At 41.5% G+C, this 144,179-nt stretch overlaps 1 protein-coding gene across 2 annotated transcripts; it reads left to right on the top strand.

Moving 5' to 3' along the window:
• Positions 1-28,341: 28,341 nt before the first annotated feature.
• Positions 28,342-133,217, top strand: PTBP3 (polypyrimidine tract binding protein 3). 2 transcript variants are annotated; one of them, XM_050943126.1, is made up of 15 exons: positions 28,443-28,506; positions 36,941-36,974; positions 79,036-79,111; positions 88,659-88,828; positions 90,447-90,593; positions 101,972-102,136; positions 104,861-104,971; positions 113,173-113,347; positions 120,798-120,875; positions 123,664-123,803; positions 127,176-127,209; positions 127,968-128,060; positions 128,991-129,207; positions 130,453-130,530; positions 131,367-133,217. In XM_050943126.1, the coding sequence occupies exons 1-15, from the start codon at positions 28,499-28,501 to the stop codon at positions 131,497-131,499; spliced, it is 1,659 nt and encodes a 552-aa protein (XP_050799083.1). In that variant the 5' UTR covers positions 28,443-28,498; the 3' UTR covers positions 131,500-133,217. The 2 variants fall into 2 exon arrangements, with proteins under 2 accessions (XP_050799084.1, XP_050799083.1); XM_050943127.1 differs by lacking the exon at positions 36,941-36,974 and having other exon boundaries at positions 28,342-28,506.
• The last annotated feature ends 10,962 nt before the right edge of the window (positions 133,218-144,179 follow it).

Here is a 144,179-nt window from a genome sequence, read left to right as displayed (position 1 = left end):
CACAGATCTCCCCGATTTCTTCCTCCCACCAATTCCCTGGTGAGTACAGACTCAATTTCCCTGAAATTTCCCAGTAAAGAAAACTTCAACAGGTCTTAAAAGAAAGCTTTATATAAAAAAGAAAGGAAAAATACATACAAATGGTCTCTCTGTATTAAGGTGATAAAATACAGGGTCGATTGCTTAAAAGAATATTGAATAAACAGCCTTATTCAAAAAGAATACAAATCAAAGCACTCCAGCACTTATATTCATGCAAATACCAAAGAAAAGAAACCATATAACTTACTATCTGATCTCTTTGTCCTTACACTTAGAAACAGAAGACTAGAAAGTAGAAACTACTTCTCCAAAGCTCAGAGAAAGCAGGCAGACAGACAAAAGACTCAGACACAAACTTCCCTCCACCCAGAGTTGAAAAAATCCGGTCCTCCGATTGGTCCTCTGGTCAGGTGCTTCAGGTGAAAGAGTCATTAACCCTTAGCTATCTGTTTATGACACGCCCCCCAAATTGCAGACAGTGGGGAAGCTCACTGGCGGCGATTTCCTTCTAGAACTTTAAAATAAACAGATTACTACAACACATGCACCTTTACATATACTACTAAGTATATAACTAACAGACTTCTACATTTTAAGAACACTTTTTAACTACTGAATTCTGGGAAACTCTCACGGGAGAGTGCATCAGCAACTTTATTAGAAGCTCCTGTGATGTGTTGAATTTCAAAATCAAAATCTTGGAGAGCTAAACTCCAACGAAGAAGTTTCATGTTGTTCCCCTTGGCAGTATGAAGCCACTTTAGTGCAGCATGGTCAGTTTGTAGTTGGAACCGCCGTCCCCAAACATATGGGCGTAGCTTTTCCAGGGCGTACACAATGGCATAGCATTCCTTTTCACTGACTGACCAGTGACTTTCCCTCTCAGACAGTTTCTTGCTGAGAAACACGACAGGATGGAAGTTGTGATCTGTTGCTTCCTGCATGAGCACTGCTCCTATACCACGCTCAGATGCATCTGTGGTTACTAGGAATGGCTTGTCAAAGTCCGGGGCCCTGAGCACAGGGTCAGACATGAGCATCGCCTTAAGCTGGGTAAAGGCCTTTTGACACTCAGTCCACTTAACGGCATTTGGCTGGGTCTTTTTGGTCAGGTCGGTCAATGGGGCAGCGATTTGGCTATAGTGTGGTACAAATCGCCTGTAGTATCCGGCCAAGCCTAAGAAGGATTGGACCTGTTTTTTTGACCTTGGGACAGGCCACTTTTGGATAGCATCCACCTTGGCCTGTAGGGGGTTTATGGTTCCTCGACCCACCTGGTGCCCCAGGTAAGTCACTCTGTTTTGGCCTATTTGACACTTTTTGGCCTTAACAGTTAGGCCGGCCTGCCTGATGCGCTCAAAAACCTTTTCCAGGTGTAGTAGGTGTTCGGGCCAGGAGTCTGAAAAAATGGCCACATCATCGAGGTAGGCAACTGCAAATTCTCCCAGTCCAGCTAGTAGACCATCTACCAGCCTCTGGAAGGTGGCGGGTGCATTTCGAAGGCCGAAAGGAAGGACATTGAATTCATACACCCCCGCATGGGTGACGAATGCTGACCTCTCCTTGGCAGGTTCATCTAGCGGTACTTGCCAGTACCCCTTGGTTAAGTCTATTGTAGAGATGAACTGGGCACGTCCCAACTTTTCCAATAGCTCATCGGTGCGTGGCATTGGATAGTTGTCCGGACGAGTTACCGCATTTAGCTTACGGTAGTCCACGCAAAAGCGTATTTCCCCATCTGGTTTGGGTACCAGAACCACTGGAGATGCCCATGCACTGGTAGATGAGCGGATTATACCCATCTGTAGCATGTTCTGGATCTCCCGTTCTATAGCAGCTTGGGCATGAGGAGACACCCGGTAGGGTGGGGTTCTGATTGGGTGAGCATCACCTGTATCAATGGAGTGGTATGCCCGTTCAGTCCGTCCTGGGGTGGCTGAGAACAATGGGGCGAAGCTAGTGCATAGCTCCTTGATTTGTCGCCGCTGCAGACATTCCAGGGTGGTTGAGAGGTTCACCTCTTCCACGCCACCGTCTTTTTTCCCGTCGTAGTAGACATCGTCAGGCCACTCAGCATCATCTCCCTGGACTGTAAACTGACAAACCTGTAAGTCTCTGGAATAGAAAGGCTTGAGAGAATTAACATGGTACACTTTAGGCTTTAGTGAGGAATTGGGAAATGCTATGAGGTAGTTTACAGCTCCCAGGCGCTCTTGGACCGTGAATGGCCCTTCCCATGATGCTTCCATCTTATGGGCCTGTTGCGCCTTCAAGACCATAACCTGGTCTCCTACCTTGAAGGAACGTTCTCTGGCATGTCTGTCATACCAGGCCTTTTGCTCTTCTTGAGCATCCTTTAGGTTCTCTCTAGCAAGGGCTAAAGAGTGTCGGAGGGTGCTTTGTAGGTTGCTTACAAAGTCCAGAATGTTAGTTCCTGGAGAAGGCGTAAACCCCTCCCATTGCTGCTTCACCAACTGTAATGGCCCCTTAACCTCGTGACCATACACAAGTTCAAATGGTGAAAACCCTAAACTGGGATGTGGTACAGCCCTGTAGGCAAACAGCAACTGCTGCAACACTAGGTCCCAATTATTGGAGAATTCGTTGATGAATTTTCGTATCATGGCCCCCAAAGTTCCATTGAACCTTTCCACCAGGCCATTGGTTTGATGGTGGTATGGGGTGGCAACCAAGTGATTCACCCCATGAGTTTCCCACAGTTTTTCCATGGTCCCTGCCAGGAAATTAGACCCTGCATCTGTAAGGATGTCGGAGGGCCAACCTACCGTGACAAAGATGTCTGTTAAGGCCAGGCACACAGTGTTAGCCCTGGTGTTGCCTAGAGCTACTGCTTCCGGCCATCGGGTAGCAAAGTCCACTAAAGTCAGTACGTACTGCTTTCCTCTGGGCGTCTTTTTTGGGAAAGGGCCCAGAATATCCACAGCTACTCGCGGAAATGGGACCTCAATTATGGGGAGTGGCTGGAGAGGGGCCTTGACCTGGTCTTGAGGCTTTCCCACTCTTTGGCATACCTCACAAGACCGGACATACTTGGCAACATCCTTGCCCATCCCCTCCCAGTGGAAGGACTTCCCCAACCGGTCTTTGGTTCTGTTCACCCCAGCATGGCCACTGGGATGATCATGGGCTAAGCTTAAGAGCTTCTCCCGGTACTTAGTTGGAACCACCAACTGTTTTTGCGGCTGCCATTCTTCCCGGTGTCCACCAGAAAGAATTTCCTTGTATAAAAGTCCTTGGTCTATAACAAACCGGGATCGATTAGAAGAGCTGAGAGGCGGTGGGGTGCTCCGTGCCGCCGCCCACGCTTTCTGAAGGCTGTCATCTGCTTCCTGCTCAGTCTGGAACTGTTCCCTTGAGGCTGGGGTCACCAGTTCTTCCTCAGACTATGGACTTGGGCTTGGTCCCTCTGGAAGCGATGTAGGTGATGGGGTTGTTTCCGTTGCTGGTGAACCGCTCTCCGCTGGTGCACCTGAGGGTATTTCAGGCTCTGGCTGAGCCTTTTGGGTATGGCTGTCTGTTGCTTCTGCCAGTTCTGGCTCGCTGGTGCCCTCTGGCGTTGAGTTTGAAGATGTGGCTGCACTTGCTGGTGCTGATTGCTGTTCCAGTTCCGGGCCTGGGACTGGAGATGCTGTGGCTGTTTCAGTGGTAGGCAGGGAATCCGGGTCCATTACCTCTGTCTGGGCCTCTGTGGACGGCTCAGGAACAGGAATGGGTCTGGAAGCTTGCCTGGTTTGGCTACGTGTAACCATTCCCACTCTCTTGGCCCGCCTCACCTGGTTGGCCAAGTCTTCCCCCAGTAGCATGGGGATAGGATAATTGTCATAGACTGCAAAAGTCCACATTCCTGACCAGCCTTTGTACTGGACAGGCAGTTGAGCTGTAGGCAAGTCTACAGCTTGTGACATGAAGGGGTAAATTGTAACTTTGGCCTTTGGGTTGATGAATTTGGGGTCAACGAAGGATTGGTGGATAGCTGACACTTGTGCCCCCGTGTCTCTCCACGCAGTAACCTTCTTTCCTGCCCACTCTCAAATTTTCCCTTCGCTCCAAGGGTATTTGAGAGGCATCCGGGCCTGGGGATCTTTGGTGTGATGGTGGTGTAATGAATTGCACTCGCATGGTGTTCTTTGGACAGTTGGCCTTGATATGTCCCAGTTCATTACACTTAAAGCATCTTCCATCTGAAGGGTCACTTGGCCGAGGTGAGTTACTGGAGACTGGTGAGGTGGAAGAGTAGGGTGTCTGTGGCTTTACTTGGGTGGTATGTGGGGTCTTTGGCTGTTCTCGGTTGTAGGGTTTATGGTCTGTGTGCCCCCTGGGGTAATCGTTCCCCTTGACAGTAGCTTTCTTGCTTTCTGCCAGTTCCATCCATTTGGCTCCAATCTCCCCCGCCTCAGCGAGATCTTTGGGTTTTCCATCTTGTATGTACCGTGTGATGTCTTCAGGAACACCATCCAAGAACTGCTCCATTTGTATGAGGAGGTGCAGTTCTTCCAAGGTTTGAACGTTGTTTCCTGTTATCCAGGCCTCATAGTTTTTTGCAATGTAGTAGGCGTGTTTGGGAAATGACACTTCTGGTTTCCACTTTTGGGTTCTGAAGCGCTGACGGGCATGATCTGGGGTTATCCCCATTCTGTATCTGGCCTTGGTTTGAAAAAGTTTATAGTCATTCATTTGCTGCTTAGGCATTTCAGCTGCCACCTCTGCTAAAGGTCCACTGAGCTGTGACCTCAATTCTACCATGTACTGGTCTTCGGGGATGTTGTACCCAAGACAGACTCTTTCAAAATTTTCCAAGAAGGCCTCGGTGTCATCACCTGCCTTGTAGGTGGGAAATTTCCTGTGCTGTGGAGCAATAATTGGCGCCGGGTTGTTAGGGTTGGCTGGCACATGCAGCCCAGCTTTTGCCAACTCCAGTTCATGTTTTCTCTGTTTTTCCTTCTCTTCATTCTCTTTTTGTTGTTTTTTCCATTTCTTTTTGGTGTTTTTCCATTTCTTTTTGGTGTTTTTCCATGTCTCGGCGGTGGGCCGCCTCTTCTTCTGCTTGTTTCCTTCGGTAGGCCACCTCTTCTTCTTCTAGTTTTCTTTTGTGTGCTGCCTCTTTGGCTTGTTCTTCTCTTTCTTTCATCTCCATTTGTCGCCTGTGTTCAGCTTCTTTGAATTGCTCTTCGCCCTCAATTTTTGCCTTAGAAGTCATGATTCCTGTTTTCTTGTGTTGGGGTGCCCTCCGGTGTTTATCTTCTGAACTGCAGGCTCTGTTGCCTCCTGGAGTCTGCCTAGCAACAGTGCCTTTAGCTAATCTTCAATGTTAAGTAAACCTGAAAAACCACTTTATTTGCATATATATAGTGCTGGTAATGACTCTCAATGGGAGTGCTATTGTGTGACAAAAGACTCTTAATAGCACCTTAATGATTTCTTGCTTAACATGCAAGCCACAAACTGCCAGAGAGAGCAGAAAAAAAAAATTCTCTTTGGTTCCCTTTTAAAACCAAACTGTTTCTCTCTGCTAAAAAGCCCTTAGCAGAGAAAAGAAAAAAAATAATATTCCTACTGGCTTCTGGATTTTGTCTATCCCACCACTGCACACCATATCATAACCTTAGTCCCAGATTTGGACCTTACCGTCCAAAATATGGGGGTTAGCATGAAAACCTCCAAGCTTAGTTACCAGCTTGGACCTGGTACCTGCTGCCACCACCCAAAAAATTAGAGTGTTTTGGGGCACTCTGGTCCCCCTGAAAAACCTTCCCTGGGAACCCCATTACCCAAATCCCTTGAGTCTCACAACCAAGGGAAATAATCCTTTTTCCCTTCCCCCCTCCAGGTGCTCCTGGAGAGATACACAGACACAAGCTCTGTGAATCCAAACAGAGTGACTCCCCCTCTCCGTTCCCAGTCCTGGAAACCAAAAGCACTTTCCTATTCCCCCAGAGGGAATGCAAAATCAGGCTAGCAAATCCAACACAGAGATCTCCCCGATTTCTTCCTCCCACCAATTCCCTGGTGAGTACAGACTCAATTTCCCTGAAATTTCCCAGTAAAGAAAACTTCAACAGGTCTTAAAAGAAAGCTTTATATAAAAAAGAAAGGAAAAATACATACAAATGGTCTCTCTGTATTAAGGTGATAAAATACAGGGTCGATTGCTTAAAAGAATATTGAATAAACAGCCTTATTCAAAAAGAATACAAATCAAAGCACTCCAGCACTTATATTCATGCAAATACCAAAGAAAAGAAACCATATAACTTACTATCTGATCTCTTTGTCCTTACACTTAGAAACAGAAGACTAGAAAGTAGAAACTACTTCTCCAAAGCTCAGAGAAAGCAGGCAGACAGACAAAAGACTCAGACACAAACTTCCCTCCACCCAGAGTTGAAAAAATCCGGTCCTCCGATTGGTCCTCTGGTCAGGTGCTTCAGGTGAAAGAGTCATTAACCCTTAGCTATCTGTTTATGACAGTTGCTCATGGAAATAACTGAACTCTGTGGGTTCTATCCTTGTTTCTCTGTGTTAGCATAACTCCCATTAACTTTATTATAGTTAGGCGTGGCAGAATTCATTTTTTTTTATAATTTAGATGGATAATGTTGACATTTTAAAGCATTTTTTATTTTTTTCCTCTTTAAATAATGGGGAAAGTCACATTATTTAATGACAGTAGATGCTGCGATTGAAAAAGTTACATCTTTATAATGGTTAAAACACAAATTGCCAGCATCACATGTCAAATATACAAAGTAAATATCCTTAAATCAAAGTTCTCAAGCATATCAAAGTTTCTTACTTTGCCTATCTGTCCATTTAGATTATTACTGATGGAAATATTTTTTCATTGGTTTAGTAAAATCAGAATTTAGAGATCAGATGATTATCAGAATTGTAATAGGTGTCTGCGTAAAGGGACAACCAAAGGCCAAACCCTACTCACCTAACTTCTACGAGTGGTCCCAGTGTGAGTAGAAAAAAGCATGGTTCGGTCCCAAGAAGATACTGTGAACAACACAACAAACTCTGAAATATATATTCTGTAAGGGAAAGATGTGCATTTGAGACCTGAGGGATAGCAGGAAATATGTGACTCAGGGTATAGCTACCCTAGAGAGCTTACAGAGGCGAACCTGCACCAATACCGCTGCGCTGCTGTAAGTTCTCTAATGTAGCTGCTCTAAGCTAACGGGAGAGAGCAGAGATTCTGTTAAAAACATTTATAGTTAATATTCTACTTCAAAACCGGTATTTCCATTTAAGACAGGCTGTTATAGTTCCACCCAACTAGTTCTGACAGGAAACCTTCAAAAGCCTTTTCTTCACATTATCCTTTTGAAAACTGGCATTTTTATGTCAGTTTCAAATGATTAAAACAAATACAAATTAGCCTTTGTCATAGCAGACGGATCTAATCAAATACTATAATCCTGTGTAGCACTATCAGAGTGAGAATGGTATAAAATTTGTTTTCCATGCAATCTAAAAGGCATATTAGCGGGACCTATTCTGCTGAAACTGGTACAGTCAGTAAGGCAGAGAAAACACTTTTTTTGGCAAGGTCTAGGGCTTTCGTTCCTCATTATTCAGATTTTACAGCATTAGCTATGTATCAAATAAATCACAGAAGTACTCTTCACATTGACAGTAAAAGATCAGATACCTAGGAAACCAGCTGAAAGAATATGAAATGTCTACCATAAGTTCCCTCTACTGCACACTAAAATTAAGGTAGCCCGTCTGTCATATCCATCTCCCCTACATGAATACAATCACAGGGCTCTTTTGTTTATAGATGTTTTCAAAACATGCCAAACATTTCCTGGGCACATTTACAATAATCAAATACAGGGCAATTCCCTTACAGTGAAGTTGGTTATAATGAAAATCCACTTAAGCCCTGTCTACACTAAAGACAAAAAAAGTTGCAAAAAAAATGTTCACTGTTGCAATGTTGGAAGTCCTAATGTAGGATGGTCATGCACAGTGTCATTTAGACCTGCTCTGAGAAGGGCTCCTAGATGACATAGTCCCCAATCCTGCAATGTAGGTAGATTCCAGCACTGAAGGACTGAAATCGGTGGGGCTCCACAAAGAGCTCACGTGGCTGGGGCTCTGGTGCATAAAACTCCAGTGGCTGGAACACTAGGGCTCACATACTGTTGCTAACATTTATGGAATTGAGCTGGTCTCTTAGCAACTGCGGGAAACCTCTGCAAATTTTCCGTTGTGCCCAGAAGGTTTAAGTAGATCCCACTATGCTAATCCCTTTGGAATGCAGCAATTATCACTTTTCAGAGGGGTTAAGTGCTGCATTCCGAGGCAATTATCTCCCCCTCTTATTCTCTGGCTTTGCAAAGGAGGTGGGAGTAAAGAAAATAGAAGATGCGATTGCCACAAAATTAAGGAAAAATCCTTGGCTCCATATGTCTGGCAATAATAGCTCGGGGCTTGGAGGGAATATATGGCTCTCCAGACTCATTACCCTTCCCATTCCCACTGTCCCAAGAACAAACAAAAAAGACACTAGCTGCAGTTAGCAGGGGCTATTTTCCAGGTAGGCCATCTCTTGCTATAATGATCTTTTCCTCTGTGAAATAAAACATTCTTGAGGCAAAACCAGGCCTCAGAACTGCCTCAAAACTGCAGCAGTGTCCCTAGCAAAAGAACCTGGTGCAGTTCCACCATGCAGGGGCAATGTGATGGGGCTGGATTGGGGGGGCTGCTTTACAAACACTGGCTCTGCAGAGCTTCTCTGTGCATGAGTATATAAAAGATGGCTTTTTGCTGATCTACTGCCAGCATAGATGAGTGCCGGCCTAGTCACAACACTAGTACAACTGGCCCGCTTAGTGCAATCTCAGAATGCATCTCTGCACCCTTCTTCAGTGACGGCTCTGACAATTCTGAGCATTCCTCAGCTCTCCCCAGCCCCCAGGAAAGGAAGGGCACAAGTAGAAGACATCAAATACAGCTTGGTTCATATTTATAAAACAGGGAGCTATTTTCTTTATTTATTCCCAGGAGGTTTCTCATTCAAAAAAGCAAAAAACAAAACAAGACTTTTTAGTCAGTGGCTGGGCGTGTACAGAGCGTATGTACCATACTGTGCTGGGGTTGCCACAACAGCATCTCCTACGCTCCTGAGGCCTGAAAACGAGAATCTGGCGAAATGGACATTAGTTCAAAGTTACACGTACCTCCATCACCAGCACTTGATCAGTGCCCCCGAGGAGCTCCACTGCAGCAGGCAGGGGATGGAGGACAGATGAGATGGGGATGAGGGAGCCCAGAGGAATGGCCACTCTTTGGTCAGCTGTTCCTGCCAGTCTGTGCTGATGGTGCTGTGGCCTGGCATCTACAATGGGCAGGTGAAGGAGCAGAATGACAAAGCTCGTTATTACTAGCCTCAAGAGTTCAGAAATCCTAAGTGAGGCCTCAGAAAATAAGATTTTTTTAAAAAATGGATAAATTTTAGATGCTTTAGATTTGCTTTCTGGTTTCTGAACCTTAGGATGCACTCGTGTCATCTTTTCAAAACAGGCTGCATATTGTGGACACGCTGCACTGTTCAGTTTTGTGCGAGTAGAAAATTGGCAACACTACTTCAGCCTAAGCTGTGTTAACTGGCTATAAAAGCAGAACTCTGGGAAGAGAGATGAATTTGGGCACTAAACCAGTGTTTGTGGGTTCTATGCTAGAGCAATGGGAGGACTTAGTCTGTTCACAGTCACATCATCTCTGCATGCTAGATAAGGGAACTAAGAGAGCCTTAGCCAGAAGAAACTGTCCAGGTAGCAGTGGCAAAATTCATAGCAGGGATTTGTTTTTGTTTTTTGGTTCAGATCTGACAAATATTGTCAACAGGGCTGACGTGAGGGGGGGAGGGGGCAATGGGACAACAGTACTGGAGCCCCAAGTTCAGAGCTCCCTCAAATGTCTGTAATGTCTGTGTAAATAAAATGAAATGAGAGGGATGGGTCCCCAGTGAACAAGATGTACTGGGGCCCCAGATTTCTCTCAGTGGGCCTGACTGCCAACAAGAGTACACTATTACGCACTTCTGTAGTATGGGAAGATAAGTCTAAGACCACCACATGCAGCAACATCTGCTATTACCATAAAGTTGTGCTCCTAAAAATGTTAATGGTATCCAGCACACCCTATTTAATAATGCACGGTAAGTGAAATAAGCTAATGTCGCTAGCACTCTGGATACTAACTATAGACAAAATCCTGCTCACCTTACAAAACTCTCATGTCCATGAAGTCAATGGAAGTTGTGTATGGAGTTTCGCTCTATAAGTTGATTTTAAAAAATAAATGGGAATTCCTATGTATTATAGCTAAAGTGCTAGCAAGAGCTTAGTTAAGACTGAATAAACATTTCCATTATAACCCCTTGTTTACAGTCTCACATAGTTTTCTGAATTTTTTTACCTATTCGGCTTATATTTTCCAGTCCTGGTGTCTGCCCAACAGTTTATGTATTTAGAAAGCAAAAAATGATTCAGACATTTTAGAAAATGAGGAAAGTGGGGGTGGGGAAGACTTTCATTATTATGTATTACTGGTTTTGAGCATCACTAGGACTAAAATGACTGTGTTTAGAAAGTTGTATGCAGTGTTGTAGCTGGGTTGGTCCCGGTCTATTAGAGAGACAAGGTGGGTGAGGTAATATCTTTTATTGGACCAACTTCTTTTGGTGAGAGAGACAAGCTTTTTAGCCACACAGAAGGCTTATCTCCCTCGCGAACAAAAGTTGGTTCAATAAAAAATATTATTTCACTCACCTTGTCTGTACTTAGAAAGTTGAAATTTGACAGAAAAATAGCCTTCACTAAGGGGGAGGGCTTTTAAGCATTTCAGTGGAAATTTAATTCCATTTTTGTGGAATTATTAGGATTTAGAAAAGTCACAGCTTTGCATATGCACAGCACTCTGGGTATCATTGATTGATTTAGGCACTGATCCAGCAAAGTACTATAATGTGCACAATTTTAAGCATGTGACTAGTCCCACGGACACCAATGCTCATCTCCCTGAAGACAACGGGACTATACACTATACTTAAAGTTAAGCATGTGCTTAAGGGCTTTGCTGGATTGAGGCCTTAGTTACTTTACCAAGATTCTAAATGAAGGAAGGCTCCATTGTATATGTACGTGTTTTTAATTTAGATGCACAGTGAATACATGTATCTTCTAAGGTGCACATGGAATGAGGCAATGTCCTGCAGGATCCTGATTTAGAATCATAGAAGATTAGGTTGGAAGAGACCTCAGGAGGTCATCTAGTCCAACCCCCTGCTCAAAGCAGGACCAACCCCAACTAAATCATTTGGTTAAAGCAATGTGATTTAAAACTATCTGGATGGCCAATCACATAAAAGCTGACACATCCTCTTCATTTCTCTAGAAATATGTAGTTAATAGTAGAGAGCAATGTTTTTAGTATGGGGTATAATGGTAGTCCTAACAACAAACTTACTGAGCATGCTGCTGGTTGAACAAGATGAACATAAAGTATAGTGAAAAATGAAAAAAATGGTCTAGACTTGGTCTTTCTACATCTTGGGCTAAGTTAATCAATGAGAACTCTGCAATAGTTACCAAACTGTCCACAGATTGCTTCCAGATATCCGTAGAGTGTGCTATTAAGTGTTGGCAAAGATGACACACAGATCTTTCAGATAAGAAAAAGCAAATGTACTCTTGGTGATACTTATTCCAGGCATCCAGAAATGACATACGACAAACGCGTCTGCCACTAAGACTACTTAGACATTGAGGAGGATGTTGCTATATATTAATTACTTAAAAATACCACTTCAGATAATGTTTCTGAATGTTTTGAGGAATATCAGATCCCTCCCCCTTCAGGAGACATTTTATAAGTAAACCATACCAGATCTGGTGCTATTAATTATGAAGTAGTTGAATGTTCACCAGACTGAGGACTGAAGACACTGCAGTACAACTGCATTAGGTTACAGGAAAATAATTTTTGAGGAATTAGGAATACAGTATTAGTGTGTATGGAGCAGCAATGAGAGAAAATATTATAATTCATGAGTATGGGCAAAAAGATGGAGTATCCTGAAAGACACCATAATTTAGAGACAGACAAATTAAATTGAAAAAGGAAAATACAAGGACAAAAAGTCAGTATGACATCACACAGGGTTAATCAAATATCTTTGGGTATAAAAGAACTTTATAGGGGGAATGATGGCATGGAAGGTAAGTCGAGTGCGTGTGTGTGTGTGTGTATGTGTGTGTGTGTGTAATACATTATATACATATACACGGTTAAAAGAAAAAGGCAACATAAAAAGCAAAATTAGTTAATCTTATCTAAAGTGTTTAGATAAGAAAGATTAGTTTAAATGTAATCAGAAGATAAGAAAATACTAGAGGGAAAGTTGGACCACTACTAAATGATGGTCTGGGTACAATATTATTCAACACTGGAGGTATGCTATGCAGAAATATTAGAGGATAGAAATAAAACACAACATGAGCTTGATAGATGAGAAAAATGGTCTGAAATTAAAATAAATGTAAAGTAGTTCAAGAAGGATTAACTTTAATAATTGGAAACATACCTATATTCTAGAACTGGAGAAGGACCTTGAAGTCCAGCATCCTGCCTTCACTATAGCAGGACCAAGTACTGATTTTTGGCTCAGACCCCTAAATGGCCCCTCTCAAGGATTGAACTCACAACCCTAAGTTTAGCAGACCAATGCTCAAACCACTGAGCTATCCCTTCTAACTGTAGACTTGTAAAATAAGAGAACTCTAGCTAAGCAGTAGTCCCACAGCGCTACAATGGTGTAGACTGGCAAAGTATGAAATGGACAAGAATCAGGAAGTAGGATCAGCAGTATATTTCATTATAACAAACTGTTGCCTAACTAAGTGGCCATCTTGACAATTCTACTCCCTCTCTCATGCTCCCATCCATATAAAAATCCAGAGATGACCACTAGATGGTACTATACTTTCAAACTGTAATAGAAACTGATAACAATGTGGCACTGTTGCAAAAGGAAAAAAAAAGTCATGGGAAACAAATGAGATAATTATATTCCATGTTACTCAGCACTAGCTAGGTCTCTGCTAGGGAAGTCCTTATTTTCTAAGTGCTCCATTGCCAGTGCACAGAATACCTAAAAGACTGTCTAAAGCTCCAGGGTGAAGACCACAGTCAACACCTATGCTCCTCTGGCACAATGGAACTGTCAGCAATGAGAGCACATTTGTACAGGAGGCTGAATTTTTTATGGGGGTGGTTGAAAACAGTGGTGCAGACTCCTCCACGAACAAAGAACCATCACAAACCTCACCACCTTCCTCTCCAAGTGCAAGGCACATTCTTTGACCTGTCCTTCTCTAATATAAACACACAGCAACAGGTATAACTATTTAATAAACACAAATAACAATACTAAAAAACAGCTTACCAAAACAAGACACTCCACTGCACACATAGCCTCTGGGGAGAGAATCTGAAAACAACCCACAGATGACAGATGTGTAGTCACATTACTTAGTGTCAAATACTACAGTGATGTGTGGTATAAAAGCCTATATTGAATAGGCTAGACTAGAAAGTTCAGTTCTTTGCACCATATTTACAAAGAAAAGAAAAAATTGGTAAATGAATTACATGAAGAAGAGACAGTTTTATGGTTCGTATTACTTGTGTACAGGCCCTAACGGAGATCCAGAACCCATGGTGCTACATATAGTAAGAGTCAGTCCCCGCCCTTTAGAACTTACAGTATAAATAGATAAGAAAGACAAAGGAAATATTTCTCATTAGTCAATCAGGATAAAAAATGAAGTTATAGATTTAAGTTATATCAGGAAAAATTTAGATTAAGTATTGCTGTCCCTTTTAGGCCCAAAGGTTAGCCAATACTGAGGGCTTTCTGGGTTGTTTGTTAGGAGAAATTAAGGACACCAGTCAGGTATTTCTTTGATACAATCCCATTTATTTACAAGGAATATACACAAAGTCCTTGTTCCATAAACCTAGTATAAACAAACACCAGCAGGGAGTTTCTTTCTTCAGAAATCCAGGTTTGCCTTTCCAGTAAGTACCCTTTGCCAAAAAGGAGCTCTGATTCTCAGCTCTCTGCCAGGGCCATGCTTACAACTGCTTCTTTCGTTTTTCCTGCTTCCGTTCTCTTTCTGCCTCTGACACATGCAGTCACACACAGCTACAATCAATCAAGCCTGCACCTCTGCATCTGCAATCAGTCCCAGGAAAACCTATCAGCCCACCCAGCTCAGCTTCTGATCAGCCTTGTATGGAACTTACTGCCTTGGGTGGTGACTTCCATTGCTGCCAGCTGTCTTACTCCATAAAGCAGTTTAATTGCTTCTTCTATTTATGCTAAATGATTGGTGATTAGCAGGTCCATCAATTTTATCTAGGTCTATGATTGATCTATAGATCAGTCATTTGATAGTGAACATTAATACTTTCCAGCATAACAGGATTATGGAAAACTTGATATGAGAAAGATTTATTACAAATCAGAATGAGACCACCCAGTAATTTCAAAGATGCCATCAGATAATAATGACGTTCATTATGACCTGCCAGATTCAAGCCACATGATTCAGAGGAGGTAGACACCATGGGTGAAATCTTGCTTGCCTGCTCGTGATTAATCCCAATAAAGTCACATTTTATGTTAACAGAGTGCCTTCCATTCAATGATTTCAAACTGCTGTACTGTACATATATTGCTGAATAGACCTTCCCAACACTCATGTGAGATAGGGGAGTATCTGACTCTATTTTACAGATGAGGAAAGTGACTGCTCACACAATGAATTTGGTGGACTGAAAATAGAACCCAGATCTCCTGACTCTCAGCCTTGTGATTCACTAAGACTACTTGTATGAGTAAAGTTGGATTTTGATCTACAGTGCATGAGTATGTGCTGATCCATCCAGTGGGCCCAATGGTCCTTTTTTTTATAAAAAGAAATAATATTGACTTCAGTGGGAGCTGGGGTTGCTCTGCACCGCTTATTATCAGGCCACATCTATTTAAGTGCATAAATACAGACTTAGAAACCTAAGGTATCCAATATCCAGATTTATCAATTTTGACCTTGGAGATTATAATTAAATGTTGCTAACAGTAGGCACAAATCAAACTCATCCCTGCCTCTATCAGCCTCTCCCACTGCTGGGATAAATACAGTCTGGCTGTGGTTCCAAATTAAGAATGAGAGAGTAAACAAATATCTTGCACTATATCCTAAAAATTATTACATTTGGACTCTGCTGGAACACTGAAGATAGAAATTTACCATCTTTGCCTGGCCAGGACAATGCAACTTTCCTCTCTGACACAAATCTCTGCACAGGTATAAATATCTTTGTCACCCCTGGATAAAGATATTGTAATGCTTTCTATTTAGGGCTACAGCTAACTGTCTAGTTATATTATTCCATCACCATAGTAGCTGAGTGCCTCACAAATGTTAATGAATTTACTCTTACAACAACCCTGTGAAGTAAAGCAGTATTATACCATGGCAGCAGAACCTCAGAGTTATGACCAGAGTTCCAAACTGACTGGTGAACCACATACCTTATTTGGAATCAGAAATACACAATCAGGCAGCAGAAGAGACCACAAAAAAAAAGGGGGAAAAAAAATCAAATACAATGCAGTACTGTGTTAAATGTAAACTACTACAAACAATAAAGGGAAAGTTTTTTAAAAAAAGGTTTGATAAGGTAAGGAAACTTTTCCTGTGCTTGTTTCATTTAAATTAAGATGGTTAAAAGCAGCATTTTTCTTTTGCATAGTAAAGTTTCAAAGCTGTATTAAGTCAAGGTTCAGCTGTAAATTTTTGAAAGAACAACCAACATGTTTTGTTCAGAGTTACACACAATGTCCATTCCTAAGGTGTTCACAACTTGGAGGTTCTCCTGTATCCTCATTGTATGAATGGGGCACAGCCTTCACAAGACAACTGTGACAGTCAGGATTTGAACCCAGTTAACTAGAATGCCAGTCCAGTGTTTTAACTACAAGGGCATTTCTACCACAGGGTGACCACTCTCATACTACAGTTAGTGCAGATTTCTGTCACCTAACTCTTCAGGGCGCATGTATAGGTAGCTCTTGTACTCTCTAATATATGTTTATTATATTCTCCACATACAAACAGCTGAACCAAAGTTTGTTAAATGTATATACAAAAATTGCTTTTGGACTGTGGTCAAGCACAGTAGCTGCAGCCTGATCTAATCTCAGCAATATAGTAAACTCGGCTTTTAACAGTCCAACAAACACATGGAGGTTATATATAAACTTCTTCCTCTTTTCTTCATTTAGGCTGAAATTTCCCCGTTCCCATGCAAGGCCCATTGAAACCCCATATGGAGCTGTGTTGAGGAACTGCTGGGGAAATGTCATGCAGGGATAATAATAATAATAATACTACGTATGTAGTGTTTTTCATCCCTAGAGCTCAAAACACTTACAACACAAGTATAATTATACCTATTTTACAAATGGAGAAACTGGGGCACAGAGAAGGAAGTGACTTGTCCAGGATCACACAGCGGGCCGGTGGCAGAGCTGGGAACAGAACATAGGTTTCTCAAGTCACACCCAGTGCTTTATCTACTGGGATACCAGTGCACTTCCTACAAACTGCAGAAAGAGCGTCTATCCTAGCCCTATACAAGCTGTCATGGAAGACTACAATGGGGACAGGCCAGAGGAGGTCACTGGCTTCCAACATTGCCAAGGTCAATTCAGCTGAACTAATATTTACAATGGTAGGGAACTTTTCAAACATTTCCCTACTGTAAACAAGGCAAGAGAAGTAAAGTATAAAAGAAGTGCTGAGTACTAGAGCCCTGCACTGATACAAAATTTGTATCCACATCCAATCCATAGTCTGCGGATATAAAGCAGATATCTGCAGATTTGCAGGGCTCTACTGAGTACCCAAAACCGAAGGCAATGAGAATTCTAGGTGTACAACATATTTGAAAGTCAGATGCTAAGTGAATGTCCCAAGGTCACACTGCAATTCATGTCTTAGGCTCTAATCATTAGCCACATTGCCACTCATTGGTAGTAACATTTTAAATTGAACAGAGGAAAAAATTATATCCAGAACTTATATACTCAAAGGTTATATGAATATTCCTGAAGAAAATGGTATGAATAATTGTCTTAATTTTTTAACTATTTATTTAGGAAGTTTTAAGAATTTTACAAATCCTTGCCATATAAATATAATAAACAAAACAATCATTACTACAGTTGGCTTTTGTTTAAGGAGATATTATTCAGGAAGATAGTGATCTGATTTTTCTATTTAACAGAGTGTTACCATATTACAGAGTCAGAATCACTACAACACCTATGTAATTTCTAGTGATTTTATTAAATTGAGTGGAATCTCTATATGCACATATTTAAAAGGCCAGATATGTCTATCAAATGTTAATATTAAAAAAAATTGGACAGGTGTACTGTTTTTTGTTTGTTTTCACAGGTGAATGTATTTTGACTACTGAATAAAAGGTAACCAAATATCTAACTATCCAGCTGTCCTCTTTCTATTTTCCTGGGTATATAATTGGTGTATTCACTTCTCTGTAACCACAATCTCCCATATTTTTTGTACCATTCCTCAATAGTTGGGCTTTTTTTTCCCTTTTTTTCCAATGTGAGGTTACCAATAGCCAAACAGCTACCAGCAGACGAGATTAATTCATTTCTTTTTGAGTGACCATTTCCACTAAGAAGCCCCAGGAGGATTACCAAACCATCATTTGGTAATAAATATCCAACAATATCTGATATTTGGTCATGGATTAGTTGCGTTAATATTAACAGTAATGTTCTTAAGAGGACTGAAAAATTCAATAGGAGAGTTTAGCCTTCTGGGACAGATTTAGATTAAATGTGGTGTTACATGTTCAGCCATACAAAAGAGAACAGTATATCACATTTTCTAGAATTAAGTAAAATGACATACAGTGAACAGAAGTTATTCCCATTAAATGGAAAGCAACTTTGATGGATCTTTGGCGCCAACAATTACTAGACAGTAACAATTTTTACTTTGCACCAACCTCTACTGGATTTGAAGCAATGTTTTTTACATTTTTTAAATCTAGTCATTTAGAAAATACAGAGAAGGAGCCTTGCAATGTATGGGAGGCACTGTGGAGGTTACTATTGGAGTTCCTCAAAGATTGGACTTGGGACCAATCTTATTCAATATTTTCAATAATGATCTTGGCACAAAAAGTAGGAGTGTGACAATGAAATTTGCTGATGATACAAAGTTAGAAGGCATAGTCAATAAAGAGGAGAATTGGAACATTACACAGGAACATCTAGATGATCTCAAAGACTGGAGAGACATAAATGGGATGAAATTTAATAGCACAAAGTGCAAGATCACCAACTTGTGGTCTAACGATAAGAATTTCTACTACCAGCTTGGGGCTCATCAGTTGGAAGTGACGAGGAGGAGAGTGAGCAAGTTGTTTGGGCCAATCACAGGATGACTATGAGCCAGCAATGCGATGCAGTTGTGAAAAAAAAAATGTGATCCCAGGATAGATCAGGAGAGGCATTTCCCGTAGAGATATTGAAGAATTAATGCCATTCTACATGGCATTAGTAAGACCCCATTTGGAATTCTGGGTACAATTCTGGTCACCCATGTTTAAAAAAAGATGAATTCAAATTGGAACAGGTACAGAGTGTCTGTTACAGCTGTCCCCCTGCTGCATTCCTTTTTCCCCTCTCCTTTCTGTTTGTCCTGTGTGGCCACTCCTCCCGGCCATTGTGCTAACTAAAGTCACAGCCCTATTCATAGGAATGGCTTGTACAGACTAACTGGAGCCATTGCTCTGCCTAGGGAGGGGGCTTCTTGCTTCTTTGTTTGGCTCCTTTGTTCAGACCCGGGCTCGGTGTGGGGGGCGCTGCCCAGAAATGCAAGACCTGAAGTGGCCAACTAATCAAGCATATGAGTCATACCTGTGGTTCAGAACATGCCCAGGCATGCCTATGCTTACCTGCAGCCTTTCCCTGCCTTCTCTCCTCCCCTGTATCAAGAGGAGCCAATCAAAAGTACTGGTGGGAAACTGCCTGAGTTTGCCTTTAAAGCCGGACATTTTCTGATCAGACCTCGGAGAAGGTCCTTCCTTTGCCACCTGGTCTGATCAGCTAGGAGTCTTTGGGGGGCCCTCTCCCCGCTCTCGTTTGTTTTTGAGCGTACCCCCGTTTTTAAACTCCCCTCCCACGAACAACGAATTTGTGCCTGGAGATCTCCTGATTATTGTAAGCGAATCGAGTCCTCTCTCCATCCTCCGATGCTACTGCTGTTCCTGCCTCTGTGCTTGCTGCTGTCCTGGGGATTGGTAAGAACTCCCTCTTGCAGACTCCCCCTGTCCTAGCTGCTGGCCTTGTTTCCCCAGCAGACAGACCCAAGCTAACTCCTTGGTCTGTATCTGTAATCTGTTTCTTGCTCTGCAGTGCCTTTGCTGCTAAAAATAAGCCTGTGCCGCTGCTAAGCTGTGCCTTCCTGGACTGTATCCTGGGCCGCCGGCTTGCAGCCGCCCCACTGCTGCAGCCACCCTCCCCCTCCGGGGGCTGTACCCTGGGCACACACCACTCTGGCCTCTGGAACTGCTCCCCCTCCCGATCAAAGAATCGGCATAGTGTAAGGTGCACCTATTAGAATCAGGTTCTTAGTCTAGATAAGTTGTAATTTCATTTTGCATAGCTGTAGTTAAGTTAGGTTTAAAGAATTGTTTATATTGTGCTCTGTAAGTTAGGTTTAAAAAAGAATTGTTGCATTGTGTTCTGTTACTTGCTAATTTGTGTAGTCTTGGTTAAGTTAGATCATAAATAAGATTTTGCTGTGTTCTGTATAATTGCGGTTAAGTCTGTCTTCCCGCTGCCCTAAACCCCCCCCAAGCTTGCCCGTGTCTCCCCCCAAGCTCCCCAGTCACTCGTTGCAGTCTCTCTGCTGTTTAAAATTGCAGCCTGTCTGCTCTCTGAGTCTCCCTGAGTTTAAATCTCCCTCCGCAGCGCCTCTGCCTTTGGTCTCTGCTCCACCACGTGCTCCTCTTCCCCTATCCCCCAACCTCTACAACTGCCTTTCTCTCTCTCTCTCTCTCTTTTAATCCCTTCCCCCACGTGTTCACCCCGCTCCTACTGCTGCCAAACCTCAATTGTATTACTGAAGTCTAGCATAAAACCCCATTGGTTACCTTTTTTCTCTCTGACACACCTCACGTTTTACATTTACACCACTGTGACACATTTTTACTTAGAGTTGTTGGTTATTTAACACATTTTATGCATAACTGTTAGTTGGTTATATGCTGCTGTGACACACCCTTTACACAGAAATTATTAGCTACCTGTTACATTTATACTTCAGTGTTAATTGGTTACCAACTGTATTGTACCCCACTGTATTGTACCCCACTATTGAAACCCCCTATACTATTTACTAAAAGAAACCCCTCCCCAATTGTCTACCTTAACAAACCCCATACCCTCACTATTGAATTTTCCCTGTTTTTGCATTTTCTTAATAAAGTTTATTTTGCACCCCACCAGTGCAGTAGTTGTTCCCCAAGATCCCCTACCTGCTGGCAGGGTCACAGAGAAGAGCTACTAGGCTGATCAGAGGGATGGAAGACTTGTCTTATGAGAGGAGACTGGAAGAGCTTGGCTAGTTTAATATCACAGAAAGAAGGCTGAGAGGGGATCTGATTGCTTTCTATAAATACATTAGGGGGTAATACCAGGAAGGGTGAAGAGCCACTTAACCAAAAGGCAACATTAGCACAAGAACAAACAGATATACACTGGTCATAAATAAATTCAGACTAGAAATCAGAAGATGGGTTCTAACCATCAGAGGGATGAGATTCTGGAACAGCCTCCAAATAAGAGTTATGTGGGGCCAGACAACTTAAGAGAGCTGGATAAATTTATGAATGGGATTGCATGACAGGATTGCTTATGATGGTGGGGGGCTGGGATCAGCAGCCCTGGGGTTCACTTCCAGTGTATTTCTTTTGTTCCTGAAGGTCATGCTTCAGGATTTCCGCTGGCCATCTGCAGGAGTCAGGAAGTGATTCCTCCCCCCGATGTATTGTGTGGGTTTTTTGTTTTTAAATCTTCTTCCTCTGAAGGATTAGGGATGTCAACAACTGGAGATGGGACATTAGATGGGGTGGGCCAGGGCTCTGAGGTGGCACCAAGCATTCTCTCTCCCAAGTGCTTGGCTGACTGGTTCTTGCTTACATGCTCATGAGTCTAATTGATCTCCATCTGTGGAGTCCAGCAGGAATTTTCCCTCAGGTCAGATTGGTAGTAACCTTGGGGATTTCTTGACTTTCACTGCAGCATGGGATGCGGGTCAGTTGCCAGGATTATCTGGGTTTCTCTCACTTAATCATTTCCCTGCCATTGCAGGGATCTCAGTCCTTCCTATTGTCTGCCTGTAGTACATAATAGTCTACTCTCTAGTTGGCTGTAATACTTTGGGTTTATTTTGGTTGTTGGGTTTAGTGTGCAGTTGCTGGGTGATGTTGGTGGCCTGTGTTATACAGGAGATCAGACTAGGCCAGCGGTTCTCAACCCATGGGCCATGGGCCACATGCGGCCCAATTAGCACACAGATGCAGCCCAGCTGTGTGCTAAAGGCTGCGGGCCCCGGGGGTCCAGGTTACTGGATGCCTGGCCATCCAGCGCCTCAGGGTCCGGGCTGCCCAGCCGGGGAGGGTGCAGCATGGCACAGAAAGATTGGGTTCACTGGCTGGCCCCATGTGGTGGGGTCCGGGGCTGCCGCCCAGCCGGCCCCACAGGGTCTGGAACTGCTGGCCCAGCAGGCCCTATGTGGTGGGGTCCGGTGCTACTGCCTGGCCAGCCCTGCAGAATCTGGCCAGCCATGCAGAGGGTCTGGGGTTGGCATCAGGGCTGTGAAACAGCCCCGGGTTTGGGTTCTGGGCTGCTGCCCAGCTGCCCTGCGACCTGGCCCGAGTGGCTGGGTCCAGTGTCGGGGTTGCTGCCCAGCCCTGCACAATGAGGCCTGGGGGGCCCTGCCACCAGGCCCCCCGCCCAGGGCTCCACTCCTGGCCCCACTTTGTGGAGGTGTCTCTGGGTGGAAGGCACTGGGCATAGGGTTCGGGGGCGGGCAGGGCGCTGTGGTTCTCAACCTGTGGCCCACAATGATAAATAGGTTGAGAACCACTGGACTAGGTGATCTGGTGGTCCCTTCTGGCCTTAAATTCTGTGACAGTGACTCTGTGATTACATATGATACGCCAATTCCACAAGTCATCTAGTCACCAAGAGCGAGAAACAAATGCATCATACCTACAGCTCTTAATCATTCACTAGGCTGACAGTGTAATTTGGATGAGGAGTTGAAATTTGGGACTTGACAGTAATGAGCCAGTTTGAACTGGACTCTTTAATGCTGAAAGAACACTTCATTACCTTGCTAACTCTTCAGATCTCATTAGATAAAAATGACTAGACAAGAACAAAGATGATGTTAAATTGAATATTATGGAAGAGATTAAATAACTTCTTTCATCTTCAAAGAAATCCTCTCAACTCCCATGTGAATTGAATAAGGAATATCATCTCCATTTTACAGATGGGCAAACTAAAACCTGAGGCCCAGATCCACAAAGGAACTTAGGGGTGTAAGTGCAGGGTTTAAGTTTGGGTTTAAGTCTATGTCCCAGTTCTAGGCTCAGCTGTGGCCTACAAAACTCCCACTGAATCCTGTGGGTACCTAAACTTACTTGGTGCCTAAATTTTCAGGTTAAAAGTTCCCTCAGCACCTAAGTTTCTCCCTCTGAGCACGCATGCTGGTGTCTGGACACCTGTCTCCTGCCTAAGCCCCAGAGAGATCCACAAATAGGGGGAAGACAGGCATTCGTCCGCATATCTCATGTGTGAGGCCAGTTCTGGTAGATGTGCTTAGAGGCCACATACCAGATTGGGCCCGTCAAATGAATAACTTTTAGCCCCGTGATTTGTACTCACCTGGGATGAGGGAGATGCAGGTTCAATTCCCTTCAAGCAAAGGGGAAGAAAGGACATTAACAAGCATCTCCCACCTCTCAGAGGTTGTTATACCAATTATATTAGACCAGTAAAAACCAGCAGGATCTTATTAAAGGGGACAAGACAAAGATGCCACATTTATTATGATAACTATTTGATTTATGACTAATAACTAATATCTTAATTCTTATACACACACATTATACCTAATACCTATACACACACACACACACACACATCCATCAGATGTTCTGCAGCTGCTGCATAGCTACCAGTCCTGAAGATAGCTTAAGTTCATGGCTTGATATTGTAGTTTGGGTTAGTAGCTTGTGGCGGCTAACTGGCCAGGAAAGCCAGGCACCAGGACAAGCTGGATCTCTGTTGGGCAAGCACTGATGTCCTTCCATGTTGGCAGCAGAATGTTACCCAGAGTCTCTCATCTCACCCTTCTTTTTTTATAGGCTTTTAGTTTGGATTCAAAGTCTACAGGTCTTGCTGTGTCACGCTGCCTCTGGGTTTAGATTGATCACCCATCAATTGCAGGCGTGACTTTCAGCCTTGAACCTGGCTTTGATCTTCCTTCTGTTGTCCTTTTCTTTTTAGGGTGGATGCTTCTTACTTTGTTTAGGGCTGTTGTCTAGGTCTTCAGCTGTTGGTATTTGAACTTTATCTCATCAGGACAGGCTGGGGCTGGAGGTTGATTCCGTCATTCATACATACCTCATTCACACATACCTCATTCACACATCTAAACTAAACTAATAAGATTACAGCAGGGTTTGCAAAAATGAAGGTTGGAGGAAGCTTTTACAAAATGGAGTGAGTGTTTTAAAATGGGGTTTGAATTACAATATGGAACAGAAGTTACAGTGTAGTGAATGGTGAACAGAAGTTACATTAATAAAGTGAACAATTAAAAACAATTTCATTTATCAGTTCTACAAGGTGCGCTAACTACTGAGCTACGAAATATTCTGATATGGGCTTTCTTCAGTCTCTCCTATTGAAGCTGTTCCTCTGTATATAAATATTTAGTCATTGGAGCAGGGGGATGGGACCCTGAGTCTCCTACTTCTCCTACTACCCTACCCACAAGGCTATACAGTAATTTTCTCTTTCTCTCACCCGGTGACTCTTAAGTATTTATACATAGTGGAACAGCTTCAACAGGAGAAATTGAGGGAACCCTACATCAGATGATCCTGCAGCTCAGTGGTTAAAGCTCTCTCCTGGAGATTCCTGTTCAAACCCTTTCTTGGCCTGATGAGTGGGTTGAATCTGGGTCTCCCACAACCAGCTGAGTGCTTTAACCAGTGGGCTAAAAGTTATACAATAAGATCATCTTCTGGCCATTTTGTGTAGTGAGGCAGGAGCCTAATTAATTCTCATAAGAAACGACTTAGGCGCCTAAGCCACTGGACTCCAGGAGAGGGGATTCCCAACTCAAGCTTTGTGGATCACAGGGTTGTTCCTGTCATTTTCTAGGTGCCTAAAAGTTAGGTGTTGCAACATGAAGCACTGCAACACCCCAGAGAGATTAGTCATTTGTACAAGGCCACTTTGAGTCAATTAAAACAGCCAGATTAGGAATATGAGGATTCCTGAGTCCCAGCACTGTACTCAGCCAATGGACTCTGTTGCCTTTCTGCATGTACACAGAATGTTATTTTCTTGGGAATTATTTGTGACTACAATTTGACTTGAAAAGAACATATTAATTACATGTCAAACAAATACAAAACTGATCTCCTAAAATGTATATCTTGAAATTGTTGGAGAACACGTTTTAAAAATCCTAAACATTATAGTCAATCCATGTGGGCTTTAATCAGAACAATGCTAGATTATTCTTTTTAAAAAAGTTTAACATCCATATAGTCTGCAACATAACATGGCAACTGTTTGCTTAGGAAAAGAGGACAGCTTTACGGTTATGAGAAACTGGAAAGAACTTTGTGATAACAAGACTGCTACAGGTTCTTTAATGACCTTATGCCTATGTGTGGCAGGTGACTATGTTGGGATCAAAAGCAAAATAAGATGGGACAGATATTTATAGTGTAAAGGAGTATGTTAGTGTATAGATTATTACCATATGGACTATATATCTGATGAGAATATATGAATGTTAGTTCATTTAAACGTTATGTAAGTAAGCTAAACAAAAGTCCTTTAGTGTAAAATTCTTCTTTCTCATAACTAAATTACAAAGAAAATATTCGGCTTCCGAAACAAGGAAACAATAGTTTGTCTATAACAGAGCATGTTGACAAATCATGATTGTTTAACCATCTTTTGTTTGTTGAATAGGCTAATTATATACACAGACCCTGATCATGTAATTAGATCTGTGCACAAAGACCTTTGGGCTTGCTTGAACCCCATTTAAGTATACCATATACACCTTTTAAGCAACCATATAATTTTCCAGTACCTTTATAAAATAGTTGAGTGGAATACATATATATATAATTTACACCTCACTGACCTCAATGGAGTTACACCAGGGATTAACGTGCCACCCAACTTCTACAGAAATGCCTTGTTGCCTTTTACAGAAGTTGCCTTGTCGGAGTTGGAAGGACAGACAAAGGTCAAAAGAGGTAACCAACCAGAGAAAGAGAGAAAAATAGAGAAGCTAGGCAGCTGCTGAAAGTGAAACAATGAAAACATGACATAGAGATTGGGAAATCTGCTCTCAAAGCACAAGTTTGCTTCCTATCAAAATTAAATTCTTCTAACCCTGAGAGGACCTTCACAATACGTTTGCTTTTCTCTTCCATTGCAGCAAATAAAACAAGGTAATTAATGTTTGTTCCAAATCTCTACTGGCCTGGGGTACCAACAGGGAATGGAAGTGAACTTAGGTTTTTTGAATGGCAGTGAAGTCTATAATTTGTTGATGAGACTGACCTACTTCTATTTTTGTACCAATTATAAAAATATCCTCCATAGTATTTTAAAATCAGACATCAATTTTAGCTTGTAATAAGAAACATCTGTATTCTGCCATAAAATGCTGGGACTTTTTTCTTAACATATCCTCTAAGGAAAAGACTTTTTAAGGACTCTGAAATGAGTTATTAGTATTTCCCTCTCTCTAGTGATGGTGTTTTCATTATCATAAATTTTGAGTGAGCGGCCCTGATTAAGGTTCAGGAGGAGATGCACTTTCAAATTCACGTTTTCTGCCAAGTATCTGTGGATTCTATTTCAATGGCCCATAATGTGGCTTTCTGATCAGATGTTTGTTTTGCTTCTCTATTTTGGGGGAACAATATAAAAGTAATCTTACAAATTCTCCTGTATCATTAACAAAATCTTGACTCTTACTCTTGGGAATTTACCATTTAGATTCAAATTAAGCCCTCACCCATCCTCTTCATTTTGAAGGGTGACCCTCATTTTTTAAACCCATATTTCTCTCCGATCTGCATGAACTTGCTGTCATTTCACTTCCAACTACTCTAGAATACTTGCATGAATTTAAAAAAACCCTGAATTTATAGGAAGTATTTGTAATCCTGACCTCAGCTCATTTTAATCTTCCTGCAGTAAAAATGTTATCACGTCTTCTATTTCGAGTCTAGGCAGCAGGGTGAGATCAGAGTACTGGGAAGCTTGTTGGTTTTGGTTTGTATGGGTTTCAACCAAATGTCTCGTCTTTTTGTTCCATTGTATGTTTTACCCGCCCTCAATTTTGCTTTCATTCTGAAGCATCTAACCATAACCTGGCCTAGGGCGGAAACCATCTGAAACCAGACTTTCATCTTTTCCATGCTGGACCTTAACTCAGCACAAGTTTGTGAATGCAGACTGACTTTACAAGGCTTGCTCAGCTTTAGAAGACTTGAGGTCATATAACCCTTTGAGTCAGCATGTGGTATAGTGAATCCAGCTGTCTTCTGCAACAGCCACCATTGTTATTATTTGTACTGTGGTAGCTCCCAGATACCGGTCAGGGTTGGGGTGCCATTAAGCCGCATGTTGTACAAATACAGATGGGGCCATTGTCCTTTCTGCAAAGAACTTACATTCTGAGACCCCCAAGCTGCAGCTGAATCCACATGGACAGCTCTTTGCCCCAGAGCGGTGATGCAATAGGATTTTTACAGGTGTAAGGGACTGGTGTCTAGGATTCTTAAGAGGAGTGCATATGAGAAAGAAGAGAACACTGAAATACACCTTTATGTCTCTACAGTTCACTCTGGTATTTTGTTACTTTTCCTATTTATGAACATTTCACTTGAGCCAACACTCAGTGCTATCCATGACAGCAGTGGGGCGAGTAACACACTTGGCCACACCCAAGGAGCCAGATAAATTCCCCCTGCTCATCTGAATCCTTTGCAGTCGTCGCACAAGCGCTCAGGCATGCATCGCAGAACAGGTGGCAGCTTCACCGCAGGGCACCTCTAGGTGCAACAATGGCAGAGCCTGGTCCTGAGCGGGGTGAGGAACCCCCCCGTCTCTCCGCCCCTGAAAGGCAGGGGCATCACCGTGCCTGGCACAGGGCGGAGTTGGGGGTATGACGCCCCACGGAGCTGCAAACAGTGCTGACCGGGGGGGGGGGGGCGGGGGGGGGCACCTGCAGGCCTGGAGCGCGCCACCAAAAAGTGATCTAAGTGGGCGGGGCCCCAGGTTTCCATTTCTGCACAGGCGCCTGTCAGCCCCACGGTGACACCCCCCAGCCCTACGGCTCCCCGGCCCGTCTCCAGGGCCCCGCGATCCCTCACGGGGGAGGGGGGGGTCACACCCTCGTTCCTGGGACAGGTGCCCGGCCCCTTGCTCCGCATGAGGCTGTTCCTCAGGCCAGGCTCGGCTACGCACCGGCCCAGAACACAAACCAGCCGCCCACCGCTTCGGGAGCAGAGCTGACAGAGCGTGCCCCCAGCACTGGGAGAGCGCACTGCGCAGGCGCCGAGGAGGCGAGGGGCGGGGAGAGGCGCGGAGGGGGCGGCTTCGCGCACACATTACGCGGAAATGTGGCCGGGGTGTGTGGCGCGCGCTGAGCGGCTCCGCAAGGAACGTCGGGGGCGGGGCGAGGCAGGCGCGCGCCGGGGTGGACGCCTTGCGCCGGCGACGTCGGGCGCTTGCTCCCGACGCACGCGCGCTCCCTCTCGCTGAGGTTGGGCCTGGGTGTGTCTCCTGCGGAGGCCCCCCCCCTTCTCACCGTACCGCATGCGCAGAAGAGGCAGCCCCGCCTTCAGCCCTCACTCCGTCCCTCCCTATCCCGACTCCTCTCCCATCCTTCTCGCGTTCCCCTCCCGTGCCACCCGCCGCCGCGCCGCTCTCCCCCCTCCCCCGCCGCTTCTTCCTGTCTGTGCCATGGATGGGTGAGTACCTGCCTGCCCCCCCGGGGGCGCCGCCAGCCGGGGTTTTGCGGGGGGGGGGCCGCGCTCCTGCCTGCGCCCGCCCGGTCCCGGCGGCCGCTTCCAGCCGCGGCGCCTGTGGGGATGTGGCTGGGTAGTGAAGGGCTCCCCTTGGGGCCGGCGGGCGGGGCGGCAGGTGGGGGGCTGACTCGCCTCCCCCGGGCTGGTGGGGCCCCGCCCGGTGTCTGAGGAGGGTCGGTCCGTGGAGGTTCCCGGCGGGGGGCGAACCAGGCCCTTGAGGCGGGCGGGGGGCAGGGTCCGGGTCCAACTTTTCTCTTTGCTGACATCGGGCGAGGCTGAAACTTGGCGTGTCACCGGCCGCCGCGGCCCCTCCTGCCCCGGGGGGAGGGGGAGTTTCGGTTTGCAGCGGGAGCTGCGGCTGCTGTCGTTGGCGAGGGGAAGCGCCGCGCACGGGGAGCTCTGGCTCTGTTGCGTGGCGGGTCCCCTCGCTCAGCAGCGGGGCGAACGACAAGGCGAAGGGGAAGGAAGCGTGCGCCGCGCTAGTGAAGCCAGCCGGCCCGGACAGGCTGGACTGGGTGCTGGGAGGGAGGCGCTGTGTGTGGAGTGGAGCCTCCCAGGCTGCGGGTTATTGTCGGAGCACATGATCGTTTCACGGAGTATGGCTCAGGCAGCGTCCCTGCCTGGCCTGAGGTTAAGAGAGTCTGATTTTCAGGGCAGCGTGTGTGATTTTGAGTTTTCTCTGTTGGAGGAGACTGCCCCGTATGTTGATGTAAACAACCGCTGAGGAGACCTAAATCTGTCAAAGTTATCGTTTTGTTTTTGTGCTGGTGTAGTTCCATTGACTTGAGCACAGTTACTCCTGATCTGTAGTGGTGAGTGGAGTGACTTTATATAATGTGTTTTCCCCTGGCTTTTCATGGTAGATAATACGAATGTTTTAAATGTTCACAACAATTAATTTGGACTCTTGCTGGAGATATCACAGAGATAGACCTCTAAGTACCTTCTTGCCACTTCAGGTAAAACATAATTAAACAGACACATGCTATTTTGAATTCACAATTCTGAATTGTAAAGTGACGATTTAATAAAATTCTTAAATTGCAGCTTTGAATTACAGTCTTTAAGTCCATACCTTCATGTTAGCAATTTTTTTGTATGAAGCACAAAACTTCTGGATTCTGGAATGTTGAACTACAGTCACTATATATTACTGGAGTATTGCTGTTGAAACAGGGTTCTGTGTTTGAATGAAGCATAACTGCTTCACCGTATTATTACAAATTGTTCTCTAACCTTATGAATCTTAGTTATATACTTTAAATACCACTTAAAATAACTTGAAGGCCTTGCTATTGCAAACACTTAAGGTGTACTTAACACTTTATGCAGTGAGTAGTTCTTCAGTTGTACTCCTCACATGCCTAATTAAACACATGCATATACTGTATGTTCACAGAATTGGAGTATTAATTTTACAACAAATTTTAAAGGGAGGCTATTCAAAACCCAGTTAGTTTCAAAAATAAAATTTAAATTACTTGTGAGTTTCCTTGACAATATTGGTTTTTAAATAAAAAAAACATGATTACAAACTGGAGAAATATTTTGTATGATTACATTGTTTCCATAATCATATATGTATGTTGTAACAACAATAGGAAGAAAAATGCTGTGGAAGTCTGACTTTAAGTACATGGTGTTACTTCAAAACCCAGTCCCATTCTTCTGTCAATTTAAAATCCAGTCTGATTTTTTTAAACTTCAGGTACTTACAGGTGACACCTAAGAATACTGAAACAAATTATGGACATACTATATTTGTACAGCACCTAACACAATGCAGCCCAGATTAGTCATAGTCTTCTAGTGCTGCATAAATGATGGTGATAATAGAGCTGGCAGCCTTCCAGCATAATGTTCTTTTGAAAGATGCTGATTCATCTAAAGCTACATGTTTTGCAGAAATGTGTGGGTTTTGACAACATACAGTTAAATGGAACTGAAGGTTTTAACCTTATTGGTACAGAAGTTATGGTTTTCTTTTTTGAAAAAACAAATTTTAAAAATTATAAACATTTGAAAAGTAAAACAAATATTTTGTTCTGATCAGAATGATTTTTTTTTTTGTTTTAAAAGGAAACTTAGGGTTGGGTTTTTTTTGTTCTGTTCCAAACCATATCCCACCCCCATCACAGAATTTCATATGAACAGAAATTCTGGGTTCCCACCTAGGTCTAGGCATTTTCTGTCTTTTATTTTTTTTTTCACTTTGTATAGTTAGTTTTTCTCTATATAATCATTTCTTCCTGTTAATGTAGATTTTAAGGCTTCAACAGGAAAGGGGGTGGGGGAATGCAGGTGCTACTAGATAACCTCATTTGTCTTTGGTAAAGGATCTTAGGGTTGTTAATATCTGCTTAGATTTTCAAAACTTAGATGACTTTGTTTCCAGTTTCTGGGTGCCCATTTGAAAGTTGAAGAAAGTTTTATATATAGTTGGCACCTACAAGCACTCCGAAAATTGGGCTCCTTTTGGGTTTCTCAGGTTGAAACCCCAAAATTGGTAGTTACTTTTGAAAACTTAAGCCTTCAAGAAAGGCATAATAAAAACTTAAATATAAATAAATCGAGTGCTAGCCTGGTTTTAGTCTTAAATTCTTGAGAACTTATTTCATGACAAAAAAATCTTAATTATATAAATCTTCAAAATGATTAAAATATTTTATAACATTGTTTGCTGAGAAAGAAGTTGCATGTTATATATTGAAGTTGTTGTGCAAACTATACATACAGGAGGAACTTCATTTTTGTGGCATACTAAGGTTAATTTATACCTAAAACCAATGCTTAGTGAATGCAAGGTTATACTCAGAGAGGATTCATGTTTTTCTCTAAGGAGTTTGGAACTTGATTTTTGCAACATTGTTCTTATTCCTGACAGCCAGAAGGAGAACCAGATTCTCTCTTTCATTGTCCCAGTGAAATGTAGTGGAGGGGAAATTGCATTTTAATTACTTTAGATCCAGTGGTGAGATTAAAAGAAAAAAATATAAATCACTTCATCCATGATTGATTTTTTTTTTGTCTACCAAACACAATAGGAAAATACATATTTTTAAATAAGCTCAGTTGTTGCAACTAAAGTAATTGAGCTTATTTAAAAACATTGGAACAATATTGGAACAATAAAAATGAACTGAGTAAGCCCAGTTATTAGGTATTCATTTACAAGATACATCCAGCCAGTTTGTTACTGGGTTCAGTCTCTAGCTGCAACTGCTTCCAGCTGAAAAGGCTATTGAACTCTGCCACACAGAATGTTCTAGCCTTAAAGGTGCAGTAATCTTTTGCTCACCATCAGGGATGGCTCTAGGCACCAGCAAACCAAGCATGTGCTTGGGGCAGCAGAATTCCAGGTGTGGCATTCTGGGTTGTGGGGTTTTTTTGTGTTTGTTTTTTTTTTTGTTTGCTTCAGCAGCTGCGCTCTCTGAAATTGGTTTTCTTTTTGTATTTTTTGCTTGGGGTGGCAAAAAACCTAGAATCGGCCCTGCTCACCATAACTCTTAAGTCTTCATAGGCCACAACTGTTGTTGAGATTTATAATGCACTTCAGCTTTATTTGAACAGTTTTTGTACCAATTTAACTGCATTTCTAAACCAGTATAATTAAATAGTGCAAAAAAGTGTGTAAACAAGTCCTAAAAGCACTTATCCCAAGCTCTGGATGTTCTTGACAAACTGTTAAATATTTTTAATACATAAACTTTGTCGCTAACTAACAACACACCAGCAACAACATGCATAAAACAGAAAATTAATAAACCACCACCAGTATTTCCTCAGCCATCTTCCAGCTCCTGATGGGCCATGCAACATTCCATAAAGGTTAACAAACTCTGGCTGTTATGAACCTGTGTGGGATGGACCCTAACACATTGCTCTGCGAACAGTCTCCCTTGATCTCTTACACAGTTTGAGCTGTAGCTCAGGCACCTCCAGTGATTGCAAATGATAATATAAAATAATGTAGTGGTCTTCTCTGTGTTTGTTTTTTAACCAGTTTCTCCTTTTTAAAGTAAGTCTATGCCGTAATTACATCCAGATATGATAGAGTTGGATTTAATTGTGTAATGAAAATATGGCTAGAGCACAATACTTGTAATTCTCTTACAGTGTACGCTGGATGATTCAACAATTGCACAATATATGTATCCTTAATTTCATTTTGTCTGTGTGACTGAAGTAAAACATTGATAACTTGTTTTCTCAGCAAATTCATGATAAAGGATCAGGCATTTGAACACAGTTGTTGGTGCATGATTGATTTGAGTGTGCTGGAATTTAAAACTTTGCAGGGATAGCTTGTTAATTACAGGTGAACAGTCTCATAGAGCCTTCAGCTCATACTGAGGAGGAAAGAAGCTAATAGTTTAACTCTTGAGTATTTGAAAAATATAGCTCAGGAAACTGATTCTGTACAATGTAATGTTCATAATGGTCTCTTTCAATCTTAAAAGGTGTGGCTGTAGATGCAGAAGTGTCGCTTAATACTCATTTTTCCCATGCTATGAAAGGTCCCCTCTGACATACATCACAGTTGAATGTTTTTAGAGCATGGGTCATTGAGAACTAATAAAACATTGTTTAAATCTTCTTTATTTTGTTTTGGGTGCTCTTGTGTTTCACAAATGTAATTTTTCACAACACCTGAAGAAAATGGTTATTTTTTTAAAATCCTAAACATGTGAAAATAAGAGTCTGCGTTTTAATGAGCATGCAAATAAAATAATTTTCAACAGAAGTGGTATAGTAGCCAGGGCATCAGGATGAAGGGGAAAAAGAACAGTTTTCTTGGTTACTACTTTTAATCCAGTTTTCCCCAAACTTCCATCCCAAAAGCTGGTGGACTGAACACTCATCTATAAGTCAATGGTGTAACCATTGATCTATCTGACTGCGCTGAGATGAATTTTCTTAGTCATATCACTTCATGTCACTTCAACTTTCTGCCATGCTTATTCATTCAAAGACATGATGCATGCACAATGGAATTTAGACTGGTTAGGGAGGACAACTGCATCAAAAGAACACAGCTTTAGTGTGTTTAAAAAAAAAAAAAAAGAAAGGGTTCACACAATTGTCCAAGTCTATGGTATTGTCAATAATTCCTACTAAGACCCCACAATTTAACCAAAGTATTACTAACTTTTTATAGGTGCAGTGTACACAGTCACAAGAGTGATCCAAAGCTAGTATAATATTCAGATAGGAGCAGCAAAGTTGTTGGACTTTCTGGTCTATTCCCAAAGCAGGATTCTTACTAAGGGATCATTGATTGGTAACCCCTTCATTGTTTTTAGATAGCGAATGTGCATATCATTGGTGGTCACTTGCAGGATGGTCTTGTGAAGGAATGAAATACAACTCTTCCCCTTAGGCTGTAGGAGAGAGCTATATGGAGCTGTTCTTCTGCTTCTCAAAAGTATCCGGGGCAGAGTTTCCCTCTGAACCTTCGTTTGAATATCTTAACAACACCCAGGATGTGGGAGAACCTGGTTCAGTTCACCTTTCTCCTTGATATTTGGACATGTATTTGTCACCTCAGGTGTGTCTGCCCTACCCATGGAACTAAAGAGTCAGTCTCTTTCTCTGGCACAACTTAATGATATAATTTATACAAACTGCCACAGCTTCAACAAGAGAAAATAGAATATCCCACAGTCCAGTGATATAATATCCTCTCAGCTGCAGGTTGAATGTGCTAGGGTACTGTGTATCCCCACGTGACACATCATCTGGTGTGCTAATGGTCCAGTTGTTCTATCAGTGTCAAAATTAAGATTTAAATAGTTTTAAGTCAATAGCTGTACTCCAATTTTAGTCTTATAGTTGCAGACAGCATTTAGAGGAGAATTTGGCATGGATCTGTAGAATCCTTCCCTTGGTCAATTGCCTACTTCATTCACTGTGCAGTGGCGGACATGTTAACCAAGTGAGGTTGGGGACCTGTGGAAGGACTAGATGATGATTATGTGATTGTTCTCAATGTATATTCACCAAGAAGGAAAGTTATAGTTTCATGAGTATGTTAAGGTTGCAAAGTAAAGCGTTCAAACGTTTTTTTTTGCAACTTCCTCTTAACAAATTTCTATTTTCTACAGAATTTTGTAAATGTAGAACTTGTGGCAAGACCACTTTATCATACACACAATATAAACTTATTATGGCAAGGATTTCTGCAGAAATTGGTATGTTTCAATATGCATCTTAAGCAAATACAGAAGTGGGCAGGATTTATTTAATACCCACATGGATAAAAAGGTTTAAAAGTTTTTAGTTTCATCCAAAGTTCCATGTGCATACATAGGCACTAGATCTTTTTTCTTTTAGAAAATTGGCTTTTTAATATTAGCTTTTATTATATATGTTAAAACATTATTTTAATAACTCTGTTTAGGTTAAAGCTACCTTATTAAAATAATACTAGATAGTCCTTATCTCCATACAGTTACCAAAACTTAAACTTCCTACTCAGCCTACTAAAACATTAGTGCCTTTTGGGGAGGAGCGGGGTGAGCATGTCAAAAAAATTAGATAATAGGAAAATGCATTTTGGACAAAAAGCTGTGCTGCAGACTCTGCAGACTGAAAGCATTAATTTAAATAAAATAGTAAGATTCTGGGCTTTATGGTTACGAGGAAAACTTCAATATAAACAGAGTATAGTGATTCACTATTGTCTTGAGACTCCAAGTAGCTTGAAACAATGAATTGTAGAGGTGGTGACACCTTTGCCCTCTATTCATTTCACTGGGATGTTGAGGACTCTAAAGCTTAGAGTTGCTACTAATACCAATATTAAGGCCTGGTCTACACCTAAAACTTAACTTGACTTACCTAGATAGTCCAGAGTGTAAAAAATTTACTCTCCTGTGCGATGTACAGTAGATAAATTTACCAAATCACCACTTTAGGCATGGCTAGGTCAATGGAAATAATATTGTTGATCTAGTTACAGCCTCAGAGAGGCGGGTTACCTACATTGATGGGAAGAAGCCCTTCCATCAGTGGAGGAAGCATCTAAACTACAGTGTTACAGTAGGAAAGCTGCAGTGGTGTTGCTGAGCTGCTGTAGTTTAGACATATCTATAAGTATTTTATTGTTGTTCATTTAAGTGGGTGGAATGAGGTAGAATATGGAAGCATTCCCACTGGGAATGGGAAGCAGGGGAAGGAACACAGGGAAAGTCAGGGAAGTGGCTGAAAAATGGAGAAAGGAGAACAGAAAGGGAAGACAGGGCAAGAATTGAAGTGTCATAAATGTAAGCATATTTTCCCCACTGAGTGAAGCTGGATGTAAGATAACACTAAAAGAAATAGTAACTGAACTTTTATCCAATATATAAAGGTCTCATATTCTACCATCCATCTTTATGCAGATTTTTCATTGACATCAGTGGGACTGAAAGTAGCATATAGTCCTAAATTTATACCTCAGTCCAAAGTGTTGTGAACTCTCATGATTTTATTGCCACTCTTGCAACATCTGGTATCTTCTAAAAGGCTCAGATCCTGATGTCATGTGGTTAGGTGAAAATCTAAGCTTTTGTTTATAAAAGTTGATTCCTGGCCCTTGTATTGCAGAGGAAAAGCTTAAAAATGTGAACCCTAAAGCCTTCTGATTTTGAGTCATATATCCCCTCCCCATTTTTTATAATCTTCATGATTTTGCGGGCCTCATTTAACATTTTTGGCCACTTAGTGTTGACAATGCTGAAATCATAGTTAAAAAGTTGCATTCTTTCTACAGAATGAGTTTGATACCCCTAACCTAGTGTCTGGTGAAGCAGTTAAGGGTAGGGTAGGACAGATTTAATTGAGAAGCTTTTGATAGTTTGACAGACTTTCATGACATTTTTATGGATGTGTGGGAGGAAATGATCTTTTAAAATGTAACTTTCTCATTTCTGTAAAATCCGTACGCACAAGCTCAATTTTGAAGAACTATGGAAATTTGGGCTACAAAAATAGACTTGGTACATACCTGTAGTTCCAGGGGCAGGGGAGAGAGAAATGTTACTGTCCAGTGTTCCTGTGTGTGTGTGTGTGTGTGTGAGAGAGAGAGAATGTCAAAATAATAAAGTACGAAATTGTATATGCCCCTTTTACAGTGACTGAGCGGAATTGCTATCACTTGTTGCTTCTACCAGCTAAAACTTTGCTTTATTTCATACTGTGCATTACTAGATTATCCAGTTTCCTTTGCAAAAAACAAAATAAAACAACAAAAAAAATCCACAACTCATCACATTCTTTCCTTTATAATTTATAACAATGTTTTTCTTTCTTTCTTTAACCTTATTTATCACTGCCTTTGCAATAACTTGCTCTCTAACTTTTTCCATTTTCTCTCTTCATTTTTTTTTTCATACAGTGTTGTTACAGATCTTATAGCAGTCGGTTTAAAGGTAGGAATCTTTTTCTGTCCTTTCATATGCACTTGTTACCCTCTTTATTTATAGCACTTTTATTTCTTGTTGATCCCATATTGATGTTCATATCAATCATGTATTATTGTGCTATTTATGTCTTAGCAATGTTCCTATACCTTTATTTCAGCCTTTAATATTTTTTTAAAAACTGAGTGTTCAGCAGTCAATCTCCTGTCCTTTACAAATCCACATGACTTTTTCTGACCAAACTTTAAAAAGTTTATTTACTAGAAATTGAATTTAGTGTTACAAATAGATATTTATGAAGGGCACTAATAGCATGTACTCTGCACTCAGGACCAGAGACATAGAAATGCCACTCTAACAAAATATAACGGGGACAGGGACATTTGGTGTCAATTGTTTTTGCTTCTGTTAAGGCCCATTACGTACATTTTCTATCTGAGAATCTAGTTCTCAGGCCCACTTAACATTTAGATTTTGTGCATGCTGTAGTAAGAAACTGGAGTCTTGCAATTGTATTTAAAAATGCTAAATGTATTATTAACATTACTTATTTTTATTGTGGAAGTACCTAGTGGTCTCAGCCTCTTTGGGCTATGCATCTGGTAGACTTGCCCGTAAATATTTATCGTTGCTGGTTTATTATACATTTATCAAGATTCATTTTAGGCCGGTTGATTAATTGCAGTTAACTCATGTGATTAACTCAAAAATTAATCGCGATTAATCACACTGTTTAATTTCAATTGGTATTCTATTTTTATTAAATATTTTTTGATGTTTTTCTACATTTGCAAATATATTTCTACTACAACACAGAATACAAAATGTACAGTGCTCACATATTGTTTTTATTACAAATATTTGCACTGTAAAGATGATAAACAAAAGAAATAGTATTTTCCAGTTTGCCTTATATAAGTACTGTAGTGCACTCTCTTTATCGTGAAAGTGCAACTTACAAATGTAGATTTTTTTTGGTTATATAACTAAACACAAAAACAAAGCAATGTAAAACTTTAGAACCTACAAGTCCACTCAGTCCTACTTCTTGTTCAGTTAATTGCTAAGACAAACAAGATGCTGCTGTTTGCTTCTTATTTACAATGTCGCCTGAAGGTAAGAACAGGCATTCACATGGCGCTTTTGTAGCCAGTGTTGCAAGGTATTTACGTGCCAGATATGCTAAACACTGTGTGCCCCTTCATGCTTCTGCCACCATTCCAGAGGGCATACTTCCATGCTGATGATGATCGTTTTAAAAAAAATGCATTAATTAAATTTGTGACTGAACTCTTTGGGGAGAGAATTGTATGTCTGTTTTACCTGCGGTCTGCCATATATTTAATGTTATAGCATTCTCGGATGATGACCCAGCACATGTTCGTTTTAAGAACACTCTTTCACAGCAGATTTGACAAAACGCAAAGAAGGTACCAATGTGAGATTTCTAAAAATAGCTACAGCACTCAAGGTTTAAGAATCTGAAGTGCCTTCCAAAATCTGAGAGGGACGAAGTGTGGAGCATGCTTTCAGAAGTCTTAAAAGAGCAACATTCAGATGCGGAAACTACAGAACCCGAACCACCAAAAAAGAAAATCAACCTTCCACTGGGGGCATCTGACTTAGATGATGAATACCTGTATGAGCATGTGTTGGTCTGCTCTGCTTTGGATCGTTATCAAGCAAAACTCATCATCAGCATGAACGCATGTCCCCTGGAATAGTGGTTGAAGAATGAAGGAACGTATGAATCTTCAGCGCATCTGGCATGAAAATCTCTTGCAACGCCCGCTAAAACAGTGCCATGAGAATGCCTGTTCTCACTTTCAGGTGATATTGTAAACGAGCAGGCAGAATTATCTCCTGCCAATTGTTACCAAATTTGTTTGCCTGAGTGATTGGCTGAAGTAGCATTGAGTGAGCCTGTAGGCTATAAAGTTACTTTATTTTTGAATGCAGTTTTTTTGTACATAGTTCTACATTTGCAAGTTCAACTTTCCTGATAGATATTCTACTACAGTACTTGTATTAGGTGAATTGAAAAATACTATTGTTTTTTTTTACAATGCAAATATTTGTAATAAAACATAAATATATAGTGAGTACTGTGTACTTTGCATCCTGTGTTGTAATTGAAATCAATATATTTGAAAATGTAGAAAACATCCAAAAATATTTAAATAAATAGTATTCTGTTTAACAGTGCGATTAATTGTAATTTTTTTAATCACTTAACAGCCCTAATTTATAGGTAGACAGATTTGTGATTAAAATTAAGACTGCCTCACAGACTCTAAACATTTAGTCATGCAGGACTTGACATTTTGGCATGTAAATATTTTTAGGCTTATGCATAATTTTCAAAGATCCAGGATTGTGCTGGATTCTTTTTCTCCTCAGTGTGTTTTGGCACTGTTGGCACAGATACTCTTAGCTGAGAGGCTTCGACTGCTCAGGTTTCTTTGTTAGAAGGAATCTCATTTGTTTTCCTTACCTGACTTTCCCTGGTGCAGTTGATTCCTCTGCTTGCCCCATCAACACAACTGGTGCCATTAACACTCTGTGTCCATTGTGGCTCCATCAATACACTCTTTAGTCACACCAGCGCTGCCAGCTCTGCTGATACACTCATGGATTATGCTGGAACTCTCCTGAGGCCGTAACTTTTCACATGCTCTGCAGCTATCCTGATTCTTCCAGCATCAATCATGTACATGGCACTATTGATACAGTCTGTGGGCTTACTCGCACCACTAGTGCTGCTGATTTTATCTGCCTTTTGATCATCCCAACCATTGCCTGCTTTGAACTTTGTCTGTGTCTTGTGTCCAAACATTCTGGAACCCCAGTGGGAACTGCTCCTCCCTATTCTGAGGATGTTTGTTTTTTCTTCGAACTCAGACAGTAGCCTGTTTCTCCTTCCAGTTCCTTTAGATCACCCTACAGGTCATCTTCAAATACCAAACCTAAAGACCAAGATTGGTTCCCTGCAGGAACTTCCAACTTGAGTCACCCACCATCGATGTCTCAGATTCTTTTCCTCCATGGCCTCATTGGTCTTGGGCTACCCTAAGATATTGTAGATTTAACTCCTGCACTACAGAAGTTTCTCAGCATCTTCCTGCCATCCTGCAACCTGATGTCATGGCTTCTGTAGAGGAAGGACATTCTTCTTCAAGTCTCTTCCACTTGCTGGACAAAGTGGTAACTCAAGAGTAGGCTGCCTCTCAGAGGAGTCCCAGAAGACTCCAGAGTTTTTTCAGATCCTAATGAAGATGGTGGTTATCTTTGTTTAGGTGGAGGCAGGAGAACTGCATGCTTTCCTGGATGTCCTACAGATACCTGTTCCAGGAATGGGTTGCCCTTTCTATCAGTGAACCTTTAGTAGACTCGGTGAAGGCTCTGGCAGACATCGGCCTCTCTACCTCCTCTAGCTAGGGTAGACAGAAGATACCAAGTCCCTCAACAAGACTTCGGCTATTTCTTCACTCTCCCAGCTCCTGATTCCTTGGTGGTTGCAACCACTAACAAATGATTTTTCCAATCCCACGCTAAGATCATCCCAAAGATAAGTAATTAAAGAGACTTTATCTGTATGGGTGTATGGTTTATTTCATTGCCACACTTAAAATGAGAGTTGCCAATTATCAGGTTGTTTTATCTAAATATAATTGTTAACGTCTTGGCTAGCTCCAAGGTGACGTTTTTGGTGGCAATTACTTATGGAAGGAGGCTTTCAGAACTTCAGGCTCTCCTAGCCAACCCTCCTTCCATGGCCTTTCATAAGGACAAGGTGTTAAGCCAGTGGCTCTCAACCTTCCAGATTACTGTATCCCTCTCAGGAGGTCTGATTTGTCTTGCATACTCCAAATTTCTCCTCACTTAAACTGCTTGCTTCCAAAATCAGACATAAAAATACAATAGTGTCACAGCACACTATTACTGAAAAATTGCTTACTTTCTCATTTTTACCATACAATTATAAAATCAATTATAAAATAAAAACAATTCACTGTATAGTATATAGAACAATATTAAGTCATTGTGTGACATTTTAATTTGTACTGTCTTCACTAGTGCTTTTTGTTGTAAAACTAAGCAAATATCTAGAGTTGATGTACCACTTGGAAGACCTCTGGGTACGTGTACCCCTGGTTGAGAACCCTTGCTCTAGGCAACATCCTAAGTTTACGCCTAAGGTAGTGTGAGCCTTTCTTCTAAAGCAAGCCATTAACTTTCTGATGTTTTCCCCAAAGCCCCATATGTGTAAGACTAAGGAACCACCTCCATATCTTGAATGTTCCTAGAGCCCTGGTGTTTTACTTGGACCATACAAGACCGTTTAGATCTTTCCCCAGACCTTGTGTCTTATGCTGAAAGAGCCAACGGTCTCATAGACTCTAGGACTGGAAGGGACCTCGAGAGGTCAATCAATGTCATCTCAGCAAATCTCACTGGGCTTCTGACTCTCTCTCAGATTCTGCCACGAGCTTTCTGAAGTGTCTCCTCCATCAAGGAAAAACAGCTCACTCAGCCAGAACTTAGTGTACCACTTCAACTTTCCTGAGCAATGTTCCAATATTGGATATGTGCAAGGAAACAAGAGTCATCTGTGTGTACCTTCCCTACTCCTTATACCATCACTCAGGCCTCTCTTGATGATGCCAGTTCTGGCAAGTCGGTGTTGCCGTCTGTCCTCAGATGATCCGAAGTCCCTCCATCTGTGAATGAACTGCTGATGTCACCTATAGTGAAGTGTGTGTGCGCACAATCTGCCTTCAGTGAACACAGAGAACAGTTGATCTCCATCCTCTTTATAATAGCCCTTAACATATTGAAGACTTGCATCCCAATGCAGTCATCTTTTGTCAAGACTAAATGTGCCCAATTTTTAAATCTTTCCTCATAGGTCAGGCTTTCTAAACCTTTTATCATTTTTGTTGCTGTCCTCTGGAATCTCTTCAATTTATTGACATCTTAATGTGTGGTGCCCAAAACTGGATTAATCATTCCAGTTGAAGCCTCACCACTGCTGAGTACAGTGGCACAGTTACATCCCTTATTTTGCGTATGGTAATCCTGTTAATAGAACCCAGAATATTTAGCTTTTTTTACAGTTGCATCACGTGGTTGGTTGACTCATCGTCAATTTGTGATCTGCTGTAACCCCAAGCTCCTTTTCTGCGATGCTGCCTGGCTTGTCCAGTTCTGCTCTCTCTTCCACCTATGCTCTTTCAGTGATGCAAAATTTGTTTCAAGACATTCACATAAATTTCAGCTCTTACCATTTTAGTTGTTGCATGTTATCCGCCTTCCCCCAAAAAAGGACATCATTTAAAATTGGTAGTTTGGTCTGATTCATTTGGAAGCTAAAAAATACATTCAAAATTTATGTTCAATGATTTAACCAGTGTAAAAATAATTTTAGATTCCTATTATGTGACTACAAATCACTTCTGAAACTATCTAGTATTTTGCCTGGAAGGAGGATGTGTGGAAAAAGAAAGAGTTTAGTTCACTTTAACTGCAGGGAATTATGGACCTTCATTCATTTGTATTTACAATCTGTGAATGATATTCCAAGACCTCATGAAGGCATGCAGCCTGAAAAAGGCTTCTGGATGAGCCTCACTGCGAGAGCTCAGGTCTACTTACAAACCCAATCCCTTCAACATATAGGAAAGAGTATTACTCAACATTACACCTGCAGGTTCAGGAGGTCAAACAGCCTCTCTCCAATAAATATAACAGCTATCATGGTAGTGAAATAAGAAAAGGTCTGCTTCTCTCCCTTTTGACTTTTTTCTGTTGGTGGCATCCCACTGTCTGCCAACCAGTAAGTTATGACACAGACTTTTTGTTCAAGTTCCATTTTTTTTCTAGCTATGCAGATTTCTCCTGCTTTGTTCAGATTAGCTGCTCAGAATATTTTCTGTTTTTATATTGTTTTGATATTGGCTTCCTATTTTCAAGTAGAATTAGTTTGAATAACTTGTCATGATTCTTAAATGAACTATGTAATGTCTTACCAATCTATTCATGAATCACTGTAGGATTGTGGACTTAGTATTTTAAGAAGCTGGAATTACAGTGATCATTCTCTTAAAGGCTCAAATGATACCTATCTCTTACAAATGTATTGTTTAATCATTTTGAATATGAAGAATTAAAGATCCAGGCCCTGATGGCTACTTTTCTCCTAAGCCACATTTCCTACCATGGGAAGCTAGGTTCTGTGGATTGAGGACTCTTAATTACTGTTTCTAGACTGTAATTTATAAAAAAAACAAAAACAAAAAAAAAAACCCAAAACAGTATTTTCAGATAAATTCTGCTCATCTTGTGTAAGTGGATACAACCTTATATACAAACAATTTATGACCCTGTGGGTGTCTCTCTTATCTCATAGTCTTGAAACGTGTTCCACCAGGCCAAAAACAATATGTTTGAGGAATGTGTCCGTCTCAGAGGTATGCAAGGTTGTTACTTGGAGTCAGTTTGAGCATTTATGCAGCATTATTCTCTGGACTTGGCAACTAGATATGCATCCAGTTTTGGAGAATAGTCCGTCAATTTTCAACTAGCCCTTTACAGGCCTATGCTACTGGAGTTAATCTCCTCAAAGTAGGAAGCCTCCTTGACATCTCCAAAGAACTAGATATGGAAGATAACTTTAGTACTCCCTCAATTTTAAATATGCCTCTGTAGTAGTGAGTGGGAGGCTTTTTTTACTGAAAAGAATGTGGGGCTGTTCTCTCAAATAAAAGTTTTCTTTCAATTTTTGTCCCAGTTTTGGTCAGTTCAGTCTTGGAGAAACTGTTTAATTTCCTTACTACGTTAAAGAAACAACTGCAGAATCCAGGCGTTTCTGCTTTTGTTTTCTCCCATATGCTAACCTTGGACTATGTTGCAGAAAGCTATGGGGGAAGGAGAGAGGAAAATATGACTTTTTACAGATGACACCTTTTTTTGTTTTTGTTTTGTTTAATATGTGGGTATTTCTTGTATCATATACAGCAGGGTAATGAATTTACATGGATTTACTAGGGAAAAAGCCAACATTGGAGACTGGCAAACAATTGGAAATTTGCAGAATATTGAGAGAAGCTATTTAGTTTGTGGAGAGAGAGGAATAACTGCTGAAATGTAGGTTTCCATGTCTTTTGGAACTAAAGACAACCAAATAAATACAGTGAGTTTTTGATTCACCATAATAAAATGTAGGAAAAATCTAGGTGTTTTTTTCCTCTTTAAAATTGTATTATACTTCCATCAGTCTTGCAGAACTGTCAAGGGAGCTTATCAGCATGGGGAGAAATCTAATTCACCTTTACTTGCCTATGAAAATGACAATCCCTACTCTATAAAATCATGCACATATTAAGTGTGCAAACATTCATCTGGACACGCACATTATGTGCCTCTTTCTTATCCATTTCACTCTGATCAAGTCAGTGACACTCTGACATGTCCCATTTGTATTGTTGACGCAGATACCCCCTCCATTTACTCACCTTTCATGTCCAAGACATCAGTTATCTCCCATTTCCCACCAAATCCATTACATCTCAGCAGAAGCACTTCAAAACCAGAGTTGTTCATCATCTGTTTCCCCTGTTGGCAGATGCCTGACCTAGCTTCTTGAATGTTCTTTTAGTATCACACTCTGCACTATCCAGAGGGACTGGGGGTTCTGCCTTATTCCCTTCATGTTTATGGAGAAGTAGACTGGAGCTTTTGGGCTCTTAGATCTTTCCCTGGATGGGGAAATAAGGAACTATGGCTATAGCTACACTAGAGAGCTTACAGCTGCACTGCTGTAAGCTCTCTAGTGTAGCCACTCTAAGCTGACAGGAGAGAGCTCTCCCATCGACTTAATTAATCCGCTCCCAACAGTCAGCGGTAGTTATACTGATGGGAGAAGCTCTCCCGCCGACATAGTGCTGTCTACACTGTCCCTTAGCTCAGTGTCACTTATGTCGCTCAAGGGAGTGGTTTATTCATACCTTGAGCAACATAAGTCAGATCAGTAGAAGTGGTAGTGTAGACATAGCCTGAGTCTTAAATCTGCCTGCAGAGGCATAGGGAATTAGAAACTAGGGTCAGTGGTTTTCAAACTTTTTCTGGTGACCCAGTTGAAGAAAATTTATTGATGCACTTGACCTAGTGGAGCTGGGGATGAGAGGTTTGGGGTGTGAGAGGGACTCAGGGCTGGAGCAGAGGGTTGGGGTGAGGGCTACAGGGTGGGGCCAGGAATGAGGAGTTCAGAGAGGGGGTTCTGGGCTGGGACAGGTTTAGGTGCAGGAGGGGGTCAGGGTTCTGGGCTGGGGCTGCAGGCTCTGGGCTGGGGTTGGGGGGGCTCTGGGTTTCAGGGGGGCTCAGGGCTGAGTCAGGGGATTGGGACACGGGCATACCTTATGTGGCTCCTGGCCAGCAGCGCAATGGGGGTGCTAAGGCAGGCTTCCTGCCTGTCCTGGCACGGCAGACTGTGCTGCGCCCAGGTAGCAGCCAGCAGTAGGTCCAGCTCCTAGGCAGAAGCGCGCAAGTGGCTCCGCACAGCTCTTGCTTGGAGGCACTGACTCTTTCTGCCTCCCTCCCATTGGTTGGTTCCTGGACCGTGGGAGTGCGGAGCCAGTGCTTGGGGCAGGGGTGGAGCGCAGAGCCTTGTGGCCCTCCCGCCTAGCAGCTGGACCTGCTTGTGGCTGCTTCCAGGGGGCAGCACGGTGTCAGAACAAGTAGGGGCTAGCCTGGCAGCACCACTGATGGACTTTTAATGGCCAGGTCAGTGGTGCTAACCAGAGCCACTGCGACCCAGTGCTTTACATTCCACAATCCAGTACTAGGTTGCGACCCGCAGTTTGAAAACCGCTGGGATAAAAGGACATCTGTGTGGAGAGATCTCTTCCCTCTGGCAAAATGGGGAGATGATTGTAGCAACTCCACTTACAGTGATATACAGAGGACTGGCAAGGGGTGGTGGTTGAGAGAACACAAGTAAACTACACGGTGGTCACAAATTAACTATGTGTCTGTGTCTACCAACTGTTAGAGCCATTTGTACAAGACAACAGGAGGAGAGGGCTGCACTTTGTCACAAGATTATTTGGTACATTGCAAAGATGATAAAGTAAAACTTTAATTTCTTTGAGTTAGAAATTGTGTCCCTATTAACCTTTTCAGTATAATCAATTTGTCACTTTTTTTTCCCAGGTAAAAAAAAAATCAGACTTGCAAATAAATGTAAGTTTTTATAATGCAAATGACATCAACTGTTCAAACTAGTTTTAATTTTTTTCCTGCCATATTTCTTTCCTTGGTTTGGTTTGTAAAAGAAATGTTGATTGCTATATTTAAACAGCATGTGTTTTACCTATTGCAACTTAGTATATTTCATCCATGAACAAAAGTCATCGTGCAACTTGTTGAACACTTGTCTCACTTGTGTGGTCTATAATACTAATTTTTAAATTGACATTATTAAACAAGTGGGTGGCTATAGAACTACTAATGCCATTGCAGCTGGAAAATTTGAACAAAAGTGTCTTTTCAGTAAAGAATTTAAAAATGAATTTGCATTAAATTAAAACTTAAACTTTCACAGTTGGTTGCATCAAACATAGAAAATCAAGCAAAAACACTACCATGTGCTTGAGGCCTACCCCAATATTCTATAAAATCTCCATGGCCCACCTGTGCCATAACAACTGGTTTTCTGCATATAAAAGCGAGGGCCGGTGTTAAGGGATAGCAAGCAGGACAATTGCCCGGGGCCCCATGCCACAGGGGCCCCCACGAAGCTGCATTGCTCAGGCTTTGGCTTCAGCCCTGTGTGGCGGGGCCCAGGGCCCAGGGCTCCAGCCTCTCGTGATGGGGCTTTGGCTTTCTGCCCTGAGCCCCAGCGAGTCTAATTCTGGCCCTGCTTGGCGGACCCCCTGAAACCTGCTTGCGGCCCCCCCGTCCAGGTGGCCCCGGACTCTTGGTTGAAAGCCACTGCCCTAGTTTATGCTCTGGCTCTTTCAGTCATCCTTAGTGCTCTCCGTTTTTGTTATGCCATAGAATCAGCTGTCTATTAATTTGTGGTTGAACTCAGTCAAAGCACCCAGAGTGCCAACCATGCACCTTTAAGAAAAGCCAAAGAAGATTGGTGTGTGCTTTCTTTGTGTACATAACAATCCAGCTCACCATATTAAAAACTGCAAATAATATCTAACGATAATTTTACTTAACTGCATATTTTGAGTCTGACCCAATGGATTAAAATGTGAAATGGCTTTTATTTAAAAACTTTTTAAAATATTGAGTCTCTTTCAGATAATTAAACTGGTATTAAGGCTTATTGGAATCTGGTTTTCCTTTACAATGCCTGTTGATGTATCCATCTGGTATAGATGGTACATACTGGAAATGTGTTAAAGCACCTTGAATTGTTTAATCAACCAGATTGCATATTCTCACACTATATTAAAAAAGCATCTCTTGCAATGCAGTTTTTATCAGACTACTATATTGTCACTGGATGGGGGAAAGGACTCTTAAAGAATTACCAGCTATTGAGTCAACAATCTGTTTTATTCTGTATTCCTACTTGGGGACCCCAAACGTAAAAGGAGGCAGCATACTGGTACATTATAACAGAAACATGAAATGGAGAACACAAAAATATATTGTAAACTGATTTTGTTGTGCACACTGATTTTGTTGTGCACACAAGTTTTTTTATAAATAAGAATATAGTTTCTAACGTAGGCTTGGTCTACACTGCAAAGTTAGGCCTATTTAAGTCGCTTTGCATCAACCTATTTGTACGTGTCCACACTCAGATTTGCCTCTGGTTAACGTAAGTGTCCTGTTACAGCAGCATAGTAAAACCATCTCCCTGAATGTCGTGGAGCCATGGTTGACCTGCTAGGGTCAACGTAATACATGTGTAGCCACTGTGTGATCTGTATTGACTCCAGCAGCTGCTCCAGAATGCTTTAAATCCCACTCCCCAGGGGTAACAGACCAGAAGCCAGTCTCCCCTTTCAGTCTCTCTGTGTTTTTTGAAATTCCTGTTCCATGCTTAGGAACTAGCCCTTGTGTGCAGCTGCAGCTGCCCAAATGTCTATGCTGGTTCCACACACTGGATGAACACCTGCCTGGAGGAAACACTAGGTATTGGATCTCCTGGGCCTGTGGGGAGAGGAGGCTGTGCAAGCACAGCTATAGAACCTTGGACATCTATGGGCAGATTGCACTGGGAATGCATGGTATAAAAAGGATCAGCAGCAGTGCCATGTGAAAGCCAAGGAACTTCACCAGGCAGACCATAAGGCCAGAGGCACCAGCAGTCAATCTGGTGTTGAGCCACATGCCTGCTGCTTTTACAAAGAACTGCATGCCATACTTGGCGAAGGCCCTATCTGATCCCTACAAATCACCCTGAATACTTTGGAGGAGGCTAAAACAGAGATCACTGCAGTGAGCAGCGCAGAGAATGAAAGTTGGGGGTGGAGGAAAGACACAACAGAAAGCACAGAACACTGCTGCCCCTATACATTAAGAGCTTTTTTAAAGTCTCCCTTCCTCCTAGTTCTGTGTTGGGCACTAGTAATGGCTTTTATGTTTGGCTGTTCTTCCTCCCTTCACCCTGGCAGCAGTTTTGCCCCCTTTGCCTCACAGGTGATATGCAGGACACAAAAGACAGCTGTAACCTCTGGGATATTTTTCTCATTGAGCTCCAATCTAGTGAGTAAACTCTGCCAGCATTCCTTCAGTCTACTAAAAGCATATTCAACAGTAGTTCTACATCTGCTGAGCTTGTAGTTGACTCTTTCCTTAGTGCTGAATAGGTGGCCAGTATGTGGCTTAATGAGCCACGAAAGCAAGAGGTAGGCTGGGTCCCCAGAATCACTTTTGACATTTCAGCATCGCCAATGGTAATCTGCTGGTCAGGAAAACATGTCCCTGATTGCAGCTTTTTGAGCAGTCTTATGTTCTCAAAGAAGTGAACATTCTGCACTTTCCCTCAGTAGCCCACATTGATACCAGTGAAGCATCCCCAGTGGTCCAACAGTGCTTCATAACTGTAGAAAAGTAGTTCTTTCTGTTGATGTAATCTCTGGCAAGGCATGCTTGTGCCAAGATAGGAATATGTGTGGCCTGTACCATCCCCCCCCAGTGTAAGAACCCCATTGCTGCAAATCCATCCACTGTGTCCTGCACATTGCCAAGAGTCAGTCCTGAGTAGCAAGGACTGACTCTTGGCAGTGGCATTTTTGTGTTCCAAGTTTCCAGAGTGTGGCTGTTTCTTCACTTCAATGCAGCTTCCATTCTTGTGAGCCCAGCACACAGATCCAGGAATGTGGCCTTCCACCTATGCAAGTTCTGCAGCCAGTGCTAATCATCCCAAAGCTGCATTACCATGCAATCACACCAGTCAGTGCTCATTTCTTGGGCCCAGAAGAGGGGCTTGATCAACTGCTGTTGCTTCATGAATGCCACCAACAATTCTGAATTGTTTTTTGCTGTTTCTTAGAAAACTGTCCTCAAAGAAATCCTAATGTCCCCTATTGTTGCTGTACTTCTGATGGGCCTGTTAATACAGGAGAATCATGTTCTGTATTTGCAACTTTCATCAGACTAGCACAGACGTCTGTGGGGTCTATGGTTCTGTCAGACAGTGGAGACCATTATGTGCCGTGCAGGTTTGTGGGATTTTAAAAAATGTGAAAATGTATGGGATATGGATAGCATTAGGGGGTGGAGAAAGCCGCATACTGTGAACTTGACCTCAGCTCCCAGAGGTTGCTGCCCAAGTATTTCCTACCCCACAACAGGTTGTGAAAATGTCTCAAAAGTCATTGCACTGGACAGCAGTGCATGCATGGCACACTGGGATAGCTACTCATGGTGCCCTGGCCTTTGCATCAACAGAGACACTCCTGGTGAGTACCTGCAGTTCCAATATAAGCAGCCAAGTATGCATGCGCCTGAGCAACATACAAACTTTGACTGTACTCTGACATAACTTGCTTCAACCAAAGTTAGTAGTGTAAATATGGCCTTACTCTTATATCATTGATTCCTAGGATACTGCTGGTCAGGGATTTTGTGATGATAAAGTATTCAATCAGCAGGAGAAATGACATTTACATCATTCTTTAGCTGCTTGCTTATTCATAACTGCTACTAGCTTTTGACTGGTATACATCTTTTGTCTTTTTCTCTATATTGTAAAATGAATGCATCGCATTTGTATATTGAAATGAAAATCTCTTTCAAGAATGGGGAAGGAATGTTCAAATTACATTTTAAGCATGAAACAGGTATCTTCCAGAAGATCCCTTCAGTTTTCTCTTGCAGTAGCTGGTGACTACACTGAATGTAAAGTGGCATTATCAGCTTGGATTTTTAAAAACTGAGTAACTTAAAAAAAATTTTGTGTAGGGAATCCTTCTAATAGTATGCCCTGAATTTAATATTTTCTGGATGGGTAAAAGGATCTGTTCAGCCCGGAAGCTGCTACTTCAGGGGAAACAACCAAAGTAACTATACGCAAAGTGCTGTCAAATACATGAAGAATTTTTTTTCAGTAGATCTGGTCCTATTCCCATCTCGGTTTACTGGCCTCGTAAGTGACCTAGGGTGAGTGACTGACTTCACCATTCTGCTTGTTTCCCCAATGTAAAAATGGGCCTAATGATACTGACCACCTTTTGTAAAGCACTCAGATCTACTGGTGAAAAGCCCTATATAAAAACTTGATATTGTAACTGGTAGGTACACAGGTTTCAAGCATTTGTGATTATCAATTTGATGTCCCTTTTAATTGCTTTTTATTTCCTTAATCTAAAGAAATAAAACCCAGCCAGTCTTAAGTGTTTTTGTTTTTCTGATCTTGTTAATAGGACATTCTATGGCAAATCAAATACGCTGCACTGATTAAATTGTGTTGTGGTATTTTTAAAGTCCTTCTAGGTAACTAGGTGAGCATTCCTTGAATATATTTCCCCCACAATTTAAAATTGGAATATCAAGACCTACTTTGATAGATAATTGTAGATAGAAGTTAGTGTAAGCAATGTTGTCATTTTGAAAATATTTCATGCTAGTTTTAAGTATTGTCTGAATCCTCATCTATTTTCAGGGTAATCAAGTAGTCCTAGAGTGAGTAGCCACTTAAGCTCTTGTGTAATTAGTCGGAATAGCAGCCAATCCTCTTTGGTGTTGGATAATTTGATGTAGCTACTGATTCACGGATGCATGCTCTGATTTATTTGCATGTTTGGTTTGTGTGATTGACTCTTGAAGAAAGTATGTTAAGAAAGAATGTTGATCCTGTTAGGGGCCACATGCAGAACAGACATACAGAATATGAAAGTGCTTGGGTTTTCTGATTCTGTTATGTAGATAAATCTGTGCTATTTAAATCTGATAGTTTTGGGGATTGGACATAAAGCCCTTTTTGGTTTAGGCTTGACTCGTAGTAGTCTTTCTTCTTATGAGGTTGCTAAAATAGGGCAAATAAAGTTCTGTGTGCTTTTAAAAAGTGGTGAAAGATGTGTTCATCTGTAGCTTTGTGTTTGAAAAGCTGTTCTTAAAACAGTGATCTGAAAATCTTAATTTCCTGCAAGAGAGAAAGGGAGGGATAGCTCAGTGGTTTGAGCATTGGCCTGCTAAACCCAGGTTGGTGAGTTCAATCCTTGAGGGGGCCATTTGGGGAACTGGGGTAAAAATCTGGGGATGGGTCCTGCTTTGAGCAGTGGGTTGGACTAGATGACCTCCTGAGATCCCTTCCAACCCTATGATTTTATGAAGGTCTACCTCAATGCTGATCATTTAAGAATGTTGACAAAGTGGGATTATGGTTTATCTTCTGTCTGGAAATGCATCCAGAGCTTCATAGGGATGAAAAAGTAGCTGAATGGAAGACAGACTGTTAATCAAATACGGTTAACTTCGGTGTTGCTGAGTCCAGTGTAGACAGTTAGGGTACCCCCTTATGTTTTATCTGTGTCTAAAATCTTAAAAGGGTGGCATTTGTATTTATAGTAGTGCCTTGAGGCTGTAAACAAATCTGGACTCCATTATGTTCGATGCTGCGTGCACATATAATCACAGTCCCTGTCCCTTAACAGCCTAGTTTACAAGATCATATGAAACTTGTCAAACCAGTAATAGTGGGATAGAACGGTAAAGCAACAAACATTTTAGCGTAGAATGAAGATTTCTTAGATGTGATAAGACATTTAGTAGAATCAATTACAACTCCCCACTTACATAACTGTTTAAAAGCAATGTTCTGTAGGCATTACGGCAGAGGTGAGTATTAAAGGAGAATAAGATGGTGATTTTTACAAATTCTATTGGGGACATTTTTCCATGTGTCTGGGGCAGTCTGAAGATGAATGATAAAAATACTAAAAAGTTTATGGCCTGATTCTGCACAGCTACAGTGAGTTCATGTTTCTGTAGAGTCGGGCTCTGATTTATACCATTTAGCATGATCTATGAAAAATCCTGTCTTCCAGAGTTCTTACATTTAGTCATTGATAGAAATCACCACTCAGAAGTTCTATGTTCTGTCCTTTATCAGCCACACACACCTTTTTATACAGTCATTCCAGCAACAAAAGAAAATGCAGAATTCACATTAGATCTTTTCTGAATTGGAAAACTGAAAGTGGTGTTGGTGCAGCGTGCCCTCTTCTTTTGCTTAGTGCTTCATGAGCATATGTCTTATGTTTTGAGTTCATCTGTGCAGTAGACAGTTTCCTTGGAGGCTGGTCAGAGACTGTGGCATGAACTACGGGAACTAAGGACCATCACAAACCTCACCATCTTCTGCTCCAAGTCCAAGGCATACTTCTTCCGCATGTTACCTCAAAGATAAACAAGTAACAATGTGTACATTTAAAGCAAAAATAAAACCCTTCCAAAACATGCCGCAGTGCATGCACAATTCTCCTGGGCAGGGGATGAAGAAGTGAATGAAACATACTTGACTGTTAATTAGATTACTTAATGCACTGCTGAAAGGTAGTCAGAAGCAATGATGATAGTGTGTATAAGATAAATTAGAAGAATAGAATGTGATTGCAGTGAGATCTGTAAAAATTACAAATATATAAGGGCTGAATCCAGTTAACAAACCCACCTCTCCAGATAGCTTCTTCCCACATTTTATACAAATGTCTCCCCAGACTATTTTAAGTAAAAGGAATTGTATTATGAATTATGAAGTTTCCTGTTTATTAGTGTGTATTAAATTGTCAGAGGAAAAGTAAGCTTGTGAAACAATCTGAATGAAGAAATCTAACCAAGGACGTGATCTGTTAACTGCTCAAGTTATTTACATACATATTACACACACAATGCCATTAAAATAATAAGTTTAGAAAATCAAGCCCTCAGAAGTTAGGAAATGCCTGAATTAAGATTGCTATGCAACTTTAATTTGACCCCCCTTGTTGTGTATGCAAAAATTCTCCTTTTCATGAAGTTATGTGAAAAATGCTGAATTCCATAATTGCAGAGTCCCACAGTATCTTAGAATCATAGAGTATCAGGGTTGGAAGGTCATCTAGTCCAACCCCCTGCTCAAAGCATGACAAATCCCCAGACAGATTTTTTTTCTCCAAATCCCTAAATGGGCCCCTCGAGGACTGAACTCACAACCCTGGGTTTAACAGGCCAATGCTCAAACCACTGAGCAATCCCTCCCCCCTTGATTTAGATGAATGTTGTGGTTCGTACCCTTTAGACTTATTGTTTTAGGCTGTGCTACAGATTTCACCTGGACATAACTTTAAAAACAGTGAAGCAAGTATAAACAGATGCAGTAATCTCTGCTGCCAAAAGGGATAGAAATGCTGTTTTTAAATGAAAAGGAGAAAAGTGGATGTTAGGGGCTTATTCCTTCATCCTCTTTCTTCCCTGGTCCTTCTCACATGAACAGAGAGCAACAATACCCGAAGTCCAAAGGCGCAAACATTTCGATGTTTATTGGGGTGAACTTCCAGCAAGCACAATTCCAGTTTCCTTCCTCAGTGTTCCCCTTCGCAGCTCTGACACCACAGAGCCTTGCCTGTGTCCCTATTTCTGTTCCCATCCCGTTCCCATTTCCCACTTTAGCAAGACATGATCCCAATTCCCCCATCCCCAGTCCCTGTTCCCATTCCCCCTCTCCACTTCCTGATTGACTTCAGACTATATAGCAAAACCTGAGTTTTGCTTAGCTATTCCTTAACCAATCATTTTACTGAAATTTAACTAACCAATCCTAACATATTGTAACATGGTTATTTAACCAATTATACCCCACCACCTTAATTGGTTTACACCCAACAAAATTAATTATACAGTAGACAGAAACAATTACAGAACCAGACAGAGGCCATGCAAATAAACATACAAAACAATACAGAAGTGAGGATTTCACAACTACATCTATACAGACATAAGGGTTCTCCAGCTGTGTGTATTGATAACTGAGTTCTTGCCAGATAGGATGCGATCAAACTAAGGCTACACTCGGAACTTCAAAGCGCTGCTGTGGGACCGCTGCCGCGGCAGCTCTTTGAAGTGTGAATGTGGTCGCAGCGCCAGCGCTGGGGGAGAGCTCTCCCAGCGCTGCAGGTACTCCACCTCTTCGTGGGGATTAGCTTGCAGCACTGGGAGCCGCGCTCCCAGCGCTGCGGCACTGTTTACACTGGCGCTTTACAGCGCTGTATCTTGCAGCACTCAGGAGGGTGTTTTTTTCACACGCCTGAGCGAGAAAGTTGCAGCGCTGTAAAGCGCCAGGGTAGCCAAGCCTCTACGTTTCCTTTTATATCTTCTAGGCTTTTCCCTTTCTCTGAAGGTGATAGGAATATCAGGACAGGATTGTATTCCTAATAGCCCAGTAGCACCTTATTTCAATGTGACTAGTTTGGAATGTGAGGATGTGACCATACACTTCCCAGCTTATGGCTGCCTAACTACATCTTAGCTGAAGGCCTTAGCCTGTCACAGTAAGAGAAGGCCATTACACAGACAGCTATTTTGATTCTTTCTTTTATACCTCTATAACTAGCTAAGTGATAAGAATACACCTAAATTTTTAAGTATAGGCCTTTGCAGACAGGCCTGAATGTCTATATCCTAACAGTGGAGTGTTGATAGTCTGTCACTGAAACCTGTTCATGACCCATAGATTGAAAATCTTTGCAGTGGACGGGTTTTGGACTGCAGAACGTTAAAAAAAAAAATTATAAATTCAGTTAATAAACAAATGGCTTCTTTAAAAAGGTCTCCTGTACTGCTAATTTAAGCATCAGTTTGCAAAATTTATCTGACACTTAATGTTTATAATCCTGATGTAAAAATACAGTTTGTTTTCATTGACATGAAATGGGTAGATTGTCAAAGTAAAAATAGTGATCACCACTGGGCTCAGTCCTGACTTCAGTGGTTGGTGAGTGTCTGTATAAGTAAATAAGCAAGTGCAAGTGTATTCGAGATCTGGGTCTCAGTAGTGCAGTGGTTAGAAAGTTGTAGGTAGGTGAAGTATAGCAAACCCCAGGCTATGAAAAATCACAAATTAGCTAGCTCACCAAAATAAAACACCAAATATCAAGAGACTTGTAATGTAAATTGAGTTGGTAATAATTTAATATATAGATGGATTTGTAGCATTACAGAAAAATGTTTTGATACATCAATCTCTTTTAAAAAATATTTTTTTTGTAAAGATCAAATTTGTTTTAAGGCTTCAGTTTAAAAAAATCTTCTGGGAATGTCTTGTTTTATAATAAAACATGCAAAGCAAATTGGAAAACAGTAAAAGATGGCTACCAGGTGGAATCATGTTGAAGGGTACCTTCATCTGAGAAAGGGATTAGCTTTCCTTCCTCCTGAATAGTTTTAAGATGTACATTTATGCATACCTTATACTTAAGACTACTTAAGCAAGGAACTGTTTGTTGATGATTGCAGAGGTGTTTTACATTTTCAATTCTGCTAATACTAAGTCCCAGAGGCAAGACAAGAAAGACCATAAGCATTGGATTTCATCGGTTCCAGGCTGTGTTTTGTCAGTGCTGTCATCTCTGGCTCCTCAAAAAACCCTGGGACCCGTCTGCACTGACAAAATCCAATCACTCTCAACTTCAGATACTACCCTCCTTGCTGGCTCCAGCGACTTGAACAAGCAGAACTCCTCTCACATTGGGGAGATCTGAATCTGTTTCCACCCCCACAGTACATTTTTGCTCTCCCAGATCTGGAATCACGTCCTCCATTGGACCCCTTCATCTCCAGGGATAGATCACCTCCAAGAGAGTCGACCATTGGAAGGAATTTATCACCCATTCCATAAACGGAATACATCTCCCCTTCAACAGCTCAGACGGTATCACCATTGGAACTGGAATCAGCCTTCTCTGTGTCGGGAGATTCTGAAGCACCTAATGTACTTTTTCTTCCCCTGCCCTATGTGTCCTCCACAACCCAAAAGACCCATACCAGTTTGGGATCAACCTCCACATCTGCTATCTCTGAGCCAGTGGTACCCTATGCCATGAGGGCCTCTCATGACCACCTCTTGACTCCTCCTACTGGTTATATGGGGGACCTTGGGACCAGTACCCTCCTGCAGAGTAGATCTGATCTGCTAGGAAGTCACCCTTTGCCTCCCCTCTAAGGGGACACTCACATCTGTCCCCCTACTCCCAATCTGGCAGAGCAGGAGAAGGAACGTTGCTCTCCAGATCCAGTGGTTCCGCTGGAACCAACAAGACTGTCGTCGTCATCTCTGGTGACTGCTATGTCTCTTCCACTCCCCCAGCCCATGATTTCAGGGAGTTCCAGGACCTTCTCTGCACAATTGCTGGAGAGCTTCAGATACCTCTTGAGGAGATCCATAACTCCCAGTACAAACTTCTAGACATCCTCCATGCATCTGGACCCAACAGAATTGCTCTTCCCATTAATGAAGCCATACTGGAGCCAGCTAGGATGGTTTGGCAAACCCCTGCCACCAGCTTCTCTGCCCTTTTGGGGATAGAACCGCACTATTACATGGCAGCCAAAGGAGCAAAATTTCTGTGTTCTCATCCTGCTCCTAATTCACTGGTGGTCCATGCTGCATCCGAAAGGCCTAGACAGCAATATCCCAGATAAATAGGGCAAAACCTGATTCTGATGAGGAGAAAAATCTTACCTGACTTTCATTTCAGGGTAGCCAATTACCTCGCGCTAATGGCTAAATATGATTTCTTGAGCTATGGTAAGTTTTATGGAGTTTACTGACAGCCTTCTATATCAGGACAGAACTCATTTTCAAGCTCTGATAGACGAAGGCAAACTGATAGCCAGGATTGCTCTCTGATATGCAGTCGATGCCTCCTCTGGAGCTATGGCTGCTGCCATTGTCAAGTGCAGGGAATCATGGTTTCATGTGTCAGGGATCCCTAGAGAAGTCTAAAATACCACTGAGGACCTCTCCTTCAATGAATCAGACTCTTCAACCAGAAGACACATGAGTCCCTCCACACCCTGAGGAACTCCAGGGCTATCTTCTGCTTGCTGGGAATAGACACATCTGTTCCTAAGAGGAAGTTTCACTGCTTATTGGTCAGATCTAGACAAATGGCTCAGCAGTTTTTTTCCCATTATGGGTCCTATGAACCACCAAGTAAAAGACAGAGTTGAAAAGTCCCACTTCCCCACACTATCTGCAACAGGCTCTGCATCCCAGGCTCAGCCTCTAGCTCAATATTATTTTTGACTGGAACTTGAGAACCACAAAACACTATGCCCAACGCCTGCCAACCCCCACATGCCACTTGGGGGTTGTCTAACAAAGTGGGTACTGGACGTCATCCACTTTGGCTATACGATAGTTTGCATCCCTATGTCCTCCAGAACCCTGGGCCACTGTCAAGAGAGCGTTCTCAAATACGAAGTTAACTCCTTACTGCAACAAGGAGCGATGGAACACATCCTTCAACAGTACAGAGGGTTGGAGAGTTTTACTCAACTTACTTACTTCCTGGTACCCAAAAAGAAGAGTGGTTGGAGACCAGTTTTTGACCTGCACCATCTCAACAGCTTCATTAGCAAACTCAGATTTCGCATGGTCACATTGGCAGGAATAATCTCAGCTTTGGAAAAGAACACGTGCTTTACGACTCATGATACGAAGGATGCCGACTTACACATAGACATTTATCTCTCCCACAGACACTTCCTCAGAGTCATGGTGGGCTCTGACCACTTTCAGTATTGAGTACTCCCTTTCAGAATAGCAACCCCTCTGTCTTTATCAAGGTATTCTTGGCAGTACACCAGGGTCTCACTGTCTTCCAGTATATCACTGCAGTTACTTCAGCTATATCTATGCTGTTTGTGTGAACCAGCTCTTGTTTCTGGTGCTGAAACTGTTTTGGTTCTGTCCACATTGTTGACCTGAATTTGATGGGTTAGTTATGGCTCGCCACTGATGACCAGAAGATTTTTAGGTTCTTGTCCAATCCAAACTACAGGGTTCAAGAACTCAGATCTCTATATCGGGAGAGAACTCTCAGGATGCTTGGCAAAAACACTTACACTGAGGACAATACCAAATTTATGATAACTTTATTGCAATTGACAAAAGAATAATAAATGCTATGAAATTTATAACTGCAAAACACTAAAAGAATTCCAAAACTTCTGGTGGTAACATTTCTACTCTAAGTATCTTAACCCAACATACTCACGCCCTTCCTTGAGGACCCAGTAATGGGAGGTGAAGGACCAGCCTCACTCCTGGCATGCCTGATAACACGAGGTGCTGGCTTCCCCAATACATCCTAATTTCAAAGGAATTACTCCTGATAAAATATAAGAATGAAATGGATTAATTCAGAGAAGTCATCCAACATATCAAATAGCAAAAAATCTTTGTCTAATGTCCCAGAAAATGTAGCAGCCAACCTGTTTCTGCCCAGAAATTTTCCTATGAGAAGACGATTTACAGCATCCTACTGTTGATTGCCTCATTCTGTCTAGGTGATGTGGGTCCTAAACATTGTTTGACAAAGCTAAGAATATCAGTATTTGAGTTCAGTAGTGTCAGGAAGAACTAGTGTTTGAAATCAGATGCTGGAATCCTATTGGAAAAAAAATGTTATCCTATCCTTAGACTGTATCATAATGTATATGCACGTAGGCTGAGCTAAGGCAGCACTGGGAACCTTAATTCTTGCATTTCCTAACTCAAGTGGTTGACTTTGCAAACAAATGTAGTTTTTTTGTCCCTTAGATTTAAAACTAACACTGTATATATATAAATTAAAGTATTTTGTAGCTTGGCTTAAGGCTAAATAGTTTTTTGCTTCTATTGTAATAAATGTTTGCAGTAACATCATTCATAGGGAAAAGAGAACTTTTCTCCAAAATCTTCTAAATTAGGTAATGGGGAGTTATGCATATGTCAAAACGGTTTTTATCCTTTTAAAATTTGTGACTTCTTGCATCTCATTTAAGTTCTGACCCCCCTAACAATAAGGCCCCACTTCAGCAGTTCAGCGCTACTCCTGTGCTCTCTTTTCCAAGCTTCCAACCAGTAGAAATCAAAACCATTGCAGTAGAAAATCAAGCTTATTTAATGCCTGGAAACAAAATGTATATTGTTCATCTCCCCCGTTAGCAATGTCATAAGTTTACGATCATTACTGTAAATATTTTATGGAAGGCAAAGTTTTTTCTTAGTTCAAAAACAGCGTATTCTCCTAATTACTTCCAATAGTGGGCTAAATTAAAGCTTTGCCATGAGTCTAAAGTAAAGGCACACTGTTGATGTGCTGCCCTGGGAGCAACGTCAGAGAACCTGTGAATCCCCCACTAGTCTGCAGAGGAAGTAAACAGCATCAAGTCTACATCCAGTGTAGCATATTTTCCCGGGCACATCTGCACTGAGTGGCATTTTGAGGGGGAGAGCTAAGGCTCTGTACAATCCCTGTCCTGTTTGTCTCCCTCTATCCATGTGAATGAGGGGGAAACATGGACTCTGCAGAGCTGCTGCCTTCCTTCCTGTACTGCTATTCATGAGATGGGCTAAAGGGGGCACTTTGTGTCTCTGTGACACTAACTGGGCAGCAGTTTGGCCCAATATGAGTAATATGTGACATTGTAAGAATGGCTTTTGGACTATATGATTACTCCTTTAAGATGGATATAGTTAATTTAGGGCAGTGGGGGAAAATCACACTTTGTCTGAATTTAACTTTTTACTTTTGCAGATTACACTTAATACTATTTCAGTTACAACAATGTTGGAGAAAATGTTTTCCTGTTTTGTTTACCTTGTGCCTTGGATAATACTCTAGATAGTCAGTTTTACCCTTTCCCTTATTACATAGAAAAAAGTGAGAAAGTATCAATTTTAAAATTGTAAAGCCAAATAAATTAACAAAGGGGACTGAGTAAGAGTAGTAGCTAAAACTACTTTGAACTCATTGAAATTAACTGGATTTCAGACTGATGCTGGTTTTTAGAGCCCTTATCAAGCAATTCATATTTCTTGTTTTCAGTATGGAACTGTACACAGTTACAAAACACATTTAAGGTATTTTTGAATTTATAGAGGCTTTATTTATGAGCACAGCCCATTCCCTTTCCCCCTGAGTGAGAGTGAAAAGATGCTGTAATTCATGTACAAGTATCCTTTCTTCAACTTATTGAAAAGATGCTATTTAAAGGCACTGTCTTGAAAAAGTCTGAGGTAATATCGCTGAGGGTTTTAAGCTTGTAGTTCCACTTGTTTCTAATTTTTGCATAGATGCTAAATTAAAAAAAAAGTTCAATATAAAAATCCTTTCCCTTCCCTTTTCTATGGTTCTTTAATTAGAATGTTGTGTGGCTTTTGTTAGGCCTACAGTATCTTGTTACTGATCTAGCAGAGAGCTTCAATAATTGATACATGAGACAATAGAGCTGCCTGCATGCGAATTGAGCCAATGAGCAAGCAGGCTTACTGGACAGCTGCTCTCTGTTAAACCAACAGGTGTGTTTCTAGGGAGATTGCTGATCAACCTGTTAAGCCACTGTGTGTGTTTTCTGTTCTTGTTTATGATGCTTGCCTCCAATTCATTTGGGTGGTTTGGTGGCATGTTGACATGACAGCCCTCTTTGTGTAAGGTTAATTTTGTTTATCTACAATGCCAGACCTTTATGGATTCATTTTGTCTGTTTTACCTCTAGCTTTCCTGGAGATTTCTTTCATTTTGTTCTAAATGGCTTCATTCTCCATTGTGTGTATAATTCTCATTTACGGATGTAGGATTTGCATCTCTGCATTTGTAGATGTGCCTGCTGGAGGAAAGAGTAAAGTGTAACAGGTATTTAGTGTTTCAGAGAAGAAAAGTGTGCTAACAAACTGATTCCTCACCTTCTACTCTGCTCCCATTCTTATTTCCTGAGTGAAATTCTCAGAATTACTGTCTCTTTTTTTTCCCCAGTTTGTGTTTCTTCAATATTTAATAGTAATGTGTTTAGTATTCCTTAAAAGGGGGAGGAAAAAAGGGTACTGTTTGGTACAGTAGGTCTTATATTTTTGAATAAAAACCTTGTAGAACAATTATCCAAAATGTAGATGGTCTACCTGGGAAAGAGATATTTTATAAAAGGAGGGAACTTCCCTCCCTCAAAACCAGGCCATTTTTTTTTTATTATATTCACTAGTGAAAGAAAATAAGTTAGAATTTTTTCTTTGCTGTTTAACTTCTGAAGAATGTTAGACCTGAGAGAACAGGCTTTTGGTTTCCATTTTTTAAAAGCCATTACAGCCTATTTACCTGTGTAGCTTTTAGATGCCTAGTTTCTTCTCAAGTGTTGTAGATAGCTCAGCAATGGAGGAATTTGCAGGCTATTCCTAAAGGACAGGATAGGCAGGTCTTTTTGAAAGAACTTAATTGTGTATATCTAATTTGTACTATTTTATTTTCCTTTTTTTTCTGTTCCTGGAGTTCCACTGTTTGATCATGTTTGTATCAAGGGTAGTATATGGGTTTATTCCAGTAGCATGGTAGAACAAAATGTTTGTTCCTCCTCCACCTCCTTTTGATATTTGAGGAAGTTCAGCCCCTTTGCAATGGGGCAGGTCTGTTATTTCTGCTGCATGTTCCTGTGAGTTATCCTTCCTCTGTTTATAACTTATGTTTCAGGTGCTCAACATTCAATTTTTTTCATTGCAAATTCTGTTATGGGCATCATATTTATGTTCAATATAATGTTGAAAAGCAGGAGATTCTCCCCTCTCTCGGTGTATGCAGAGACTCTTCAATACATCTGTGTTATAACACTAGGAAATCTGGCACAAAGGTCTACACTCACTCTCAGGTTCTTCTAATATTTTTCTCAGCTTGATTTTTCTTTGAGACAGTGACAGGCTTTTTACAACTGGATTGCTGTAAGGTTGATTTGGTACTGGAAAGTTCTAAGTGCTTTTGTATAACTTTCTTCACGTTCAAGGATTACATTTTGGTCATGATCACTAAAGATAGTTTTATAAACAGGATTTCCTTGAGGATCTGTTTAGCTGTCTTGCTAAGCCTTGATTTTCTAGGGAAAAGATTCATTAGATACGTTCTCACTGATGCAGCCTTACTCAGCACAATGTAGGTTGCCTTTATTATTCCCCATAGTTTAGATCCAAACAGAGGTCTTTTTTAGATCAATTAGCGACTAATTTACTGGACTATGTTATCACACTACATTTTTCCAATAGCTTTCCATTTTCAGAATTAAGTAGTTAGTAGGCTTGGGGGTCTTCTCAGTTAGGCTTGGTCTATGCTCCATACTCACTTTGGTGTAACTATGTTACTCAGGAGTGTGAAGAATCCACACTCGTGAGCGACATAGTTATACTAACCTTAACCCCCCATGTAGACAGCACTATGTTGGCGAGAGCTTCTCCTGTCGACATAGCTATTGCCTCTCATGGAGGTGGAGTTAGTAAGCCAACGGGAGAGCTCTTTCCCGTCGGCTTAGAGTATCTTCACCAGACATGCTCCAGTAGCACAGCTGCATTGGTGCAACTGTGCTGATGTAAATTTGTAGTGTGGGCCTACCCTTAAGCTACATTAATACATTTGTTGTTACTGCTGGCTAAAAGAAAAACTAGTTGCCATAGTGTAGTTACTCTAAGACTATCAATATCTGATTTAATATTGCTATAAAAGTTACAAAATAGGATCAGCAGAGCATACAAGTATTTACAAGCACTATAATAAAGGCCCATGTTGTCTCCAGGAAGCTGGGCTTAAATACTTCAGTAAGGTCCCTAGAGTCAGTGACACTCTTAATTCTGTGGCAGCTTTATTTAATTTCCTCTAAAAATGTTTTTATTTATGAAAATCTATCTATATACTGTTCCCTGTTTAATATAAAACAGTGCATTTTACTTTGTCCTTATAGCTTCCGCTTTTGATATGCTGCAAAGTTTTTTTTATAGTAACAATGTGTACCTTCATTGTAGAAGTTCTATGGGGAACCTGGAAGCTTTGGCAGTTGCATAGCTGACATTTGGGGAACTGTAGAAAGTCGTTTAGGACACTGAGAAATATTTGATGGATGTTTTAGTCAACCTCAATGAGATTTAGGTAGTTTCCATTTCAAGCTTTGGACTCGTTAAGACAGCACTGCATCAGTTTTATGATTGGTTCATATTTTTAAAGTCTTTCTCCATCTTTGGAGCAGCAGGTGCACCAAACCTAAGCGGACCCGTGACCAAGTGGGCCCAGGTCACAACACATAGAGTGGGGAGTCGGCCCCAGCCCCATTGGTCAAGAGCCAATGTTGTGGGATAATGGACTTTATTCAAATTTACGATTACCGTGAATGTAATTGTAGCCTTACCAATAAGAGACTGCTCAGCACTCTTGATATGCAAGTTCTTGGCTAGTCTATTTCTTTTTTAAGATTTGGGACCACACTTGTTGGAAACTACTCTTTTCTTCAATATTTTTTGGCTGAAATATTATTTGGCATTAAGTGCCTTCTGCAAAATGTTCTTGCTCTGGATGTTTCAGGGAGAAATATTGTCTCAAAGCCTGATTTGGGGCCAGTGGATATGTAGCTTTCTGAAGATAAGGCAAAACTTCTACACTATGTACTTCGGGTCTCATTCTGCGTTAGGCTTTTTGATTGATGCAGTACAAAATGATGAGCATCACTAATTTATAGGGCTGTCGATTAATCACAGTTAACTCACACGACTGACTCAAAAATTGATTAAAAAAATTAATCACGATCAATCGCAATTTTAGTCACACTATCAAACCGTAGACTCCCAATTGAAATTTATTAAATAATTTGAATTTTTTCTACATTCTCTCTCTCTCTCTCTCTCTCTCTCATTTTATTTATATATATATATATATATATATATATATATATATATATATATATATATATACACACACATATATATAAAATATTGCATTGTGTTGTAAGTGAAATCAAAGTATATATTTTTATTACAAATATTTGCAGTGTAAATATGGTAAAGAAATAGTATTTTTCAATTCACATCATACAAGTACTGTAGTGCAGTCTTTGTCGTGAAAGTGCAACTTACAAATGTAGATTTTTTTTGTCACATAACTGCACTCAAACAAAACAACGTAAAACTTGAGAGCCTACCAGCCCACTCAGTCCTACTTCTTGTACAGCCAATAGCTAAGCCAAACAAGTTTGTTTATATTTACAGGAGATAATGCTGCCCTCTTGTTATTTGCAATGTCACCAGAAAGTGAGAACAGGTATTTGCCTGGCATTTTTGTAGCTGCCATTGCAAGGTATTCATGTGCCAGATATGCTAAACATTCGTATGCCCCACCATTCCAGAGGACATGCTTCCATGCTGATGATGCTCATTTAAAAAAAAAATGGGTTAATTAAATTTGTGACTGAACTACTCCTTGGGGGAGAATTGTATGTCCTCTGCTCTGTTTTACCTCCATTCTGCCATATATTTCATGTTATAGCAGTCTCAGATGATGACCTAGCACATGTTGTTCATTTTAAGAACACTTTCACAGCAGATCTGACAAAACGCAAAGAATGTACCAACGTGTGATTTCTAAAGATAGCTACAGCACTTGACCCAAGGTTTAAGAATCTGAAGTGCCTTCCAAAATCTGAGAGGGACAAGGTGTGGAGCATGATTTCAGAAGTCTTAAAAGAGCAACACGCTGATGCAGAAACTGCAGAACCCGATCCACCAAAAAAGAAAATCTGCCTTCTGCTGGTGGCATCTGACTCAGGGTTTGGCTACACTTGCAGCTGTACAGCACTGGGAGTTAAAACTGTCTTCGTACAGCTGTGTAGGGAAAGCGCTGCAGTGTGGCCACACTGACAGCTACCAGCGCTGCAGTGTGGCCACATTTGCAGCATTTGCAGTGGTGTTGGGAGCGGTGCATTATGGGCAGCTATCCCAGCATTCAAGTGGCTGCAACGTGCTTTTCAAAAGAGGGGGATGGGGTGGAGTCTGACAGGGAGTGTGAGAGAGAGGGAGAGAGTGGATTTTTGGAGCTGACACTGTGTCAGCTCCCTGCCTTGCAAGTTCCGACGACTTCCCCCACCTCACCCCTCTCTCATTCACTCTTAAATGCAAATAGCCTTCAGACCAGATAAGCAGCTGCTTCTACGGACTCTCCCGCCCCTCGCCATGCTGTTTCTTTGCTCAAGCAAACACTAGCTGTGGACATTCCCGGCCTGCATCTGCTCGAGCAAACAATTGCTGTGTTCGGCCCCCGGAGCCCCGAGTTCACAACAAAACAAAGAGTTCTTTACCAGAGGTCAGTTACAGCGTAGTAAGATTAATCGCTGTTTACACTGGCACACCAGCACCAGCGCTGTTCTCTTTATTCCTCTCGTCCATGTGGAATACAACCAGCACTATAGCCAAGGAGATACAGCGCTGTATGTGCCTTGCCAGTGTGGACAGGGAGTAAGTTCCAGCGCTGTAAAGCCACTACCAGCGCTGCAACTCTCCAGTGTAGCCAACGCCTGAGATAATGAACATGAACATGCATTGGTCTACGCTGCTTTGGATCGTTATTGAGCAGAACCAGTCATCAGCATGGACGAATACCCCTTGGGATGGTGGTTGAAACACTAAGGGATATATGAATCTTTAGTACATCTGGCATGCAAATATCTGCGACTCTGGCTACAACAATGTCATGAGAATGTGTGTTCTCGCTTTCCGGTGACATTGTAAACAAGAAGCTGGCAGCATTATCTCCTGCAAACGTAAACAAATTTGTTTCTTAGTGATTGGCTGAACAAGAAGTAGGAGTTAATGGAATTGCAGGCTCTAAAATTTTACATTTTGTTTTATTTTTGAATGCAGTTTTTTGTACATAATTGTAGATTTGTAAGTTCAACTTTCATGATAGAGATTGTAGTACAGTAGTTGTCCTAGGTGAATTGAAAAATACTTTAGTTTTTTACAGTGCAAATACTTGTAATAAAAAACAAATATATATATTGAGTACTGTATACTTTGTATCCTGTGTTGTAATTAAAATCAATAGATTTGAAAATGTAGAAAACATCCAAAATATTTAAGTGGTATTCTATTTAATTTTGTGATTAATCGTGATTAATTTTTCAATCATGCGATTAATTTTTTTAATCACTTGACAGCCCCGCTAATTTTATATGTGAAGCATGGTAGTTCTTTGAGTGGTGGTCCGTGTGTATTCCACCTATGGGTATGCATGCGTACTATGAGCCCAAGTCCAGAAATGCTTCAAAGCAGTGTTTGTTGACCTGTAGCTCCCCTCCTGCTTCCGACTCAGGGCATAAAAAGCCTTGTGGCCTGAGTCGTAATTGTGTCCTCCTTCATTCACTAAAGGACTTGAGATCTACTCTGTGGTCCTTGGGACTTTACACTGCAGCCCCCAGAAGCAAATACCAGACCAAGACCACCCCCTCCACATGCTCCCCATTACCAGTATCCACCTGAATCTGTAAGCAAAAGCCCAAGGATTCAGAAATCCTGATTCTCGGCTCCCTCTACTGCTGCAGCCTCCACTTATTCCCAACAGCAGCCCAAAGGCCATTTTTGGACATACGGGTCGAGACTTCTGTACCACCATTGATGCCACCTGCTTCTTCTCCCTGTCACCTTTGGGGGCCGTTTTACTCTCTTTGCCCACAGCTGGAATAAGAACAAGATGAACAGTTGGGTCCTGGAGATTATCAATCAGGGATACTCCATAGAGTTTCTCTCCTTCCCTCCTCACAGTTTCCCTTCCCAATACCTCTTCAGGGACCACTCCCACCAACTAATGCTTCAACATGAAGTGGAATCTTTTTTTTTACATCGGGGTTGGGGAGGGGAGAGGGGGCAATAGAACATGTCCTGCCACTTTTGCAGAACGCTATGTGGTCACTGTAGACTCTGCCTCCAATGCCATGTTCGGCCCCACAGTGCTGTCTTCTGTAACTGACCCATCTTCCAAGTCCCGGGCACCCATTGGAAGTCACCTACAGTGGTGCACCCATGTGACACTGCTCTAAGAAGCTACATACCTTGTGCAGTAACGATGATTCTTTGAGATGTCTCCCCCTATGGGTGCCCCACAACGCACCTCTACTTCGGAGTTCTTGCCTGACTCAGCGGTAGAGAAGGAACTCTGGAGGTTAGCCTGTGCGCGCTGACCAGCCTCATGTTGCGCCATGAGGAGAGACCACACATGCATGGACCTAATGGACACTGCTAACGAAGTTCTCTATTGGCAGGGCAGGCACATGTACAGTGGCACACCCATAGGGTGACACATCTCAAAGAACCATTGTTACTGCACCAGGTGAATAACTTCTTCCGCGTCAACTGCAAACTATGGTGCACCAGTGTGTCTCGCTGTTAGGCCACATGGACACAAGCACCTATGTGAGGCCATTCATCAGACTCCACTTGCAGTATCTGCAAGCTTGGCTCCACTCAACTTATTGGCCAAACAGGGACTGCATGACTGCGTACTTCCCTGGCAAACATTAGTGGAAGCTTCTCTGCAGACCATGAATGGGAGATTCACGACATAATCCTAACCAAGATATTTATACATGAGGCACTCTTGCCCCTCTGCTACCCCAGCCATTCCTCACAGATGCGGCAAACACCGGCGGTGCCCTCAGACAGCCAAGAGGGCGGTTCTCTGCAGATGCCTGGCTGATACCTGAGTGACAGCGGGAGGAAAAAAAAGGCCCAACCATTATGTGACCTCTTTACATCCCAAGTGAACAGAAAATGTCCCCTGTATTGTTCCAGGGGAACCATGGGTCCTTGATATATAACGTCAGATACACCTTCCTCCCTACTATCACAAGTTACAGGGAAGATCTGTCACAGCAGAGCCACCATCCTCCTAGCACTCTACTGGCCCAGTCATTTCTGGCTCATGGGACTTCTGATAATGTCCATACACCATTAATCAGGATCAGCCCATTTCCGGATCTCCTAATCTGGGACAGGAGGAAAATCAAGCATCCCAACCCGGGCTCACTCTGTCTCTCAGTCTACTGTTTATATGGGCATTGGAAATAGAATGCTCATGCTCTGCCCCTGTTCAGGAGATCCTTAACCAAAGTAGGAAGGATTCTACTGGAGCCTGCTACCTAGCTAGCTAGAGGTGGTTTTTGATCTGGGCATGTCTCCACTGACATTCACTAGAGCATTCCAGTTGTCCTAGACTATTTTCTCTCTTTAAAGACTTCAGGTTTAGCCCTTTGTTTCCTATGGGCGCTCTTAACAGTGATTAGTGCCTTCCTCCTTCCAGTAGAAAGATGTTCTATCTTTACTCACCCAGCTTCTGGTCAATTTATGAAGGGCTGGATCAGGACCTTCCCACTGATTATTAGACCTGCACCTCAGTGGGAGTGTAACCTTGTCCTGTCGCCGCTCCTGGGTGTGCTCTCCAAGATGGGTAATCGGGGGGGGGACATTTAAAAAATACACAGGTTTTTAAAAGGTGGGTAGTTTCTGGTTTCCATTACTCTGGCAGTGGAGTTTGAGAGGGAATAAGGCATTATGAGAGAGTTGCTGGGGGACCGTTAAGGTCAACATAGGTATACGTTTGCACCATGTCAACCTCAGTATGTCGACCGTGGCTCAGCGCTATTTGAAGAAGTGGTTTTAGTGCGTCACCTTAAGAGTGCTCCTGTTAACCAAAGACACACTTGAGTGTGGATGCATGAACAAATAGGTAAACATAAGGTGACTTTTATGTCCATGTAGTTTTGTGGTATAGTCCAAGTCTCAGTGTGAAAGCTGAAAAAGCTCTAAAGATGTGGAGAGAGCAGTCCAAATGTCCAGGCGTTGGCTTGTGACTCATTCTTTTGGAAAGTAACTTTCTAGAAAGTGTTTCCTCTGACAGTACAGATATTGATATCTAGTTCTATAATGACTGATTTGACGGATGACAATAAATTGTGAGCTCTTCAGGATGGGGCAAATGTGTAATCTCAGTTCAGTGAGATGTCTAGCATGCTTTTGAGTGCTGTAAAATTACACTTTTTTCCACTAGTGATCTTGAAAAGTAGTACTTTGTCAGCATGACGTTAAGAATATCTTGACCCTCTGGGTTGGCCTATGAGACAACTGAAGAGTCATCTGTTCATCTTTACTGACTGACTTTTAGTATTGTCTATGTGGTGGTATAACTATTAAAATGCACTGCAGTCTGACTTCTGAAGTATTAAAAAAATTAGGTTTTGCAGATGTTCTTAATGTTTCTATTTATGCAATTTCTTATATCAGAAAATGTCTTATTCCTGATGGCATTCTGCTCCAAAAAATTAAATTCTGCACACAATACTTTAAAATTCTGCAAATTTTATTTGTCAAATGTGGAAGCTCCAGCATGGCACTAGGAAGCACAGGACACTGGTTGCACAGAGGTGGGAGATCACTGTGCAGCTCCTCCCACTCTGGACACAGACTCAGTGGTGAGGCTGTACCCAGCCCTAACACAGCGCAAGGACTGGGCCTGCCCCAGAAGCACCCCCCATCTGTGCCAGGTGAACTAGTTGTGGGCAGGCAGGCTCAGCAAGGCAGGATCCAAGTGTGGAGGCGGTTAGTGTAGGGAGATTCAGGTGTGGGTTGAGAGGGTTCTGTATACCACAATCTGGGTGTGGGTGGCTCAGTTGGGGGATCCAGGTGCAGGAGGGATCTGGATGCACAGGGGCTTGTTGGGGGTTCTGGGTGCAATGGTGATGGAACTCTGCAGGTGGATCCAGGTTCACCAGGCTCAGTGTGGGAGTCTGGATGGATGGGTGGGGGGGGGATACAGCTTGACAAGGGGGTCTAGGTGTGGGGGACTCAGTGGGGGAATCCGGAAGCTGAGTAAGGCTCAGTGGGGTGGGGTACAATTGCATGTGGCTCGTCGGGGTGGTCCGGGTGCAGGGGGAGTGGGGCTTATCGGGAGGGTTCTGAGTGTAGGTTGATGAGGATTGGCAGGAAGGTCTGGGAATGAGGGGTCTGGATGTATGGGGGTTGGGTGGATATGGGAGCAGCTCCCTGCACAGGGATCCCTCCCTCTGCAGCTGAGGAGTGATGGAAGCAGGGTTGGTGGAATGGTGGAAGGAGTTTCAGAGCTTCCTGCAGCTGAGGGAGAAATCCGTGGGTGGGTCTGATCCGGCCACGGATGCCGTGCAGGGGAAGAGGAAGTCCCATCCTCCCCAGCCCAGCCAGAACAAGCAACTGAACTCAGCGCATGGTAGGGAGCCCGGTCTCCCTGGGCATCCGAAACGTTGCTGGGGACGGTTGCATGACTGCTCTTGCGGCTTCCTTTTACTTCCCTGTCAGTCGTTTTTCTGCAGATGACATAAATTCTCCACATGTGCAGTGGCACAGAATTCCCTCAGGAGTAATGTCTGCCTGTTTTGTTTTTTTCTTTCAAGATGAATTGCTACTCTTAAATTTTTAAGTAATTAAAAATGGCCAGTTTGTGGTTGTAAGGCAAGCAAATATATGTTGTAGCCCATAGAGCTAGGTAGCCTGGTTGCTTGCTTTATTATATCCTTTCTTATGTGTGTGGTGTTTGTTGATTATAATAGATTTATAGCTTTGTATTGGAATATTTTTGGCAGTAATGCAAAAAAAACCTACAGGCCACATACTGTATGATGAGCTAAAGCACGTTAGCATACATGTTTGTGATCTTTAGCATACTGTGACCTACTGATTTGCCTTCTATAAACTTAACAGCTACGCTACATAAAACCCGGAAATCACCACCACGAAATCAGTTCAGGCCAGAAAAAGCAGACATGAGGAGAATGAGCTGATTGTCATTAATGTGTATGAATATGCCAGCCTATAGAGTAAGCACAGCTTGATATTATGTGAGTGAGGAAATTAAGTTTGGACATGGCAGGTTGGGATTGTGGTGCTCAGGCTCTGTAAGAGGGGCAACCACTATGTTTGTTTAGTTTTTTTCTTGGGTCTTTCTTGGCTTTGTTTCTGACTTTAAAGCATCTCCTAAGTTTTTTGTCTTTCAGTCAAGCATTGAGGAACCATCAGACTCTTGTTTGGCATGCCAGAGACAAGGCTGGTTCTTTGTCTCTTACCACCAGGTTCTCAAGGAAGGGTGTGATTATGTTTATCTAGGAAGTTTTATAGTAAATTCATAGATTCGTGGATTCTAGGGCTGGAAGGGACCTCAAGAGGTCATAGAGTCCAGTCCTCTGCCCTCATGGCATGACCAAATACTGTCTAGACCATACCTCATAGACATTTATCTAACCTACTCTTAAATACCTCCAGAGGTGGAGATTCCACAACCTCCCTAGGCAGTTTATTCCAGTTTTTAACAACCCTGACAGTTAGGAACTTGTTCCTAATGTCCAACCTAAATCTCCCTTGCTGCAGTTTAAGCCCATTGCTTCTTGTTCTGTCCTTAGAGGCTAAGGTGAACAAGTTTTCTCCCTCCTCCTTTTAGATACCTGAAAACTGCTATCATGTCCCCTCTGTCTTCTCTTTTCTAAACTAAACAAACCCAATTTTTTCAGTCTTCCTTCATAGGTCATGTTCTCTAGATCTTTAATCATTCTTGTTGCATTTCTCTGGACCCTCTCCAGTTTCTCCACATCTTTCTTGAAGTGCAGTGCCCAGAACTGGACACACTACTCCAGCTGAGGCCTAACCAGCGCAGAGTAGAGCGGAAGAATGACTTCTCGTGTCTTGCTCACAACACACCTGTTAATGCATCCCTGAATCACGTTTGCTTTTTTTTTGCAACAGCATCACACTATTGTCTCATATTTAGCTTGTGGTCCACTAAAACCCCTAGATCCCTTTCTGCCATACTCCTTCCTAGACAGTCTCTTCCCATTCTGTATGTGTGAAATTGATTGTTCCTTCCTAAGTGGAGCACTTTGCATTTGTCTTTATTAAACTTCATCCGGTTTATCTCAAACCATTTCTCCAATTTGTCCAGATCATTTTGAATTTTGACCTTATCCTCCAAAGCAGTTGCAATCCCTCCCAGTTTGGTATCAACTGCAAACTTAATAAGAATACTTTCCATGCCAATATCTAAGTCGTTGTTGGAGATATTGAACAGAGCCAGTCCCAGAACAGACCACTGCGGAACCCCACTTGTTATACCTTTCCAGCAGGATTGGGAACCCTTAATAACTACTCTCTGAGTACGGTTATCCAGCCAGTTATGCACCCACCTTATCGTAGCCCCATCTAAATTGTATCTGCCTAGTTTATTGATAAGAATATCATGCGAGACAGTATCAGATGCCTTACTAAAGTCTAGGTATACTACATCCACCATTTCTCCCTTTCCACAAGACTTGTTATCCTATCAAAGAAAGCTATCAGATTGGTTTGACATGATTTGTTCTTTAGAAATCCATGCTGGCTATTCCTTATCACCTTACCATCTTCCAAGTGTTTGCAGATGATTTCTTTAATTACTTGCTCCATTACCTTCCCTGGCACAGAAGTTAAACTATCTGGTCTGTAGTTTCCTGGGTTGTTTTTATTTCCCTTTTTATAGATGGGCACTATATTTGCCCTTTTCCAGTCTTCTGAAATCTCTCCTGTCTCCCATGATTTTCCAAAGATAATAGCTAGAGGCTCATAAACCTCCTTTATTAGCTCCTTGAGTATTCTAGGATGCATTTCATCAGGTCCTGGTGACTTGCAGGAATCTAACTTTTCTAAGTGATTTTTAACTTTGTTCTTTTTTTTTATTTTTTATTTTATCTTCCAGACCTACCCCCTTCCCATTAGCATTCACTATGTTAGGCATTACTTCAGACTTCTCTGTGAAGACCGAAACAAAGACCTTATTGAGCATCTCTGCCATTTCCAAGTTTCCTGTTACTGTTTCTCCCTCCTCACTGAGCAGTGGGCCTACCCTGTCCTTGGTCTTCCTCTTGCTTCTAATGTATTGATAAAGTCATCTTGTTTCCCTTTATTCCTGTAGCTAGTTTGAGCTCATTTTATGCCTTTGCCTTTCTAATCTTGCCCCTGCATTCCTGTGTTGTTTGTTTGCCTATATTCGTCCTTTGTAATTTGTCCTAGTTTCCGTTTTCTGTGACTTTTTTTTTTTTTTTTTTATTTTTTAGATCATGTAAGATCTCGTGGTTAAGCCAAGCTGGTCTTTTGCCACATTTTCTATCTTTCCTACCCAGCGAATTAACTTGGTTTTGGTCCCTTAATAATGTCCCTTTGAAATACTGCCAGCTTTCCTCAGTTTTTCCCCTCAGTCTTGATTCCCCTGGGACCTTACCTATCAGCTCTCTGAACTTACCAAAATCTGCCTTTCTGAAATCCATTGTCTGTTTCGCTGTACTCCCTTCTACCCTTCCTTAGAACTGTGAACTCTGATTTCACTTTCACCCAAGCTGCCTTCCACTTTCAAATTCTCAATGAGTTCCTCCCTATTTATGAAAATAAAATCTAGAACAGCTTCCCCTCAGTAGCTTTTTCAACCTTCTGAAATAAAAAGTTGTCTGCAATGCAGTCCAAAAACTTATTGGATAATCTGTGCCCCGCTGTATTATTTTCCCAAAATATATCTGGATAGTTGAAGTCACCCATAACCACTGAATCTTGGGCTTTGGATGATTTTGTTGTTTTAAAAAAAAAATAAAAATAAAAAGCCTCTTCCACTTGGTTAGGTGGCCTGTAGTAGACTCTTGGCATGACATCACCCTTGTTTTTTTTACCTCTTTTAGCCTAACCCAGAGACTCTCAACACTTCTGTCTCCTATGTCCATCTCCACCTCAGTCTGTGTGTACGTTATTAATATATAAGGCAACACCTCCTTCGTTTTTTCCCCTGTCTATCCTTCCTGAGCAAGCTGTACCCATCCATACCAACACTCCAATCATGTGTATTATCCCATCAAGTTTTGGTGATGCCAACAATGTCATAGTTGTATTTATTAGCACTTCCAGTTCTTCCTGCTTATTACCCATACTTCTCACATTTGTATATAGGCATCTAATATACTGATTTGATCTTGCCTCCCAGTTTTGCCCTGACCCTCCTTTCTCTGTGCCATTATAGCCCACACTCTCTCCTATTTCATGTGATACATGAACCTCTAGAGTAGTACTATTTTTTTCCTTTTTAATTCTGGTTGATTACTTTTTCATTTGATTACTAGTCTATTTATATCAATAAAAGTCTTTAAGGCTGTATTTTGTTCTCAGCATGAGTGTTCTTGTCATACATCCCCAGGGACCTTGCAAGACTCTGGGTAGCCCGATTCTGGGACAAGAACCTTGTCTTCTCATCAGATCAATTGGCTAGACTATAACCTTTATTATATAAACAATATGAATCACCTTAAAATCAGGAAACAATGTTCTGCCATGAAGTATACATCAATAACTCATTAATGCTGGCATTTAGTTTTTTGATGCTAAGATTTACACTGGAACAACATTTTATGCTAACTTTCAAGATCGTACTAGTACAAATTTTCATAACCTCTTACTGAAGCTGCAGATATATACATTAGCAAAACTGTCACTACTGGTCTCTCTTCTGAGTGGCTGCCTGAATCTATTTCTAAAGAACAGCCCATTTTTCTGTTGGTATAAAATGCATTTGAGTAACGTTTCCTTATTGTAATGGTGACCTCTCAATTGGTTATATCTGAGACAACATTGAAACTTACTTCTGAACCTTGTCATATCAGTTCTTTGCCAGGAGCAGTTGTTCTTCTGTTTGGAGAGATCTGTTGCAAGCGTGTGCAAGGCTTTGTTTTATACCTGTCCTGTTCATTGTGTGTGAGCCTCTAGGGAGATGAGACAGTTTCAGTCTGTGGTACTGGTATTCAAACAACACACAAGTGTCACATTATACGACCCAGAGGATACAGTGTCTGTACTATCCCAGTGCCTGGCCAAGAATGGGGTTAGGGTGACTGTGAACTGGTTAATACTCATTCTGGCTGAGACAGAGTTGGTAGGGAGGGAGGAGAAATTCGGGTGGGTAAGGAAGGAATGGCTTTTGCCATAAGGAGACTTATTTATATCACACAAAGGTTTGCAGCTTGGGGCATTTCCATGTATTTGTATTTGCCCTTAAAAGTCTCAGGTGACAGTGGTTACTCATCTTGACTCATTTATATCTGGCTGGGTGATGATAACCTTTTCTTTTGGAAATGAATCTCTCCACAGTAATCTATACCTTTGTGTCTTCTATACCAGGGGTTCTCAACCTTTTTCCTTTCTGAGCCCCCCGCAACATGTCATAAAAACTTCACGGCCCACCTGTGCCACAATAACTGGTTTCCTGCATACAAAAGCCAGGGCTGGCGCTAGGGGGAGCAAGTAGGACAATTGCCTGGGGCCCCATGCCACAGGAACCCCTTCAAAGTTACGTTGCTCGGGCTTTGGCTTCAGTCCCAGGTGGTGGGTCTTAGCGCCCTGAGCTTCAGTGCGGTGGAGCTTTGACTTTCTACCCAGGCCCCAGTGAGTCTCATGCTGGCCCTGCTTGGTGGACCACTGTTCTATATTAGATTATTGCAATGGTTTCTTGTTGGGACTTCTGAGAATCATTCAAAAGGTTCAGCTTGTTCAGAGTAATTTAGCCTGTTGAACAGTATTGATTTTGTGAAATCTTTTACCTGCTGTTCAGAAACTGCACTGACCTATTTTTCCCTTCCAGGTATAGTTTGAAGTGTCATCTTTGATCTTGAAAGACTTGAATGGCTTTTTCTTGGCTTGTTTGGAGACTGCCTTTTTTAGCATGTGCTATGGCAGCAATTGAGATCAGCTGGGATGAATAAAATGATATTCTGGCCTACACTTAAATATCAGAGGGTTTGTGGCAGAGTATTTTTGATGAAGGGTCCTTGTCTCTTGCACACATTTCCCCTAATGTTCCAGGCCTTAGTTCAGCAAGGCAATTAAGGATATACGTAATATTAATCTTGTTTAAAAGTTCTTCATAATTTAGAGACACTGTTCTCCATAAGATTCTGAAAGCTTTGAAGAACAGGAACTGATTCTGAAAATGTGAAGAAGCATGTGTTTAAGTCCCATTGACTTTAATGGAACTTAAATGTTTGCTTAAAATGAAATAAGTAATAAATATTTGTTAGAGGAAGAAATTTTATAATGTGAAACTTTTTTTTGAGAAATTACCTCCTTTTAAAAAATGGCATTGCAAAATCATTTCAATTTATAAACTGAAAAAATTATCTTTAAGGTGGCTATAGTATTTAATATATTTATAAAATTTATAAATATATTGGGTGGTAGATACTGGGGAAGGTGAAGATCTTTTAAGATAAATGGCAATATTGGCACAAGAAAAAAATAGATATAAAGTGGCAACGAACAAATTCAGGCTGGAAATTAAAAGGGTTCTAACCATGGGTGAATTTCTGGAACAGCCACCCAATAGGAGATAGTTAATAGCAACTTAACTAGTTTTAATAACTGGACAAATTTATGAATGTGATTGTATGATGGGTTTGCTTGTGAGGGTAAGGGGCAGGGTTCATCAGCCTTGGGGCTCACTTCCTATTTGTCTTATGTCCTTAAAAGCTCATATGTCAGGATTTCAGACAACCACGTGTATTTGTGTGTTTGTTTTTAGTCCCCTGAAGCACCAGGGATGGCCACAGCTGGAGATAGGACTTTGGATGGAGAGGAATGGGGCTCTGGGTAGCACCATACATTCTTTCTCCCAAGTGCTTGGCTGGTTGGTTTTTGCTCATATACTCAAGGTCTAATTGATCACCGTATGTAGGGTTGGGAAGAAATTTTCTTCAGATCAGATTGGCAGTGAACTGGGAGAGGAGGAATATTTCCTTTTTTTGGAAGGTGTGGGTGCAGGTCACTTGCCAATATTATCTGGATATATCTTATATAATTTTTTTCTCTGCCACTGCAGAAGCCTTGGGCAACGGTGCCCCAGTGGTCCCTCCTATTCTCTGCACATGGAACATAATACTTTAGTCTACTGTGAACTGTAATACTTTGGTTTATTTTCAGTTGTTGGGTTTAGTGTGCAGGTGCTCAGAAAGTGTTGGTGTCCAGTGACATACAGGAGGTCAGACAAGATGATTTGATGTCTCTTTGGCCTTATCTTCTGATTTAGAAGCATCCTTTTTAATAAGTGTCTTAACTGGCTTTGGATTTAAATTTTCAACAAAAACATTCCTTTGTCTATATTCTTCCTATAACTGAATTCTCTCCCTGCTACGGTGCCACCTCACTGTTACGTGGATTAGCTCCTTCCAGCTACGACACCCCCACCCCTTTCTGTTCCTCATTCTCACCCTGCCACCGCTCCCTCTGTGACTCAAGGTGCTCTCTTCATGGCTTTGCCCTCTGGCCAGGTCACTGTGCTTTCTCCCTTCCAGGAGTTATCCAAAATGGCCATTTTCTCCCTCTGCCCTGACTATGCCACTTCCCCAGTGGCTGGTTGGGAAACCTGGGCCTGTCGTCTACTCCGGATTCCAGCTTAGGGACCTGATCTGCACTCAAGGTCTGTGAAGTCCCGCTTTGGTGCCCTTTCCCTGAGACTTTTGCTACTCCGCCTCCATCTTAGACTTTTTCATTCTTTTAGACCCTTCTTTCAGGGCTGGCAGTACCAGGGTTTCTACTCACACCTGGGTTTCCTTCCTGCCCTCTCTGAAAACCAGAGTATGACTACAGGCTCCTGCCCTGCAGTCCTTTTCTGCTGCCAACCTCCTGGCTTTGTACTAGCCCTGCCTGTTCCTTCTCAGCTGGGTTCCTTCATCAATCTGTGGTTACGTAGGCTACCTAATTCTCATCAACTATGACCTGTTCACTTAACTGGCCCCTTCTCGGCCTCATTAACCTTTCCAGTCTAGTGTGGGCTGAACTCCCCACCACATTTCCCTCTAAAAATTTTTTTTTTTTTAAATACAACTTTTGCAGGTCTTGGTCACAAAATGGACTAAACTCAGATATGTCATCTGCTAATATTAACAGTCTGAGTCAACTTTTTAAAGTGACTATTGGAAATATAGTAACATTTTTCATAATGAACTTTTTCCAATACTATATTGCTGTTGTAATGTACAACAGGCATGATGCCTTGAATGACTAGTGACCTGTTTACAACTAAATACTGTATCTTTTCAAAATTGTTCATTTTTGTGTTGCTTAAATTGATATTTAGTTGAATCCTTGTATATCTCTTGGTAGACTTGTTTTATGGTAGGTCTGATCAAGTCTGCATATGGTTAAATGCTGCATATCTTGAAATATTAAATATAAACTGTATTATAGTAGAATAAGTAATTAGTCAGTCTTCAGTTTAATATAGCTAAGCTCATTTTCAGAAAACATTAGCGCCTTGAAGTATTATGGCCAACTAAAGTGACGTGGCTGGCTGACAACATTTGCATTTGTTCTCTTCGTTGTTGAAATGCACGTTCTTCAATATCTCACAAAAATGTGTGGTGGGCAGCTTTTAAAGACCAATTGTGAAATGTAAAAATAGGAGAGTCGATGATTAAAATCGTTCATTAGTTATATTAAAAGGTTGGCTGTTGCCTAGAAGTGCCTTTACTGATAATCTTGCTTTTTATCTTTCAGCGTGGATCTGACGAGCTTCTTTCTTCTGGTATCACTAACGGGCCTTTTACCATGAGCAATTCTACTCCAGCTACAGGTATATTTAAGAAAATGATCGTAAAGTTTGCCATGGTTTTACAGCTTATCAGTGTTAGCACAATTTCAGGAAATCTGATTTTCTTTTTTTCCGTCATGCTCTCATATAACCTTTTTATGAGCAGCCCCCTCAGAGTCTTAGACTCTTGCAGAGATAGCAAATTCAGGCCCTTGGGGAGCAAAAGTGTCTAGATTCACTCTGTAGTGGACCCATCTGGCAGTTTAATGAGTGGTGTTGGATTCTAGAACTAATCTACATAACCCCCCTGTTAGAACCTGAGGAACCCATTCTGATTGGTGGACATATTTCCTGCTTCCTTGAAACCTGGACAAAGATGTACTACAGAGCAGTGGGACCTACAAATAATCAAAAAGAGATATAGAACTAAATTTAGAAATACCAGAAATTATTTTGTTCAGCACTGGTGAAGTCACTCAGTTTCATTGATATAATGGACCAAGGATTACCTCCTCTGAGGAGGCATGATCAAACCAGTAATCTCTGTAGAAATTCTCAGGTACCCTTTCTTTCCTATGCTTTCCTCCCATTCCATTGTTAAGAGTGATTCAAAAGATTAAGAGAGATGAAAACCAGAACAATTCTGATGAGGCAATGCTAGACGAAGAGGCCTGGTTTTTTGAGACTACCTGCTTCACTGTGCATTCATCTCTTCAGCTTTCGCTTCAAAATGTGGTTGTATGGGTTGTTTAGTTTAGTTAGTATATTTTTATATACATATATAGTATGTAGTGTAATTAGTTATATAGTTTGTAGTGTAGTTTTTGAAGTTTTACTTAAGTCTGTTTCCTTTATTAGAAAAGACTTTTTTTAATTTTTTTTTTTCTTTGAGTCTTTCCTCAGTACCAAGGAATGAGATCCAATGGTGGTGAGCAGGTCTCTGGGCTTTAAAATCTGCCGTTTTCTTGGAGAGAGCTATGCCTGCCAATGTTACACATACAGAATGTGCATTTTGTATAGGGAAGTCTTGTATTCCTACTAAGTGCCATTTGTGATCCTTTTTGTAAGGACAGTGCACACACAGGGCTCGTGATGTCCCTTTGAAGTAATAGTTGGTGTGTAAGACAATACATATGTGTCTGAATCGGAAGCAGTCTATTTCTGCTTCAAAATTAGTTCCATCGAGTGCTCTAGCTATTAGACACATCACTCTGGGGCTCTAAGAGATTGTCTGACTCTGTGATCTCATGCTTCTATCAAGCACTCTGAGCTTTCCATCAGTCTTCCTTAGTTCACTCAGTCAGGTAGTCTGACTTCTGCTGCCCCAGGCAGACGGAAACACAGATCTCCAGATGAGGCTTAGCACTGGTACCATTGTTGATAATGAGTGAGAAGGCTAAAAGTGCTGACTTGTCTAAGCAGGCTCCTTTGAAATCGCATTGGTACCATGAGTCTTAATAGACTTCCAGAATCACGTTCTTCAGCTGCAGTATTGCATCCTCTATCTTTGGTGACCAACACTGATTGATCTGCACAATTAGCATGAGTACCATGTACCTCAGATTCATCAGTACTGCACCCTGATAAGACTTCGGCTATGCCTTTTAGTTAATATATCAATGCCAATTGTTTGACTCCATTTGACATCCATTCTTAAAAATGTTCAAGAGATCAAATAACCAAACTTAACCTAATATATTGTCTAAAGACAAATCAGTACAATATGAAAAGGAGATGTACATAACTATCTTCAGTGAAGTGCATTCTTGCAGCATGTTCACCTTTCACAGAAGGTATGCTTCAACAGCATGCATTTCACCTAGTAGCAGGGCCAGCTCCAGGCAGCAGCTCAGCAAGCAGGTACTTGGGGCGGCCAAGGGGAGGGGGCGGCAAGTCAGGCTCTTCGGCAATTCGGCGGCGGGTCCCTCAGCCCCTCTCGGAGGGAAGGACCTGCCGCCGAATTGCTGTAGAAGAAGAAGGCGGCGTGGTAGAGCTGCCACTGATCGCAGCTCTCCCCCCCCCCCACCCCCCCAGCCCCCTTTTCGCCACTTGGGGCGGCAAAAACCCTGGAGCCATCCCTGCCTAGTTACAAGTAAAAAACTGCTTAACCCACTAGTGTGTACCAGACTTGTCCTGGCTTTGTCCTCTTCTTTCCCATATTTCGTTCTGAGCACTAAATTTGAAGTGCTGATGAGCCATGGAAGTACTCCCTAACTGTACTCTGTACAATGTTTTCATGAGTCTTTGCTTTGACGATTTTCCTGTTTTCTAATGCCAAAGCTGACTTCATCTAAAGTGGGACGCTTGACGTGGATAAACAGAACTGTGGGACAGGCATAATGCATTCAGTTAACATAACTTCCCAACACTTGTTATGCACATAATGTCTGTTGATGTAGTGTATATTAAACCTAACATATATTGGATAACAGGCACCATTGGTCATAATATAGTTGACAAAGATACCATCTTGTTAATCCAGTGAGGCTGCTTTTACATTTCCTGCAGGCCTTTTTATCACTTCAGAACAAGTGTCTTTTTCTGGATGTTGCTCCCTTTGTAGGATGTACTGATTTCTGTCAGTAAGCAGGAAACTTTCATTTAAATAATCTTTTTAATCTTGTTTTTCATATATAGTTTTTAGTTATTTTCCCCCAAAAATGATTTATTCTTATTGGTTAGTAATAATTTAAAATAATTTGATAGGCAACTCTATGTAGCATTTACACTTAATTTGGTGGTGTTTCTGGTTGGAGGATATAAATTGTAACATACACTTACATTCTTAATTTTTTACATTCTATTACATTAGAAAATAGTGAATGACACATTTCTTTTTTACCTAGATTAATTTTTCACTTGTCATGTATCAAGCTGCATTTGGACGGAAAGTGGAAATCAATTAAAAATTCACAAAACCAGCATTTCAAAAATGTTTTTTAGTTAACTTAAGCTACCTTAAATGTGTTGGATTCATGAAGGAAAAAAGTTATCAAAATATGTTTTGCATTTAAGACGCATTAAACAAAGGAAGTATTATCTATAGTTAGTGAACTGAACTGATTGTTTCTAGTCACTGTCCTTCAAGATGTTAGAACTAGTAGTTCTTCGAGTGCTTGTGCATGTCCATTCAACTTAGGTGTGTGCGCTCACCACATGCACTAGTGCTGGAAGTTTTTCCCTCAGCAGTATCTGTAGGGGACTGGCTCCAGCACCCCCTGGAATGGCGTGCACATGCTGCAGTATATAGGGTGCCACTGTCTCTCCCCCCCCACCCCCCAGTCCCTTCTTGTCGCCAGTGACGGTGCTGTAACTGTTGCTGCTCATTCGTACGAACTAGTTATCTCTTGTATTATAGTGTGTATAGTTTTCTGTTAGTGTTTATAAACTCCTTAGCTGTAGTTAGAGACTTCGTAGATCCTGAATGGGACTTTGCCTCAGGGCATGCCCCAGTCCCCAGGCTCTAAGCTCTGTGATCGCTGCAAGAGGCCCATGCCCGTTAATGATCCACACAGCAGTTGTCTGTGTTGCTTAGGTGAAGGGCACATTCGTGAAGTTCTTCAAGCCAAGGACTCAGAAGGAGCACGAAATTCATTTAAGAACGCTCCTTATGGAGTCGCCCTTATCCTGGCACTGGAGCAACGCTCTGACTTGGCACCAAGCATCATGACCTTGGTACACAGCGCCCCACTGGGACCATCCACTAGCCGGCACCGGTCCCTATCTCTGGCTTCGGTCAAGAAGCCCAAGAAGATAGTGCAAGGTCAGTTTCCAACCTCCTGCAAGGGAAGGGATAAGACTGGGTGTGAGCAAGGTCCCACGCCAGGCAACTTCACCCACGTCAGGATTTTGGGCCCAAGCTCCGGTGGAGCAATGTAGCCCAACCCACTCCCTGCCAGCTACCCAGGATAGCGGCAGAGGCCTCCATTAGCTCCGCGTGCTGTCAATGCCAGAAGTCCTGCAGGCGGTGCAGGAGATCATGTCCCTTCTGGTGCCGCCCACACCGGCTCCTGTGGTTCCTCAATCATGGAGTAAACCTGTGTTCGGACCGCTTTGGTCCCCCACCTCAGTGGCACCATTCCCCATCACGCGGGACGTCCTGCTAGCACTCTCCCTCCTGTAGCCACCATGCATCTGACCACGAAAGGCAGACACAGCGCAGCCCCATTCGGTCCCCAGACCTTGGGCATGGGTAGAGAGGCTTGATGCTCAACTTGCCAGCTATTGGGCACAGACGTTCAGAGTCATGCGCCCCCTGGCAGAAGTACTGGTCCTGGCACCCGTTATCGCTCCAGGGACCTATCAAAGTATCCATGTTACCATTCCTCGGACTGTTGCTGATCCTCTAGGAGGGCATCACTGCATGTGGGCGCATCTTGGCACTGGGCCCATTCCAACGCCTGGTCCCGCTCCTCATCCCAGTATCACTTGTCAAGTGCAAGATGTAGATTGCCTACTCCAATCTGTTGCGGATCTGTCGAGCACCACCGGTCCCTAAGACCCCACTCCAGATTGGACTCCAGGCAGTGTGTCCAGAAGTGGACATTCTGCTCTCTCCTGGTCTCCTGGGAGCAACTGCTCAGTATCTAGCCCTGGTTCGGAGCAAGGTTCCCTGATGGCAGGACAAGCTCCAGTACCAGCGATACCGGCTACATTGTCATCACCAAAATCAGCCCCATGGCCTGAGGCACAGTGGCTGGTTCCGTGGTACCCATGGGGGTTCTCCCAGGCCGCCCACTCAGTGCCCAGAGCCTAGGAGTGACCAATTGCCCCTCTCTCCCGCTGTCCTCCAGTGCATGAAGTCTCGGGCACGAGATTCCCCACAAGCCCAAGAGGGAGCAGGGGAACAAGCCACCGGGCCACCAAAGGTTGTGGAGGACCCTATGGCACCAGCATCTTCCTTGTCATTGCCAGGCGAGGCTATAATGGGGCCCCTTCCCATGGTTCCTCCTGATAACGTTAAAGCACACCAGGAACTACAGAAGAAAGTTGCTGCCAGCCTAGGTCTTCAGGCGGAGGAGCTAGACCTTGAACACTCTCTCCAATGTCCTCTGCTCCACAGCACTGGCTAGGGTGACTCTGCCCCCTTCATGATGGGGTCTCTAAGATTACTAATGCCCTGTGGAAACTCCCTCCTCCCTGCCACCCATCTCCGAGAGGGCTGAGCGCGAGTACTTTGTGCCATCCAAAGGCCACGACTAACAGTGCACCCACCTACTCTCAGTTCCCTGATGGCAGAAGTGGTTAACCACAGGGAGCAACATGGTCAACCTGGGGCTACCCCTAAGAGTAAAGTTCATTCGTTGAGTGTGGCCAACCATCAAACCCTCCTGGGATGCTATGATTTTTAACATGTGGCAAGCCGTGGCCAAGTTTGAGGGCACTCTTTCTGAAGCTTCTAGGAATGAGTTCCAGGCAATTATGGAGGAGGGCAAGACTGTGCCCAGGATGACAGTGCCGCTCGAGCCATGGCCTCGGCCACCGCCATGTACCGGGCGTGTTGCCTGTTCCTCTCTGGCTTGTCCTGGAAGGCTCAGCAGTCGAAGTAAGACCTTCCCTTCGATGGGCAATCCTGTTTGTGGAACAGACTGACAATAGGCTTCATGGCCTCAAAGACTCCTGCATAACCCTTAAAAGGCTGGGCCTGTATGTTCCCAGTCCTGTCCGCATGCAGTTGAAGCCGCAGCAGCCTCAAGGCCAGAGGAGCCACCCTCACCAGGAGGCACCCCATAAGAAATCCAGAAGCTACAAGCGACATCCTAGCCAACAGCCTCAACAGGCCTCTCAGTCGAGCTCGATCCACAATAAGCAGGAGGGCAAGCTCTCACTTTGAGGGTTTGCTCAAGGGCGACCTACTGGACTGTTCCCAAATCCTCCATTCCCTATTTTGCCAACCGCCTGTCTCCTTTCCTCCCTGCGTGGGCATCTATAACATCGGCCTGATGGGTCCTCAGTACGGTGGCATAGGGTCATACCCTTCAGTTACTTTCTTCTACTCCTTCTAACTATCCCTCCCTGCCCCTCTCCAGGGACCCTTCTCATGGAAGTTTCCTCGCTCAGGAGGTAGAGGGTTTACTGCAGCTAGGTACGGTGGAGGTCGTTTCTCCAGAGTCCGAGAGCAGGGGGTTCTATTCCAGCTACTTTTTAATCCCAAAGTCCAAGGGCGATCTGCGACTTATCCTGGAACTGCAAGACTTGAAGTGTTTTTCTGCCTTTGTGGTACCATGTGCACTTCTCATATGGGGCATAGTCCTGACCCCCTTGGTTTCTGTGGAACCGTCAACATCTTTCCTCTGCTCCTTATTCAGCTGCATCAAGATATAGACTAAAGTTGCCTCCTCTTAAAGAATTTTCTAGTGATGCTCAGCCATCCCATTCAGAGCACCTTCGGAGTGATGAGTGAGAAAGATGGCCTTGTGGAAGAATTTGTGGACTTAACCTATTCAACTGATGTTGACAATGATATGGACAGTGAAAGCTGTGACTCCATTTTAATCTACAATCAACTATTTCAGGGCCTTCCAGGACCACCTTAAAAGAGTGGTGGACACTTTAGATTCCCCGAGAGGTCATGCGGGAGAAGTCTAATAAATGACAGTTCAGACACCTATATCCCAGATTCATTAAGCCATGCCTGTTGAGGGCATTCTTGAGCCTGTCATGGTCCTGTGGCAGACAACTGCATAGGTCTCAAACATGTATATTGGCAAATTGCAGGTACTGAGTAACCTCCTACCCAACCCCAAGAGGTTGAGTACTTTTTTTACCCACCTGGTCTTTGGATCTTTTGATTGTGACTGCAGCTCGCGAAATCTAAGATGCCTGGACTCCCTAAATCTACACCCATACATAAAGAGCTGAAGACAATAGATCTTCTATGAAGGAAAGTTTACTCCTCTGCCAGTTTTCAGGTTCATATTGCCATCTATCAATCCTTGTTGGCTTGCAATGGGATAAGCTTCTGCAGAGACCAAAAATGAATTTAAGATAGTGGCTACAGATGGCCAGTTGGTGGTGGACCCCATTCTGAGCATCTGTACACCAAAGTGGAGAGAACAGCATTCTCTGAAGAATTTCTAACAGTAAGTTCAGACTGTATTTGGTTGATAAACTTACCTGTCCTAAAGAAGCCCAAGATGTAATCTTGCATATGTCATGTAACTACAAGCTGCCCAGTGGACTGAGGCAAACTCTGTTAGGTTTTTGGATGAACTTACATGTGAGAAATCAGTGGTTCATTGAGAACTTTTTTTGTGGTATATGGAGTCCAATACTGCCCCTTTACATTGTATGGATTGAGCAGAGGTGAGAATGCTTTGCCTCAGTTGATCCTGAGGTCATACTATATTTTTCCATACAACAGTATTTAGATTTTTAAAGGGCCATGATTCATACATTTCCACTACTTAGAACTATTCCCTGCCTGGGACTTGATTGTTGTACTCCTATCTTTAATGGACCCTTTGTTTGAACCCATGATTATGTTCACTATATCACCCCTTTGTTAAAATAGCATTTTTGGTAGCTATTCCCTTGCTCACAGGGTCAGTGAAATTCAGACTTTGATGGCAAGCCTTCTGTACTATGTTTTTCATAGGGACAGGGTTTTATTCAAGCCATATCCAAAATGGTTACCAAAAATGGTTTTGTATTTTTATATGAATCAATTTATATACTTGTTGTTTTTTCCACCCCCTGCAGCTTTTAAATCTCCTGTGGAGGCTAAACTCCACACTCTAGACTTTCTTAAGGCTATGTCCTTTTATCTTGCTACAGCAAAGATATTTAACCTATCATCCAAACTTTGTGGCTTTGGATAAGTCTAAAGAGCAGGCTGTTTCCTCAGAGTCTAAATGAGTTAAACTACATTAAGATTTCTTGCTCATTAAATAACTATCTTTCCCCCTCAAGTTAGGGTACATTCTACTAGGACTCTGACATTTGTAGCTTGCTTTTGGGGGAAATCTCTATTTCTGAGTTCCATAGTATGGCCATTTGAAGTTCAGTTCTTATATTTACCAATCACTACTCTGTTGTGTCAGTTTCTAGATCAGAATCCCAGTTTGGAAGGACTGTCCTACAGTAGTTATTTAGATAGGATTCCTATCACCCACCTCCTTGAGAGGTAATTGCTAGTTATACACCTACAGTAGGATCCCTCTGGATGACTCCGCAGAGTCTACTTACTTTACAATAACAAGTTTTTCAAGATGCCTTGTTCATGTGGATCCCATGACTCTCCTTCCTTATTCATTAATATGGAGTTCTTACCTGGATTTCTGTATTGGTAAAAGAACTGAATGGTGTCTGCTTCGCCCTTAATAGCCTTGATGGGGAGGAGGATGCAGAAGTGTGCAAGGTGCGTGCACACCTCCAATAGATGCTGGTGGCTAAAATATTTCAGACTTGTGCACACCTGCAGTGGGATCGTTGCGGACAAAACATCTTGAACTCCAGTTAACCTTACTGAATTACATTGAAATATTTTTGGAGCACATTGTACTAAATACTAAAGTTATGTATTACTGTGGGCTGTGATTGTATGTAACCTCTCTAGGGGGGGAATATAAGATGTGAACCCTGGGAAATGTTATCAGCTTCAAAGGAACTGTATTGAGCAGTGTGCCAAACAAGAATGAACTTGGGACAACCTGTGTCAGGTGATTTGCCTAGAGAATCTCTGCTTAAGAGAGGGGACAGCTGGGAACCAAAAGCCTAAAAGTAGGTGCCCTTGGTAGACCATGGAAAGGAATATAGGTACAGTTGCCTTCAACTGTGACAGTGACAATATGGGATAAAAGTTTTGTAGTTACAGCTTCTTTCTTCAGATTACAATGTGGTAGAGTCTGATTCCTTATTATGCAACAGGGTATAATTATAAGCAGAAAAAAATGCACTTTGCCAGCTATTCACAACAGACATCCTGAAGTTTCTGATAAGAGCTTTCTAACGTGTGTCACTTAGATGGAAACTGCCAACTTACAAATCACTCTTCTGAAATTTTATCTACTTGTAACACAAGATTAGAGAATAAAATGTTTTATTTATAGATGCATTTGGCCACGCTTTCTGTATAGTCAGTTTCCTGTTTTTTTTAACCAAGAATATGGGTGAGAATTTGTTTGTTTATATTCGTACCCACAGTTTAACTAGTTGCTTTAGTCACACTAGACCGTCCCTACCATAATGATTTTACAATCAAGGAATATAAGCAACAGAAAAGAAGTGATGGAGAAGAATAGAACACAGAGTAAATTTTTTATCAGTTACCTCCAACTGCCTTTCAATGTATGATTAGTTGGTTAACTTCTTGTACATGACATGGTACACATTGACCTTGGAGAGGGACTTGGAGGAGAGGATCATGGCCTGGTGGCTCTAAAACCACACAAGTTTGCATAGGAAATCATGAGCAGATGTTGTATTTTTAAGTTCTTTTGGTGTTTTTAATTGAGTAGATTATAGATTGAGTCTCTTTCTAATATTGATAAGTACTGATGATCACCTTTAACACTAGTGAAGGAAACCATCTGACTACTTTTTCAGAATTATGCATTTTGTAGTAATTGTTCTTTCTCTAATATTCTAGCTAATGGGAATGACAACAAGAAATTTAAAGGAGACAGATCTCCCTGCTCCCCTTCTCGTGTCCTTCATCTTCGTAAAATTCCAAATGATGTCACTGAAGCAGAGGTCATTTCATTAGGTCTCCCTTTTGGCAAAGTAACCAATCTCTTGATGTTAAAAGGAAAAAGCCAGGTATGTAGTTATCTGCATGAATAAAATACAAGAGAATGCTATTTATATACAAGTTCACCTCTTAGATATTGCAGTTTGGCTGAAATATTGTAGAGCCAATTATTATTTTATAGATTATTCAAGACTTTAGCACATCAGTTGTAAAACATTTTTAAATGATGCAATGGTATTGATCATAAAATCTGTGTAAATGCCCAACATAGTATGCCATTCTTTATATTATTGGAAGAGATGAAATAGAATAATCTTATTACTTAATGTTCAGCATGCTGAGTAAAGCTTTTTGTCTGTCTTGCACAAGAGTACTGATGCTGACAGCTGTTCTCAGACATCCTGCTGAGGATAGAGAACTATGGTTACCTACATTTTATTTTTTTATTTAAAGAAAAGCCTAACTTTTTTGCTTAACTAAGTAAACATAAGATTTACCCTGAATAAACAGTGAAATCTTTTTTTTTTTTTAAATAAAGCCCAGTGTTTTAGGCATTTGTTTTGGTGTTGTCATTTGACACTAACGAGCTTCCAGTTCCTGCACCATCGTCCTGCTTAACTGAGTACATACTCCTCTACCTCGATATAACGCGACCCAATATAACACAAATTCGGATATAATGCGATAGAGCAGTGCTCGGGGGGGGGGGGGGGCCTGCGCACTCCAGTGGATCAAAGCAAGTTCTATATAACATGGTTTCACCTATAATGCGTTAAGATTTTTTTTGGCTCCCAAGGACAGCTTTCTGTCGGGGCAGAGGTGTATATTCTCATGTTTGGATAATTGGATAGTTGGGGATGGCACTGGGTTCCAGGAGTGTATCAAACTCATTACCAGAATGCTGTAGTCACTAAAGTTCAGTATAAGTATCTCTGCCTCATGTTTGTGCTTGCAAGACAGTGGGAATAGAGATGTCCCCAACCATCAGTGTATTACTATCTTGGTTGATGTGATGCATTCATTTTATGTCACAACCACCATGATGTGGAGCCTACAGATTTACTAAGTGGGTAAAGTAAGACTGTTTGTTTGTTTTTTTCAGCATACTTGATTTTACAAAGTTTAATATTATATACAACATAACAAATTCTTGCAAAATAGTGATACGATAAGGTACTTGTAGACTCCCAAAAGGCACGAGGACAGGTCCTTATCAAGTTCTGTGGTAGGTATAATGACATTAGCATAGTGAACACTGAGCATTATGTTTAAAATCAAACAAACAAACAAACAAAAACACCCTAAATGTGAAATGGGTAGCAATTCTGAATTTGGGACCTAAAAAGTGATAATGGAAATCTTAAGTCTTCCATTGTGTGTTGAGAGCATTCCATACATGATATTTTTAGTGCCGCTATGGAAACCTGATTTGGTTGTGGGCTCTTACTGTAATACAAATTTTAAAAGGATTTAAGGTTAACTCTAAAGTAATTGCAAGTCTCAAAAGTATTTTGAAAAATATAAATCATAAATAGTATTTGGTTTTTAAATATTAAGCAAATCACATCTGTACTTTTAGTTCACATGAATTTTTCAGATGAGGTGGATTTGGTGGATAAATGATTTCTTCAGTCTGTTATGCAAACAAAAAAACATTGAAAATTGCAATATTTCTGTTGATGTTAGGCTTTCTTGGAAATGGCTTCCGAAGAAGCTGCTGTTACTATGGTGAACTATTACACTCCTGTTACACCTCACCTCCGCAGTCAGCCTGTTTATATTCAGTATTCCAATCACAGAGAACTGAAAACTGACAATCTGCCTAATCAGGCTGTAAGTATAATACTTCCATTTTAAAAAATGAATACAATTGTACATTCGTCAACATTGACAGAAAGCAGTTCATTAATTTAATGTAAAATGAGTAGTCAGCTTTGATAGGATATTGCTCCATCCAATCATAAATCAGAATGTAAGCTCTCTTAGGCAGGGACTTGTCATCTTCCATGTTTGTACATTGCTATGGCACATTAAAAGCTCTTTATATACAAAAAGACAATTACAGGCCAGTGAGCTTAATTTCAGGACCAGGCAAACTGGGTGAAACTGTAGTAAAGAACAAAATTTTCAGACACACAGATAAAATATTTATGAAGAGTCATCACAGCTTTTGTAAAAGGAAATCATGCCTCACAAATTATTACTTTTTGTTTCAGTCATAGAATTGTATGTGGACAAGATACTCCTGGGGGGATTCTCTGCCAAACATTTAATTTCTGCACCAGTGTTTTTAAAATTCTGCAAATCTTGTGTTAAAATAATTCAATATAATCACACCAGTTTCAATTGTTTTGGTAAGTTGTTTAAACTACAAAACAGAAAAAAGTCCCTAACTATTCAGCATTTCCTAAACACATGAAAGTTAAATTACGAATACTTGGTAATTAATACCCTGCATTCCAGTTATAATCCTGGATTTTCATTTAAATTACATTACAGAATACCGAACAGCAAAAAAAGGTGGAATTTCACACATGAAAGTCATACAGTTTTGCTAATTGTTGTCCTAGATCTGGGTGGGTACTTTGAGAAGTGATTGGTTCTGATTGTCCTGATGTTTTATTGACTGCTTGATAATTGTTTTATTTGCCCACAAAGACTTTTTTTTTTAAATGAGTAAGTAAAAATCTAACCCCATTGTTCCACTTTAGCACAGGAAAAAAGTGAGAAAGCACATAGATCTTCTTAGCTGATTCCCTTACTGTCATTTATAATGCTTTACATCACTCCAGCAATGTAGGGGCCTTCAAACTTTACAGATTTAATGTTCCTGGGGTAATTGACTGAGAATGGGAACCAGCTAACTAGTAGTAGGATCATTAATAAAGTTACTATGCAGACAAGCTACTACATTTCTGTCTCCAGAGAATGAGATCAATTAACCAGCAACATTAACAAAATGTGGGTGTTTTTTTAACAATCTATTTTCTTTAACTTAAAAACAATTGATTTTCAGTAACATGATACGAATTTAATTACTGCATATACTCGTTCATTAGCCAGTTCATTTATAAGCCCATCCCCCCCAAAATGGATAGGTAAAAATAGCAAAAACTGTATGACGCTTTCATAAGCCACCCTATATTTCAGGGGTTGGAAAACTTTGGCTTCCAGACCGTCAGGGTAAGCCGCTGGTGGCTCGGGACGTTTCGTTTACTTCCAGCATCTGCAGCCATGGAGCCCCTCACCAACCTATGGCTGTGGTTCGCCGTTCCCAGCCAATATGCCCCTTCCCGCAGATCCCATTGACTGGCAACGGTAAACCGCAGCCACAGGGAGCTGAGGGGCTCCATGCCTGCAGATGCTCCAGGTAAACAAAATGACAATGTATTAATCAGGGATCGGCAACCTTTGGCACACGGCCCACCAGGGTAAGCACCCTCACAGGCTGGGCCGGGATGTTTACCTGCCGCGTCTGCAGGTTCGGCCGATCATGGCTCCCTCTGGCCTTGGTTCGCTGCTCCAGGCCAATGGGGACAATGGGAAGTGGTGGCCAGCACATCCCTTGGTCCGTGCCGCTTCCCAGCATCCCCACTGGCCTGGAGTGGCTAACTGTGGCCACTGGGAGCCGCGATGGGCCGAACCTGTGGACGCAGCAGGTAAACAAACTAGCTCGGCCCACCAGGGTGCTTACCCTGATGAGCCGTATGCCAAAGGTTGCCAGTCTTGTATTAGATATTCAATTCAATGTTTCCATAGAGTTTAAAATCATCAAATTTTGGTGTAGACCCATTTATAAGCCGACCCCCGCTCTTTGATGCGTCATTTTTTAACCAAAAATATTCGGCTTATGAACGAGTATATATAGTAAGTGTTTGTTTTTTCAGTTCTCAAGAAGTTAGACATTTTACTAGGCAGGCGGACTGCTACATTTCTACCTCAGGGAGAGAGCCTTCCTGCTGCATAGCAAAAAGACCTTTCCTCCCCCACGACCCTCAAGCCACAATATGACACGAGAGGGACAGAGTTTGTCTCACTTGTTGGCCAGCCCGGCCCCCTGATGACAATCAACGTCTCCCCCGCAGGCACGCTCACCCAGTCCCCCTCCCCCAAACTGGAACAGCCTGGGCAGCCAGGAAAGACGCATGTCCCTTGCCCCCAATTTCTTTTGTGTTTTTCTGCATGGAGGGCACAAAAATATGGAGGCCATATGAAGTATTCTGCTGTGTGTGCATTTCCTGATGTATCAGTTGTTTCTGTAAGGAAGACATTCCCTTCTTCTGTTGTCACACAAGCATGTACAACAGGATCATTGTGGACGTTACTCCACCCATCAAGACTCAGATTAACAATTTTACCCTCTAGACGTTTTGCATGCTGGTCACTTTCTTTTTCAAACACTTTTTATCCAGCAATTTGCCTGCGACATCTGCTCCGTTGTGTGGACTGTATCCTGGTCTTAATGACTGAACCATGTTAATAAAGTGGGAGTTCTCAATCATACTTAAAGGAGAGTTTGTTGCATAAACAAACTGGGCATTTTTTTCATCAGTTACCTCTTTTTGTAATCTGCTGGTTCTTTATCACAAATTTATCTATTTATCTGTTCTTACATTTATCTCCAGACTTCTTCTCCTTGTCCAGATCTATTCCACCCTCAACAATCTTCTGTTCATTGAACTTTTTGAAACTTTGCACTTTCACAGAGAAGTAAGGGATTGACTCTCTGTACACAAATTTGCAGAGGGATGATAGGGTTGAGGTCTGTTTGTTTGTTTTATTTAAAAACATTTTTGTTAACAAGCATGTTACCTCTGGTGACACGAATCCACAGTTTGAGAACTGCAAAACTAAGCATCTCTGATGGTATCTTCTAAGATTAACTTAAATAATCTATACAGACGCCCCTGAACCCCCATTAGATTGGGTCCCTAATCCGTGAACTATTGGAACTCATTTACAAAACTTTTTCTTAAACATCACATAACTCTATTGTCATACTATAGAATTAGAATTTATAACCCGTATTCCATAATGAGAGATCTTTGAGCTATAATGTATCTTAATGAAAACTATCTTTAGATAGGTTTTTTCCTCAAAAAGCGTTTTATCAAAAACATAATTTAAATAATAACTGTTTGTTTGTTTTTTGTTTTTTGTTTTTTTAAAAACCAAAACACTGTTATGTTTTGTTTTTATCCACCCTGATACAAAGCATATCATGGGATAAGAGCGAACATCCTCTCCTGGATCAGTAACTGTGTAAAAGATAGGAAACAGAACATAGAAATAAAATGGTCAGTGTTCACAATCAAGAGAGTTAAGTAGCAGGGTCCCTCAAGTATCTGTACTGGGACCAGTGCTGGTCAACATATTCATAAATTATCTGGGAAAAGAGATATTCAGTGAGGTGGCAAAATTTCAGATGATGCAAAATTACTAATTAAGTCCAGAGCTGACTTTGAAAAGTTACAAAGGAATCTAATTAAACTTGATGACTGGCCAACAAAATGGCAGATGAAATTCAATGCAAAAGAATGTACACTGGAAAAAGTTCTCAACTATACATACAAAAGTCTGGGGTCTAAATGAACTGTTACCACTCAAGAAAGAGATCCTGTAGTCTTTGGATAGTTCCCTGAAAACATCCACTCAGTGTGCAGCAGTAGGAAAAAAAAGAAAAAAAGGATGATAAAGTTAGGAACCATTAAGAAAGAGATAATAAAATAGAAAATATCATGCCACTATATAAAGCCAACTATATAAAGCCACAGTATTCCCACACCATGAATACTGTATGGAGTTCTGGTTACCCCATCTCAAAAAAGCTTTTTACAATTGGAAAAGGTACAGAGATGAGCAACAAAAATGATTAGGGATATAGAACAGCTTCCATATGTGGAAATATTTAAAAGACTGGGTTTATTCAGCTTAGAAAAGAGACAACTAAGGGAAGATACGATAGAAGTCTATAAAATCATGGAGGGGATGGAGAAAGTGAATAGGGAAATGTTATTTTGCCCCCTTCACCTAACACAAGAACTAGGGATCACCTGATGAAATTAATAGGCGGCAGGTTTAAAACACACAAAAAGAAGTACTTCACACAGCACAGTCAACCTGTGGAATTTGTTCTCATGGGATATTGTGAAGGCCAAAAATAGAACTGGGTTCAAAAAAGAATTAGTTCCTGGAAGATAGGTTCATCAATGGCTGGATCACTTGAAATTGCCCTGTTCTGTTCATTCCATCTGAAGCATCTGACACTGGCCACTGTTAGAAGGTAGGTTAATGGTTTACTATGGGGCTAACAAATTCTGCAATGGCTTCTCACTCTGAGTTGGGTAGTGTCAGAGGCTGCTGTAACAGCAGTTTACTCTGCTTGTATAGAGGAGCCAGCAGAAAAGGCGATGGCTAGCTCTGTCAGCTAATTGTGTGCTAGTTTTTTCCAGTCTGAGAAAAGAAGCAGTAAGCTGTACATGGGAACCTTTGAAATGTTTCAGGGCAGGCTTCTCCGTACTATTCTTTTATAGCTCCTCAGCAAACAATTCTTTAACTCTAGCGTTTTTTTCAAAGGATCTCATGAAGCTCCCCAATGTAGAAATAGGAATAGAGTCTTGCCAAGAGATTCATGCCCCTTGAACTTTTCTTTTTACATAAAGACCCGAGAGCAGCCACAGTCTATCTTTGAAAGACTGTAGTATGTCCTTTCAGATACCTGTCTCTGCTTTCTCTGTGCCTGGATAGGCTATCACAGTGAGTCAATTTAGAATGACGGGATCAAATCAGTCCCATGTAAATGCTCCCATGCAGCTTTCTGTATTTGATATGTTAATGTGTGCCATGAACTTCACCACCAAACTGGTGAACGCAGATCAGATAGCAGCTTTGTTGTAAAAACCTGGAAAAATGCCCAGGTAAAAACTCTGCCCTAATTTTCTCGTGTTCATTTTGGAAGAACCTTTGATACAGCAGCTTTGGGAGGGAAAAGAGGGCAAAATATTTCTCCGGGAGGGAGGTTTCTGGAGACTTGATTATAGATGTTTGGCAGTGTGACCGGGGAATAGATTTCTGCTCTGGGACATGGTAAGGGATAGACCAGTTAGGAGATTTATCTTCTCTCTGAGCTTCTCTGTGATGGATTTTCAGATCAGTATTAGGGATTAATCTCTCTATTTCTGGGACCTTTGCACTCATAAGGTGACAAAGAGAAGGGTTCTGGAGACTTTCAGAGACCGATGCTCTTGCACAAATTAAGCCTTGCAAAGGGAGAGGTTCTACCTTTGCCTGTGTCCTCCAGCTCCCTTAATCACCAAGGCATGCCTCAAGAGATCATTCACCTATCTAGTATATTGGGGTTCTCTAGCAATTTGCAGCATGAAATACAATTCTGCAAGCTTTAATGTATTTACTTTTTAACAAAGGACAGCCATTTGAAGACAATGCAGCTTGAACAGCTCAGTAGATGTGTGAGGGTGTGGGTCCTGCATACAGCTATTTGATGTTTTCCTTGGCAGCCCTGGATTCTGGTGACTTTATGACATAGGCCTAGTAAATATTTACCTTCACGTCAAAATTAGATCTTACGTATTCCTACATTCTTCTACTAGGACAGATGCTAGGAACTCTGGTCCCTCTGTCTTAGCCTCATCACAGCAATGAAAGAACTTGCAAAAAGTGTCATAGTTCATGGCTTCCCTAAAATCTAAAGAGGCACATGACTTTTTAAATGGCATACTATTAATATAAATTTTCAGTTGGCACTCTAGGCTACAGCACAGGTGATAACTATGCCTGCTAAAAGAATCTTTTTCAAACCATACTACTTTTTCTCCTTCTGTGTGAGAATATATGAGGACCTAGAGATGGTCTTGAACTAAGAAGTTGAATGTATACATCTTAGCATTGTGTGGAGGAAGATGGGAATGAAATTGCTTTTTCTGGAGTTGCATGCTCATCTACAGGCACAGTATCTTTAGAAGCATTGGGATCGAAGATATTAATCTTTTAATTCATATGTTTGTGCATTCTGGAGCACAGCGTGTTGAAGAATTTGCGTGTCTTGTATACCTATTTAGCAGAGAATCTACAGTTGAATGAAAGTAAACAGGTAGCAATACATGTCTGTGAGACTTTTGTATGATTCCTGTGTGGCTTCTAAAAACAGCTGGTCCTGCTGTGTATTCATGATGATCAAGGTGAAAATTGAAAAGCGTATTGTGTGGCACACTTAAAGTCCAGTATCAGAATTAAAAATTTTCATTTACAGCAGTGGTTCTCTCATTGTCATACTGGGGATTGCTTCTTTGGCACATTCTCTTATGGACCATGTTTTGTTGTAGAGTTTCTTAGTCCCAACTGCACCCTTTTTCTGTGGCAAATATAATGCCTGGTCAGATGACAGTAATATTTACAACAGAATTAGGAGATGAGATGAAAATAAACTCACTTCATTGGAGCGGATAAGACACTTGGTTTATTCTTTCCTTTTCTCCTCTTGTTAATACCTTCTCATTTTGTATTTGTTCTGTTTTTTCCCCTGTCCAGAGATGCAGGTTTTGGCATTTTAGTTCAGGTTCTCTCTCTTTACTGCCTGCAGTTGTCATATAACCTTGGTAAAGCTCCCTCTGCTGGACACTCACCAGACTGCTATGTTTGTGATCACCACACTGGGGCACTTTAAACTGTGTGCTCTTAGACCAATGGAAGCTTGAGTCGGTTGCAGTACTCTCTCTTTTTCCTTGATCTCTCTGGTGCGCTTTCTAGGCACAGGCTTTATCCTTCACAGAAATAAGACCTGACAGCTGCTCTAGGTCCCCCAGGACTAGTGCGGGACCCTCCCCCCCATACCTTAAGCGCAGGCTTTCCCAGGATTCAGACATTGTGAGAGCTCTGGGTTTACAGTTCACTTCTTCAAGGTCACACAGACCGATCACACTTTACTTTAGTTATTTCCTCAGCTGGTCTTGCAGTTCAAAAAACTCTTTGCTATGAAAGCATGCCCCTCTCTCTTCTGCCCAAGCTTGTGTGTGTGTGGGAGCAGTAAAAGTGGATGTTGAATTTTGAGTTCTCCCTGAGCCTCTCAAGATCTGTGGCCTTTTAAGACTCAAAATTAACACCTCACTTCTTTGTTCCCCTGTGTGGGGATTTTCCACTTTTCAGGCCCAGACCCCTAAGACAGATTGGCTTATACAACACCCATAACAGGCTCTGATCTGGGCCAGATACTCCCCCTCCCTGCCATGCAATGGCTTCCAAGTGAAGATATTGCCCTGTTGACCTCTGTACCCTCTCACCAGAAGATCGTTGCAGGACAGGAACACAGAGGGTACTCAGTAGGCTTCTAGGAAAGGGAGAACCAGATCTCTTCAGACAGAACCTGCTTCAAAAAAAGCCGAGGTCTTCTCAAGGGCCAACCGTTTGAGACCTCATGTCACCGTCTCACCTGCATGTGAAAGAGCTGACAAAAAATTATGTTCCAGTGAAAAATTCAGATTTTTTGTTTACACACCCTCTTCCTAACTTTTTGGTGGTTGATGCTCTCAACAAGCACAGCAGATATCATTCCAAGGCAACATTTTATGATGGAGGACCAAGAATGCACAGATGTCTTTGATTGCAAGTGTTACTCTTTCATGATGCTACAGTACAAGATTGCAAATTACCAAGCTTTAATGTTAAAGTGTAATCACGTCAACTACAGCAAATGTAATTTATTGAGTATCTGTCTGCTTGAATCATCAGAAACCGACCAGTGGAACGTGATCATCACTAAGGATCAGCTCCTAACAAGGGCCTTGTTACAGGCCTTGCTGGATGCAGCTGATATTGCAGCTTGCTCTGTTTCTGTAGCAATTGTCATGCATCAGGGGTCTTGGCTACTGTTCAGACCACCATAGAGGACGTTCCCTTTGACATATGTAAGCTCTTCAGTGAGTCTGCTGGTTAGTCCTTGGCACACCCTCAAGGGTTCAAGGTCCACACTGCTCACCTTGGATCCACACACTTGTGCAAAGAGTTAGCAGGTCACAGATGGCTCAGAGATCCTGACCAGTCTAATTCCGTACCTTCCATCGATCTACTGAGTCACACAAGAAGAGATCTAAATATCAGAAAAGTAATCCGTCTTCTGTATTGATCACTACTACCCTGCCTTCCTCTGCTGATCATCAATGTTGGTGTTTTTGGTTGAGGATCTGGAACAGCTCCAACTTCAGATTCTATCAGATCTCAAGCTACTTTCATGGCACTGTTAAAAACATGTAGCAGTTGCAGAAATTTGCTGAGCTGCCATTTAGGCTTCCATTCATATTGTTTCCAAACATTATACACCTCTGCCCTGACGTAACATGGGTTCGCATATAGCGCGGTAACCCCAGGGCTCTGGCAGCGGGGGTAACCCCAGGGCTCCGTCTGCTGGGGGGAGCCCCAGGCCCTTTAAATCACCGCTGGAGCCCTGCCGCCGCCGCTACCCCAGAGCTGCAGCAGCGGGGCTTGGCCAGCAATTTAAAGGGCCCAGGCTCCCTGCAGCGGTCAGAGCTATTTAAATCGCCGCGTAGAGCCCTACCGCCACTACCCTGATATAATGGGATTTCACCTGTAACGCAGTAAGGATTTTTGGCTCTCGAGGACCGCGTCGTATCAGGGTAGAGATGTACTTTAGTGTACACCTCTAGAGCAGATATGCCTCTCAGCACTGCGGTTCTGTCGTCAGTCTTAGAATCTTCTCCGACACTTCTGCCTTCTTCAGGAAATACTGCTTGGGCGTCATCTGGAGTGGCACACCCAAAGGGACATGATTTGAAAAAGGAGAGGTTGTTTACCTTATACAGGAATTGGAGTTCTTTGAGATGTTTGACCCTATGGGTGCTGCTCCACTGCCTGCTTTCCATTCTCTCTGTTTTGGAGTAGGACCTGAGGGGTGATTCATCCACATGGCTCTCTATCTCCTCAGTATGGGGTATGAGGATGCCTGGAGCACATGAGTGGGCCAAAAAGGCACCGCTGCCAAAAATCTGCTATCAAAGGTGCATGGGATAAATGTGCACCTGAGTAAAGTGCCATAGGGACAAATACCTTGAACTCCACTTACTGTACGATGTAAGTAACCTCGCCTTTCCCATATCACTATTAAATCCACAGACTGCTTTTATATCCCACCTCGCTACTGACAGTACGCATGGCAAGAAAACCCCAGTGTCCTGCTATGACACAACATACACACAACTCTGTGTTGAAATGATGCAGACTGGAAACCTGTCGGTAGAGTTACACTTCTTTCCTTTGACAACACACATGGGGGGGACTCAGACCCAGATTTCTTCATAGCACAGTCACAGCTCTGTAATGTGCTTTAAACAAATTCCCAGGCCTGTTCATATCACAATCACAGCTCTTCCAAGCTGTTCCAACTTATTTCTCCACCATTTAACATGCTCGCCTAACACAGTGAATGCAGCTGGAGTAGATGCAGATAATTTCCAGTAGCTGTTCCCAGCTTTTAAGATTGTGTTAGATTAAGCTTGTTAAAACTGTGTGTACGTTTACCGTAATTCTGTATTTCCTGGTTTTCAGAAGTTTGAATTTTGCCAAACTTGCCCACTATCACTGGGCATCCTTAACTCTGCATTAATGAACCTTTTTGCCATTTAATTTTTCTGCATTCATGTTTATGTCTTGCCTTTGAATTTCAATTTAGAGGATCTGGTAGAAAGGTTGCTAGTAACTAGTTCTGCTTATGCTTGCATTCACAGTTCATAGTATCAGTGTCCCAGGATGAGACTTTTAAGGGAATTGTTGCTCAGCTTCTCCCTGTGCTGGGCTTAGCTCACATTTCTGGGTCTTAGAAGTCACATGGTAGAAAGTTGAGAGTATGCCTGGAGGAATATAAAGGGCAAGCTGAAGTTAAGAAGAAGTGGAGCTCTCCTTAGCCTCCAAGCAGACAGCCTGAGTATGCAACCCTGCAGGGAGCAGGCTGAGAAGTCTGGAAGTCAGTATGGTGGAGGAAGGCTCCAGCAGAAGGGAGTAGAAAGACAGATGACCTGGGAAGCCAAGAGGGAGTAGATACTCTTGTAGGAGACTCCAGGTCAGGAGAAAGGGCATGAGTTTTTTTTTTGAAAAGTTCAAACTATAAATCAGTTCTTGAAGAGTAGGGATTGAAATCCTGTTGGAAGTGGTTTTGATGCACTGGCTGGTGAGTTGGCCCACTGGCTTGCAGTGTACTTAAAGTTGCCTCACAGAGCGTGTTGCAGCATACCTCAGGAACGTGAAAGGGTACAGAATAGCAGGCTGAGGCCAGGTATATCCAAAGTACACGTGATTGTGAATAGAACACACGTTTCTAATCAAACCTAAAGCAATCTGGCTGACAGTTCTGTCTTCAGAAGACTTATTTCCCCTCCGTATGTGAGAAGTTAATAAAGGGGAAAACAAACACATCAAGTAAACATTTTAATTAACAATCAAAATACATAATTTTATACAGTTCTAGATTTGTGTTTGCATGATGCATGATTTTTGCAAAATACACCATTATAGTAAAATGCAGTGGAGGGAGTCCCACTGCTCAACAGTAGACCAGTTCTATCCTTTATTGGTTCTGAATGGTAGCGGTAACACAGTATATTCATAATAAGCTTTTATTTAGTGCTTCTCATCCTTAGATCTCAAATAGCCTTACAAAGGAAGATAAGTGTCCTTATTACCATTTTACAGATAGTGGAACTAAGGCAGAGAGTTGAATTGAGTTGGTCATACAGCAGGTGAGTGGTAGTGCAGTGAGTCCCAGTCCAGTGCACTATTTGCTTGTTGGGACAGGACTGATACAGCTTGGCTTCTGTGGTGTGTTGAAAGTCTTATCCTAGGTCTTTGGGGCTTTCAGCTCATTTAAAAATAAAGAGTTGTAAAAATGAGGCTTTATTAGTCCACCATGTCATCATAAATAAAGTGAGGAACACAATGAATATTGATGGTAGTCTGCCATTTTTTTTGTTGCTGCAGATTGTGTGTGCAAGTACTGTATGGTGTTCTTCCAAATAACTTGATTGTACTCCTTACCTAAAGTTACATATTGGAGTCCTGTGTGAATATTTTCTAAATACAAGTACAGTATAAGTCTCTAGAACTTAAACTGATAAACAACATTTTTGTGTACTTTATTTTCATGAGAATTGTTTATGTACGTTAACTCTTGTCTTCCTCTTCTTTCTCAGAGAACCCAAGCTGCGTTGCAAGCAGTGAATGCTGTGCAGTCTGGAACCCTAGCCCTTACAGGTGCTCCTGCTACTGAGGGTGGACTCCTTCCAGGTCAAAGTTCTGTTCTCCGAATTATTGTTGAAAACCTTTTCTACCCTGTCACTTTGGAAGTGCTGTATCAGGTAACCAGGTGTGGGGAGAGGAAACAAATGGTTATTAAAGAATATCTGTAATTCTAGTGTAAATCCAGTAATCCTTTGTCCCAGCATTGTACTTTGGGTGTTAAACTTGTATGAGGATTGCCACTTCAAGACGAACTGTAGTCAGTTATTATAGAACCATGTTTGAATGGATTTAATTCAAAATGGCAAATTTATTCTTACTAGTGACACTCTTCCATGCCGCCTTTTGATCCTCCTGCTTCTTTGGATACGGACTTCTAAACAGCATGTTGAGGAAGAAACAGCAAAACTGGAATGCTTTATTGTTACTTTTTCTGCCAATTTTTTGATAGTTCATACCTGGGCATAAGAATTTATGTAAATATTCATTGTCATCATCATTTTTTGGACTGTCAGACTGACATAATTTTATTTTAGTTGTAATATTTTCCTATAAATAACCTAATTTATATGGATTTGAAGGAAGTGTATGTTCTAGAAACTGTATACTTAGCCCCTGGGTAAGGGGAAGTGCTTTATCAGCAGTGACCCTCTGGTTAAGTTAAGATGCATGATGAAAAGACTAATAGAGATTCCTGTTTGGTCCTTTACCAAAGAGATGATGGCTGTAGTGTAGGAACTGTAAGCTTGAGAGGCCTAAAAACTAGATGAGTGGTTAGGGTGATCAGTCATAGGTAAGGCTATGTGTTAGTCACACTTACTTTTAGTAAGTCACTGACAGATCATGGGCCCTAAACAAAAATTCATGACGCGTGACCTGTCCGTGACTGGTGCTAAAAATACCTGCCCCGACTAAAACTTGGGTGTGGGGGCCGTGCATGCTGGAGGTGTAGGGGCTGGGGCCAGTGGGCAGTCTGGGGGAGGTGGCCCGGGACCACCGCTGGTACTGGGGGAGGAAGGGGGGTGTGGCTGGGCTGGCAGGGGCTTCCTAGCCGGCTCTGTGTCATTAGAGCTCCTAGGCGGTGGGGGCAGGGGCTGTGCACCTTCTGCCACAAGCACCAGCTGCCGCAGCTCCCATTGGCAGGAAACCACAGCCAATGGGAGCTGCGGGGGCGGGGCCTGCAGGCAGTGTGGAGACCCTCCACTGCCTAGGAGCTGCACGGGGGCCATGCCAGTGGGAGCTGGGGAGGGCCCCCCCCCAGGTACACACCACCACCCCTCCCCTGACTTCCCCAACTCCCTGCCCTCAGTCCTGAGCCTCCTCCCACAAACCCAAACTGCTACTGCTGACCCAGGGGCTGCCTGGCTCAGGCAGCCCCTGAGCCAGCACCAGACACTGCAGAAGTCACGGAAAGTCACGGAATCTGACTTCTGTGATCTCCATGACAGACTCACAGCCTTAGCCATAGGTTTGTGGTTGACCATATTGACAGTGGATGGGCATACATTCAACCTTTCCTTTTCATTCTAATGTTTAAAAGACTAATCCATGTTCTTGCCTCCATTCTCGATTACTGTAACCACCTATGCATCGTTACCCATTGTTACCCATATCGCTGACCCCCAGTTGGTCCAGAGATCAGCAGCCACGTTATTTTCCTCATCTGTTGACCAGATCATTGTTCTTCCTTCTAACTAGCCCTATGGGTTTCTTCACATCCAATGTATATGTTTAAATTTACTGTCCATGCCCTGCACAACTCTGCTCACACTTGGATCTAGTGTTTTGTTACATTCCTCCTTGCTGTTCTTCCAACAACATTCCCTTTCCTTCTTCCACTCCCCTTTCTGCTGTCTTGCATGCAGTGTCGTATGCATGGATATTCTCCATTTCCAATGTGTTCCCCACATTCTTCTTATTCAGATCCTTTTTTATTTTTTTAATTTTTTTGGTTACTGTGCCACCAAGGAGGACTAGTCAGCAACCAGGACCCCATTATACTAAGCTCTGTACAAACACAGAACAAAAAGATGGCCCCTGCCCCGAGGAGATTACAACATAAGTATAAGACAAGAGATGACAGAGTGAAGTGGAAAGAGGGGAAAACTTGTGTTCAGTTTCTCCTTCTACAGAGTCTTACATGGATCGTCTGTCTTTCTGTGTAAGCTATCTGAGGCAGGGATATCGTCTTGTACACACTGATTACTTTTTGACAAATTATATAGCATTTTGAGCTTCAGATATCATGGACAGTTATTTTTGTGGTTTCCAATAAACATGGCTACATGAGATGTTTAGAAGAGATCTTCGGTTACTGAACCCATAGAATTCATCCAGCTTTGCTCCTAGTACTTCAAGCTGTCATAGAATCATAGAAGATTAGGGTTGGAAGAGACCTCTCCCCCAGCTTAGTGTCATCTGCGAACTTACTGAGGGTGCAATGCATCCCATCATCCTCAAAGACAGCTTGTGAATCCCTGCTCTCAACTGCTTTGTGAAACTCCACTTCTCAAACCAAAACTCCCATGTATTCCATCATCTCTGGAGGTCTAGAGCAAAGGCTCTCTCTCTTTATGCCAGTTCTGAGCAAGATCTGTGGCATGTAGCTTGACAAACAGTGACTGTTGCTCTTGGAGAGAATTAACTTTTGATTTTTTTTTGGCGGATGGGGAGGAACTTAGTGGCTAGTAGAAAATATATTTTATGAACTTGTCCCCAATACATGTATTCTGATAAACTGAGAAGTATTTTGTTCATTTCTAATATAAAATTATTATTGAAAAACAGTATCTCAAGAGCTGAAATTGTGTACTGTAGCTGAATTTTTATTTTATTTATTTAAGATTTTCTCCAAGTTTGGAACTGTCTTGAAGATTATCACCTTCACAAAGAACAATCAGTTTCAGGCCTTGCTTCAGTATGCTGATCCAATGAATGCACATTATGCCAAAATGGTAAGCATAAAGGTGTACATCTGACCTATTTAGTCAATATAAAATAAATTACAAAAACATTCTTTACATGTAAATAGTTTTGCTATGAGCTGCACCAGTGTTAGGGTTTCTTGACACTCTCTAGTAGTAATTAAATTCTCTTGCTCAAAGTAGCTTTGGTGTTTTGTAATTATAGAGAATGATTTGATGAATCTTAGTACTTTTACTACTAATTATGCATTACTGGTCTTGAATAATTTCACCTGTCTACCTGGTTGCAGGCTAAGGCTAGTACAGTAACTCCTCGCTTAACGCTGTAGTTTTTTTTCTTGAAAAAATGTGACTTTAAGCAAATTGTGAAGCTTGGTTGAGGTGGTGAAGTTAGAGGGTGGGATATTTCTCAGGGAATGCCTTGCTGCTAAATGATGAACTAGCATTCGGCTGAGCCCGCAAGGGTTAACACATTGTTAATGTAGCCTCCCGCTCTACAAGGCAGCATGAATGGAGGGAGGGGAGACAGCATGGCAGACAGGGACACACACCCTGTGTGTAGGAGAGAGGGAGAGATGCACATTGCCCCTTTTAAGTATGCTGACCCCACTCTAAGTACATTGCCTTTAAAAAAAATTAGGAAGTTGTTGCAGCCAGAAAGCTCTCTCTGTCCTGAGCCCTCTCCTGTCCCCATCCTGCCCTATATGGAGAAGGGGTAAGCAGGAGGCAGGAGTAGGGAGGAGGAGGACACCCTGACATTAGCCCCCTGTTCCCCTCTCATCACCCCTGCACAGCAAGCAAGGAGGCTCCCGGGAGCAGCTCCAAGGCAGAGAGCAGGAGCAGCAGAGGGCAGTGGGGGGAGGGACAGATGAACTGCTGGCAACTGGTAGCCTGCTGGACAGCTGCTGCACAGGAAACGTAGGGGAGCGGGGAGCTGAGGTAGGGGCTGCGGGTCCACCCTGGTTCCAAGCCCCCATGAGCTAGCTACAACGGGCTGCTCTTCCATCAATCAGTGGAGAAAGCAGGCGACTGCTAAACAACGTTATAAGGGAGCATTACACATCTTTAAACGAGCATGTTCCCTAATTGATCAGCAATGTAACAACAAAACAACATTAACCAGGATGACTTTAAGTGAGGAGTTACTGTACACTGCAATTACTGGAATATTTTATTTTTTTTATAACTGATCCCCAGTCCATATACTGCCTGCTGATTCCAAAATCTGTCAAACTTTTCTTACCTGTAATTAACCCCAGCATTTTACTGAGTAGAAAGAGAAGGAATAAGGGAAAAATACATTTAGTTTCTTTATATGTCATGTTGGCTTTGCTGAAAAATACTAGATACATTAGTTGCCAGTTTTCATGATCATAAAAAGATTTTTGTTAAATTGAAACAAAATGATTTAAATGTTTAGAAATACAATCTGGTACTTAAATTTTATGGAAAATAGCACAAAACTGATGAATCATGTAGATGCTTTCCTGTTTTCTTCCAAAGCTACCTAGTTGGCTTCTAAACATGTACAACCCTACACTTACCTCCTTATTGTAATACTACGTCACTAAACAAGGGAACAAAACCCTAAGCATGCTCAGTTTTGCAAATAAATGACCCATAAAGGTGGAAAGAACAGTCATTGTCTTAATTTGGGGTGGAGATATAAACCTTCAAAATACTTCTCTAAGATGGATCCTTCGAGTTGCCATTATAAAACATGGAGTGATTTTTCCCATTTCCCTGTTTCTCATAATGTGAGCCTTATTTCACTGTATTTCCTTCATGTTGACCCTGTCATTGCTTAGATACAAGGTGCACAAACAAGATATGCAGTAAACTAAGGAGGAGACAGAATAGTAATGGATACCATAGTGATAGTCTTCTATAAGAACAGACACCACTAGCTTTCTCCTGGACACAGCTAATAATTCCCTCTATATATCTATTTAATTTCTAGCATGTAGAGTGGATTTGACTACTCAGGCACCAGGTTAAAGAAAATTAATATGTAAACAAAGAAACAAGCATCCAAAATAAAATATTCTATGGCTTTTATTTTGAAGGAATGGATAATTTATTTAAGAGGGTGATGAGTGAGAGAGAGTAGGTGACCAAATATTCATAATTTGGTAGAGTGGGCAATATAATACCGTATCTAGCATGGAACTTAAGTCCTTGCCCTTGTTTTATTTATTTGCTAGGTAAAATAGTTTCTTTGTCAGTAAGCATATAGTCATTTTGTAGCTTGCTGGATTCTGAATTGTGACAGCAAGGTGAAATTTCTTAATGTGCAATATTTTTCCTGTTTAATTCTGTTTTTATAAGACTTAATGTGGTGAGCTGTTAAATTTGAATCTGCTACAAGAAATGTACCTAGTCCAGTATTTTTCTGTATTCCTTTTCCTGCTATTGCAGACTCTTAGCTTCACAATAATTATTCCAGTGTCCTGTGTAAGTCAATCTGCTGGGTCATCAGAACCCAAACACTGCTGAATTCTTTTGTGGGCAGAGGACAATTACATGTCTTGGTAAACAGTTAGTACCAGAGTTCTGAATTCCACAGTAGATTGGCTGAGCAAAATCCAGATCCTGTCAGGGAACAGAATTACATCAGTCTTCCTTTTAATTTGCCACAAATTTGTAACTCCCAGTTGAGTAAAAAAGGAAAGTAGATAACTGGTTAAAAAAACTGATCCTGGGAGTGATGCATTCGCCCTTGGAATTTCAACCTAGTATGTCATTCCTACAAAGTCCTTCTGAATATGGCAGTTCTTCTGGTAGCCCTAGCCTGGGCAAAGGAGCACTTTATTCTTTTTCAAGTGCTTGCTCGTGTCGATTCCAATCTAGTGTTTGAGCACCCACGTGCACAGTTGTTGGAGACTTTTTTGCCTTAGTGGTATCTGTAGGGCCTGCTGTTGCACCCTGTGGAGTGGAGTCTTATGCGCCGGTATATCAGGCGCTGCCGGCCCTACGTCCTCTGTTCCTTCTTACTGCCTGTGACAGTTGTTTGGCGTGCTTGGTATTGCTTAGCAAGAGCATTAGTGATTCTTCACTGTTCAGATTGTTCTCCTTTATTATTTAGTCAGTGATTAGTTAGCTGTTAAGTGTTTTAGTAGTAATTTAGTAGTTAGAGTCCCATCTGAGACTTTGGGGAAGTGGGGCATGCCCCCCTCCAGGACAGACTTTAAGTTGTGTTCTGAGTGCAGACGGCCGATGCCCATCACAGCCCTCACGAGAATTGTCTGAAGTGCCTGGGAGAATCCCATCGAAAAGACAAGTGCCGGATCTGCAGAAGTGCGAGACATTTGATTTAGGGCCCTCCTCAAGGAGGCTGCATGGTACTTCAGCATCGGCACACAGTGCACTGCCAGCACTCGCCGGTACTGAAGAAGCAGCCTAAATCGTCTGGTCTGCAGTCACCATGCATTGGAGCTTTCGGGCAAAGGACATGAGCTAGGCCTCGTGCCCGCAATGGAGGCTCTTGAGGGTACCACTGTGGTCAAACCTCCTAGCCCAGCCAGGGACCCATCCCTGAATCCGGGGAGCAGTAGGGAGTCCTGGCCTATCGTATTGCCATCTGCACCTGAAGTGGGCCCAGCGAGCAAAGAACATATAGGCCGACCGGCACTGCAAACGCTTGGCCAAGACACCAGATCAAATGACCACGCCGGTGATGAGAACTTCCTGGACCACAGGCATTGTTCCCCTTCGCCACGTCCGAAGACCCTGGTACTGCAACCCAGGTCTCCAGATCTCCAGCGCCACGGTCTTGGCTGACAAGACACGGGACTCCAGAGTCACGACACCAGTCCCCATGTTCTTGGTACTGATGGTCCTCCTGCCAGAGATCACCAAGGTGCCAGTTGCCATTGCCTTGCAGGTCGCCTAGGCGTCTGTCTCCTCAGATGCAAGACTGTTCCTGATTTCAGCACCGGTCGCTGGGGCTATGGTACCATTCTTTGGGCAGGAACCGGCCCTTGCCTTCCCCGTACCAGTTACTGCTGAGAGTCAGTCGACAGACTCAGGCTTCCACAGCCCTGTCCTGGTTCCCAGAAGGACAGTGGTCTGGGTTGGAGGGACAGTTAGCCCTTCCCCTGTTTGGGGAGAATCATCTCCCCACGAGGAGCCCACCAAGGCACTGGTATGGGTTCAGAGGCAATGGCCTGCCCAGTGGCAATACTGCAACTTCTGGGGGCTGCCTGTAATGCAGGCACTGAACTCGCATTGTTCCTTCCAGGCAGCATCCTACAAGCTGCCCCCAACACAGCCAGCACCAGCATTGGAGCAAGAGGCTAAATCTGAGATGGTGACCCTGAGGGAGGTCCCAGCAACCATGGAACAGTCCTTGGCACAGCAAGGGGATGCTCCCCAACCTTCGGCGGTGCAGTCATCCTCATTGTCCCCAGATGAGGCGGTGGCGGGGCCGTCACATGACTTCAGGAAGCACCAAGCCCTCCTTAAAAGGGGTGGCAGTCAGCCTGAACTTGGAGGTCTAGGAGCTAGCTGAGGAGTCTGATGACCTCTTCAGTGTCATTCTCTCCTCTGTCCCAGCCTGGGTTGCATTCACCCAGGGGTCCTGAAGATCGCCAAGTCAATGTGGCAGATCCCATCTTCTTTTCTGCCTTCTTGGATGTGAGAGGAATGGAAGTACTATCCCCCCACAAGGGGTTTTGAATACCTTTACACGTACCCTCCTGCAGGGTTCCTGGTCATGTCTGCCATCAATGAAAGGGCCAGACAGGGCCAGGTGAGTGACAGGCCCAAAAATAAAGATGCCAAGATACTACACTTATTTGGCAGAAAGATTTATTCCACAGTGAACCTCCCAATTTAGGGTCTCTAATCATCAGGCCCTACTTGGCAAGTACAATTTCAACCTTTGGGACTCTGTCGGCAAGTTCAGAGAGCCCTCCCACAGGATCAGGCGCGAGAGTTCGCCACTCTCATAATTGAAGACATTTAATTACCAGTCTTTTTTCCGAAGCCGCTTAAGTCGGAGGAGGAGCAGCACAGGCTACATACCCTGGACATCAGGAGGGCTCTGGCCTTCTACACTGAAAGGAGCAAGCCTTTTTGTGAGACAACACAATTATTTGTGGTTGTGGCCTTAGGCTGAAATGTCAACCTGTTTCCGTCCAGAGGATTTCCTCCTGGATCATGGCCTGCGTTTGCTTTTGCTATAATCAATGAAAGGTGCTGCCCCCGGCAATCGTCACCGCCCTCTTGACCAGGGCACAGGCCTCTTTGGCCCAAGTGCATATCCAAGACATCTGTAGGCGGCCACCTGGTTGTCAGTCCATACCTTCACATCCCACCATGTGCTTTTGCAGCAGGCCCAGGACAATGCTGTCTTTGGTAGAGCAGTACTGCAAGCCTCCAAGCGATGAACTCTGAGCCCATCTCCATAGATACTGCTTGTGAGTTACTTAGACTGGAATCAACATGAGCAAATGGTTACCCACATTTCGGAAGTGTTCCTCGAGATGTGTTCATAGAATATCAGGGTTGGTAGGGACCTCAGGAGGTCATCTAGTCCAACCCCCTGCTCAAAGCAGGACCAATTCCCAACTAAATCATTCCAGCCAGAGCTTCATCAAGCCTGACCTTAAAAACCTCTTAAGGAAGGAGATTCCACCACCTCCCTAGGTAACCCATTCCAGTGCTTCACCACCTTCCCGGTGAAAAAGTTTTTTCCTAATATCCAACCTAAACCTCCCCACTGCAACTTAAAACCGTTACTCCTTGTTCTGTCATCTGGTACCACTGAAAAGAGTCTAGATCCATCCTCTTCGAAACCCCCTTTCAGGTAGTTGAAAGAAGCTCTCAAATCCCCCCCCTCATTCTTCTCTTCTGCAGACTAAATCGTAGTTCCTTCAGCCTCTCCTCATAAGTCATGTGCTCCAGCCCCCTAATAATTTTTGTTGCTCTCTGCTGGACTCTTCCCAATTTTTCCACATCCTTCTTGTAGTGTGGGGTCCAAAACTGGACACAGTACTCCAGATGAGGCCTTACCAATGTCGAATAGAGGGGAATGATCACGTCCCTCAATCTGCTGGCAATGAACCTACTTATACAGCCCAAAATGCCGTTAGCCTTCTTGGCAAAAAGGGCACACGGTAGACTCATCCAGCTTCTCGTCCACTGTCACCCCTAGGTCTTTTTCTGCAGAACTGCTGCCTAGCCACTCGGTCCCTTCTTTGGAGTCTTTCTGTTTTGTGTTGACACACGTATTTCCTGGACAAGATGAGGTTTGCAAAATGCCCTAAAGCTGGAAAGAGTCATGTTGGATCTCCTTCTGGTGTGCAGTTCGAGATTAGGGCTGTCTGCTGAGAAGCCCCCAACTTTTCAATAAAATGGCTGAGAAACTTACCTTGAACTTATTACTCACTAGTGGTGAACTTAATTCATTAAAATTGCATAGTAGCCTATACCCTACAAAGTTTGTTTAGCTCAACTTTTCTTAGATAAGAAATCTTCATGATATAGTCACTCTTCTTAAAAGCTTTTAAAAATCATTTTACTTGTTTTGACTTTGGGCTAACAATATTGCATAATGTGAATCGCTTATCTATAAATAACAATTCTGAAGTTTTTTGGATAGTGTATCTTGCTTTTACTTTCAACAGTTCTGTCTTATTTTATAGGCCTGACTCATTTACGCTAAGCCTGCGTGTACATGCAAAAGTTGTAGCATACTCTCATAGTTAAAGCTGTACAAGTCATACTAATTAGGCAATACAACTCTCCTTGTGCTGTACAGGACAAGGAATAAGCTGTACTGGTATATAAGCAGTGCGTTGTACTTGTATGACTTTAAATAAAAAGAAATTCACACCCTTAACCAAATGTTATGCCAGTACAAAATTTGTGTGGACCAGGCCTTACTATGTATCACAACAGATTTTTGAAAATGGACCTCAGGCATGCCACTTCAGTTTATCTGTCTTTGGTTTCTTAGAATGTTTAGCATTGATATAGGGAAGAAATTTCTCTTGCTACGCAATTTTTTTTATTGTACCTTTCCTTATGCAGAGCATATTACTTTTGTGGTTGTTCATGTTAATTTTTTCAGGTAATTGCATAGCTGAAAGAGAACAAAGTCCCAAATGAATAACTAAATGTGTAGACTTAATTTCAGGCAAACTTACAAACAAACTGAATCGTGTTCTTATGTTTATTTTGAGACCAGAGTTCAAGCATTGCACATGCATTTTAATTTTCGGTAATGTGATAAATCTTCATGTTCTGTATTAAGTCTGATATTTATTTACGTTAAGGCAACCTTGCACTGCTCTGCCAGCATAAAGGGACCTTACACTAATTTAAGACCTCTTTACCATGCTTTGGCAGTGCTAAATGGCCACACATTAAATGAGAATCTGACCCGAGGGATTAATGATCACCTGATCATTCCATTTTCTAGCCTGGTAGCCATTTAGTGGTGGCCTTTCTGCTGTCTTCATATAACTTGTAAACTATTGAGTGAAAAGTTTTCAATCCCAAGAGAATGTTTTATTTGGTGTTAAGGTGGCTGACTGGTTAAGACATTTAATTCAAGTTACCTAAGGATTTGCGGATCATTATTCCTATTTCCATATAACAGAATCTCAAATCATAACTGGTAATCTGTAGAAAATGTTTAGCCTCTGATTTTTTTTTCTCTTTGTTTTTTGTGATGAGGTGCTAGGAGAATACTCAGGTGTGCTTGTCGGAAAAGATTTTGATAAACAAGACAAAGTCAGTTCATTTATTCTTTTCTAGTGATGTGAGAGTAGTTCTATTATGAGTAACTTTAATTTACTGCTCCTGAGCCAACATCCACAAATTCCTGTGGTCTGTAGTTCCAAAAAAACCCAAAACTAATATCGCTGCCACTATTTTATAGTGCAGTTTAAATGTGAAAGATGTCCAAGGCTTAAAAGCAAGAGTCTGATGCATCACTTAAGGAGACCAAGCTCAGTAGCAGGGGGCTGTACAAGGCTCCATTCCCTGTGGATTGGCACAGAGAGATAATGCAACACATACTGACCCATTAGGTTACAGTAATATTCTAGAAAGTAAGGCTCTTCGGCTGAAGGTGATGGCTAATCTGGAATGGGCCAACAACTTCTTAAAGGTTGCTGTTAGTGTGGATTTATATTTGGGTAATAAGCTGTTCTAAAAAAAAAAAAATGTGAATGGTAAATGTTTTGCCTTTTTAAACTTAACAACCACTTTTTTTTCTGTAGGCTTTGGATGGCCAGAATATCTACAATGCGTGCTGCACTCTACGTATTGACTTCTCCAAGTTAACAAGCCTTAATGTAAAATACAACAATGACAAAAGCAGAGACTTCACTCGCCTTGACCTTCCTTCTGGCGATGGCCAGCCCTCCCTTGACCCCAACATGGCTGCCACTTTTGGTAAGGAAACCTCCCTTCTAGATAAATATAATGGGGCAAGTAACACTCTGCTTTTCATATGTACGGCCCTTTAGGAATTTCCACCCTCATTTTCCAAGGTTCCTAAAGGAGAGTGACACTAGTGAGTCCAAAGTACTCGATGCTAGTAAAGTATATATGAAAGTTGAAGAAAAAAACCTACTCCTGGAAAATAAATGAACATCTTAAACTGAATTTGCCCAACCAAAAGTTCTTCAGACTTTTAATGCCAAAAGCTTTTGTTTCAAGGTATTCTGTGAACATAATTATTTACTCACCACAGGGCAAAATTTCCTCAGTGGTATTCCAAACTATCAGAAGTTGGTCCAATAAAAGATATTACCTCAGCCATCTTGTCTCTCTAATATCCTGGGGCCAGCACAGCTACGTCTGTGCTTAATACATGGTAAATACTGTGCATCTGAAGGTCTAATTACACAATAGTCTACAACTGATACTTTGGTTCCATTAGGCTACTTGAGAATTTAAATATTTTAGAGAGTCTCATGATTTGTTGGAAAGCTGTGCTTTAAAAAGCAACCCGCCCAAAAACTAAATGACAATGTACATTACTAAATGTCTAGTTCAGACTTGCAGAAGATGACAATTGAGAGATTATTGCCAGATTCTGCAGAGGGTGGTGTAAGAACCCCATGTTAGATGTGTGTGGTATTTTCTGCCCCCAATAAGATGTTATCCTGATCTCTTAGTTAAAGATTGCCGTGAGAGCATGAAGTTTAATATCCTTTCCTGTATTTATCATTAATTGATATTTCTCAGTATTTTTGGTATACATATAAATGTGGTGGTGTTCTTTGGAACTTGGTATGTTCTCAGCCTCAACAACTTCTGGTGGCAGTGAGTTCCACTGTTTAACTATGCATTGTGTGGAAAAGTATTTCCTTTTGCTGGTTTTGAATTTGTCATCTTTTAATTTCATTGAATGTTCCCTCAGAAATGAAGTATGGAAGTAAAAATTTCTAAGTAGGTACAGTTTTGGGGAAGGGGGAGTGTGTGTGAGTGAAAGACTAATTTAAGGCCACGTCCAGACTAGGAATTAAAATCGATTTTAGATACGCAACTTCAGCTACGGGAATAACGTAGCTGAAGTCGAATTTCTAAAATCGAGATACTCACCAGTCTGGACGGGGCGCCATCGATGTCCGCGGCTCTCCGCGTCGATTCCGGAACTCCGTTCGGATTGATGGAGTTCCGGAATCGATGTAAGCGCGCTCGGGGATCGATACACCGCGTCCAGACTAGACGCGATATATCGATCCCCGAGCAATCGATTTTAACCCGCCGATGCCGCGGGTTAGTCTGGACGAGGGCTATGTGAAGTATTGGAATATGAGCTGCTATGCTCATTGATCTGCTTCTGTAAAATTTAAAAACGAGCTGTATTAAGTAGTTGTAACAATTTATTGTGGGTAAAGCTATTAATTGAGGGATACTAAGGATTTAAAGGGAGATGCATTGACCATATTTGAGACATGTTGTAGCCATGTACCAGGAGTTGGCAACCTTTCAGAAGTGGTGTGCTGAGTCTTCATTTATTCACTCTAATTTAAGGTTCTACGTGCCGGTAATACATTTTAATGTGTTTTAGAAGGTCTCTCTCTACAAGTCTATATATTATATAACAAACTAGTGTTGTATTGTAAGATAAACAAGGTTTTCAAAATGTTTAAGACGCTTCCTTTAAAATTAAATTAAATTAAAATGTTGATCTTACGCCGCCGGCCCGCTCAGCCTGCTGCTGGTCTGGGGTTCTGTTCATCTAGGCCGGCAGTGGGCTGAGTCGGGTCTGCGGCCAGGACCCCATCTGGGAAGGGTCAGGCAGATTCCCATGGAATGGGGTGGGATGGGACTCCCCTGCCCCATCCAACCCTCCCCCGGGATCCCACCCCCCCATCCAACCCACTCTGCTCCCTGTCCCCTGACTGCTTCCCCCTCAGACCCGGACCCCTTACCATGAGGCTCCCCACTGATTCGGAGCTGTGCCACAGCGCGCACAGTGCTCTGAGGGGCAGGGCAGGGCTGCGCACGGCAGCGGGGCTCTGGAGAGCAGGGAACCAAACACTGCCCTGTGGGAGCGCGCAGCCCCAACCCCCAGAGCACTGTGCACTGCGACAGGCTCCAGGGGAAGAGGGGGAAGGCGGGGGAGAGTCTGGTGGCTTGCTGCACTGGACCTGGCGCTCCAGCCCGGGAGCGCGGACCCTGCAGCTTGCCGTGTCGGCAGGATTTTTAATGGCACACTGGGGTCCCGGCAGGCCTGAGTGTGCTGTTAAAAATTGCCTCGCGTGCCATAGGTTGCCAACCCCTGCCATATACACTTGTATTCCACAAGGCTGCTTAACAGTTAATGCACTGCAGTTATTGCAGCAGAAGAGACCCAAAGTTCCAATATATTGGCTGTGGTGTTGGTATTGTGGCTTTGGCAATTTTATTTAAACAACCTTAATGGTAATGGAAATTATGAAAAAGGCATTTGAGTAGCTGAAGACGGAGTAGCCATCTGTGCTATTTTGACAACTATTTCCAGCTCTCTTGGCAACCAGCAGCTACCGCTGACAAGTGAGATTTGTAGCTCTTGGCTGTTGGATGGGTCTTCATTAAGGGCCAAATGCTTCCCTTGTTATGTACAACAATAAAACATATTTCTGTAATGCAGTTCAACTGGTCAAAGTGCTACAAACGGGTAAGAAAATCTTATTTTCCTCTAGCACCGTATAACTTTCTGATGTAGTCCTGAGAGATGACGCTCTTTGCTGTTTGGTTGTAGGGGTTTTGTTAGGAACTATGCACATAATGAAGTTAGCTGTACTTGTTTGGCAGTCGCACTGTTTTTAAAGTAAGTAAAAATGAAGCCATTGAATATTTCTCTGTAATAAAATAAGAACTATTTCTGTTTTAAAAACAAAATTATTGTATCATGGAAGCATTGGGGTCTCTCAGCGCTTAAGATTGTGCCTGTTACAAACCTGGTAAATTGTGTTGAATCAGGCTTAACTAATTTGCCTGAAACTTCAGCGAGCGGGGGAAGCGTGATTATGGTACAGTAGATTAAGAAAAGATTGGGATATGATGCAGGGTTTACAGTACACATTTGTGTGCTGAAACTGGTACAAACACCACCTGCCTACTCCACCAGGGCCTGTCTGCTTTAACAAGTAACCCATAATTCTCCACCAGTGCAGCTACACCAAAAAGTGTGGAACTGCTGGAATAGATAGAATTCGAGCATCTTTACCGCTGTCATCTAACCCTAAGGGTTAAAGATGTCCACAATCACAAGAAGCCTTACAACTGCAGGCAGTAAAAGATTAAAACTATCAGTTTTCTAGCATCTGGCACAGAGACCTTTATTTGAAAAGAATGATGAGAATTGGATACGTGTGCATATGAAGTGACAGAGGTGAGGTGTTCCTGTCTGGAGAAATAGGGGTCCAGATTTTCCAACAGAGGTAGCATGAGTGGAAGTGGTAGTACAGACAGGGCTCAAGTGTCTGAGGATAAAATGACATGATAGTGAAGAAGCTGGAACCCTGGGCTTTGTCTTTGTTATAGCAAGTGGAGGCTGCAATGATAAAGAATTCAGATAAAGCAAGCAGCAGTGGTGGATAATTATCAGTACATACGTTTAGCAATTTTAGCCCTTACTTTAGGATTTGGATATTGCAGTTTAATTACTAAAAACACTGCTATATTTGAAACCATTTGAATGTTAACATTTTTGTAGATCTCATGTTAAAAACTTCTGATGCATTTTGGAATAAATTTGATTTGAAAAAGCTTTTTTTCCCATAAGGCATAATAGATTTTCTGAGAGTTTGCTTAGAATCTGCAGTCAACTAGATAGCAGAGGATTTTGTACATATGCTAGAATTCCTGATCTTCCTATTTTAGCTGTATTCTATTCTTACGTGTCTGTCTGGTATCGGTGTCCAGCATACATGTCCCGTCTGGCAGAATAAAAGCCCTTTGTCATTGCTTCTTGAGTAATGAATGATAATGGAAACTAGAACTGTGAATGAATGATTAGTACCCATATTGCCAAAGCTTGTCAGTATAATGCACCAGTGCGTGTATTACAAGCATAAAATGTGATGTGATTAATGCTTTGCATTGTTTGTGTAAGGGACACCTTGTGACTACAGATAAGAGGGGAGTAGGCTGCCAAAATAATTTGTCAGAGCTTACGTGTCTGCTTGTTGTTAATGTGGTAATTCCTACAGTATTGCACGATACCCACTAATGTCCGTGTTATTTTAGGAAATGTATCTAATGCAATTTATCATTTCTGTCTTTGGGACTTAAGTATTTTAAAAATGAACATATGATCATGTTACTTATTTACATAATGAGTAGATAAGTCCCTTCCTTTTCAGTTTAAACTGATTTTTATTTTAAAAAATCTTGGGTTTTACAAAAAGTATTCATCCCCCCCCCAATTTTCACCCTACTTTTGTATAATTCAAATATATAAAACAACTTGTTTTATTAAGAGAATACAATATGTTGCATGAGATATATGTATTATGATAATACACTAGTTTGTGTGCATATGCAAAGCTGCCTGTTGAAGTAAGGCTATGTATTAGTCTAGAAGATGTACACAACAAACAGGCCTGCATGCAACTTCTGAAGTGCATGTGCGTATGAACGTACTGATGAATCTCACGCCCACCACACACATATTTCAAGCTGTTATCAGATAACAATTTAAAGATCTGACACTCTCTCTAAAATGGAAAGAAAACAAAACTCTGTATCAGAATACGTTTCAGAACACGATGAAGAATTTCCACGTTTAAAACTAACAAAAACAGGAGAAAAGGATGAAGTTGAGTATATGCAGTGCAAATGGTGTGGCCCCATTATTAAATGTAAATATTTATAGGCTAATAGTTCAAGTCTACAACAGTAAGCTGTTGTTTCAAATGAAAAGTTTTATTTGGGGATTGGAGCTCTATTCTTTTCTTAAACTCAGGTGGCATTGTGTTTTGAGTTCTGTTTTAGTTCTGCAGCAAACTACATTAAATTCTGTTCATCAAAGCATTAATCTACTGAATACTTTTTTTCTTCTGTCCACCAAAATAAACCCTGGTATTTACCTAGAAAAATATTAATATTTTTCCACCGTTTTTCACCTATTTTTCTTGTTGTAGTTGTAGTAATAAACACTGATGTATTCCTGGGGTAAATTAAATTAAATAAAAACTGAAAATGAAGGGCCCTATGTGTAGAAGGCATTTCTCAAAAGTGGTGGACTAAAATGTAATTGAATGTGTAAACAGATTCTATTGTTTGCTTAACATTTCATTTTGAAAGATAGGAATGAGTGTGTGTGTGTGTGTACATACACAACACTAAGCTATGTGCTGCTCAGGATAACTGAGTGAATTTAAAACTAGATTAAAACGAAAGCAGATAAGAAAGCAATCTTTGTTATAGATGGGGCCCCAATGTTTCCTGATTCCCAGTTTGTAGCCTTCATCATTGCAAAGAGAAGCTTTGCAGGTGGGGATATGAGCATGGAAGGCAGTTTGTGATTGTAGAATAAGCACATTTGCTAGATATTTCTTCTAAACTCATTAGCCATGAGATAGTTAACACTAACATTTAAACTGACATTCAGGTTTCAGAGTTAAGCCATTGAGATCAATGAGGCAGTTCATGTCCCTCTGGTATATTGTTTCAGGCTGTATCAGTTTGTTCAATTAATGTTTCCCCCTGAAAGTTTCTAGAATACAGTTACATTTTGTAAGTAAAAGATGAGTGGCATATTGAAAACTAAAAATTTGGGACATGTAAAATTCAATTGAATAGCAGAGCAGGTGACTGTATTCTGTTGTGTTGATTTTCTTAATTTGTTCTTTGTTCCCTTAAGTCTTAACTTGAAGTCACATTTTGGGGTCATATGTGAGGGCAGTGTTTGAGATCCTGTCCTGGAAGAGTCTACTTTTAAAGTATCCTGATTGTTCCCATATGTGTTTAATCAGTGTCTTAAGGGCTGTCCGTGCAAACATTTTGTTCCTGGCAAGGTGGGGTGTGACTCTACCCCATACTAGCCTGCTGTAGACTAATTGATCTTGATACATTTAAACAGTGCGCTTTGATCTAGTCCTGTTTCAAAGAGGACATTAACAGGGTCCACAAGAACACTTAATCTTGCAGCAAGCTAGTGCAGGTTAGATTTACGCCCCAGCTTGCCATAAACTATAAATGTTCACATAGACATGCCCTTAGAAGTTAGAAATGAAAAAGATCCAATACAATATCTAGTCCATCTATTTGCATTCACATCTGTTTTGTGAGGTTTTCTAATCTGATATGTTTCACAATTGGGCATTCATTGTTTTCTTTGGGGACAGTATTTTATTGTTTAATATTTTGCTGTGAGGGATTTTCCCATGTTCATCTTAAATCTTACCTTTTAATTTTATTTGGTTATTTCTAGTTATATCCCTTTTGTTAATATACATTCCTTTCCTTCCTAAGTGTTTACACCCTTCACAAATAAGGGAACAATCACCACATTTCTTATCTTTCTCCTTTCTCAAATAGATGTCTGAGGCTGTGCATATTAACATCCTCATAGTAGTCTGTAACCTTCAATTTATCTGAGTATATGAGGACATTGATGGGAGCATCTGTCCCATGTGCTTATGGGGAATAGGATAGCATTTTGACATAGAGGAAGGAGCCGCCAGCTCCTGGCAAATCTTGTTGATACCTGGTATCACATAGGATTCAAAATCCCCTGTCTGCAGCCTTACTCTCTGCAAAAGCTCTCAAGTTAGCTGTGGCTGAGACTTCTCCTGTTACCCTTATTCCTTCTCCCCTCCAGTTGAATTCTTAAACATGAGGAGAAACTTTTGATGTGCTACAGTGTCAGAACTGAGCTGGACACTGCTCTACCAGTCTGCTTTTTGCCACTGTATCTTGCCAGCAGAGTAGCCTTTGTCCCAGCCTAATTTAGGAAGAGACATCAAGGCTGATGCAGAGAAAATGATCTAAAATAAATTCTAAATTTTAAAAGTAACTGAAGAAACTCCAGCTAGAGTTTTAACCCAAATGTAAGCGGATTGAATGAGGGTTTGGTGTGGGACGGTACAGTCCATCCACTATTTACTTTGTTTCATTGTGCTAGCATTTTCTCTCTATTCTTTTGATAGTGTTCATAACATCATCAGGTTTTTATTGCAGACCAAACAGTGTAAATTCTGAGTGTATCTTTTAACCTTGTAAATATTTTTTTCAAACATCAACTTCAGTTGTTGAACGTGAGTTCTGTAAAATACAGTAAAACCTTTGGAAGAGTGTTATTCTGAAATGTCAGTGATATGAAATGTCACTATATACTGATAATTTTTCTGTTTGCTAAATGTGTTGGAATAGATTTTAATTAGATATGTCTGAATTCTAGGCACCCCAGGAATAATTTCTTCACCATATGCCGGGGCTGCTGGATTTGCCCCAGCCATTGGCTTTCATCAAACTGCAGGTAAGTCTTTTAATTTTTTGTTCGGTAAATTTGAAGACTGCCTTAAATTGTTGAAATCCAGCTAGTTAAACAGAATAATAATGCAGCAATATCAAGATCTATAAGTATTCATAAAAAGCAGTCAGTCTACCTCTGTTTGCATAGTATACTACCCAAAGTATTACTATTTAAATAAACTGTAGGAATTACGTGTACTATTGGTTGTCGTGATTAAGGCTACGTTTTTGTTCACGGAGGTCGCAGAAGTCACAGAATCCGTGACTTCCAGCGACCACCGTGAATTCAGCCCTGTTGGCCGGGAGCTGTGGGGTCCCCCCAGAGTTTCCAGGTGGGCAGGGCCGTAGCTCCCAGTGGATGCAGGCCCCGGGGCCCCCAGAGCTGCCCAAGGCTGCAGCTCCCGGCTACCTTGGGCAGTGCCCCCTCCCCCCAGCTCCTGGCCACTGGACTGCCGAGCCCTCACAGGTGGTGGTGGGGGGGGCGCTGTAGATGTGGTGGGACTCACCCCTGCGGCGCCTCCTGCTGGCTGTCTCCGGGAATTAGCTCCTCCAGCTTCCGGAGCACCCTCTTCAGGCTGGCGTCCTGCTTACTGCTGGGCCTGAGTCTCTCCTGGACCCCGGTGCCCTTTCAGGCTGGGCTGCTGCTCCTTGGCAATACCCCCACAGTCTCAGGGTCTCCCTGCTCTCCCCCCACCCCCAGTCCTCTGATCCCCACCTTGCCTCAGTCTGGGCTACTGCCAGTCATCACCAAGCTCCTCCTCCGTGGGACAGACTGCAGTGTAAAAGCCACTGCCTTCCTCTGCCACTCAGTACCTCTGTGGACCTAGGACCAGGCCCTGTAACCTGGGGAGTTGCCAGCCTGGAGCTCCCCTGCTCCTCTGGCCTTTCCCCAGCCCTGCTTTGCTCCAATACCCTTTTGGACTCAGACAGCTAGGTCCATCTCCCTCTTCAGCTAGAGGGAGACTGTTCCAGATGCAGGCTCCTGGCCCCAGCCCTCTTATAAGGGCCAGCTGGGCCCTCATTAAGCCAGCCTCGGCCGAATGGGGCATGGCCCCAGCTGAGGCTGCTTTCCTCAATCAGCCTAGCTTTTCCTTCCCTGGCACAGCCCTCTCTCTGGGCTGTTTTAAGCCTTTTAAGCAGGAGCAGGTGACCATCCCGCTACAGGCCCCCAGAGCCCCTTCTCCATAAGCCGATCTGCAGCCAGTTCGCTTCCAAACTGCACCAAGGAAACATCTATACACGCTCGTGCTCCACACCTTTCACTTCCTCACCCTTGTGTCTCGCCCTGACACAAAGTGGCGGGACCTCCTGCCACCTCTGGAGGGTAAGAAGCCCTGTAGGCCAGCCTATACTCTACTCTGGTCCCAAGGCCTGCCAGGGATATCAGCTGGCGGCTCCTTCATGGGGCCGTGAGCACGGGCATGTATTTGTCGCGGTTTACCCCTGTCCCAGATACCTGCCCCTTTTGCGGTGTGAGGGAGACCCTAGCGCACGTTTACTTAATGTGCCAGGTTGCAGCCCCTCTACTGGCTCCTCACAAATATACTGTTGCATTTCTGACTGCACTTTTCCCCTCACCTTCTTCTCTATGCACTCCCTATCTGTGGCCCCACAAAGTCATGGGACCTCCTGGTCAACCTCCTCCTAACTCTGGCTAAAATGGCCATCTACATAACCAAGGAGAGGAGGTTGGCCAGTGGAGACTCCTGTGACTGTGGGGCTTGTTTCCGATCCTCTGTCCATTCATGTATCTGGGCAAAGTTCCTCTGGGCGGTGTCCACTGGCTCCCTTGATGCCTTCGAGGAGCAGTGGGTGCTGTCCGGGGTTCTCTGCGCAGTGTCCCCATCAGGCTCCCTTCTTTTGACCCTCTGACCGCACTCCTGTCCCTGTTCTTTTATTAGTTGTTCCCCGAACTCAGTTGGGTTTTGACGTCCTGTAGATTCTCCCCTTAGGCTGAGGAGGGGAATCCTTTAGCAGGGGGCAGGCTTCCGCCTGCCCACTTCCCGGAACCCAATAGGTATAGGCCCCCAGAGCTGGGAGAAGCCCCCACAGCTACCCAACCTCTACAAGCTGTTTGGGGACACTGCCACTGGGCTCCCCATTTTGTGCAATATTTTTAGTAAAAGTCAGGGACAGGTCACAGGCTTCCGTGAATTTTTCTTTATTGCCCTTGACTTATCCATGACTTTTACTAAAAATGTCCATGACAAAATCTTAATCTTAGTCATGATCTACACTCCGTCATTTGTGCTCTAGCTTCTAATTCTACTAAGAAATTACACGTAGTAAAAAGGGCTATTTGAAAGTGACAAAACTAGAAATCTAATTGTAAAAATGATAGATTACTATGGCTTTTTTGCTTAACTTTTTGATATACATGCTTACTACTTTATTACTCAACATCTCCTTGCAATGTCACTGTCGCTTTATTTTGAGGTAGTGGGTTTATATTTTGGAGCGACCATCATGAGAAGTGCAACACCCAAAAGCCTACAATTAAAAAGCAAGCTCCAGTAGCACTCATTCAACTCCCAAAATAGCTTATCTGCCCATGCATGTCCCCCTAGCCCCCAACCCAGATGTGTATTTTTTTTGGCTAGGTACAGTTTATGACAGAAGGGACTGAGCCAAGAAAATGTGGGTGGATTGAGATATGCCTATGGAGCCTTTTATTATTGGGTGTTGAATTTGATTTTAAATAAATCAATGTTACATAATTTGAGCAGTTTTTTTAATCTTCTGAAGTAGTTTTTCCACTTCCTTTGGCCCATAAGTTGAGTATCGTTTTTCAGGTCTTTCGGTCCCATCTCTTCCCGGAGCACTTGGTCCTCTCGCAATCACCACTTCTGCAGTGACTGGACGGATGGCTATTCCTGGAGTTGCTGGTGTTCCAGGAAATTCTGTTTTGCTTGTCAGCAACCTCAATCCTGATGTAAGTTTGAATGGGTGGAATCAAATAATGCAAGTAGTTGGTAGTTTGATATTGGCATAGAATATATGTTAAAATATTTGTCCTAAAATCTAAATTGGAAATTAGACAAAGGAGGATAACAAATATCTTTTTTTACTTTGTTCATGTCAGAAATGGCACTGCAGCCACATCACTTGCTTTAAGTAATTTGCAGTATTGACAAAGATTAAAACCATATGCTAGCTTCATAGAATCTCAGAAGAATATGGACAGCCTCATTAGAAACAAATATAACATGGAGGTATAACAATGGACATACTAATTGGAAGAAACATCTATTGAGAGTCTGCAGCTCTCACAGTCAGTAGACCTCTAAAGTGACGAGAATGCACATCTTACATAATCAAATACACTGAAACACAAAGCAAAGGCAAGCAACTGTTGAATAATTGTAAAACAGATGTAGTCTCTTTAGGGAATGAGGATCCTCCTTGTGCCACGCTGACCCTTACAGAGGGCAGAGTATTCTCCACAAAGAAGAGATGAGGGAGAGCAGGTAGTTAAGGGTGAGATAGAAGAGTGACCATGAGTGCCCGTCTAAACTGTCGTGGGTTCTTTTCAAGTTTTCCCATTTTTCCTGGGGAAAAAAAAATCACAAGTGGTTTAGAATCCAAAAGCAGCATACAGGCTTGTGAGTGTCCTTTGACATATTGACATTTCCAGAAATCACTTTTTTGAAACCAATTGATAAATGTGAACATGTAGATTTGTTGTGTATTTTTAAATATACCTACCTTCTGATTATCTTATAAATTTGCAGTAAAATTATCAGACCAAAATATTATATAGGTATAGGATTTCAGTATTTGTTTTAGCTGATGGTGGCATAGGTTGAGTTTCTCACTAACTTATCCCCATTCTTTGGAAACTTAGCATAAATATAAAAAGTGTAAAATATGTATTAAAAAGATGTCAGCTCTTATTTACAAGTTTCTTCGTTGAGTCTGTTTTGATATACTGTACAGTTAGTCTGTGAACAGACAAATGTATCATAGAAATGTAAAATGGCTGCTTGCTATTTCATACAGTTCTTTCAGGTTCACCTTAACTCATCATATCTCCAGAATTTTCTGATGGATGTCACTGAAACAGAAGCACTCTTCTTCATGTTACCAATATTTAAAAATCTTTATTTGCAAAATTCTGATTGTACACATGCCTTTTAAGTACCTGAAATGACACATGCTGCAAATGTGACAAAGCAAAGAAAAACCAGTGCTGTAATATTCTCTTCATAATCTCCAGATAGTTACTTGGTCTTTGTGCAAAGCATTGGGAAACACAGATTGTGAACAATGTTGCAGTATTTAAAAATTCAAACTGAGACTTTTCATTTTGTGCTGCAGTGTATCCAGAACAATTTATACACAAGCCTTGTGGGCTGGCCACAGCCTGGCTGGCTACAAATACTGGCTTCAAAGTGGCTAATCTTATTCTTGGAAAAAATCAGTCTGTTCAACAAGGCCAAACAAAATTCCTCCTACCAGGATTTCCACAGAGGAGCTTGCAGAGCTCTTTGAGTAGGGAAGGGGTAAGGTTATGAAAATGAGCTTTGTCTTCTCACACATTTAAACTTTCTGCATGGTTAGTCCTACGCTAATCCTCCTTGCATTGGAAACCACAGAAGTTAGTACATCCATTGTACACAACCCCACTGAGTGGGAACAGGGAAGAACGGAGATAGAAAGGTAACCTAAAACCTAACTTTTTAAAACAAATGTTAGGTTGTACCCTGATTACTGTAGTAGTAGGCTGGGAGTGCCTCTTGCTGCTGACAACCAAAGATGATGACTCTCTCATTCCTAAGTGAACATATACTGCTAAACCATATGCACATGTGAAACATAGATCAAAGCTATTTGTAGCACTGCTGTTTTGTTCACCACTCATTGCAATTCTAAAAAGGCAATGCCAAGAACTTTGAATGCATGCTACAGTGTAAGCTAACCAGATAATGCCAACCCTTTTGAAAAGGTCATTTAAAATTCAGAACACTGGACATGTGCTACTTGGAGAGTGCCCCTGTTGGTGACTTTGTTATAAGGGTACCATTTGTGCTTCAATAGTTACTATGTTTGGGACGAATTCTTCTCATAGCTGCATGCATACGATTCAACTTCATCCCCTTCCTGTGTAGCTCCTAGCTATACTGTTGAGCCTACAGCAGGAGCTCCAGCAACAGAAGCAACTCCTGCATGATGCCTGAATTTAGGATGCTCACCTTGCCCTCTCACACTACATACATATTTATTTTTTACTCACAAATGGCAAGCCAGTGTAGCTGAATTTGGAGCTTGCTTCAAGATATTTTTAAGGAAAAGGGCTTCATTTCCTATGGTGGTCTGTTATTACTGTTCATAGGTTCTTTCGAAGTGGGTTTTTTACCCACGAAAGCTTATGCTCAAATAAATGTTAGTCTTTAAGGTGCCACCAGACTCCTCGTTGTTTTTATGTTCCTCTAGATTCTGATTCAACAAACCACCCTATGTTCATAAAACACTGAAGCATGTGCTTTATATTGAAGCATAAGCTTGAGTGCTTTAGTGAATGAGAACTTGTTTGAAAACAAGAATTGGTTCATGCAGATTATTTTCAGTTAGCAGCTACTTACACTGAGTTTAAAGTAATTGACTACTCTTTAGCAGGGGTTCTCAAGCTTCACTGCACCTGACCCCCTTCTGACAACAAAAATTACAAGACCACCCCAGGAAGGGGGGACTGAAGCCTGCGCCCACCCAAGCCCCGATGCCCCAAGCCAGGGGGCCAAAGCTGAACCCCAGGGGCTTCCACCTGGGGAGGGGACCTGTAATCTGAAGCCAAAGCCTGAGTCCTGCCACACAGGGCTGAAGGCCTTAGGCTTTGGCCTCAAGCAATGGGGCTTGGGCTTTTGCCCTGGGCCCTAGCAAGTCTGACACCAGCCTTGGCAACCCCATTAAAATGGGGTCGCGACCCACTTTGGGGACATGACCTACAGTTTGAGACCCGCTGCTCTGTAGTAGGCAAGTTCTTACTATTGCAGAAGATGACGAATGGAGCATATAGGGTTGTGAACTATTGCAAATTTTATAATTATCTATTGAAAACATGTTACATGTTAAAATGCATTATGCTGTATCCATTGGGGTAAGCAGATGAAATTATTGGGGAATATATGAAAAGAATTAGTCTTTTAAAAAAATAAATAAAAAAAAAATAAAAACAACCCAAGCATGATGTTTTTACCAGTTTGCAGTAGTACTTGGTAAGCAAAATAGTTGGCTATAATTACTTACGGCATGGATTCCTTTTATGTATTCAAATGTTAAAATTTGTTTTGTCTTATCATTTGTACAGGCTATCACACCTCATGGGCTCTTTATCCTATTTGGTAAGGTTTTTATTGCCTCTACTACTGCAGAACATGATTTGAAATGTACTGTGAGAAATCACAGGATCAGCATTGTTGTTCACCTGATGAACTGATATGATGCCTTAGTAGATTCTGAGTATGTGCTCCCTTTCATGTTTGCCTCCCCTTCCTTTGTATCACCAGAGTTGGGTAGGGAGACAACGTCAGAGGGAATCAAGTGAGGGCTTCGTACGTACACAGATTCTTTGTTCATGTTTTGTTGGTATCTTGAATGATCCTGTCTTTTTTTATTGTTGTCAAATTTAGCAGTTTAAAATAAGTCTTAGATGTTAGTGTAACCATGGGTGTGATGATCTGTCCCCTCTAGTGGCACCGAAACCACTTAGAGATTAATGAGCCTTCTACAGCTTTAGGTATGGGTCATGTGTTTTTTTTACTCATTCAGTGGAGGATCATGCATTTAGTTCTAGAGGTCCTGGGTTCGATCTTGCCCGCAGATGATCCGGGGTCTGTTGGTGTTAAATTAGCACTGAAAGAGATGTCACATTTATTCACAATTCCTCACTTCTTCAGAAAAATGCAGACAGAGACATAACCTTGAAAGCTCTTCATACAAAGATCCTTGCCCAATTGTTTTAAATAGATATATTGATTATTCTCCATTTTTGCTGATGAACTTCAGTGATATAAACTTGACACTTGTGTTTTGCATTGTAGATAATCAGATGTTCCAGACAAGTTAATACATTGAAAGTACCTTTTTTGGATTTCCACAGGTGTCTATGGTGATGTACATCGAGTAAAGATCATGTTTAACAAAAAAGAAAATGCTTTGGTTCAGATGGCGGATGCAACCCAGGCTCAACTAGGTACTAATAACCAGATTTTCATTGCCATGTTTGTTGTACTGATAACTGCTGTAATGGAAACTGCAGATAACAAAATTGACAGCTGATTTGGAGTTCAGAAGAGCTCTAGGTGTCTGCCACTCCACAATTCGCTATTCAGAATTACTGTTCAATTACTGCCTTAAACATACTAAATAGCTACAGATCGTATCTTTTTTTCAATAAAATGTTCCATTACTTCAGGCACTTCTGACATAACTTAAAAAAAAAAACCAAACAAACCAAAACAGTAGTAAAACCCACTAGCAAAACCCAGCTTCCCATCAGTGCAAAAATGAGTTTAACTCATTTGTTTGCTCAGGATTTTGCTAAAGCAATAAGAATGCAGAGTTTTCTACAATATAGTTTAATAATGGGATGAATATATTTGAATTTCTGTTGACAATAGTGAGTTGTAGACATTAGTAATTTTAGTGCATGCACTGTCTCAATGACTGGCACAGGAATATCAAAATACCTAAATCAATGTGTTACTAAGCTTTTTGTTCTAAAGTAAGAAGTGAGTCTCTTCTGTAATACTCAGAGGAAAAGTTACTTTGGTGTGATACTAGGAATTCTGTGCCAAACTAAGTTAAAGATTTTGAAAGTATTTTTTTCTTTATTTTAAATATTCAAATGTTCAATCAAAAATAAAACTGAAAAATTGGATTAGAAGAATCTTTGTATTATCATTAAATTAAGATTTTGAGGTTGTATTACATCCGTTAGGGTTATCTTTAGAATTTTTTGCTTTATTTAATGTTAGTAGTTGCTGTTATACTTGAGAAGCTGATGTCCAGCTATAAATGGCACCGTTGGATAAGCTTGAAATTTTAGTCATTCAAACGGTGTGGGGATTTTTTCTTAGTCTGTTTTCTTGTTCAGATATTACTGTCAACATTTACGTTCTAGCCATGAGCCACTTAAATGGGCAGAGACTTTATGGAAAGGTGCTCCGTGCAACTCTTTCAAAGCATCAAACTGTTCAGCTTCCTCGTGAGGGACAAGAGGACCAAGGTCTGACTAAGGACTATAGCAATAGCCCGCTACATCGCTTTAAGAAGCCCGGATCTAAAAACTTCCTAAATATCTTCCCTCCATCTGCTACTCTGCATCTTTCCAACATTCCGTAAGTATCCAAACATGCACAACTCAGTTCGAAAAAGAACTTGTCTGTTAAAAAATGAGATTTTTTTTTTAAACATCTATAGCTTGACACAGGTCTGAATATTTTCCTTTGCCTTTTTCTGTTTGGTAAGATTTAGTGATTCTGTTCTCCATGTTCAGAAACCATAAGAATGGGTTGCAATGTCTGTGTTGCTTTTTAACCAAAGCATTTTCAGTGCATTCATTTCCAAATATAGCTTTAACAGTGACAGTGTCCTGTGACAGTTACTTCTGTTACTCCTGAAAGGGACAAATTCTGTTTTAAGATCGAATCCTTATAGTGCACTCAGCAATAACTATGTGGATACAACCTGTTTTTCTCTGTTAGTCTGCTGCACAGATATTTTTTGCAGACCATATCCAACATTATAGATCTATGCTGAAGGCAAAGTTCTGGAAAACCTGTTACTAGACTTTGCTAAATAACATACGATGTCATATTATACAATGAACATTATTTCTGTGTAATGAGTGTGCATGTAGGAGTGGTGAATACACATGTGATTGCTTTAAGCCACTATTTTTTTTTCTTTTTTCTCTCTACCATTTTAAAGGGAATCTGACAGAACTTAGACGGAACATTAGGAGATGGAATCCAAACTAGCTTGTTATCTTTCTGGAGAATTAGTAACCTCTAATATTGCAGTGCTGTGCTAGAACATCAGAACCAGAAAGTGAGCAAGAAAAAGAAAAACTGAGCTAGTTAATACCATCAGTTCTCAGACAAGCTTGCTTAACACTGCAACTGTGGTTGTACGTAACATTACCTTAAAGGAACATTGTTTCAAAAAGGGAGGTGGGTGGAGGGAAGCCTTACCAAAGCTATATTCAAAGGACCACATTTTAAATAAAACTTACTTTGAAAAGTAAAAATGTCCAAATCAGCTTAATTTATAATTCTAAAATAGATTTTTCTCAGATTAGAAATCAGAGTTCTGAATGAATTCCGTGCAGTTGCATTTGTGAACAATGCAGGAGGAAAGCCTGTGTGTTGTCTTGGGAATCTGTAGAACACTGAAATGTTAAGTCACAATATAAAAGTCTTGACACATGGAGTTAGACTTCGTACTGACTTAAATTGATCAAAGCAAAATTTGGAGCTTGGACTGTCAAACTTTACATGGGAAGCCTGAAATGGAAGTTCAAAAGAACAGAGAGAGTACAAAATCTATAACAGGATTATAATTGGACTTTTTTTTTGTTTTAGACCTTCAGTTACTGTTGATGACCTGAAGAACCTTTTTGCAGATACTGGATGTACTGTGAAAGCCTTCAAATTCTTCCAGTAAGTTCTCAGAGCAGATTAGAGCATTTAATAATTTTATTATAGAAACTTTAATCCTGAAGGATAGTGAACTGTTTTTATGTATAGGAACTGTGTATGTGAAGAAATTTTATGCACAAAGATATAACTATCTTTGCAGGGAGTTTTAGCAAACTGTTAAATCATAGAAGATTAGGGTTGGAAGAGACCTCAAGAATGTTCAACCCCCTGCTCAAAGCAGGACCAACCCCAGGTAAACCATCCCAGCCAGGGCTTTGTTAAACCATGGATCCTAACACTGTACAGTACTGACAGAAAAGGAAGTATAATATAGTATCCAATTAGTATTACACAGGACTCTTATGACAGGATGTAGATGCCCAAATTGAAATTTAGGCAGAGCACTAGAAATAACTCCCTTGTTCATTTTAAAGAACTATGGGTCTAAAATCTCATCTGAAAGGTATCGGTTGCAGCAGTTCAGTGTCCTGTAGCACTATTTTGGGGCATCGATTGAATACCGATTCATAGGCAAGAATGACTCCTTTCAAATGGCCAACACGTAAACTCTCCTTAGAGGCCTTCCAGCCATATATATTTATCCTTTTTAGCTTTTGATATGCAACAGGATCCTGGAACGAAGTGGGACCACAGCAGGCCATCTGCTTGAAGATTTATGTAGTTCTGTCTGCTTCTATTTTTGTTTTAGTAGGTACATCTCTTGTTCTGATTCTTTTATTATACAGAAGTCTCAGCGGATAATACAGTGGTTGAAAAACTCTATCAGAGTTTTTTGGGAGGTGTTGGTGTAATCGGGAATTGGTTAGAATTAACTTTGTTCTTCTGTTGAACTTCAGGAAAGATCGGAAAATGGCTCTCATCCAGTTGGGCACTGTGGAAGAAGCAATCCAGGCTCTCATTGAGCTTCATAATCATGACCTTGGGGAAAACCATCACCTCAGAGTTTCTTTCTCCAAATCTACAATCTGACTTTTCTCTGAACTTTCCTATTAAGACTGCACCACAGTTTCAGTAAAACCTTCAGACAGAGACTGAAACAGCTAAGACCAACTCTTGCCTCTTAAAAACAAAAAAAAGAGAGAAAAGAAAAGAAACTCACGCTGAGTTTGGTGTTCATGTGTATTCGTGTACACAGTAAAGAATCAAGGGATGATCTTTTCATTTGTTTTCTGCCATTAATGTGGTCATAGGTTTAATATTCCTCCAGAAACAGTTTCTTCTATAGAATTAATCTTTAGCAACAATATTTATAGTCAAATTCCCTCCTTTGAATTATATTTCAGGAACACCCTTTTAGTTTTTGTTCCAAATTAGCCTTACACAACATTTCCAAGCCTCTTTAAAATATACCATTGAAAGAATGCTTCAGATGAAATACTAAATCTACTCCTCTGTACGGACTAAACACTAATTTAAATGTGAAAGAGTGCTTGAGTTTCTCAATGGAAAGCAAGCTTATACAATGAATATCTATTGAACAATATTTATTTTATTGAATGGTATATCCATATTTTGGATGGTCTTTCTGAATAGCTTATGCATTTTTAAAAAATCTGCAATTGTTTGTGGAGGTGAAATTATTGGAGGAAAGGCAGTGCCTTGTCTCTCCCTGGAGTAAAGTAAAATCGAAATAAGTGAGATCTTTTGAAATGTGGTATCATTGACGCTTGTAGCTAGGAATAGAATTATGGAATGAGAGCTTCAGATTGAGTTTTTTACCATGAAATGATGTTGTGTAATATAACTTTGGAGCAATTGAAAGGAGAAAATAGTCCTGATTTCACACAGTTTTTAACATTTCTTTTCAGAAAAAAAAATGTTTACAGTCTTAAGGAAAATATTCAGGTCTATCATATGGTTTGACAAATTTTTAAAAAGTTATTTTTGGTAAGGTCATCTTTAGAAAAAAAAAAATCAACCTCAAGGGGTTTTTGTACCACTATAATCTCTAATACTTAAATCAGAATTACTGTGTATTTACTTAATTTCTTATTACGTGCCTTATTATGTGCTTATGATACAATAGCTTAGAGTTTTATCTAAAGTATCTTGAAAACTGTATTGTGGGCTTGGTGAGAGATTTTTTTCTTGATCGATTAGTTTTTAAGTGTGTTCATTGTGATTTTAAAAATGTTTTTTCAATAAGTAATAGTCTGAATTCAAATTTTTGGTGCTTTGGTGTAGAGATGGGGAGGTGGGAAGAAGGATAACTCAGTGCACATCCTGTAGGCCTCTTCAAATTTACCTGGTTACAGTTGGCTGACACCAATATTTGGCTGTAAAAAATGAATTCCAGTTTCTGGATCTTATCTAATGTTTCATAATATTTTGTCTCAGGATTCCTTTTTTTCCCCTCAGTACTGAGTTTACAGTACTAAAAGGTTGACTTGCTTTCCTTCATAAATATCATAAATTCAATACTGAATGTCCACTTCTGTTTGGAGAGCAAGTTGAGATGCAATTCTTACTATTTTTGTTGAATGTAGGTATAAATTTTAAAGTTATTTCTATGATTGTATTAAACAATGTTAATTTTTTTATAAAAAGAAAATCCTTTTTAGAAGTTATGTCCGCAGAAATTTGATCGCGTTTTTAAAGAACTATTCCTCTCAAACATAAATGGTTGTTTATTTCTGCTTTTGTAACTGCTATGAAAGTAGAAGAGATGTAAAGTTTTTCTGCTGTAATGGTCTGTGGCACCCATTCATCTTGGTTTTTCATTAAATCTGTGTTTTCTTTCCCTAATCCCAGTTGAAGATTGTCAGACAGGGACAATTCTGCAAATTTATAGATCCACACTTATAGGTGTATGATGGTCTCTGTAGCAAAAACTGAGTAACCATCTTGACACAGAAGTTAGATACATTGTTTCAAAAATTTCTGTAGAATGATGGGATTAGGAGCAGGTTATTGACTTGGCTTCCTACGTTATATTGCTTTTTATGTAGTACAGTAGGCTGATCAGAATGATGAAGTTGGCAAAACTCTATACATTTTATTGTAATATAAACATTGTTTGACAGCAGGTATGTCTATCGAGATAGATGTGTATATTGCATAGAAGGTATGCACCCAATGAGTAAGTATCTTCAAATATATTTATTTACTGAAAGATGTAAAGAGACGAGGGAGAAGTATGAGGGGTAATTTTTGGCATTTATGATCATCCCTCTTGCCACCTTCAAGTAGCTGATCCCATGTGGGAAAACTTCAAGCCCGTTTCTTCATAATTCACAAAAATGTGTGGGATTCCTTGGTTCCACAACATTATCTTAAAATAAAACACTGCGTTAGGTTGATTTTTCTAGTAGAACCTAGCACCCTTCATTTTCAAATAGGCCCTTCTTCAGCAAGGTATTTAACATATCTTGCATCACAAGTCAGTTTCACTGATGTCAGTGGGACTATTCATAGGGCTTTCAGGCATGTGTACCTTGCTGAATTGGGGCCATAATGAATATGCCTCCTTGCTGCACTTGTTGATGACATCTGCATAATTTATTAAAACATTGCCCATGTAACTTGGCCAACACTGGTGGGGTTTTTTTTGTTTTTTGTTTTTGTTTAAAGAATTGCTGCTACCAGGGAAAGGAATTTTACTGGAGATGAATGTAATAGAAGCCAGGAAAAGCAACCTTTTAAGTTTGAGTACTAGTATTGGCATGTATAATATTGAGTGGCGTGAGTGAATATACTGTGTGTATAATATGCTATGTGTGTATACAAATATGCACATGACATGCGTTTTAATTTATTGACCCTATAACAGAAGGTGGGAATGCTTGAACTAATCTGAAAAGATGAGGGATTTTTGATGTGGGATTAAAAATGGAAGAACATGTTTAACTTTAAAAATGTAGCTACGCTTAGTATATGGATAAAGTCAGTTTCGGACTATTTGCAGTTTGAATTGCAGAGGCCTACAGCTTACATGTTGGCACAGATTTCTGATCTTTTGTTTCTTTAAAAGAAAAAATCTGGGGGGTGGATATTTCTATATTCTGTGTGCTTTTGTTTTGTCATACATTTTCAGTCATTTTGTTTTTGCTGTTGATCTGTAGTGTTATCCCTATCAACTTATTTTTAGGTTTGTGTACTTGTTAAGGATTATGTCTCTGTGGGAGGACTTTTTTACATAAGGTGCAGACATATCACAAATTTCAAAAATAGCAGTACATTTTAATTTGTTTGCTTTTAAATTGAGAATTCTGGTTAAAGCTCTATCAAATTTATTTTGTTTCCTTGTATATTTCCAAACAAACAAAAATAGTCTCTGGTTTAGTGAGATATTTCTTTAGGAAGAGATCAGGCCAAAATGGAGAAATTTATCTACACACCTAAGTCCTTAATTTGACAAGGAACAGATCTAGGGTTGCCAATTTTGGTTGGACATATTCCTGGAGGTTTCATCACATCATATACTTTTTTAATTAAAGATTAATCTTGAATTCCTGGAGACTCCAGGACAATCCTGAAAGGTTGGCAACCCTAAGTAGCTCTGTGTAGGCAGACCGCTTGCATAGATGCAGAGTTCCCTGTATGATCAAGGCTTATGAGAGAGTGTGATATTTGAAATATAGACTCTTTTTTAAATCCCAAAGTTCTAATGCAGAATATTCAAAGTTATTGTTATTGGTCAGATCCTGAATACACCTACCAAAAACATTCAGATGCAGAATTTTGTTTTTCCATTTTTGCTTAAACACAAAGAAATTTTAAGAATTAAAGGCCATACTGCAGGAACTAACCAGAACAAAACCTCTCCACTTATTTTCAGAGTGCGTAGAGTATGTTTTCTGCCAGTCCAAATATTTTGTAAATTAGCTGAACCTCACAGAAACTTCTGAAATGTTTAAAGTTTTAAAGTTTTTATGCTTTTTCTTAATTTGACTTTATCTAGTACATTTGCCCCCTTGGTAGCACTATTCCTTGTGTATTGATACACTGAGATCCATTCTTTGCCTGTGTGTTGAAAAGGTCACCTTCTAAGGAGAGTTGCCTACCTGGCATTTCCTATTCTTTAGATTGAAAACATCTGTTTGTGTGCAAAAGTAAATACTTGCTGCAATTGGAAAAAATATACCAGTTTGGAGTTTGTATGATCAATAAGTCCATTCCCTCTGCTACACATTTAATTAGACAGAAGGAAGTGTGGAGCTTTCTTCTAAGAGTCTCTGAGACTTGCTGTTTTATCTCCTGGTATTCCTATTAACATGTACTGCTATTTTTTAAACTAGAAAGAAAGAAAGTGCAACTGCATTTAAAGCCATTTTTGTTTGCCTTTACCTTTTGTCTTGGTCTGTTGTTAACGAGAGCAAAACTGTCAGACTTAAAATATTTTACTATTGTGCTGAAACAAAGCATTTGAGATTACACAGGGCTTTTTCTTTAAATGAACTTTAACTCCTATTGTAGTCTAAAGATCTGTGTGTTATATACAAGACTGTTCTCAATCTTTTTTCAGAGCAAATTGTAACTATTAGGAATTGTGAATTATTTCAGAATAATTGAAAATTTCTAAAATACTTAATTTCAGGGTTTTACGGAGGAAAAAACCAAAATGGGACCAAAGTTTATGTGCCTTCAATAGTCTTAATTGAAGTTTTTTTTCTTATCTATTTCAGTCTTAAGTAGAATCAATACTCTTGTTTTCAGGAAAATGTATATTTATATAGTTAAAAATGAATGTTGTCCCACTGATTGCATGTATGGACAATTAATTGCAACTGTTTCAATAAGGTTTCAGTTATCCCTCTGCCTTTACCATTGCAATATTCATTGTATGCAGGAATCCAAAAATAATCTGCTTGTGGTGGTGATGACAGCTTGTACCTAGGGAAGCCCCTGAGAAATGGGGATGCTTGTGTAGCTGAAAGCCCTTGATAATATCATAGGTAAAGGAAAGCTTGTACCTTAGCAAGCTAATATCAGCACCGTAAGCAGTTTTTCAGTTCTTGGATCTCTGCACGGTATGTGTGGTATTAGTAAAAGTCTAATCACCTACATATTAATGATTAGTCTTTTCAACCACATTCAAATTCTTTTTGGTATGTTACTCAGTTTCTGCAGAAGTTCATCCCAGACCCACAACAGCACAAGTCATAAAAGTTGCTGACCAAGCAAATTCTTGCATCAGAATGTCACCTCATTGCTCTGACCAAAGACTGTCTGTTCTGGTTTTACTGAGACACTTTGTGAAAACTTGTCTTTTCTTTCAAGCTCCTCTCTGAAACAAGACCCAGTGCAAAGTGACCTTTTATTTGAATCTGCTATTGGTGAATGAACCACTTAGTGGAAAATGGGATTTTAATGTGAACCAAATGGTGTGGGATAAGGCAAGGGGTTAATGGACTATTTTTAGTACTGTATTCAAGAAAAAATAGCTCGGAGTCACACTCATTCGCTCATTTTCCATGATCTGTTCAAAAAGGTCCCTTTTTTCAGCTTGTAAGAATGTTCATCTAACACAAGAAAATGCTGTAAATATTTGTAACAACTTTTTTTACCTGGCAAAAAAGGTTTTTGGGAACAAGTTAAAGTATAAAAATGGTTTTTATATAAACATCAATTGTCTTGTATATTTTGATATGCAACAGTACCAGCTTTCATTTGTAAAGCAGCTTGTGGCATTGGAGGAAAAGGATTCCATGTCTGTTGAGATGACTTATGTTATAAATGCAAAGATGAAGAAATATTAAAAAACCTATTTTCTAACTGCGTAGTGCATGATTAATTTGAACTTGTGTACATACAATATATTCCATTTCTTTTAAGTTTGTGTATTTGCTGATTATTACTTGAGTATCTATACTTAACTCTTTTCCTAACAACTCTAGTTGTTGTAGCATGCCTTTTAATAAATGTCATTACATCTGTGCTCTCTTAAATTTTTCTGCGTTCTTGTCTATTGCTTTGGGTTTCCCCTTGTCTTTTAATTGTAAAGCTAATGATGTCTTACTTTCATTTTTTCTTTTTTTCCATAGCCTATTTTGGCCATCTAAACTTAACCTCTTTGTTTTAAAAGTATTTAATGGGATCAGAGCACATTTTCAAAGAGCATACTTATCCTACAGGAACATCATGAAATTTACACTGAAGAAGGAAGAAGCACCTTGTTTCCAATAGGCTGGAAAAGCATGCTGTAACTGAGAATGGGTACAGTATTTGGGGACTGCTTCATTATACGAGAGGGATAAAATCAACCATAAGGGCACCTTGAGGGGAAATGCTTGGTGGTGTCTTGGGCCATGCCTAAGCTGTAGGCGCTAAGTGGCACAGGTACAGTTCCATAGCTATGCTGCTGTAACACCATAGTGTAGATGTTTCGTACACCAACAGAAAGGGTTTTTCCGTTGTTAGTAATCCATGTCTGCCGGCGGTGGTAGCCACATCAGTGGAAGCGTTCTTCCATTGACCTAGCCATATCTTCACCTGGGGTAGGTCCGCAGAGCAACAGCTCTCAGGGGTGTGAATTTTTCATACTCTTAACGGTGTAGCTATGCCGACTTAACTGTTTCACCCACTTAGTGATCAGAGTGACCAAGTTGGTGTAACATACATGGCCAGGTTCCAAACTGTGTAACTTTAGATATTGTATTGGGTGGCCTACTTAACTTATACCTTTCTAAATCCTCCTGCTAGTTCCTTTTCTTGCTGTGCTTCTCCCTGCTAGCCCCTCAATGTGTGTTGCACTTGTATTAGACTCACTCTGACTCATGAGGCTGAATTCAGCCTCATGTGTAAGGGTTTGTCTGCACAGGGAAGTTAGTGTCAAATAGCTAGGGTGTGAACTTAAAGCTATTGTGAAATAACATCCACATGGACACTCTTATTCCACACTAAAAGGGGCTTTGTGCAGTTTGTTAATCCTTAACCATAAGAAGAAAACACACTCTTAGTGCAGAATAAGTGTCTAGAGAGAGTATTAGTGCAAAATAGCTATTCATCAATTGCTATTCCGAGTTAGCTGTTCTGGACTTTTTCCCTCTGTGGACAAGCCCTAAATTACATGTTGGTAATTGGGCATGAATTTAAGTAGACACCAAAGTAGGGGGAAGTTGAGGGGAATGCATTTCCCTTTTCTGTGCTGAAAGCAACACTGGTCTAGTGTGGTGAGTCAGCCTGTTTGTCTATTTCAATCACTGAGTCTAAACAAGCGTTGTAGTCTAATTTTAAATAAATTATTAAGTGTCACTAAAAAACACTACAAATATCAGACATCTAGTGCTAAGAGAACATACAGCAGTAGTAGTGAGGGCTAATGTAAGTAATGCAGACAGAGATGCCTGATACATTGTATGCTGTCCCCCAGGGTGGTCACAATCTAACTAATTCAGATTGAGGTGTATTGCACTTCCCTGAGTAAAATGCTTCTTGACCAGTGGGTAGACTTAACTAATCTCATGTAACTCTTAATTTTGTACACAGCCCTTAGATGCTACAGTCATCTGGAAAAAGTACTGATTCTGGAAGACCAGCAGCCAGTCTTCACATTTTTTGCTAGGGCTGCAAGACATTCTGCTACTATTCCTACTCCCTTCAGAAAAACCTTGATCACCAAGATAGCACTCCCATCGTGATTGCACTCCCCACGATATAGTCACGGGAAGGAATCATACACTTTCTTTCCTTACGTTATAGGGTAGCCATATGTTCCTGAAAATCAGGAATATCTGTGCTGATTAACAAGAAAGCCTGTCCTTGGTATCACTGTGATTTTTTCAGTGGGTTTTCTAAACAGCGAACTAGACAATCACTGCTTATGCACTTACCAGCTGGTGTGTAAACGTGTGCCTCAGGGACCACCCCAAGATTGTCATAATGCAATGTTACTGCACCACTCTCCACGAAATGCCCCAGTGAGCACCATTCCTTAGTCACCCCTCTCCAACACAGATCTACAGGAGTTGGAGGCTGAACTGTGCTGCATGTGGTAAGCCTACCAGTAGCTCGATTGCACCACCATCTACAGGCAGCTACTGACCCAGGCTGAGGACCAGAAATGTGGGTACAAGCCACTTCCTACACACCACAGGTGAGCAGTGGGACAGGGGAGCAAGGACTAAAGTGTATATAATAGAGTAAACAAGTGTGGCAAAGAGTGGGAGTGAGAAGGCTGAAGTATACAGAAGAGGAGTGAGCAGCCTCTTTTCTGTCCCTTCCCGAAGCTACCAGACTTCCTGTGCATACCTCCCCAGCTCTCATTAAAATCATTCCCTCTGAGAAATTTCACCTTGAAGTTTCTAGGGGTGTGTTTGCACTTCCCTAGAGTGAGATGCATATTGACCAGCTGATAGACTTAACTAATCTCACGTAACGTTTTTTATCATTACATGTAACTCGTCTTTACTTTCAAACATAAATAGTGTCTGACTATTAAACTATTGTGAATATTTGCAGCTACTCAGGATCTTTTGCATACAAATTCATTAGTTGTAGCTAGGGCTTTTTGATTGTTGTTGTTCTCTTGATGTGCTTGCAAGCCCTGAGTGCCTCATCATTGAAGATCTCACTAGTTCTTTATTGGAATTTTTCAGATAACTATATGCTGGAGGAGCTACTGCAGTGAAGGGAGTTTTGAGAGTGTGCAGTACAATGCGGTGGGGTGGGTAAACTTGTTAAAATCCATTCTTCCCAATCAAATTAAGATCTTCCAGTGAGGACAGTGTAGCCTGCATCACTTCAGCAAGACTTTCACAACCCCTATGTCAGCTCCTAATCATTAGACTAATTTGTGGTTTATTCTGTTAGTATTTGAGAGTTTTTTACATAAGAGCCAGCCTCTTCAACATCCTGCAAAACGATTGTTACCTTCCCCGGCCCCAGCTGTAAAGCACTCATGTCCACCACAATTGCACAACTATGCCAGGCCAGTTTAACAGTGCAGAGCAATGTTATGGACCTCGTTAGGATGGAGGACAGAAATTGAATACTATGTCCTGCTGAAACTGAGGAGGAATGTAGGTCAGCAGAGTGTAATTTACCTGAGTTGGAATTGGGACAGGACATAGAGTGTGGAGGGATATTGCCTGTACAGCAGAATATTTGGTGGGGCAATTGGTTTAAGGATTTAATACAGGCCCTGCATATATAGCTACCGTGGGACCAAATAAATCCTTTTTTCTTAGTATTGTAATGCTTTCCTACCATCACAAAGCTTTCATTGATGAAAGGCAGCAGTGGCTGAATTGTGGCAACAAGGGCATTAAATGTAAAGTAAGGATTTCTAAAGGGAAATTAGAATAGTGAGGGACCCACCCCATCCTAGAAGGGAAATCTGTCTTCAGTGGGCACTGCCATAATTGGGCAATGGCTTTCTGTATTTCTTTTCCCATTGCTGGTTTGTAAGGCATGTGTGGTAATGGATGTGCTCTTCTTTGCTTCTGACCTGTTCAGTGATCAGACAAGTTAAAGACCAGTGTCTGAGACAGTATTCCACTCCATTATATTATGTGTACATTTATTAGAGCCACTGAATTGAGTTTGATGGTGAAAGTGAATTGTCAAATAGCTTCTGTTACTCATTAAACCCTAAGTTATCTATAAGGAATGGGGAAATAAGATTGGAAGTGCATTATATATCATAAAGTAATATCTCCACAGGCCCTAATCAAGATTGAGGCTCCTCTGTGCGTGCGCGCACACAAAAAATCCCTGCCCTTAGGAGTGTGTCTACACTGCAAGGGAAGGTGTGATAATAGCATGAGTAGGCAAACCCGAGCTGATTTAGTTAGGCTTGGCAGAATTTGATGAGTTTTTAAATAATTTTGTCAGATTATATCAATGTTTATTTTTAAGCTTTTTTTTGTATTTCATCTGTTTAAATTTTCACAATTGTGTGAAATTATGGGAGTGTCGGACAATTATTTAATGACAGTGTAATGTTGAGATTCATCAAGTTAAAGCTTTATAACCATTAAAATACAAATTGTCAACATCACGTGTCAAGATATACAGTCAATATCCTTAAATCAACGTTGTTTTCAAGCAGCATTTTTCCTTGCCTGTCTAAATTTCTGTCATCATTGATGGAAATATTTTTTAATCTGTTTTTGTGTACAGTAAAATGGATGTTTACCAACATTTATCAATAAAAATCAAATCCTTCCAAGACTACCCTTAGCCTAGCTAGCACATAGTCTTGGGGTATGGCTACATTTGGAATTTCGGAGCGCTGCTGCCCTGATTACACTGACGCTTTACAGCGCTGTATCTTGCAGCGCTCAGGGGGGGGTTTTTTCACACCCCAGTTGCAGCGCTGTAAAGTGTGAGTGTAGCCAAGGCCCAAGGAATTACACTTGTCTTGGAACTAACCTAGAGGGTTTTTTTAACATTTCCCTCTAGCAAGAGCTGTAAATACCGCTTGCAAGATCTGAGAAAAGCAATCCTACAGCATCTAATGTAAGGCTTGTCTAAACAGTGGGGTAATGTGCGCTATGGGGGTACGTATTTCTAAAGTGCATTAATATTATGCACATTAGTTGGTCAGTGTAGACTGTGCTGGTGCTGTTTAACGTAGTGCTGTTTAAAAAAAAGTACTATGTGACATCACTTGGGAACATTTAGTGCACACCAATAGGCTCTACACAAAACAATGTGCAACATTTGTGCTCTTTAGAAATCACACCTCTGTGGAGCACATTACTCCACATTTAGCTTGTAGATAAGAATCTCCCTAAACTTTTTTAGCCACCTTAAACATGATCAGTGTGAGCCTTTCGGTAACACATTTTTTTACTTAAGGATCAGTTTAGGGTGTGTAGGGGAAAATAGTAACAAGCAGCCCTAAGTGACGAAGATAGAATCTTATCAAAGAACCCATATTTACATCACTTGCTGGTTCTCAGCATTTCTAACTAGCTTTCCTTTTATCAGCAAACTCCCATTTATGGTCAAACCCTTAACAGGAGTTTGAGTATCGGAGGCCACAACTGTGTCTCTAGCAAAATGTCATCCCAACTATGCAAAGTTGTACTCAGCCGCTTGCCCTGTAAATATCTCATTTGGAAACAGTTTCTAAATGATGCAACTAAGGTTCCTCATTTAACTTGTAAATTGTGAAAGCAGCTTTGCTGTTTGTGCAGCGGATTCTAAAATACTCTCCCTTGAAGTGCTTATCCTAGTATGCCCATTATCTTACTGATGTATTAAAGCAGGAATATTAAGGAAGTAATGGAAATTGGCATCCTTGTGGTCAAAGCCTGGTGGCATTATGTATCTGGGGGAAAATGTTTCCTATATTTGTGTTTTCTCAATGTGAGTAGGTGGTTTTAACCCATTTTCTATGTCAGTCCATTTGCACTGAAGTCTTGAGTTCCAACCAGTCCCCCAACCTCCTGAAAGACTGTAAAAAGAACAAAGAGCAGCTGGGCACCTGATTCCCGGTTGTGCATCAGATATCTCCCCTTCCATGTCCAGAACTGCTCTGACTATTAAACTATTGTGAATATTTCCTGCAAATTCACCCAAGCTCCTGTCTGTCTTGAGTATTCAGTGCCCACCTCACATCAGTCTAAAAGAATAAAAATAGACAAACGGAGAAATTCTAGGAAGCAGAAGCTGCTGCACTTCATTTGTGGTTTAGCAGACAAAATGCAGCCAGCTACTTTGCACATTGTCTCAGTTTCAGGATTAACTGCTCTTTTGACCCCTACCCATTGTCTTCCTCAATGGCATGCACTTAAGTTTGCGGACTCCCAGTCATCACCACTCTCCTGGGAGAGACCTGTGTGTCTCCCTCCAGACCAGAGTATAGACTTGCACTCCCTGTGGACCTGTGATTTCTCCAGCAGGTCTGACCAGAGTCAAACACCTGTGGTTAATCTTCCTCCCAGGGTACAACAGTGTACATCAACCAGCCTTCACAAAGCAAAGCATTTATTCTTGGGGTAAAAGCATTAGGGAAAACACATATACAAACAGAAGTTCCTATATGCATTTATTCTAATTTTTAAGTATTGACTGGGATTACACTATCTCACCTTTATTAATTGTTAATGCAGCTTGTATAGTTATTAAATATAGCTTTGATAGTGGTAGAATTAGAAAGAGAACAAAGCAATGTGAAAGGCCTTCCACTTATGTTTTCAATATGATGCAACAATGACTACACAGTAAATTATTTCTGAAAAGTTTGTCACCACATCGGGTATTTAGCAATGAACATCCTGTTTTGCCCTCGGATATTTCAACCACTTAACTTCCTTTATAGACAAACTGAAAAATAGCTAATAAGTTTGTATGAGATTTGTTGAATACTCTAGAAGTAATGGGCCTGGTTCTGAAAGCCGTTGAGTAATTTTGACTCCCATTGAGTTAGATGGGAGCATCTTGCAGGATCTGGGCCCCCCAAGTCTGGATAAATGTATTGCTAAACCTAAATATACTGAGTTCCCTGTTTAAATGACTCCACGTCCAGCACACTGCGTGTTTCTCTTCAGCCTAATTTTGCTATAGAGATTCTTCTAGTTTCTCCTTTAAAAGAAATCTGGAGTGTGATATAATATACCTTACACATACACATCAGACTACAAAAAGCTCATCACTTTTAAAGAGTCTTAATTGTGACTGAAGTATCACTTAAAATATGTAATCAAAAAGAAACCGCCATTGTGACAATATGACATGTAGCAGGATTTAGCGAGGAGTGA

Source organism: Gopherus flavomarginatus, chromosome 3 (assembly GCF_025201925.1).
Source record: "Gopherus flavomarginatus isolate rGopFla2 chromosome 3, rGopFla2.mat.asm, whole genome shotgun sequence".
Classification (NCBI taxonomy): domain Eukaryota; kingdom Metazoa; phylum Chordata; order Testudines; family Testudinidae; genus Gopherus; species Gopherus flavomarginatus.
Note: the sequence above shows the minus strand (reverse complement) of the source record. Positions and strands in the feature narration are given on the sequence as shown.

Coding starts and splice junctions, on each gene's coding strand:
- PTBP3 (XM_050943126.1), top strand. Junction 120,876..123,663: donor TGGCTTTCATCAAACTGCAG/GTAAGTCTTTTA, acceptor ATCGTTTTTCAG/GTCTTTCGGTCCCATCTCTT. Junction 128,061..128,990: donor TGCAACCCAGGCTCAACTAG/GTACTAATAACC, acceptor TTTACGTTCTAG/CCATGAGCCACTTAAATGGG.